A 144,179-nucleotide genomic window follows, 5' to 3' on the forward strand; every position below is an offset into this window, starting at 1 on the left:
CTCCGTAGGCACGCAGTTTGGTTAGAAGACGCTTTTGAGGAACGGTGTCGAAAGCCTTCTGGAAATCTAAAAATATGGAATCAATTTGACATCCCCTGTCGATAGCACTTAGTACTTCATGAGTATAAAGAGCTAGTTGTGTTTCACAAGAACGATATTTTCTGAATTCGTGCTGACTATATGTCAATAAATCGTTTTCTTCGAGGTGCTTCGTAATGTTCGAATACAGTATATGTGCTAAAACCCTACTGCAAAACAACATTAGTGATATAGGCCTGTAATTCAGCGTACTACTCCTACTTCCCTTTCTGAGTATTGGTGTGACAAGAGCAATATTTCAGTCTTTAGGTACGGATCTTTCTGTGAGCGAGTGGCCGTACGCAATTGCTAAATATGGAGCTATTTTATCAGCATACTCTGAGAGGAACCTGACTGGTATACAATCTGGACCGGAGGACTAGCTTTTATTAAGTGATTTAAGCTGCTTTGTTACACCGAGGATATACTTCTATGTTTCTCATCTTGGAAGTTGTTCTTGATTGTAATTCAGGAATATTTATTTTGTCCTCTTTGGTGAAGGAGTTTCGGAAAACCGTGTTTAATAACTCTGCTTTAGTGGCACTGTCATCAGTGACTTCACCGTTGTTATCGCGCAGTGAAGGTATTGACTGCATCTTGCCACTGGTGTGCTTTATGTACGACCAGAATCTCTTTGGCTTTTCTGCCAGATTTCGAGACAGAATTTTGTTGTGGAAATTATTAAAAGCATCTCGTATTGAAGTACGCGCCATATTTCGAACTTCTGTAAAACTTTGCCAATGTCGGGGATTTTGAGTTCTTTTAAATTTGGCATGCTTTTTTCTTTGCTTCTGCAACAACGATCTGACTCCTTTTGTGCACAACTATGTCAGTTTTATGCGAATTGTGTACATCATAATGAACAAATAAAAATGTTTTGGACTCAGACTTGTCTTATAATTCAGTACTCAATAATTGTCTGTTTGTTTTTTCTCAGTGTAATGTTATATTCGTTGCGTACAGTGGCTAAACGCAACCATGCGCTGCTCGAAGGTGAGAAGAGACCGCCATGCAGCTTCAGATCTGATAAGTATTATAAGCAATCAGCTCAAATTGCAGCTAACGTGGAGGTGAGACCTCTGCAAGCTGCCACGCACCTATTCTGTTTGCAGTCCGCAAGTGCTTGTAAGTTAGGCATCCGGCAGCGAAAGTATTGTAACAGGGAGGCAGAGCCGAGTGGAGGGGAAACGATCTCGAGAGCGGCGCAGGGAGTGAGTGGGTGGGGGGGGGGGGGAGGGGGGGAAGACGCCAAGTCTTCACGGCGGGGCCGAGTTTTCCGATCCATTTCCCGGCCGCGCCGTTCCGCAGCCATCAGCAGAGTGGCGGCGCTTCGCGGGTAGTTAGCCGGCGGCCACTCTCGCTCCCCCCGCCCAGTTCGACACGGCCGCAGCTCAGCCGCCTCCTACAGACGCCAACACGGAAGGGCGCCGAAGAAGAGTCCGGCTCCCACTCTAGCAGCTGGCTAGCGCTGGACTCCCGCTACGTACCACTGGAATCAGTTTTCTCTGACTCAGTTGACTGAATAACCGCACAAAACTGATAATCGCTTACGCTCAGACTTTCCGTCGTTTAATTTCGGCAATCAGTTATATATCTAACAAACTGACGAAAAAAATAAAAAAAACAAAGCTTTAATATTGTGGCGCATCATCTACTGCAGTCATTATTATTCATTTTTGATAGTCAAAATATATCGTCAGTATGGTAGGTTACTGTACAGAATCACTGCTGGGAGGGCTAGCGTACTACATGTGAGGGGATTTATTTGTGCTAAAGTTTCGAGTACGAGTGTTTGCCTATATCGCGTGTACGCTGGTGACCTCCAGTTTTATGTAGGTTCTAAACCAATAAACCTGAAGAACGTACCAAGAATTTCAACGCTGTCACGCATACTTTCTCAAAACGTGCACAGAATATAGGGTTCAATCCCAAGCCATGTAAAACCTGACTGGTCATTATAGGATCATTAGACTGAATATCCGCAATTCCTTATCATCATTAATCCTAGATAGGATAAATATCAGCTTCTCTCCCTCAGCACCGTCTAGAAGTAACAACAGATGAAAATCTCAGTTGGATTGGCCACGCAACGGCAAAGTGCAAGAATGCATGAACACCTCTCCTGAAAACGTATAAAAAGCTCGTCCCTCTTTACCTGAAAAACAAACACGTACAAACACTTCTTCCCGCAATTATTCATTACAGTGATGTTATCCTGCATGGTCTACCTGAGGAAAGCTCATGGCACCTTGATCTGGTTATGAATGCCTGTGTTTGTTACATCTGTGGTGTTAGTTCTCTGATCTGTTTTACCATCATGTACACAGCTTAGCTGACTACGTAAATCGGAGTTCTTCCCCAATTTTAATTTTCCTCGATTTTAGTGCCATCTGTCAATGGTTTAAAAAAATTTTTCGCACAAAACTTGAATACTTTTTTATGGAGAATCTGAGTCTGCAATAAAAATGGGGTTTTCCATTCAAGATTTAAAGGTTGTCCCCCGCCCCTCCCAAGGGGGCGAGGGCTATGGGTCACGTGTAGTATCATTTGATGTCCGCTTTGAGTTTACGAACTTTTCTTACCCATTATTTTTAACATGATGTATAATTTTTGAGATGATCTCATCCGAAACTTCAGCTGCACCACCCCATCTATATATATATATATATATATATATATATATATATATATATATATATATATATATATATATATTGTTTGTATGAATGTAAGTGTTCCAAAGCTGTCTCAAATTCGGACACTGTGTAACCTATGCCGTTATATTGTAACATGTTAATATGTGTAAACAGGTGAATACGTTTTTTTCTCCAGAAGTCGAATTTATTCGAAAAACCCGAGATGCTCAACTTATCTATTTGAAGGGCTCTGTAACACATTTCTTCTAATTTAATGTTTCGACAGTATGTACATAGAAAATTAGGAAAACATTTTCTCCTATTAATTAAGAATTAGATATTCGTTTGGACTACCATTTTCCTTGACGCTGGTGACATGACAGCACTGTCTTCTGTGCTGTCTTATCAATGTACAATGAGCCTCGTATCTCTTTTCGGGCTTAGCGCTCCTATCTGAGCAACAGAAACGCCTGTTCTCATCAGAGCAAAATACTTTCCTCCCCTCTCCCTAGTTCAGCCCCTTTCTCGAAGTTCTTCTCAGTAACAGATACCCGACTCTGGTAGAGCCTCCCGCGTTATATTAGAGAACTGAATTACGTATCTAGCTTCAAAAGACAGTTAGTGAATTATCTACTGAAGCTACAATAAGGACTACCTTTTCCCCAGTACAGACTCGTGAACCCTGTACATTCTTCTTTCCAACCAGATCTTTCTCACTTCCAAGCAATCTTAGCTGGTGCAGTCTCCTATTATTCAATTCCCCAGATTTCGCATTGTCAGACAACATCTATTTTGTACACCTACAAATTCTTTTTATATGTGCAACTATCACTACTTTGTACACCTGTAAATTCTTTTTATCTTTGCCACCTTCATTATTATCATTTTAGTTACAAATATTACAGAATTGGAAGCAGCAGCAGCCGCAGCAATAGTTCTGTCAGTATTAAATTTACTATCTGTTAGTTACTAGTATTTATTCAAAACGCCTCTGCAGACGTTCAAATCATTCTATTACTTTTTGTCCTACTCAAATATTATTGCTTAGGCAGATGTGAAGTAAAGAAAAAACACACCCTATGTGTCAAAACCTGGTCCGATGTAAGGGAGGCCCTGAAGGATCTATTTTGATCTGGTTAAACAAACGGAATAAATAAATTCTGTTTCTGAGCGAGCCACGCAGTTTTCGGTGGAGCTCGCACCTGACAGCGTCAGCCGCTACAGCGAGGCTATAATCTACCTGCAGCCAAAGTGCCCCCAGCAGCCTCGGTTGAAGAAAATGAAACGCAATCTCTATAATACATAAAAGATAGTGTTCTGACTGATTAACTAATTCATCATCGCACAGCCGAAATTGCTGAGGACAGAAACTTGAAGTTAGGAAAAGGTACTGATCTTGCACTGTAGGCAACGTGTAATAAAGGATTTTTAGGAACACCACCCCTAAGGGGATGGAATAGTGGATGAAGGGCTTTTCGAAAAAATATCGCTATTAAGATAATTTCGAAGCTACTACTATGAATATTACTATTTGGTTTCTCGGTCAGAAATAAAAAAAAGTTTTTCAGCAATTTTGGGAATTCATCAGCTACGGAGGTGAAACAGTCAGTAATATTTTTTAATAGATTATTACAAATCTGCTAAAATATTTTTAAAGCTATAGATTCAAGAATTTCTATTTCACATCTCGATTAGAAAATAAAAAATTAGTTTTTCATTGTTTTTTGAAAATTAAATCCCTAAACGAGGGAGAGGGGGGGGGGGAATGAGTGTGGAGGAGGGGGAATATAGAATGAATTATTTTATAAAAATATTTCATTGTGAAAGCATTTTGTACCTAAATCAATGTGAAACCTTGTTTTACATCTCTCGTTTACAAAAAAAGAAATATGTGTTAGGAAACCAGAAAAATATCACCATAAAAACTCAAAGGGGCGGATTAACAAAAATTCCACTTACCAGAATTGCTTTTTAGTTAAAATTACATCCGGAGAAGACCACGTTTCTGTATTTTTGATTAGCATGAAAAGTTTGGAAGGTGTTCCAATTTGTGAACTAAATCAAACAAAGCTATTTAAAAGTCACTGCGACAAATCAGCTTTGTGAGAATTATTTTTACTGTAATTACTACGCAAAAGCGTGCGAAGCAGCGTGCGCTACGGTTGTATGTTATATGTTAATGTATAGTCCTTGTATTGATTGTACACTGGACAGACAAAACCACTAGCCTAACACTTCAATTGAATTAACGATGTGTTTGCTTTAATTGAATGTAGCTAACGTTATCCAGCTGTAAGAGGCACCATACCAGCAATTATTAGCAGAAAATATATGTTTCTTGAGTACAATTATTGTTACTTATAATTTATCGAGCGTTCATTCTACGCTCGGTCACTGCTTCAAATTCTGTTGATTGAATATTGATTAAACAGTGTTATTTTCAAGGAAATTAATTCCGTAACTTTGTGGTGCTATAATTTTTCCATGAAATTATTGGAATCTCTGTCGGAATTGAACTTCAATCAACTCTGAGCCGTTACGATCTCTTAACTTGAACCCTTGATAAAAACAATTCTATCATGTCCTTAATAACCGTTAATCATTGCGCGTTAGCAGGGGATTTACTTAAGGTCCCTGTTTTTTGCACGTCCAAGTTGGAGAAAGTGGAAAAAGTGAACTGACCTAATAACAAAGGCCATAATATCTCCTCTTAATAGGCAGACCATCACAAAATACTAAAAGGATTTTTTTATTCTTAGACAGTTCTGTAATGTCACCAGCGTCGGGGAAAATGGAAGTGTAATCGAATATCTAATTCTTAATTAATAGGAGAAAAAGTTTTCCTACTGTTGTATGTACATACTGTCGAAAATTTAAATTAGAGAAATACACATATTACAGAGTTCTTCAAATAGGTAGGTTGAGAACCTCGGGTGTTTCGAATAAATTCCACTTCTGGAAAAAAAACGTATTCACATGTTTACATTTACGTGTTACAGCATAACGGCATAGATTATAGTGTCCGAATATGAGACAGCTTTGGAACACCTACATTCACACAAACCATATGAAATGCAAAATATAGTGTGTTGTATCTGTGTTTCCCATTTCGATTTTCTGTGTTTTTCTTATTTTCAAATTACATCCATTTCTGGTTTAATTATGTCATGTTTGATATTGTTTGTACATTGTTGTTGTAACATTATTGTAAATCCGTACAATGATGAGGAACTGCAGATCTGCCTGTGTCACAAAAGTACTGGGATTCAGGAAAAATGGTTTTTCGACATTAGTGATTGCAACTTTGTAACGTACATTAAAAAGCAGAGAACTTTTTTTTTAAGTTTCTTTTTATATCTGTTACCGTTTTAATGATTTTCATTCGGGAATGTTAAACTCAATTTCTTGCAAAGGGTTTGTTTCACCCCCCTTAGCCGCATGACCACGTATAAAAAAATATGTCTCCTGTTTTGATCCACATTACAACGTATTCAAAGCCGATCAAATCGAATTTTATTCCTAGGGTAGGGTTACTTATGAGTAATAGTGACGTAGGAAGCTAACTTATATCCTCTAGATTCTCATGAGGTATTCTCTACGAGAGGAAAATTTGCCGACATACGCTCTGATGTCCCTTCTCTTAACCTAGTCTATTCCCTCGACTGATCCTGTCGGGCGATGCAGTACCGACCGGCAGCCGTGTCACTCTCCGCCAATGGCGTCGATCGGATTCGGCATGGGTTGAGGGGGGGGGGGGGGGGTTTCGGTGGGCATGGGGTCAACGCACCGCTCTGACAGCTGTTATTAACTTCCCAAACCGTCCAGCCGACAGTCAGGTAACTCCACTCAGCAGTCAGACACAATGAGCGCTCCTTTAACCTGTAACATACATTAAACAATAACTCTGAAATAAAACTTGAGCACTTGAAATTATGTTCAAGAAAGTTAAGGTGGAAAGTATACAACATCCATGAAGAAAATGTTGCTTTAAGGAGACATTGTAAAGCAAGGGTTCCCAAATTTCTTGTTCCCTAAAGGTCACTGCAGAATATCGAATGTGTAGCTGGTATCATTTATTGTTTAAAGATAAATTTGTAAATGGGTAAAGTAAATATAAAACACAAAATACAAAAAGATAATCCCAACATTATTATTTTAAATTGATTTTTTACATTGCTATATAAAATATACCTTAAGACAAAATAAGAATGAAAGGAAAAAGAAAAAAAATGAAAACGACGCACCGAAAAGAAAATTTGCGGAAGCGAGGGAAATGTGTAGATGTGATGCAAACAAACAGGTAATTATAACTTCAGATTTTTAAATTTTCGCAAATCGACCAAGTTAGTAATGCATAGCCCACCTCTTGCTCTTATGCAAGCAGTTATTCGGCTTCGAACAGACTGACAGAGTCTTGAACGTCCTCCTGAAGGGATATCATGCCACGTTCTGTCCAATTGGCGCGTTAGATCGTCCATCGTCATAATACACAGCTGGCTGGAGGGTCCTGCCCATAACGGTCCAAGCGTTTTAACTTGGGACGGATCAGACGAGCTTGCTTGCCCAGTTAGAGTTTGGCAAGCATGAAATTCCTTCACCAGGGAAGACGAATGGAATATTCCGGAATTTGAAACACGAACAGCTGCTAGCGTGAATTTCTTAGAAGTAGATACCTTAGGGGTTGCGAATCAACTCAAATCGCTTGATACGGGCAAGTCTTCAGGTCCAGATTGTATACAGATTAAGTTCCTTTCAGATTCCGCTGATGTAATAGCTACCTACTTAGCAATCATATACAACCGCTCGCTCAGCGATAGATCTGTACCTACAGATTGGAAAACTGCGCACGTCGCACCAGTGTTTGAGAAGGATAGTAGGAGTAATCCATCGAACTACAGACCTATATAATTGACGTCGGTTTGCAGTAGGGTTTTGGAGCATATATTGTATTCAAACATTATGAATCACCTCGAAGGGAACGATCTATTGATACGTAATCAGCATGGTTTCAGAAAACATCGTTCTTGTGCAACGTAGCTAGCTGTTTATTCGCACGAAGTAATGGCCGCTATCGACAGGGGTTCTCAAGTTGATTCCGTATTTCTAGATTTCCGGAAAGCTTTCGACACCGTTCCTCACAAGCGACTTCTAATCAAGCTGCGGGCCTATGGGGTATTGTCTAAGTTGTGCGACTGGATTCGAGATTTCCTGTCAGGATGGTCTCAGTTCGTAGTAATAGACGGCAAATCATCGAGTAAAATTGAAGTGATATCAGGTGTTTCCCAGCGAAGCGTCCTGGGCCTCTGCTGTTCCTGATCTATATAAATGACCTGGGTGACAATTTGGGCAGTTCTCTTAGGTTGTTCGCAGATGATGCTGTAATTTACCGTCTAGTAAGGTCATCCGAAGACCAGTATCAGTTGCAAAGCGATTTAGAAAACATTGCTGTATGGTGTGGCAGGTGGCAGATGACGCTATATAACGAAAAGTGTGAGGTGATCCACATAAGCTCCAAAAGAAATCCGTTGGACTTCGATTACTCGATAAATAGTACAATTCTCAAGGCTGTCAAATCAATTAAGTACCTGATTGTTAAAAGTAAGTAACAACTCCAGTTGGAAAGACCACATAGATAATATTGTGGGGAAGGCGAGCCAAAGGTTGCGTTTCATTGGCAGGACACTTAGACGATGCAACAAGTCCACTAAAGAGACAGCTTACACTACACTCGTTCGTCGTCTGTTAGAATATTGCTGCGCGGTGTGGGATCCTTAACAGGTGGGATTGACGGAGGACATCAAAAGGGTGCAAAAAAGGGCAGCTCGTTTTGTATTATCACGTAATAGGCGAGAGAGTGTGGCAGATTTGATACGCGACTTGGGATGGAAGTCATTAAAGCAAAGACGTTTTTAGTCGCGGCGAGATCAATTTACGAAATTTCTGTCACCAACTTTCTCTTCCGAATGCGAAAATATTTTGTTGAGCCCAACCTACATAGGTAGGAATGATCATCAAAATAAAATAAGAGAAATCAGAGCTCGAAGAAAAAGGTTTAGGTGTTCGTTTTTCCCGCACGCTGTTCGAGAGTGGAATGGTAGAGAGATAGTTTGATTGTGGTTCGATGAACCCTCTGCCAAGCACTTAAATGTGAATTGCAGAATAATCATGTAGATGTAGATGTAGATGTAGAAGCTAAACTGAAGAGACTCTCGCCGTGTGCGGGCGGGCATTATCTTGCTGAAATGTAAGCCCAGAATTGCTTGCCACGAAGAGTAACAATACATGGCGTAAAATATCGTCGACGGACAGCTGTGGATGACAAACAAAGGGGTCTGTCTATGAAAAGAAGTGGCATCTCAAACCATTACTCCTGGTTGTTGGGACGTATGGCCGGCGACAACCAGGTTGCTGTCCCACTCATGTCTGGGGCGTCTCCAGACATGTCTTCGCTGCTCATACGGGCTGAGTTCGGAGCGGGTCACGTCACCGAAGACTCCAGTAAGTGAGATTAGAGGTCGAAGACATGTCTGAACGTCGCCAGTAAATGATATTTGAGGTCGAAGACATGTCTGAACGTCGCCCACCGTATGACCAACAGTTAGGAGTGATAGTCTTGGGTGTCATTTCTTATCTTGATAGAACGCCTTTGGTTATCATCCACAGCGCTCTTATAGCACAGCGATACATCGACGATATTGTACGCCGCATTTTTTTGGCCTACGTAGAAAGCCATTCTGGGCTTGCATTTCAGTGTGATAACGCCCGCCCACAACGTGGCAAGACTTTCCACTATTTGGCTTCACGTTTTCCAAACCACACCTTGACCAACAAGGTCAGCAGATCTCTTCCCAACTGAGAACGTTGCAGCACTATGGGCAGGGCCCTCCACCGAGTTCGGTAGCTATTATGATGCTCTGACTTGCCAGCTGGACAGAACGTGGCACGACACCCCTCACGAGGGGAATCAGGAAATCTGTCAGCCGAATAACTGTTTGCATAAAGATCAGAGTTAGACCAATGCCTTATTGACTTCTTCAGTTAGCGAAGATCTAATTTTTCTGAGATTTTAATAACTTTTTTTTTTGTACATGCACATCACATCTACCGATTTCCGCCCGATTCTGATAATTTCTTTGTGGTGCCTCGCTTTATTTGTCTTATAGGGTCCATAGTTGATTATAATACAAACAAAATGTAGAACTGTGAAAGTTATTATTAGGAAATATTAACCTCAATATTTTCGGCACTACGTATCGTAGTTTGGATTTCAGAGAGCTCTGGAACGCTTGGGCTTATCAGAAACCAGAGCAGTTGATAAAATTACTTTAGTATTCCTGAAGTCATTGGGGCAAGGAGCACAAAACGCGTATCAAAACCAGTTCTTAGAATCTTTGAAACTGATGACATACCATCAGACATTCCGAAGATTATCATCCACATGACATCGCATACATGTAATAAGTGTCACATCGTAAGGTTAGAAACTAACTGTTGCAGACCTACAATATATGAGCACATTAGCGTGAGCCTGAGTGGATCCTTGATGCGTCGTTGATGACAGAAGAGTGCATCAAGTAACAACTTGTTAAATTTTCGGTTGCCTCTCTCTAGAGCATCATGGACTTCCAATTTGCCTCCACCAACCACTCTACTACCCTGGTTCATAGTACTGAGGGCGCTCTAGTTTGGTGTCAGAATTTACAGCACGGAGTCTGGACCACGACCTTTGACATCAATACAGAGCGGTGACGCCAAGAATTCACGACGTATCATGAACTACACTAAAGCGCCAAAGAAACTGATATAGGCATTAGTAATCAAATACAGAGACATGTAAACAGGCAGAATACATCGCTCTTTCGGTAACGCATATACAGGGTGGTCCATTGATCGTGACCGGCCAAATATCTCACGAAATAAGCGTCAAACGAGAAAACTACTAAGAACGAAACTTATCTAGCTTGAAGGCGGAAACCAGATGGCGCTATGGTTGGCCCACTAGATCTACATCTACATCTATACTCCGCGAGCCACCTTACGGTGTGTGGCAGAGGGTACTTATTGTACCACTATCTGATCCCCCCTTCCCTGTTCCATTCACGAATTGTGCGTGGGAAGAACGACTGCTTGTAAGTCTCCGTATTTGCTCTAATTTCTCGGATCTTTTCGTTGTGATCATTACGCGAGATATATGTGGGCGGTAGTAATATGTTGCCCATCTCTTCCCGGAATGTGCTCTCTCGTAATTTCGATAATAAACCTCTCCGTATTGCGTAACGCCTTTCTTGAAGTGTCCGCCACTGGAGCTTGTTCAGCATCTCCGTAACGCTCTCGCGCTGACTAAATGTCCCCATGACGAATCGCGCTGCTTTTCGCTGGATCATGTCTATCTCTTCATAGGTCAAACGGATATCAACTGCGTTTTTTCAAAAAATAAGAACCCCCATTTTTTATTACATATTAGTGTAGTACGTAAAGAAATATGAATGTTTTAGTTGGACCACATTTTTCGCTTTGTGATAGATGGCGCTGTAATAGTCACAAATATATGGCTCACAATTTTAGACGAACAGTCGGTAACAGGTAGGTTTTTTAAATTAAAATACAGAACGTAGGTACGTTTGAACATTTGATTTCGGTTGTTCCATGTGATACATGTACCTATGCGGACTTATCATTTCTGAGAACGCATGCTGTTACAGCGTTAAAACCTGTAAATACCACATTAATGCTATAAATGTCTAAAATGATGTCCGTCAACCTCAATGCATTACATGTAACGACATTCCTCTCAACAACGACTAGTTCTCTTTCTGTAATGTTCGCACATGCATTGGCAATGCGCTGACGCATGCTGTCAGGCGTTGTCATTGGATAACGATAGCAAATGTCCTTCAACTTTCCCCACAGAAGAAATTTGGGGACATCAGATCTGGTGAACGTGCCGGCCATGGTATGGTGCTTCGACGACCAATCCACCTGCCATGAAATATGCTGTTCATTATCGCTTCAACCGCACGCAAGCTATGTGCTGGACATCCATCATGTTGGAAGTACATCGCCATTCTGTCATGCAGTGAAACATCCTGTAGTAACATCGGTGGAACATTACGTAGGAAATCGGCATACATTGCATCATTTAGTTTGCCATCGATAAAATGGGGGCCAATTATCCTTCCTCCCATAATTTCACGCCATTCATTAGCCCGCCAAAATAGCTGATGTTCCGCTTGACGCAGCCATCGTGGATTTTCCGTTGCCCAATAGAGCATATTATGCCGGTTTACGTTACCGCTGTTGGTGAATGATGTTCCGTCGCTAAATAGAATGCGTGCAAAAAATTGTAAGTAGGCTGTTTAGGTTTTCTTATTGGTAACGGCACGTAGTGCTCTGTGTGAGAATCACTGGCTGTGCTGTGTACAGTCTGTGGCTAGTTTGCATTGTTGTCTGCCATTGTAGTGTTGGGCAGCTGGGCTGTTAACAGCGCGTAGCGTTGCGCAGTTGGAGGTGAGCCGCCAGCAGCGGTGGATGTGGGGAGAGAGATGGCGGAGTTTTGAAATTTGTCATGAACTGCTATATATATATATATATATATATATATATATATATATGATGATATTAAGGTAAATACATTGTTTGTTCTCTATTAATATCTTTCATTTGCTAACTATCCCCATCAGTAGTTAGTGCCTTCCATAGTTTGAATCTTTTATTTAGCTGGCAGTAGTGGCGCTTGCTGAATTGCAGTAGCTTGAGTAACGAAGATTTTTGTGAGGTAAGTGATTTGTGAAAGGTACAGGTTAATGTTAGTAAGGGCCATTCTTTTGTAGGGATTTCTGAAAGTCAGATTGCGTTGCGCTAAAAATATTGTGTGTCAGGTTAAGCACAGTCGTGTATAAATTGTTATAAAATGGGGACGTTTCATATGTCGACCCTTAGCTGAGGATACCTCACTGGAATCTTCTGATTATTTTCCTTGTAGTTTGTGTAATTAGTGTAGCTTTTGTTTATTGCCAGCGCGTAATTATAGAGAGAATTTCCATTGTAGTTGTAGTTTTTCATTGTTGTACAGTAAAACAGTTGTGGCATGCACGTAGTTTTGCACCAAGTATTTCGTTGCTGCGCTTGCAATTAACGAGATATTATGTTCAGTGCTATGTTAGTGTGTTCTCTTATTGTTGCTCTTCAAATTGTGTTTTTCTGTGTTATCGTGTGAAATATTGTGGCAATAATGGCGTGTGAAAAACGTAATACTAGGCTCCAAAGTAAACTGAGAAATGACAGTGAAGACGAAAGCAGTGTGTTAGCGCCACTGAGTAATGAATTAACTAATGTTCAAAATAGTAATTTGGTAATTGTGCATAGGGAAATGGAGTGGGCTGCAAATAATGGTGTAGGCAGTGAAACAATTAGTGAACAGGGAAGCATTATCGATCGACCGGTCGGCAACAGCTCGCCTCAGGAATGCGAAATGACAGGACACAAACTCGCAAATACTGTAGATTCAGGTTTTGGGTCCTCACCGTTTTCTCAAATGAGTCAAGACACATTTTCTGCTTGTCAAAATGTGAATGTTGCCGGTGAAAATGCACTGCAAAAAAGCATAGAGAAACAGATTCCAGACACTAATACATTACTATTGCAATTAATGCAACAAATGGAACAAAATCAGAGACAAATGGGACAAAATCTTCAAAAGTTAGACACAATGGAACAAAATCTTCACACCACGCTTGAACAAACACGTGAAGATTTGACTACTGAGTTACATAAAATCGAATCGAAATGTCAAAAAGTCTGTAACGACGTAAAAACACAAATTTGTGAACATTTTCAACCAATTTTTTGCGGCATGAAAATGCATTACAGAATCACGAAGCAGCCATAAAAGAACTGCAAATTATTCTTCATGAAAATCATGAGACCTTGCAAGCTAAAATTGACTCAGTTGCATCTACCGATTCGGTTACGCAACTTGCAAAAACTCAGGAAAACTTAAAGGACACAGTAGAAAGACACATGGAGGAAATTAGTACATTATCAGAGAAAGTAGTTGAACTTTCGGATCGGGTCAATAACTTATCTACAAAGTTAGATGATGATCTGAATGACACAAGACCTGTAGCCTTCACTGACACAGAAGAGTATGAACAAATTAGAAAATTCAAACAAAATCAAAATCAAATCAATACACAGTACAAAAGAGAAATCCGGGAAGTACAAGATCAGTTGATGCAGGTAATACAAGAATTACATATTTCAGAGGACACTCGCGCTTCAGTACGGGAAGAGGGACATAGAAATACGGAACAACCACAAAATAATAACACAGGACACTTTGGAAATTATGAAAGGAATTGGCAAGGCGCATTGGATTTTGAGATGGAACCGCCGACACGACGTAACAATGACCGATATGCTACTCGCCGACATGATGATTTTGACTATAGGCTGTTCATTACTACACGTAAATTCAAAACATTTAAGAATTCTGGCAACGACATTCATCCACAAGCATGGCTCCATCAATTCTCTCATTGTTTTCCTCCCAACTGGTAATTAGAGCACAGATTAGAATTTATGTGTGGCTACTTAGAGAATGAACCAGCTGTAAGAATGCGATCGGTCATTCACGATTGTCACAGTGAAGGAGATTTTTATCATGCCTTCCTCTTGGCATATTGGTCTCAAGCTACACAAGGCCGAGTAAAACATGGCATCATAATGATGAAACATTTCGAACAATCTGAATTTTCCAGTCTTGTGAAATATTTTGAAGACATGTTGCACAAGAATCAGTACCTGTCAAACCCATACAGCCCCTCAGAACTCATCCGCATTTGCTTAATCAAATTACCTGAACATTTACGGCATATTATTTTGGCAGGACGTTACAAAGGCGACACTGAAGCTTTTCAGGGGCTCTTACAAGAACTGGAAATTGACACTGACATTCGCAGAATGCGAAAACAGGAGCACAACAATTACAGGTCACATCCGTCACAATTCTGCGATGACAGAAATATTAACTGGACATGACAAGGCTATTCTCACAACACATATCGTGACCAAAACAGACACCACCCGTATGACAACCGTTGGCAGAGTAGTAATAATTACAGGGAAAGATCACCTCTCCGCGGTAGTGACTATCACAGAGACAATCAGAGAAACAGACAATTTGGGAACCAAAATAATTATTATCAAGTGAGACAGAATAACTGTAGACGCAACGGTCCAGCGCGCAGTTACGATTCAGGGAGAAATTCTCCACCACGTGACCAACAAGAAAGAAACTATGGCATCTACCGACATGACGACAGATGATATGATCGTAACGACAGACCTGAATTGCATCAGAATTGGCGGGATTCAAACAGAGCAGGGCCCTCTCGAGGAGGTGAATTTGTAGAAGTTAGGTCTCCAAATCCCAATAACGATGCGCGCCAACAAAGAGAGAATAGGCAATGACTCATACCGCTGGCAGCCACGAAACGTACGTATGAAACTGACGACGCAGCTGACGTAGCTAGTAATTACGTAAAAATGGAAGACATTAGGGACATCTTACTCCAGGAACACGACATGAAACATAACAACATTGCATATCCTGTGATTCACATTACAGTAAATGATGTAAAATGTACGGCAGTACTTGACTCTGGCAGTCCCATTTCAGTAATTAGTGAAACAGCCTTTAGCAAATGCAACAAATCGAATGATTGCCCCACACTTCCATTACGTAAGATTAAATTACAAGGTGCAATCTTTGGAAAAAGTGTAGATGTACGCCAACAAACCAATTTAGAATTCTTTTGTCAAAGCCACAGCTTCTCTATGAACTTTCTCATTGTTCCATTATTGTCGACGGAAATTATATTGGGAGTAGACTTTTTGAATGAAAACAAAGCAATCTTAAACTTTCATGATGCTGAAATAAGTTTAGAGAAAGAAGGTAAGTCAATAGCTTTGAGATTTGAAGATTGTCTCTCAAACCATGACGAGGAAATTAATCGGCTTTACCTTCTGTTAGACAACAGTTCGGAATTTTCTACGGAACTAGACACTAACAATCACTCTGCAAGTACTGACAGGGATGATATGGACGGCATATTTGAAATTAATGAGATAATTCGGAATAAAATTCAAACAATTGAGAATTGTAATGACACTGATAGGCAGGACCTTTTTGAGATTTTACAAGAGCGTTCCACAGTTTTTACTCACAAAACAGGAACAACCAAGGGATTTCAATACCAATTTCGTGTTCGTGGGCATACTAAATTTTGTGTTAGACCATACGTAATTCCAGCACATTATAGGGACTGTGTTAGAACAGAAATACAATCTATGCTTGACGAGGGCATTATTGAGCCTGCAGTAAGCTCATACTACAATCCATTACATGTTGCTGAGAAGAAAAATGGATCGATCAGGCTTGGCTTAGATTTGAGACAAATCAATATTATCATTATTCCTGAAACAGACAGGCCGCAGACTTCTTCAAAATTTCAATGGTGTAAAAGTGTTGTCTTCCATTGATCTCAGATCCAGCTTTTATCAGATCGAACTTCATCCAGAATGTAGAAAATACACAGCTTTTCTTTGTTTCGGCATTTGTTATCAGTTTCGGAAACTTACTTTTGGTTTGAACATTTCTTCGGCAGCAATCATTCGCGGGCTGAATTCCATATTACCTGAGTTCTTAAAACGTCACATCACCTTATATGTAGACGATATTCTGATAGCAGAAGCCTCCTGGGAACAACACAATCGCATCCTCAACAGTGTGTTACATACTTTTGCAGAATCTGGAATTACAGTTAACTTGGAAAAGTCTGAATTCGGTAGGACAAAGGTGAAGTTTTTGGGACATATTATTTCTTCTGAAGGCATTCAGCCGCACCCTGAAAAGTTAGAAGCAATCAGAGCCATTCCAGTTCCATCCACAAAAAGACAAGTCCGCAGTTTTCTAGGTCTCGTAAATTTTTACCGTCGTTTTCTGAATATGCAAATTCTTGTTACACCAAAACTTTGTTCTCTCACTGGAAAAAATACTATTTGGAACCGGGACGAACAAGCACAGTTGGAATTCAATTCTTTGAAAGAAGCGTTCCTTCACGCGCCAATATTAGCTCATCCAGATCTGTCACAAGATTTCTGCCTTAGCACGGATTCTTCTAAAGTCGGTCTTGGTGCCCATTTATTTCAAGAAGCCATTGAAAATGACATTACTGTTCAGAAAACCATTGCTTTTGCTAGCCGAGTGCTAACAAAATCTGAAAAAAATTTTTCCGTTACTGAATTAGAAGTTTTAGCTATCGTTTGGGCATTTAACATATTCCGTTTCTTTCTTTCTGGTAAGCACGTAAAAGTATACAGTGATCATCGTGCATTACAATTTCTTATGTCTTCAAAATTAAATCATGACAGGTTAAAACGTTGGGCATTGTTTCTGCAAGAATTCCGCTTCACAATAGTCTACATTCCCGGCAAGGAGAACATTGTTGCGGACGCGCTGTCACGCGCACCGGCTGGGCTTGAGAAAAGTAACACAGAAGGCAACATTGAGAAAAATTTCAGTATTCTTTACATTCAGAAAGTCACCTTCGAAAACTTCATCACCACGTCTTTAAAGGACATCGCTCATGAACAAGATAAGGATCCGATTTGGAAAGACATCAAAAGTAAATGGCATGAAAAGACACACACTCAGATTCGGCATTATTACCTGGTTAGAAACAACATACTGTTCAAACGCTGCACTGTTGATGACAAGCTATGGATACTTTGCATTCCAGACGATTTTGTTAATAAGCTCATTTGGTACATTCATTTCAGCTACGCACATTTTGGCCCACGAAAATGTTATCATATTCTTCGAACGACTTGTTATTTTAACAATATGGAAAAGCGAATTCGAAGAGTCTTGTCTATTTGTAAACTTTGTCAAAAGGCGAAACCATCTACTATCTCACATCGTGCTCCGCTGTTTCCTATCATTCCTTCTAAATTAAAAGAATTTGCTGCTGTTGATCTCTTGGGACCGCTTGTCAGAACATCTAATGGATTTTCGTACGTTCTAGTCGCTGTTGAACTTAGTTCAAAATTTGTTTCTGTCACACCGTTACGTAAAGCCACTGGACGGTCTGTATCCAACGCCTTTGTTAAAAATTTCTTACGTGAAGTTGGACACGTTAGTTAAGTCATTTCAGATAACGGACCGCAATTCAGATCTGATGTCTGGTCACACATGCTTCGCAACCATAAAATCAAACCTGTTTTTATTTCATTGTACTCACCACATTGTAACCCCTCCGAACGGAATATGAAAGAAATCAATAAGCTTTGCAGACTTTATTGTCACAGAAAGCATCCGCATTGGGACAGATATTTACACTTATTTCAAAACGTGCTTAATGAAATACCTCATGATTCCACTGCTTTACCACCTACTCTTGTACTGAAGAATGAAGAACCACCGAACAGAATCAGAGAGCTTGTACCTTTCCCGAATACACGTAAAATTCGACACAAAGACATAATTGATTTGACTCTTAAAAATATAAAATCTGCAGCAGAGAAAAGGAGAAAACTACACGGTAAAGCAAACGCAAAGAAATTGTATATTGGTCAGAAAGTTCTCATTAAAGCTCATTCATTGTCACATAAGAAGGAACACTTAAGTCACAAATTCTTTCTAGTTTACAATGGACTATACAGAATCCGACGTATACCACATGATAATTGCGTTGAAGTTGAAACTCTGCGTACTAGGAAGAGTAAAGGTTTACACCACATTTCACATGTAAAACCATTTATTGAGAGATAAACTGCTTTTTAACTTAGTCTTTGGTATAAAACTTTTCACTTCACATTTCTAGTATGCTTTGTCAGACTTAAGAAACTGTTAACATGCAACAATGTCTGAAGTTAAATATCCAGTCTAGAACCTAGGGAACATTTTTAAACAGAAATTACGAATGCATTGTTATAGTGAACAGACGTCACAGTGTTATTTTGTGTGTACATTCTTGCTTGTTAGTTGCACGATTACATAACGACTATAAGGCTCACATACTTAGAACATTTACCAGTACTGCTAATGAGATTTTAATGCAACAGTTTGGTTTACTTGAAATTTGGTGTATCATGAGGTAAGTACATTGGCTTCTGCAGAACTTAGCTTTCGGAGGACGATAACTACGACACTTCCACAGAGATTATCTTACAGCAAGATGCACATTTAGCGCTACAGGACACGTATTTGAGTGATTAATTTCGCACTTAAAATATGCATTTTTTAAGATATTTGAAGTACAATGATACAAGGGTTTTCCATGATATATTTCATTCCATTGCGGTAACCTGTAACACCTGAGGGTATAATTACGTTAATCCTCAGGGGGGTACGCGCATACTTTGTGTACCATGTGTGTGGCAAGCACAAGGAGCCCTAGCTAATATGGTATTTGCTTATACAACTTTACACATCGGTACCATATTTCTCTAACACAGAATTACACAGCTATCTGATCATTTAACAGAGAAAGAAACTTTTTTTACTACATCAGTGACAGATGTTTACGCAATTACGAAGTTGGATAACTTCACTCTTATGGAACTGTATTTTGTCTGTACTTGTAAACTGTTCATATTTTTCGGGACCATTGTGATACTACGAGAGCTTTGAATTATGTATTTGGTATGAGATCATGATTTTTAAGGTATGTTTGAGGTAGATGACACTACTGCAATGAGCAGAGAATTTTTTTTTTTTTGTTTTGACATTATTGCAGAAAGCTACGACGTTTTCGAGATTTGACTGAGGAGTTATGATGGTATTTTTACGACAACGATGTGTATTATGCTGTTGAGGTATGTTTATGATCAATAAGCTGATACTATATAAGGAATGTGATTACGTGTTTATATGTATATGAATAATGAATAGAAGTTAGGGACTCTGGTTTGTGAAAAAGGATGTTGGAAACCAAGAATCGTACTTTAAGAGTTATGAAATGTGGGTAAATGCGTGAATGTATCACAATGCCGACGAAAATTTTTTTGGACACTTATATCAATAAGACTTGTTTCTACAGATTTGTAACGCAAATTCTTGACCTGTGAAATTTTTTATATGAGACTGCCACTGTAGCGGAAACTGCTGTCGTAAATATTTCGTTAAGAAAGGTAAGTGACCTTGATGTAATGCGTTTTTCGCGCCCAGCTGAGAGGTAGTCGTCTGACAAAAGAAAGCAATTAGGTGGAGAAAAAAAGAGGCCATTATCCTCGCCATTGACATTCCTTTAGAGAAAGCATCGCAAATACGACACGCTCATTACTTGGAAAGATACATCTGCACACCTGATTATGACAAGCGTCTTTCTATGAGAATTGAGAGAATTTCTACTAACTTATGAAATGTCACATGACTATTGAATGATATTTTTATGCTTTACTTTGTACATAGTTCCTTATTTCATTTGATATCTGGTTTCCAGCTGTGTTGCAGCATTAGTTTCATAAAATAAAATTAAATGCATTTGCTAATGTGAACACTTTCTGTCAACAGATCTATTAAATAATTATTTTATTACCCACATTCTTCAAAAAAGGAGCTCTTGGAATGGAAAGAACAGTAAGAAGGGACTAATAACAGTAACTGCATATATCATTTTCTTTTCAAGTGCTTGGTAATTTCTTTTGTAGAATAAATTGTGATACATCACTCTAGTGTTAAGATGTGACATAGGTATTAGACATGGCCATTTTTAGTGTAATATCTTTTCTGCTTGAGCTTTGTCATGTTTAGATGCTGCTGCTGTTTGCCAGGCGTAGTGCTACTAAATTTCACATTGAATTACTCTGTTAAGCCAGTTTACTACTGATTTATTTTTCTTGTTTGCTGCTCATTGCCTTATATTAGTTGTAATTTATGCTGCTTGCTTTGCCTTTTGTATTTTTTATCATTGCTGTTTGTGTTAATTGTTTTATGCTGCTGCATTGCGTCATTCCTTAGTTTAGCATCTGAGCTCAGTAGATTTAAGTTAGCTTAAAATGGGGTAGGCTATATAAGAGAACGAGTTGTGATGAATTGGAAGAAATGCATTGAGTAGCTAGAAGAAACAGATTTGGCAAAAATGAGTATTGTGCACTGAGAAATAATTATTTTGAAAGAAATATGAATAGAATACAGGAAGGAGGTATAGATAGGACTTTTTGGGAATAATGATGAATGAAGGGAGATCTCCAAGAAGTAAAGAAAGTTTTGTTTGCAAAATACTGCAGTAAAACTAACCCTGTCCTTTCCTTGTGTTATCCCACTATATGTTTGTGTACCCTTGTGTATTTGTGTTTTTCCTGTCTTCATGTGTTTAGCTGATGAGAGCTATGTCGTAGAATTTTTCTAATACTACGTCATTGACTTTGTAAAGATGTTGGACATTATTTATTCTGTTTTGTTGCTGATATGTGAAGGTGATGTTTCAAAAGATATTTTGATCTTTTATGTATTTACTTATGTCATAATTCCTGTAACAATGATGTACATGTTTATTTCTATTCTTTTGTAAAGCCCCTATTACTACAAATGTTATCTGTATTATTATGTTTTTAATGATGTGTTTTGTACCTTTGTTATTGTGTTCTTATGTTATAAAATTGTACTTCACACCAGTTCATCAAATTAAGCAACTTGTAAGTTCCATTTCACTGCACACATTTCTGTTGGTCATAGTATATGGACAATATGCGAGAAGTAGGGACTGTTAGTGTTTGCACGTGTGTTAATAATTCAGCAAGGGACTGGATAACAGCATTGCTGGTTCTAAGGACAATTTCAAACACTTTGTGAGTGCACAAGTGGTGGTTATGGACTTGCTATATTCTCCGCAAGAATCTTCGATGGTGATTGTGCACCTGCACAGTCGCAACGGATGGCTGCTGGCCGTCTCTACAAGGACTACAGTGGGTCTACACCTTTGCTGACTCACCAGTACCATTATTTCTACAAGGCCTGCAGTGGGTCTGCACCTCTGGTGGCCCACCAATACCGTAATCTCTACCAGGACTACAGTGGTCTGCTCTGTGATGACCCACCTACCAATATTCTTCAAAACTTCGACTGACTCTGCTGTGGGTTTGCTCTGCTGTCTTTCCGTTGGAAGGACAACACTACTTCTTCAAGACTGCATGGAAATCCACTACTTCTGTGTGCAATTTCTTTTACTAATGAGACTTTGTGAAAAAAAACTATAATTACTATTATGATGAATGATCAGGACTGTCTTTATGGACTGTGACAAAATTTTAGCTTTTGACCAACATTGTATCAATAAGTGTGTGCATTTGATTTCTGTGTTATTGTAATTATGAAAAATTTTTTCAAATCATTAGTGGCCACTGCCCAAAACAATTTGTAAAATTTTTTGTGGGGAGCATGGGGGCTATGTAAGTAGGCTGTTTAGGATTTCTTATTGGTAACGCCACGTAGTGCTCTGTGTGAGAATCACTGGCTGTGCTGTGTACAGTCTGTGGCTAGTTTGCATTGTTGTCTGTCATTGTAGTGTTGGGCAGCTGGACAGTTAACAGCGCGTAGCGTTGCACAGTTGGAGGTGAGCCGCCAGCAGTGGTGGATGTGGGGAGAGAGATGGCGGAGTTTTGAAATTTGTCATGAACTGCTATATATATATATATATATATATATATATATATATATATATATATATATATATATATATAGATGATATTAATGTAAATACATTGTTTGTTCTCTATTAATATCTTTCATTTGCTAACTATCCCTATCAGTAGTTAGTGCCTTCCATAGTTTGAATCTTTTATTTAGCTGGCAGTAGTGGCGCTTGCTGTATTGCAGTAGCTTGAGTAACGAAGATTTTTGTGAGGTAAGTGATTTGTGAAAGGTACAGGGTAATGTTAGTAAGGGCCATTCTTTTGTAGGGATTTCTGCAAGTCAGATTGCGTTGCGCTAAAAATATTGTGTGTCAGGTTAAGCACAGTCGTGTATAGTTGTTATAAAAAGGGGACGTTTCAGAATCTGTCATCGTCCCGTAATTTCTCTTTTGCCCTGTGGCAGAACTGTACACGACGTTCAAAGTCGTCGCTATGTAATTCCTGCTGCATAGAAATATGGTACGGGTGCAATCGATGTTGATGTAGCATTCTCAACACCGACATTTTCGAGGTTCCCGATTCTCAGGCAATTTGTCTGCTACTGATGTGCGGATTAGCAGCGACAGCAGCTAAAACACCTACTTGGGCGTCATCATTTGTTGCAGGTCGTGGTTGACGTTTCACATGTGGCTGAACACTTCCTGTTTCCTTAAATAACGTAACTACCCGGCGAACGGTCCTGACACTTGGATGATGTCGTCCAGGATACCGAGCAGCATACACAACACACGCCCGTTGGGCATTTTGATCAAAATAGCCATACATCAACACAATATCGCCCTTATCCGTAGTTGGTAAACGGTCCATTTTAACACGGGTAATGTTTCACGAAGCAAATACCGTCCGCACTGGCGGAATATTTCTTGATACCACGTACTTATACGTTTGTGACTATTACAGCGCCATCTACCACAAAGCGGAAAAAAGTGGTCCATCTGAAACATTCATATTTCTTTACGTACTACACGAATATGTAATAAAAATGGGGGCTCCTATTTAAAAAAAACGAAGTTGATATCCGTTTGACCTATGGCAGCGCCATCTAGCGGGCCATCTATAGCGCCATCTGGCTTCCCCCTTCAAGCTAGACGAGTTTCGTTCCTTGTAGTTTTTTCGTTTGATGCTTATTTCGTGAGATATTTGGCCCGGTCACTATCAATGGACCACCCTGTATAAGACAACAAGCGTCTGGCGCAGTTGATATTGCGGTTGCAGTTGCTACAATGACAGGTTATCAAGATTTAAGTGAGTTTGAATGTGGTGTTACAGTCAGCGCACGAGCAATGGGAAACAGCATGTCCGAGGTAGCGATGAGCTGCGGATTCTCCCCTACGACCATATCACGAGTGTACCGTGAATATCAGGAATCCCGTAAAACATGAATTTTCCGACATCGCTGCGGCCGGTAAAAGATCCTGCAAGGACTGGAACAACGACGACTCAGAATAATCGTGACAGAAGTGCAACCCTTCCGGAAATTGCTACAGATTTCAATGCTGGGCCATCAACAAGAGTCAGCTTGCGAACCATTCAACGAAGCATCATCGACATGGCTTAAGGAGCCAAAGGCCCACTCATGTACATTTGATAGCTGCACGGCACAAAGCTTTACGCCTCGCCTGGGCCCATCAACACCGACAGTGGACTGTTGATGACTGCAAACATGTTGCCTGGTCGGAAGAGTCTGTTTCAAATTGTATCGAGCGGAGGGACGTGTCGGTTACGGAGACATCCTCATGAATCCATGGACCCTTCATATCAGCAAGGAACTGTTCAAGCTGGTGGAGGCTCTGTAATGGTGTGGGGCACGTGCAGTTGGAGTGATGGGACCCCTGATACGTCTAGATACGACTCTGATAGATGAGACGTACTTACGCATCCTGTCTGCTCCCCTGCATCCACTCATGTCCATTGTCCATTCCGACGGATTTGGGCAAATCCAGCAGGACAATGCGACACCCCACACGGCCAGGATTTCTACAGAGTGGCTCTGGGAACACGTTTCTGAGTTCAAACACTTCTGCTGACCTCCAAACTTCCAACAAACATTACTGAGCATATCGGGGACGCCTTGCAACATGCTGTTCAGAAGACATCTCTATTCCCTCGTACTCCTAGGGATTTACTGATAGCACTGCAGAACTGATGGTGCCAGTTCCCTCCGGCATTACTTCAGACATTAGTCGAGTCCATGCCACGTCGTGTTGCGCTAATTCTGCGTGCTCGCGGGAGCCCTACACGATATTAGGCAGGTGTTCCAGTTTCTTTGGCTCTTCAGTGTAGATAGAAAGATTAATTCCTTGTATTTGACAGAAATGAAAGATATACGTTTCAAATATGCAGAAAATCTCCAACTACGGAATCAATTATCAATCCCCATTCCAATCATCCTCTACGTCTGAAGCATGCTTACATTTACTCTATGAGAGATTAACATGGCTTCCATTATGCCAAACAGAGGTAACGTACTAATTACGCGTACTAAGGCAGGTCAGCCTTGCAAATGAATATGAGACTGTGACAACCCTGTAACCTAATTAAAAAAAACTTCGAAGAAGGAAAATAAACTAAATGTAAAGATGGCATCAGATAAGGTCACGCATGCCACCATGAAATACATACGGAAATTACATATGTGATAGGGAAAAGTGGAAACTTGTGGTAAGGACTGTGGTACCAAACTGCTGAGGTCATCAGACCCTAGGATGAAGCATCACTTACCCTAACTTAACTAACTTACGCTAAGGACAACACACACACCCATACCCAAAGGAGGACTCGAACCGTGACAAGACGTCCTAGATCGCACGGCTACTCCGCGCGGCATCTGATAGGACTGAGCAGATATTCCGGAGAGACGGAGTTAAAATTGCGTCCAGGAGCCCAACTGGAATAAAACGACATGTGCATCACAACTAGCCACATACGAATAAGAAATGTGGAAAATCTCGGGATTACAAAATATAATTCTGTGACTGCGATATAAGCAGTCACCTCGCAGTCGGAAGAAGAGTGACAGCGAGAGGCAACTGTAACTGGAACTGCCTTGATCGTCCATTCTGTGTCGTCTCTCCTAAGCTGAAGTTCAGTACCATAATCATCTAGCAGCCTGAAGTGCAGCGCCATAAGGCATCCGAAGTATGTACCATAACGATTGTACTCTGTCTATTTTATTGTAAGGTTATCACTCTATTTGAAATCAGTTTTACTGTTTCAATGACATGTATAATACGTTCATATTTTATGAATAACTGATTGAAACATAATTGCAGTACTTGTTGTACTTTATAATTTTCATGAGTGAAGACTGTCTTATTGAGGACGCGAGCATCTAGTCCAAAAATCAGGGAATAAAAGTACAGTTGTATGTATACGATTCCCTGATTTCCGGCATTATGTTTGAATGACAACGCTTGAACATTTTATCACGGAATTCTGCCCATAGCTATTAACAATATGTATATTACTAGCATTTTATTTACCTCACAAGTAGACCCACTGAAAATATTTTTATTTGTTTCTAGGATCAATACAGTCTTTTTTTATTTTCTCTAATGTATCAGATGAAGACGGCCACTGTAAAACCGGTTATGATTGTGCATAAAAAAGTGATTATGCAAAAAATAAAAAAAAGACCTTACGATAAGTTAATCAATGTCTCATTAAACGGAGTGCAATTTTTTTTCCAAAATCTTTAACATTTTGCTAATGATGCAGTAGTGTACGTGAAATGGCTTGGTTGAGAAACTGTGGAAGGATGCCCGATGGCTTAAAAAGAATTTATATTTGGCTCAAATGGCTCTGAGCACTATGGGACTCAACTTCTGAGGTCATTAGTCCCCTAGAACTTAGAACTAGTTAAACCTAACTAACCTAAGGACATCACACACATCCATACCCGAGGCAGGATTCGAACCTGCGACCGTAGCGGTCTTGCGGTTCCAGACTCCAGCGCCTAGAACCTCACGGCCACTTCGGCCGGCGTAATTTATATTTGATGCGATGAAGGAGTGGTTGCTCAAAATGTAGAAAAAATAAGTTGATGCAGATGATTAGGAAAATCAACCTTTTTTCTTCCAATGTAGTGTTAATAGAGCGTTGCTTGACTCAATCACGTCGATAAAGTTGCAAAGTGAAGTGAAATGGAACGAGCAGGTAAGGAAAGTAGCAGGGAAGGCGAATTACCGAATTAGAATTATTTGAAGAATTCTAGGAGTGTGTAGCTCAATTATAAACCAGATTGAACGTAGAACACTAGCGCGATCCATTCTTGAGTACTGCTCCAGTGTTTGAAATTCTCATCGAGCTAATTCAGAAAAGTGCTGCTAGATTTTTTTCCAGTGAGTTCAGTCAACAGCTATTTCCAAAATGTTCCGTGAAATGAAATGGGAGTCTTTCAAGGGTAGACGACGTCCTTTTCGAGAGACACTATTGAGAAATTTTCACAGAACCGACATCGGCGGCTAAATGCAGAATGGTAATGCTATCGCTAAAGTACATTTCTGGTAAAGACGGTAGAGACAAGATAAGAGAAATTACGGAACTTAGTGAGGCATATAGACAGTTGTTTCCCCTGGCTCAGTTGGTTAGTGGCACAGAAAAGGGAATGACTGGTAGTACTGTATGGTGCCCTCTGCCGTGCAACGTATGGAGGGTTGTGGAATACGTATGTAGGTGTAGATACAGATTCTATGGAACGTCCTATGCTATCATGGAGATACCTCATGTGTCTTCTTTTCTTTGGTAGAATGTTGTCTAATACTGACTGGTTGTTAAATCCATTTTCTTTCCTTTCTTACACTATGTTAAGAAGTGACAAATTCATTGAAAGAAGTGGTTCCTCTATTAAAAAAATACCTTTTCTGCGAAATAGCTACTCTTGTGTGCCTTACCTCTACTAGAAACTTCATTCTGAATTAAATAACTTCTGTGTCACATTTACAGTACAAATAAGCTGTATGATATTTAAGAAAATGTACGAATGGTGTTGTTAGACATTATTCTTCGTTATTAGCATCACAATGCTGACTTTATGAGTTACCGTGTTTGCTTCCAATATAGGAAATTACACATCAATAGCAAAATTCGTTTCGGATATGTACGCCGTGATAAGTTTCTTTTGTGTTCGTTTGATTGTGCTGCCTGCGCACGAGAGAGTAAGGAAGTCATCTCTTGAATTATTAATCTAATTTTCAACAAGCAAAGTTTATTGACTGCATACAACTACCAAAACTCACAAAAAAGTGTTTAGAAAGTGTAGCTATAATTCATAATGGCAAACACACGAGAAACTGTTTGTCATTATCTCTGCAATGCATCGACAGCCCTCTACACGGATGAACTGAACTGTTATTTCATTTCAGGTTCCATTTTATCAGTGGGGTGGACAGGAGTAGCGTATTTGTGACGCATGCTGTATATAGAAACTACCAACTAATTATTTAACCCGAGGTATTAAAGGTCGCCTGGTAACGACGCACATTTAATTGGTTCACGAACATTCATTAAAATGTTAAAATTTGGCCGCAATCAATAATTCCCGATTATATTTAGGCTGATAATTAATTTAACGCCATTACCGGAAGCTTACGTTGCACCGGCGACAGGAAAGAACGGAAAACTAGTGCATTCAAACAGGCCCGGTGTACTCAGCATCTGAGATGGTAAAAGTAGTGATGAAGATATTTTTGGATGCGAGACATCAATGTCTTTTGAACCTATTTTAAGCGTAATGAGACGATTAAGGCTAACAAGTAAACATTCTCCTAAAACATATACACACTTGCGCGCACACACACACACACACACACACACACACACACACACACACACACAGACATGCACACCTATCCGTTAAAGACAGCACGAATGGTCTCAAGTTCTAATTCATTAACGGTGATAAATAAAATTAAGAAATAATACGGTTGGGACACGTGATTTTCTGGTCACTGCACAAAAACAGGATACGACAACCATCTTGAATAACACTGAAATTGTCATTCTGAATGTAATTTGCAACACTATCTTTCAGTTTTTTGCACAACAGTTTATCAGACTCGTCCCATTAAAACAGGAAACTGATCTCTATTATGTCTGTTCTGTTCCCATGTGTCAAAATATAAAGTACAACTGTTAAAATGTGGCGTACAGTGATTAGTGAGTTACAGAAACCTGTTGTTGCTGCCTCATTTCGGGGAGTATAAATCCACATGTTAATGAAGACATGTCAACGCAAATTCCTCCCGCTACTGTGGTGTAATGAAGTATCCCTTGGACGAACATTTGGCCTCATACAACGCGAGTTGTTGTCATTCACCAGCAGCTTCCCATTCTCACAGACTTCCATGGTTCTGTGACTCAAAAGAGCGATGATAGCCTGAGCATGAATGGCACAGTGTGTCGCCTGCGAGTATATTGTGATGCTGCCACCTTATATCTCTAACATTTCCTCAAGCCAAGGAAAATAAGGTACACTCCCTTCGTCATGCCTTCTATACGTTTTGGAATTTTTTCTGTGCTGTTTGATTTACTTACCGTTGTGGAGAACTTCGAGAACTGAAGCAGGTAAGAAATTTCTTTTGAAACTTTGTTTCATCAAATCCTATGTCTTCAAGATCGCATGAGGCTCAGCATCAGAGAACATCTTTTAGGAAACCGAAATCTGCTGACGCTTTTGTGGTAAGATTATAGACACTATGATAAGATCGCGTCACTCAACTTACATCTACATTGTTGTTGTTGTTGTGGTCTTCAGTCTAGAGACTGGTTTGATGCAGCTCTCCATGCTAATCTACCCTGTGCAAGCTGCTTCATCTCCCAGTATGTACTGCAGCCTACATCCTTCTGATTCTGCTTAGTGTATTCATCTCTTGGTCTCCCTCTACGATTTTTACTCTACATGCTGCCCTCCAATACTAAATTGGTGATCCCTTGATGCCTCAGAACATGTCCTAACAACTGATCCCTTCTTATAATCAAGTTGTGCCACAAACTCCTTTTCTCCCCAATTTTGTTCAATACCTCCTCATTAGTTATGTGATCTACCCATCTAATCTTCAGCTTTCTTCTGTAGCACCACATTTCGAAAGCTTCTATTCTCTTCTTGTCTAAACTATTCATCGTCCATGCTTCACTTACATACATGGCTATACTCCATACAAATACTTTCAGAAACGACTTCCTGACACTTAAATCTATACCCGATGTTAACAAATTTCTCTTCTTCAGAAACGCTTTCCTTGCCATTGCCAGTCTACATTTTATATCCTCTCTACTTCGACCATCACCAGTTATTTTGCTCCCCAAATAGCAAAACTCCTTTACTACTTCAAGTGTCTCATTTCTTAATCTAATTACCTCAGCATCACCCGAGTTAACTCGACTACATTCTATTATCCTCGTTTTGCTTTTGTTGAATTTCATCTTATGTCCTCCTTTCAAGACACCGTCCATCCCGTTCAACTGCTCTTCCAAATCCTTTGCTGTCTCTGACATATTTACAATGTCATCGGCGAACCTTAAAGTTTTTATTTCTTCTCCATGAATTTCAATACATACTCCGAATTTTTCTTTTGTTTCCTTTACTGCTTGCTCAATATACAGATTGAATAACATGAAGGAGAGGCTACAACCCTGTCTCACTCCCTTCCCAACCACTGCTTCTCTCTCATGTCCCTAGACTCTTATAATTGCCATCTGGTTTCTGTACAAATCGTAAATAGCCTTTCCCTCCATGTATTTTACCTCTTCCACCTTCAGAATTTGAAAGAGAGTATTCCAGTCAACATTGTCAAAAGCTTTCTCTAAGTCTACACCTACATTATATTTATAATAATAATTACATGTACTTACGTTCCACATCTCGTCCTAAATCACTGAACAGTTTTCAACCAAATGTGGTTCCGTAACGTGTTCCACAAAATAAAATGAAAATAAAACGATGCGACTGTTCAAAACTGAATGTCTGAGTCTTGGGACACATCACACTGACAACGAGAAAAAAGGGCATTTTGCTGCTAGCCTCAGTATAAGTGGTTAGATTGTCTTTATTGTCACATACAGTTACTGAATTACATGAAAAAAACGTAAATTGGTTACAAAATACGTCGCGCAAATGCTTTATTCTACATGTAACCTGTTGTGTCGGTAGCGGGGCCGACACCGTGAAGTTGAGATGGCTGAAAATGAACTCTAGACTAACGCTGTAGCCGATAGGGCACGCACGGCTAAAGCAGACGGGCGTGAAGTCTGGAACATGAGAACTTATAAATGAATAAGAAGAAAAGTATGTAGATGCTTATTACTTATCTTTTATTTAGTCCTTGGAATACATCTCTCTTGAATACTCGTAAGCTATAGGCACTGATACAAATGGCGCCTTGCTAGTTCGTAGCCATTAACTTAGCTGATGGCTATTCTGTCTCTCGGCTAATGAGAGCGAAAGGCTTCGTACAACTGGGCGGTAGCTAGGTTCTCATACAACTGGGCTGTAGCTAGGTTCTCGTCCAACTGGGGCGAGTGCTCTGTCGTATCACGAGACCTGCCTTGGTGGTGGCGCTAGGTCTGCGATTAGACAGTGGCGACACGCGGGTCCAACATGTACTAAATGGACCGCGGCCGATTTAAGCTACCACCTAGCAAGTGTGGTGTCTGGCGGTGACACCACATAACCATCACTACAGATATTCAGATTTAAGTTATGACATGTTCAAGTGTGTGTGAATTCCTAAGGGACCAAACTGCTGAGGTCATCGATCCCTAGACTTACACATCACTTAAACTACCTTATGCTAGTAACAACACACACACACACCCATGCTCGAAGGAGGACTCGAACCACTGGCGGAAGAGGCCGTGCAGTCCGAGACGTGGCGCCCTAAACCGCGCGGGAACTCCGCGCGGCTATGACATGTTCGATAGGCCTGCCATCATTGGCGGTGATGCGGTGCAGACGAATCGAAATTCTGTGTGACCCGCTGAAGTGACGGGTCATCATTGCTGTCGATGACCACCTAAACTGCCGTTTTCAGCTCAGCTTGTCTTTAATATAACCCCACAAAAAGGAGTCCCACTTTCAACTGGACTTTTTTTTAACGATTCCTCGTCTCTTCAACTTCCAGATTTTTGCTCCATGGTTCGGAGGTATTGTCACATGAAGCGAAAAAAAAGGAATTGTTAACAGTATAAAGACAAATTTACGTAAAATGAAAATAAAAATTTCGTTGTTTCACAATATCGCAAGTGTAACGTATACCACAACATAAAATGAAAAGAAAATGTCGCTATTCAAATGCGAATGTCGGAGTGATGAGGCGAAACAGAGGGTGAAAAATAAAAAAAAGGCGTTTTGCTTCTAACCTCAATGATATGGCGTAAGATGGTCTTTAACACTATACAGGGTGGTCCATTGATCGTGACCGGGCCAAATACCTCACGAAATAAGCATCAAACGAAAAAAACTACATAGAACGAAACTTGTGCAGCCTGAAGGGGGAAACCAGATGGCTCTATGGTTGGCCCACTAGATAGCACCGCCATAAGTCAAACGCATATCAACTGCGTTTTTTAAAATAGGAAACCTCATTTTTATTAAATATTAGCTTGAACTCACTACTGACGAAACCCAAAGCCTCATATACACGATGAAGCACTACACGCACACACAATGACTATAACTGTACAAATTAACAACTCGAACAACCTGTGATTGACATCATTTGATTCTTAATTTCACAAAGTCTGAACCTGGAATAAGGAAATGTAGATTTGATATAATTAGCAGCAGTTTCTTTGTCCGGAGACAAGACACGCTTACAGTTGTGGCTTCTCCACGACTCACGTACGTCACAATTTTACAATGTATTTATTTATTTTTTCCTTTTATTGCGAAATTTACACAGACTGTAGCTGAACAGGTCCTTAATGTTCTTAAGTGGCGTGTTTTTCTCGGGAAGTTCAGGTATCTTCCTGGACTGAGACGGAGGAACGGGATACGGTCGCTCTCACAGTACGCACCGGGCTTTTGCGCTGTCTTTACGCAGACAAGGCGGCCGCGGGCGAACTGCTGCGAGGACGCACTAACCGCGGAATCCACTGCCGGCGCCTTCCTTTCTGCCAAGTTTCCTAATTACCACCAATAGGACGCGGCGCCCGCTCCGGCCAGCCGCTCTCCCTTGTTTTCCTCCTCGGTCCTCGCCTCCGCCGCTTCTCCTTCCGTCTTCTTTCTCAATTCTTTGTGACCCGGCCGCGCTGTCGACGCCGCCTTGACCGTGGAGTGCGAAATTCTCTCTTCCGGCGCCGTCGCACGCTCCTAATGCGGTGTGATAATGTTAATCGTGGGAGCAGGGCTCACTGTTGCTGCTGGAGGCTCTCCTGACCGTCCAGACGCCGTAATAAGCGCGGCTCCAGCTGCCGCCGCCCTCCGGCCATCTGCCTGCCGTCTCGCGGAATTACGTCGCCGCCTTTATGCGCTGTTTACTGGGCGACAGTTCGGTCATTTACTTACTTTCTCGTCGCCCCCCCCTCCCCTCCAGCCCTCTCCTCCCTCTATACCCCGTCGCCGGAGAACGGAACAGACCGGTCTGATGAAACGAGCTGGAAAAGACCCCGCCACGTGCAACTGAGAGCTTAAAGTATTAACTGCTGTTTGCTCATGTAATAAGCAGACCGGGAGCGCTCAGCGTGAAACTCGTAATGAAAATCTGGTGGTAAATTAAAACCCAGTTCTGGGTCTTTGTGCTCAAACAGGGACAAAAGCCCCGAAAGCTTGTACATTCTTTCTGTCTTTCTTCCTTCAAAAAATTTAAGTTGAGTGAAAATCGACCTGCTCTAGTAATAGCTTGGATAAAGAACTGAACCTTGAAGGCCTTTTACATTTCATACAGGCACAGATCAATTCCTCTCTACTCTTTATGGCACTTCCCTTTTAAATCGAGAAGCAGGCTAACGTTTGTAAAGTAGCTGCTCTTTGAATGGTGACTACACTGAGTCACAGCGCCAGAGATTGCGCCAAAGATTATTATTCCGCCGCCTCCACAGGTGCAGTACTAGTTGAGAGGATGTCGAGGGTAGTTGTTGTGTTGGGCGAGAGAGTAGATGGTGTTCGGTTGGTGTAAAGTATAGATGGAAGATGTTGCAATTGTCACAGTGTATTTCAGAAAGGAGATGGGCTTTTGATTTATGATGCTGGTGTAATGGAAAATTTTCATCAGTATATAATGAGGTAAAAAGGTATTACAGTTTTCTTTAATGACAATGCCTCTTGCTCACAGGTACTGTCAACAAAGCATCTGGCTCGTGTTCATTTATTAGACTTGTAATTCTGGTTTCTATGTGCAATTATAGTATTTCTGGTTTTTCAACTAGTTCATTGTAAATGGTGTTTCATGGACCTCAGCAGTCTCGACTCTGAAGAGAAGGTCCTTCGTCACAGAGAAGACAACCGGGAACGAGTAGACTACAGGAAACATCATGAAAGCCACGGTTTCCCGTACAGTACGGAGGCTTTCGTGGCCTTTGTAACTGAAGTTAAAATCTTCTGGGTTGTTAGGTCGCGTCATATTTCCTCTAATATAATCGACGTTTCGATCCCTCTGCTGGGATCTTCTTCAGGATCTTCCGGTGTTCACTATTGCTAGAACTCTGCAGTAGTGGACAGCGGCAGATCCTGAAGAAGATCCCAGCAGAGGAGTGAAAAGGATTATCTTAGAGGAAATATGATGCGTTCTAACAATCCAGAAGATTTTAGCTTTAATTGAAAAGCCATTCATAGAAAACAGAAAGAATGTTCCGCTTTTATCCCTACATGTAGTTAAGCGGAGTACCACTAACCTATTCCCTCCTTGAAATTAAATTATTTTCAAATGTACGCCCCGAGGTTTCCGTTGACAAACTTGGTTTTATGAATACATAGCGCGTCGTGCTGCGCCAAATTCCAGGGCAGATGAAAGCAAAGACGTGCTGCGGGCACCATCGAAGTCAGGAACGCCGCTACGCCTCCATTCTTCCCATTCTTCCCATGTAGACCAACTGCCCCCGCTAGCCACTTGGAGCAGTCATTCTACTATCCGGGCAGGCAGTGTTCCCGTTCGGAGACCCATACCAGACTGACGTGATGGCTGCTATGCCCTTCATCCTTGGCTTCGCCTCACAGGGGACGCCACAGCTAGCAGACTATGATCGCAAACGGCACGTGACGACGAAAACGTGTCGTGCAATACACAATCCTTAAGCTGCCAGTTGTAGAAGAAGCTGCCAGGTGTAGAAGAATGAAACCGGAATTTCCCTATAGATGTTGCTAGCCGTCATTGTAGGGCCCGTGAGACCGCGTCTGCAACGCCATCTGCTTCCTGTAACGGCCGACGACGAATGTCAACACACTGCTGCCCAAGTTCCACACAATGCTATCTGTTTGAATCCTGTAAACATGTCAAGTTTTGTTCCTACTAACTACGATTTGAGGACAGCATTGGTTTTCTGTTATCATTTGAAGAAAACTGCTGCAGAATCGCCTCAAATGCTTGTCGAAGCTTTCGGCGAACATGCTTTTGGGATTCCCGGCGGGATTTTCTCTGCCTCGTGATGACTGAGTGTTGTGTGACGTCCTTAGGTTAGTTAGGTTTAAGTAGTTCTAAGTTTTAGGGTGCTGATGAATTAATATGTTAAGTCCCATGTGCTCAGAGCCATTTGAACCATTTGAACCATGCTTTTGGACTCACGGTGTTCCGAGGGTTAAAAAAAATTCAAAACTGGTGATTTTGACGTGAGAAACGACGAGCGCGGGAACCACTGAAAAAAGTTCGAAGACAGCGAATTGCAGGCGTTATTGGATGAAGATGATACCCAAACTCAACAGGAACTTGCGGAACAATTGAGTGTGACGCAGAAAGCCGTTTCTCTTCGATTCCCAGCTATGGGAAAGGTGCAGAATGTGGGAAAATGGGTTCCGCATGAACCGAATGAAAGACCGAAAGCAACTCTAAAGACCATTTGTGAAATGCTGCTCGCCAGATAATAAAGAAAGTCGTTTCTCCATCGAATAGTGACAGGCGACGAAAAATGGATTGTAAGCTTGTAAATCATCATTGAATCAAGGCAAACCATCGACATCCACTGCAAGACCAAATCACTTTGGAAAGAAGACAGTGCTCTGCGTTTGGAGGGAACAGAAGGATGTCATCTATTATGAACTGCTGAAACCTGGTTAATACTGGACGCTACAAACAACAAATGATCGATTTAAATCGAGCATTAGGTGAAAAACGACCGTAATATGGAAGCGTCATATTGCTTCATGATAACACTCATCACACACAGCAAAACTGGTCAGGGAAACGATCGAGACGTTCAGTTGGGACATACTAGGGCTTATTCTCCAGACTTAGATTCGTCCGATTATCATCTGTTTGTGTGACTGGTACACGCTCTCGCTGAACAACGCTTCAATTCGTATGAAAATGTACGAAAATGGTTCGCTGATTGGTACGCTTCAAAAGAAGATCTGTTTTCTTGGCATGGCATTCATAGCCTGCCAGACAGTAGAGAAATGTGTAAATAGCAACGGAGATTATTTTGAATAAAATACTGCTAATAGTTTGAAAAACAGACGTTTAATTATTGCAACCAAATTCCGGTTCCATACCTCTACATCTGGTATAACCCGAAATGAGTAGGTTTTTAAAGACTTCCTTACAACCAGCTAGAAGCACTGTGCCATCTGCGGAACTTAGCTGTCGCACAGGTTTCCTTTGCACTGTTATCGCTGTTCAGAATTTTCATTCACTATTTCTTTAATGTTGAAACCGGTCTTGTGATGTGCTCTAACCCCTACTCACACTCTTCATAACAAAAGCAAGTTCCTCTGGCCGATTTTTACTACTCTGTTGTGTGTTTAGTAGGCGATACTGATAATTTTTCTGTTCTGTTCTTTAGTCCGAATTCTACTACCTAAACGCGCTCAAAACTGGACGCTGCTGCTGCCTCAGTTACCATCCATTCTTCTATGCCCTCAAGAAACCTTCGTTGGACGTTCTACGGTGGTGATACGAGAAACAGACACATTTTTGTGTTAGAATACTGATCTAGGAACTTTTTTTTTTTTGTGCCGCTACTGCTTCTCCCCTGTGCAACCTTTACATCTCAGAGTGACACATACCCCAAAAATCCTTAGTGTTCGTTGGATATATTTCTATCTCTGACTTGCACAGCAGTTTTTTCCCTTTACGGCCCTCTCAGGTAACATGGAATTTATTACCTGAGCTGTTCCAACACATGTTCTATCATTCTGTCCATTGTTTTGGAGGTCACTTTGTCTTCACACATGATTTGTGCGTGTCATGGCACTATATTTGTTAACATTAAGTAATCACACGATGCAAAAGTGCATTTTCCGTTTACAGTGTTCAATGTGAAACCTGAGTGTGGTTTTTTCTCATATCTTGAAATGCCTCGTTTACGAATTGACATATTTTTGAAACGCAATGTTAGTCACACTTGTCACACATACACAGATATATTTCTTGGCTGAACTTTGTAATGGCTCAAAAGAAAATATCCAGATAGTGGAAATATTGAGTCAAATGGTGACAGTGTTATGATTTAAAAACCTACTTACAGAGTTTCACGCTTATTCCGCTCTCCGAAGATTCTATCAGGAAGATCCTTACATCTTACCAGTCTTTCTGATTTTCAGAATCCATCTATAACGCCAGTTCTGAAACGCTTTGATTCTCTTCTTTCCACGTTTACCACAGGCCATGATTCACTTCCATATAACGATTGTTCTCCAGAAGTGCCTTCTCGGATTTATCTTCCGCAAAATAACGCCTATGTTTGATGCGAACAGACTAGTTCTATGCCCTGCTTGCTTCTGTTGCTATGCATTTTATATCCGCTTTGATTGGTCTGTCATGCTTCATGTTGCTGTCAGGTTAGAAGAATTCTTTCACTTTTTCTACTTCGTCGTCCCCAACTTTGTATTGAATTCATCTCATTTCTGCCATCCCTCATTACTTTCGTTGTTATTTGGTTTACTCTCAGTCCTTAGTCTGTTGTCAGAAGGGGTTGTGCAACTATTTCTCACTTTCACTGAGGATACTGATGCTATCAACCAATCTTAACATTGATATTTTTAACCCTGATTTAGAATCCAACATATAACCTTAGCTTTTTTCCACTGTTTGTTCGAAATACGGATTGAACAGCTGGAGAGATAGATTTCATCCCGGCCATTGAAGAGTACCGCCAGAATGGTCCTGTTAGTGGCTTTACCTTTCCTACAGCCACACTGAACCTCATATTACAGATCCTGAATCTTCTTTTCCGTTATTGTACTCGTTACCTGTCACTCCCGGTCTGGAGGCAGCGTTTTTGATTACCAATCAAAACGTAATGGGTCCCGCGTTCGAATCCAGCCCTGCTTGATGACTGTGAAACGTCCTCTTAGAAAAATTATAAATGACTGAGCTTAAACTGACACACAATTTTTTTAGCACAACGCAATCTGACTTTCAATAATCCCTACAAAAGAATGGCCCTGCCCAACATTAACCTATACCTTTCACAAATCACTTACCTCACAAAAATCTTCCATACTCGAACTACTGCAATACAGCGAGCGCCACTACTGCCAGCTAAATAAAAGATTCAAACTACTGAAGGCACTAACTACTGATAGGCATAGTTAGCAAATGAAAGATTTTGATAGAGAACAAACAATGTATTTACCTTAATAGTGTTCAAAAGTCATAATATATATATATATATATATATATCAGTTCATGACATCCAGTCTTACAAATTTACTGTCTCTGATGGGCACACGTCCAGATCATCCACTCTCAAAACTCCGCCATTTCTCTCCCCACATCCACCACTGCTGGCGGCTCACCTCCAACTGCGCAACGCTACGCACTGTTAACAGCCAACTGCCCAACACAACAATGGCAAACATTACAACAATACCAACCAGCCACAGACTGCACACAGCACAGCCAGTGATTTTCATACAGAGCGCTACGTGGCGTTATCAATATAAAAACCTAAACAGCCTACTTACAACTGAATAAAAGTCGTCAGCAATGGTGGCCGAAGACTTCGCTGTGCCAACGACCTCGCCAAAGAGTGCAGAGCAGTTGACAGAAGTTCTGGACACTCTCTTGTCCTTGGGGTGCGAAATCGTCAAAAAAAAAGTGTAAGAATCAGCAGTGATTAATAGCATGAGAATGAAGAAGCCAATGGAAAGCAGTGGCACATAACGTGTAGCCACAAGACATGTGGATTTCAATTCAAGAAGTGTCATGGTGATTGCACCACTGGCAATAGATTCTGAATTAGTGTCGTATATCCAGGAAGGGACTGCCAATGGGGAGGTGATCCTCAGAAAAAGATGGAGTAACCATGAAATCGATAACATTCTACGAGTACGATCATGGAATATCAGAAGTTTGAACTTGGCAGGGAATTTAGAATACCTGAAAGGTAAACGCTAAGGTTCCATCTAGATAAGTGAATTGATATGGATATATAATACGGATGTCTGGTCAGACGAATATAGGGTAATATCAACAGCAGCAGAAAATAATGCAACATGAGTAGGATTAGTTATGAAAAGGTAGATTTAGTAGAGAGCTAGCTGTTGTGTGTGGATCAAAGACAGGATAGTTCTCAACGGATTCGACAGCAAACCAACACCGACAACAGTTCAGGAGGATGAAGAGGATACTGAATGGGAGGAAATGGAATAGGTAATTCAGTATACAAAGGGAGATAAAATGTATAATGAGGGATTGGAATGCGGTTGTAGAGGAAGAATAGAAAGGAAGGACTGCGGGAGAATATGGACTTGGAACTAGGAATGAGAGAGGAGAAAGAGTAATTGAGTTATGCAGTGAATTTCAGGTGAAAACACCAAAAGCTTTGATCAAGAAAAGAAGGAGGTATATGTGGAAAAGACCCAAAGACAATGGAAGATTAAAGCTCGATTAAATCATGGTCAGACAAAGATTTTGCAGTCAGATACAGCATTGTAAGGTGTACTCAGGAGAATATACAGACTCTGATCACAACTTATTAATTACGAAGAGAAAACTCAAGTTCCGAAGTGTGGTACAGAAGAGTCAGAGGGGCAAGAAGAGCGATACTGAAATACTGAGGAATGATGAAACGTGTTTCAAGTTCGCTAAGGATGTGAATACTGCGATAAGGTTTACTGGAATAGGCAGCTCACTGGAAGAGGAGAGGACATGTCTAAAAGAAGCAGTCGCACATCTTGGAAAGATAAACGTGGGTAGTGGGGTGGTAGCTGCGAAGAAGCCTAGAGTAATAGAAGAAATACCTCAGTAGATTAACGAAAGAATAAAGTACAAAAACATTCAGGAAAAGACAGGAATACAGTAGTATGACTCAAGAACGAAATAAATAGGAAAGACACGGAAGTCAAGGCGAAAAAGAAATGATCATCAGAGGGACTGACTCAGCACAATTGGTGGAATAAAAAGCAAGGGTGGCAATATTAAAAGTGCAATGGCAATTCCACAGGTAAAGTCAGAGGAGAGAGCGAGTAGGTGCTAAGAGTACATTGAAGACCTCCAAGAGGCAGAAGCGTCGTCTGATCATTTGATAGAACGAGAAACGAGGTAAGGAAGAATTGGGGGATGAAGTATTAGAGTCAAAGCCTGAAAGATCACAGGAAAACGTGACAAAAAATAAAGCAAATACAAGTAAATGACTATTCATGTTGATGCGCACAATCTACGAGACTGGCGACGCACCATGAGACTTTCGGAAAAGTTCGTCCACACAACTCCGAGGATAGGGATGGTAGGTAGGTGTGGCAACTATCGCACTGGCAACTTAACATCTCATTCACCAATATTGCTGACAAAAATTATATATAAAAGAATGTAAACTAAATTTGAAGATCTGTTAGATGACGATCAGTCTAGTTTTAGGAAAGGAAAACGCACCAGAGAGGTAGTTACGACTCTGGGCTTGATAGTGGAAAGAAGACTGATGAAAAATGATAACACGTTCATAGGATTTGTCGACGTAAAAGAGCGTTCGACAGTGGAAGCACTGCACGATGTTGAAAATTCTGACAAAAATAGGACTAAGCTACAGGGAGAGATGGGTGATATACGCGTAAAACATACCAAAGGGGAACAATAAGGTTGGGTAATAAGATCGGACTAAAAAGGATGTAAGGCAGCGATGCAGTGTTTAATCCATACCGTTCAACCTATAGATGCGAGAAGCATTGGCGGAAATAAAAGAATGGTTCTACAATGGGATTAAAATTAAGAATGAGAGGATATCATTGGTAAGATTCGCTAACAAATTTGCTATCTTCCGTGAAAATGTAGAGGGACTGCGATATCTGTTGACTGGAAAGAATAGTCTAAGGCCTGACAGTAAACCAGAGAAAGACAAAAGTAATGAGAAGTAGCAAAAATGAGAATAACGAGCAAGTTGAGATCCAAATCGGTGTTCACGATGAGACTAATTCTGCTACCTTCGAAACTAGATAATACGTGATGAAGGAAGCAAGGAGGACATAAAAAGCTGACTAGCACAAGCAAAGAAGGCATTCATGACGAAGAGAAGTCGACTGGTATAAGACACGAGAGGATTAAATTTGTGAAAATATTAGTTTGAAGGATAGTATTTTATTGACTATGGGAAAACCGAAATGAAAGATAATCGAAGTATTTGAGATGTAACGCTCTGGAAGAATGTTAAAAATACGAAGGCCGATAAGATAAGGAAATGAGGAGTTTCTCCACAGAATTGATAAAGAAAGTAACTTGTGGAAAACACTAACGAAAAGAAGGAAAAAATTGTAGGACATGTGTTAAGATGACGGGGACTAACCGAAGGGACTGTAGAGGGGACAATCTTTACGGGAAGACAGAGACTGTGTAATTAGGCTGTTTAGGTTTTTATATTGGTAACGCCACGTAGCGCTCTGTATGAAAATCACTGGCTGTGCTGTGTGAAGTCTGTGGCTAGTTTGCATTGTTGTCTGCTATTGTAGTGTTGGGCAGCTGGACGTGAACAGCACGTAGCGTTGCGCAGTTAGAGGTGAGCCGCCAGCAGTGGTGGATGTGAAGAGAGAAATGGGGGGGTTTTGATATTTGTAAAAATGGATGTTATGAACTCCTATATATATTATGACTTCTGATGATATTAAGGTAAATACATTGTTTGTTCTCTATTAAAATCTTTCATTTGCTAACTATGCCTATCAGTAGTTAGTGCCTTTAGTAGTCTGAATCTTTTATTTAGCTGGCAGTAGTGGAGCTCGCTGTATTGCAGTAGTTCGAGTAACGAAGATTTTTGGTGAGGTAAGTGATTTGTGAAAGGTATATGTTAATGTTAGTCAGGGCCATTCTTTTGTAGGGATTTTTGAAAGTCAGATTGCGTTGCGCTAAAAATATTGTGTGTCAGTTTAAGCACAGTCATGTACAATTTTTCAAAGGGGATGTTTCATATGGCGACCCTGCCAGGATACCTCACTGGAATCTTCTGTTTTTTTCTTGTAGTTTGTGTAATTAGTGTAGCTTTTGTTTATTGCTAGTGCATAATTATAGAGAGAATTTCCTTTGTAGTTGCAGTCTTTCATTGTTATACAGTAAAACAGGTGTGGCACGCATGTAGATTTGCACCAAGTATTTGGCAGCTGCGCTTGCAATTAACTAGATATTATTTTCAATGCTATGTTAATATGTTTTGTTAGTTTGCTCTTCAAATTGTGCTTTTCTGTGTTATCGTGTGAAATATTGTGACAATTATGGCATGCGAAAAACGTAATACTAGGCTCCAAAGTAAACTGAGAAATGACAGTGAAGACAAAAGCAGTGTGTTAGCGCCACCATGTAATGAATTAACTAATTTTCAACATAGTAATTTGGTAATTGTGCATAGGGAAATGGAGCGGGTGGCAAACAATGGTGTAGGCAGTGAAACAATTAGTGAACGGGGAAGCATTATTGATCGATCGGTCGGCAACAGCTCACCTCAGGAATCCGAAATGACAGGACACAATCTCGCAAATACTGCAGAAGCAGGTTTTATGTCCTCACCGTATTCTCAAATAAGTCAAGACACATTTTCTGCTTGTCAAAATGTGAATGTCGCCGGTGCAAATGCACTGCCGAAAAGCGTAGAGGAACAGATTCCAGACACTAATGCATTGTTATTACAGTTAATGCAACAAATGGAACAAAATCAGAGACAAACACACCAAAAGCTTCAAAAGTTAGACACACTGGAACAAAATCAGAGAGAAACACAGCAAAAGCTTCAAAAGTTAGACTCATTGGAACAAACTCTTGACCATACACGTGAAGATTTAACTACTGAGTTACATAACATTGAATCGAAATGCCAAAAAGTCTGTAATGACATAAAAAGTCAAATTTGTGAGCATTTTCAACCAATTTTTTGCGGCATGAAAATGCATTACAGAATCACGAAGCAGCCATTAAAGACTGCAAACTATTGTTCATGAAAATCATGAGACCTTGCAAGCTAAATTTGACTCAGTTGCATCTACCGATTCGGTTACAGAACTTGCAAAAACTCAGGAAAACTTAAAGGACACAGTAGATACTCTGAAACTTGGTTCAGAAAAACACACTGAGGAAATAAGTACGCTATCGGAGAAAGTAGCCGAACTTTCGGATCAGTTCACTAATTTATCTACGAAGGTAGATGATAATCTGAAAGACACAAAACCGGTAGTCTTTAATGACACAGAAGAGTGTGAACAAATTAGGAAATTCAATCAAAATCAAATCAATATACAGTACAAAAGAGAAATCCTGGAAGTACAAGATCAGTTGGCACAAGTAATACAAAAATTACAAATTTCAGAGGACACTCGCGCTCCAACACGGGAAGAGGGACTTAGAAATACGGAAAAGCCGCAAAATAATAACACAGGGCATTTCGGTTGTTATGAAAGAAATTGGCAATCTGCACCGAATTTTGAGATGGAACGGCCGACACGACCTAACAATGACCGATATGCGACTCGCCGACATGATGATTTTGACTATAAGCTGTTCATTACTACACGTAAATTCAAAACATTTAAGAATTCTGGCAACGACATTCAACCACAAGCGTGGCTCCATCAATTCTCTCATTGTTTTCCTCCCAACTGGTAATTAGAGCACAGATTAGAATTTATGTGTGGCTATTTAGAGAATGAACCAGCTGTAAGAATGCGATCAGTCATTCACGATTGTCACAGTGAAGGAGAATTTTATCATTCCTTCCTCTCAGCATATTGGTCTCAAGCTACACAAGACCGAGTAAAACATAGCATCATGATGATGCAACACTTTGATCAATCTGAATTTTCCAGTCTTGTCAAATATTTTGAAGAGATGTTGCATAAGAATCAGTATCTTTCAAACCCATACAGCCCCTCAGAACTCATCCGCATTTGCTTAATCAAATTGCCTGAACATTTACGACATATTATTTTAGCAGGACTTTGCAAAGACGACATTGAAGCTTTTCAGGGACTGTTACAAGAATTAGAAATTGACACAGACAGTCGCGGGATGCGAAAACAGGAAAACAATCACTACAGGTTACATCCGTCACAATTCCGTGACGACAGAAACCATTACTGGACACGACAAGTCTATTCTTACAACGCAAATCGTGACCAAAATAGACACCACCCATATGACAACCACTGGCATAGTAATAATAGTTACAGAGAAAGATCGCATTTCCATAGTAATGACTATCACAGAGACAATCAGAGAAACAGACAATATGGGAACCAAAACAATTATTATCAAGGGAGGCAGAATAACGTCAGACGCTACAGTTCGGCGCACAGTTACGATTCAGGGAGAAATTCTCCACCACGTGACGGACAAGGAAGAAACTACCAAATCTACCGACATGACGACAGACGATATATTCGTAACGACAGAGCTGAATTGCATCAGAACTGGCGGGATTCAAACAGGGCAGGGCCTTCTCGTCAGAGTGAATTTGTAGAAGTTAGGTCTCCTAATCCCAATAACGGCGCGCGCCAACAAAGAGACAGACAATGACTCGCACAGCAGGCAGCCGCGTGCGCCGGCTGGCTCCGAGAAAAATAACATAAGACGCTAGCCTTGAGAAAAATTTTAGCATTCTTTGCCGATGTATACAATATGATAATTGCTTTTTAGTTGAAAGTCTGTGTACTAGGAAGAGTAAAGGTTTACACCACATTTCACATGTAAAACCGTTTATTGAATGATAATCTGCTGTTTAAATTAGTCTTTGCCATAAAACTTTTCACTTCACATTTCTAGTATGCTTTGTCAGACTTAAGAAACTGTTAACATGCAACAATGTTTGAAGTTAAATATCCAGTCAAGAACCAAGAGAACTTATTTAAACAGAAATTACGAATGCATTGTTATTGTGAACAGACGACACAGTGTTATTGTGTGTGTACATTCTTGCTAGTTTGTTGCACGATTACGTAACGACTATAAGGCTCACATACTTAGAACATTTACCAGTACTGCTAATGAGATTTTAATGCAACATTTTGGTTTTTTTGAAAATACATTCTGAATTTAAAGTGCTTTCTGAGAGATACCGGATGACACAGAGGTTAGTTTATGTGACAGCTACACGATTTTATCACGACGCTACTAATGAGTGACAATTTACAATGTTGCTTTTGCGGTGTGTCTGTTTTATATCTGCACAGTTTTTCTGAATTATTCTGGAAAGTAAAACATGTTTTAGTAGTAACTTTTGTGGTATAGCAACAATGAGACAGCCTTTTCTGTAGCGCAACACTACGTTACTGTACAGTAGTTTCTTCATCACGCCAATAAGCATAATAACTACGATATCTAAACGCAAAGCATTTCACTTTTCTTTATCATGAGGTAAGTACATTGACTTCTGCAGAACTTTGCTTACAGAGGACGATAACTACGACACTTCCACAGAGATTATCTTACAGCAAAACGCACATTTAGCGCTACAGGACACGTATTTGAGTGATTAATTTCGCACTTAAAACATGCATTTTTTAAGATATTTGAAGTACAATGATACAAGGGTTTTCCGTGATAAATTTCATTCCATTGCTGTAATCTGTAACACCTGAGGGTATAATTACATCAATCCTCAGGGGGGTACACGCCTACTTTGTGTACCATGTGTTTGGCAAGCACAAGGAGCCCTAGCTAATATGGCATTTGCTTACACAACTTTACACATCGGTACCATATTTCTCTAACACGATTACACAGCTATCTGATTATTTACCTGAGAGAGACAAACATTTATTTTACTACATCAGTGACAGACGTTTACGTAATTACACCGTTGCATAACTTCACACTAACGAAATTGTATGTTGTTTGTACTTTGTGAACTGTTCATATTTTTTCAGAACCATTGTGATACTATGTGAGCTTTGAATGATGTATTTGGTATAGGATCATAATTTTTAAAGTATGTTTGAGGTAGATGACACTATTGAAATGAGCAGAGAATTTTCTTTATGTTTTGAAATTATTGCAGAAAGTTACGACGTTTTTGAGATTTGACTGAGGTGTTATGATGTTATTTTTACGACGACGATGTGTATTATGCTGTTGAGGTATGTTTATGATCAATAAACTGATGTTATATGAAGAATTTAATTATGCTACGTATCTATTATGATGAAATATTGAAGAAGTGTCGATGAATACGTATATGAATAATGAGTAGTGTTTAGGGACTCTGGTTTGTGGAAAAGGTTGTTGGAAACCAAAAATCGTACTTTAAGAGTTATGAAATGTGTGTAAACGCATGAATGTATCACAATGCCGACGAAAACGTTTTGAACACTGTTATATTCATAGGATTTTGTTTCTACATATTTGCAATGCAAATTCTCGACCGGTAAAATTTTTTATATGAGACTGTCACTGTAATCCAAACTGGTGTTGTAAATATTTCAGTAAGAAAGTTAAGTGACCACCAGCACGCAATGAGTCATGGGCACCCAGCTGTGCGACAGTCGCCTGAAAAAAAAAAGCCATTAGCGTGTGCCTTTCAGAGGTACAGGTGGAGAAAAAAAAAGGGGAGGCCATTAACCTTGCTATTGACATTCCTTTGTAGAAAGCATCGCAAATACGACACGCTCATAACTTGGAAACATTCTTACATCTGCACACCTGATTAGAACAAGTGTCTATCTACGAGAATTGAGAGAATTTCTACTAACTTATGAGATGCATCATGACTACTGAATGATTATTTTATGCTTTACTTTGTACATAGTTGCTTATTTCATTTGATATCTGGTTTCCAGCTGTCTTGCAGCATTGGTTTCATAAAATAAAATTAAATGCACTTGCTAATGTGAACACTTTCTGTCAACAGATCTATTAAATAATTATTTTATGACCCACATTCTTCGAAAAAGGAGCTCTTGGAATGGAAACAACAATAAGAAGGGACTAAGAACAGTAACTGCATATATCATTTTCTTTTCAAGTACTTGGTAACTTTTTTGGTAGAATAACTTCTTGTGGTGCACCACTTTAATGACATAGATATTAAGAGGTGAACAGACATTTCCCTTATCTGTGTTGTTGTCTTTAGTGTACTATTTTTTCTGCTTGAGCTTTGTCATGTTTAGGTTTATAGCATTTGCTGCTGCTGCTTGCCAGGCATAGTGTTACTGAATTTGACTTTGTATTACTGGGTTAAGCCAGTTTTACTACTGATTTATTTTTATTGTTTGCTGCACATTGCCTTATATTAGTTGTAATATTGCAATTGCTCTGCTAATTCATGCTGCTTGCTTTGGCATTTGTATTTCTTTATCATTTCTGTTTGTGTTAATTGTTTTGTGCTGCTGCATTGCCTCGTCCCTTAGTTTAGCATCTGAGCTCAGTAGATATAAGTTAGCTTAAGAGGGGGTACACTATATAAGAAACTAACTATGATGAATTGGAAGAAATGCATTTAGAAGCTATAAGAAAATGGTTTGGCCAAAAAGAGTATTTTGAAGGAGGATATGAACCAAAAAAGTAGGGTTTAGGGACAACAGGTTTAGGTAGGATTTTCTTGGAAATAAATGATGAGGTAAGATAATGGAAATTAAATAATGAGGTAAGAAATGTGTGAACATATAAATACAGAAAGCATGGTTGGATAGAATTTTGTTGGTGGAAACAAATATTGAAATAAGAGGAAAGATATATGGAATGAAGTTCTGGGTTGGACTGCAGTACCAAATGTTACACTGAAAACAAACCCTGTCTTTTCCTTTTGTGTTATCCCACTATGTGTTTGTGTACCCTTGTGTATTTGTTTTCTTCCTGTCTCTGTGTACTGGTTCATAGAAACTTTTTTCTTCTAATACTAAGCTACATTCACTATGATGAGGAATACTGTTATCCTCAAATATAATTTGCATTAATAATATGTTATTTACTTCGTAAAGATGTTTAGACATTATTTATTCCATTTTGTTTTAATGTTCTTGTGTGAAGTTGATGTTTCAAAAATTATTCTGATCTTTTATGTATGTACTCATGTCATAATTCCTGTAACACTGAGGTATATATTATTTAGATTATTTTGTAAAGCCTATACTACAAATGTTGTCTGTATTATTATGTTTTTAATGATGTTTTCTGTGTCTTTGTTATTGTATTCTTATGTTATAAAATTGTAATTGACACCAGTTCATCATATTATTAACTTGTAAGTTACATTTCACTGCACACATTTCCGTTGGTCATAGTATATGGACAATATGTGAGAAGTAGGGACTGTTAGTGTTTGCATGTGTGTTAATAATTCAGCAAGGGACTGAGTAACAGCATTGCTGGTTCTAAGGACAATTCCAAAAACTTTGTGAGTGCACAAGTGGTGGTTATGGACTTGCTATATTATCCGCAAGACTCATCAATGGTGATTGTGCACCTGCACAGTCACAACAGATGGCTGCTGGCCATCTCTACAAGGACTACAGTGGGTCTGCGTCTTTGATGACCCACCAATACCATTATTTCTACAAGGACTACAGTGGGTCTACACCCTTGCTGACTCACCAATACCATTATTTCTACAAGCACTGCAGTGGGTCTGCACCTCTGGTGGCCCACCAATACCGTAATCTCTACCAGGACTACAATGGGTATGCTCTGTGACGACTTACCTACCAATATTCTTCAAAACTTCGACTGACTCTGTGGTGGGTTTGCTATGTTGTGGCCCATTACCTGTCTGCATGTCAAGAGTCAGCTCTGTCTTTACGTTGGAAGGGCAACACTACTTCTTCAAGACTGCATGGAAATCCACTACTTCTGTGTGCATTTTCTTTTACTGCTCAGACTTTGAGAATAAAAAAACACAGCAATTTTACTGAGATGAATGATCAGGACTGTCTTTATGGACTGTGAGAAAATTTTAGCTTTTGACCAACATTGGATCAATAAGTGTGTGCATTTGATTTCTTTGTTATTGTAATTATGAAAATTTTTTTTCAAATCTGTATTGGCCACTGCCCAAAACAATTTGTAAAATTTTTTTGTGGGGAGTATGGGGGCCATGTAAGTAGGCTGTTTAGGTTTTTGTATTGGTAACGCCACGTAGCGCTCTGTATGAAAATCACTGGCTGTGCTGTGTGAAGTCTGTGGCTAGTTTGCATTGTTGTCTGCCATTGTAGTGTTGGGCAGCTGGACGTGAACAGCGCGTAGCGTTGCGCAGTTGGAGGTGAGCTGCCAGCAGTGGTGGATGTGGAGAGAGGAATGGCGGAGTTTTGATATTTGTAAAAATAGATGTTATGAACTCCTTTATATATTATGACTTTTGATGATATTAAGGTAAATACATTGTTTGTTCTCTATTAAAATCTTTCATTTGCTAACTATGCCTATCAGTAGTTAGTGCCTTTAGTAGTTTGAATCTTTTATTTAGCTGGCAGTAGTGGCGCTCGCTATATTGCAGTAGTTCGAGTAACGAAGATTTTTGGTGAGGTAAGTGATTTGTGAAAGGTATATGTTAATGTTAGTCAGGGCCATTCTTTTGTAGGGATATTTGAAAGTCAGATTGCGTTGCGCCAAAAATATTGTGTGTCAGTTTAAGCACAGTCATGTACAATTTTTCAAAGGGGACGTTTCAACTGGAAGACATCTGGCTGGTAACTAAGGACGTAGGTTGCAAGTGCTACTTAGAAAAGAGCGTAGAGGAAATCATGGTGGGCCGTATTATGGTACTAGCCTTTTACTCACGTCTTCACCCACGTATGTGTATGGTACAGAAACTGCGTATGTCTCTTTCTTCCCACCTCTTTGTCCATGCCCTCCTCCTTTCTTTCCATTTATTTCTTCCCCAATCTGCCCACCTCTTCCATTCCCCATCCCTCTCCTTCTGTATATCTCCCCACTGCCTCTGTCCATCCCCTCTCAGTCCAAATCCTCCTTCTATATTCTCTGTCCACCTCCTGCTCCCAACTCTCTCTGTCCATGTCATTCCTCCCCCTCTTCTTATCCATCTCTTTGTACCCTCTCTCTCTCTCTCTATCTATCTCTCTCTCTCTCTCACTCTCTCTCTCTCTCTCTCTCTCTCTCTCTCTCTCTTTCCGCCTCCTCTCTTGCTCCTCCGCATCTCTGCATACTAGCTTAAATAATAGTTTGACTGCAAGTCTTCCAAAGCTTTTTCAAAAATCTGACTTTAATACTGAATCCCCTGTGCTTTCCTAATCGACACCCACACCTGTTTCACGTCAGCAGACAGTTCTGTCCTCCTCGTCAATACATGTCTGCCCTCTCCTCTGTGGTTTCGGTACTGCAAGCCAATTATACTCAGAGGGCGACTGGAATCAACTTGCTTCACAGTTCCTGCCCCCTCATTCGCCGGTCTTTGCAGACGGCGTCGGCTCGCAGCATACAAATTAAGCCGGTGGAGTACTTATCACCCGGCAGGCAGGCACCCAGCAGAACACTGCCAGAGGCGCGCGATATTAAGTCACTGCTGTGCGGGCGATCCTCCGTGTGAACGCGGTCGACCTGCTGAGGAGGAATGCGCCATTGTAATGGCATTAGTCCCGACGGCGCCAGCAACCAGGCAGCAACCAGCGACAGCCAGCAACCAGTAATAAGGCCCGCAACTTCCTGCTTGCCTCTGCTCACTGCTTCTGCTTTGCTCGCGACCGCGCTGCCACGCTCTGCGCCTACTAGCGTCTCCGCTCGCTAAGTCGATATCTGCGCATCAGAAAGCTTTCCTCGGAATTAAATTTGCCCGCCTTATTACTCGGAGAAGCCGAGGAGAGAAAGAGAACGACACACACAGACACACACGCACACACACACACACACACCAACACCCAACACACACCTACCACTAACACACTCAGACGCAGAGAGAGAGAGAGAGAGACTGAGACAGAGAGAGAGAGAATCTTCGTGTTTGCTCGCTCGGTCCACAGAAGCAGGTTTGCATGGAGAGCGCTTTTCCCTAATAACGGAGGTTCTGTCTGACGTCTCTCATGTTGAGAGACGGTGGCGGCTGTCCTCTGGGGGATTTGACAGGTGGGGTTATAAAGGCTCCTTGGCTTGACACAACAGTCCCACCTGAGTGCCCTTTCAACACTCATGGAAGATCAGTATAATATTTATTATTCGGAATTATGTTTATATAGGTAATAACTTTAATATTTTCACTCTTACAAGGGAACCTCCCTATCGCACCCCCCTCAGATTTAGTTATAAATTGACACAGTGGGTATGCCTTGAAAAGCTGAACACAGATCAATCGAGAAAACAGGAAGAAATTCTGTGGAACTATGAAAAAAATAAGCAAAATATACAAACTGAGTAGTCCATGTGCAAGATAGGCTACATCACGGAGGTTGTGAGCTCCGGAGCGCCGTGGTCCCGTGGTTAGCGTGAGCAGCGGTGCATCGGGAGGTCCTTGGTTCAAGTTTTCCCTCGAGTGAAAAGTTTACTTTCGCAAAGTTATGATCTCTCCGTTCGTTCATTGACGTCTCTGTTCACTGTAAGAAGTTTAGTGCCTGTGTTTTGCGACCGCACCGCAAAACCGTGCGATTAGTAGACGAAAGGACGTGCCTCTCCAATGGGAACCGAAAACATTTGATCGCAAAATCATAGGTCAATCGATACCTCCACAGAAAAACACGTCTGATATATTATATACGACACTGGTGACGGCATGTGCGTCACATGACAGGAGTATGTTGTCGACCCACCTAACTTGTACACTTGGCGAATGGGTAAAAAGATTCTTCAACCTTGCCCGATTTAGGCTTTCTTGTGGATGTGATAATCACTCCCAAAATGTGATGAAAACATAAGAGTTTGTCACATAAACTGCAAAAAATGAATACAATGGTTTCACAGTCGCACAAATTTCCCTGTGCTCTGTCAAAACATAAGTTTTTTACGTTTTCAAATTTTTCCGTATGTAGACCGTCAAATCCTGCATATGTCTAAGCAAATCTGAACATGCCCTGGAATTTTGGAGAGCGAAGTTGATTATGTGTGAGTGCCTGAACTTTGATAATTGTCTGAAAATAAAAAAAAAATTAAACTTTTCACTCGAGGGAAATCTTGAACCAAGGACCTCTCGATCTGCAGCTGCTCACGCTAACCACGGGACCACGGGACCACGGAGCTCCTGAGCGCAGAACATCCTTCATGTTGCCTATCGTGCGCATGGACTACTCAGTTTGTATATGTTGCTTATTTTTTCATAGTGCCACGCAACTTCCTATTTTCTCGATTGATCTGTGTTCAGTTTTTCAAGGCCTATCCACTGTACCAACTTATAACTAAATCTGACGGGGTTGCGATGGGGAGGTTCCCTTGTTAGTATCGTCTGCAAGTGTGAATGCGGATTGTCTGCTGATGTATGAATGGCCGGTCTGCTGAAGGTTCTATGAATGTGTAGAGGCAGTTTAGCCAAACTTTGTATTAAGTAGAGTGCGACTGCATTGGACCAGACAGTCGTAAGCTCCCTACGCATTAGCAAGTCATATTAGGTTGACAAATACACGCTGTGCGGACTCTCTGATTCCTTCCGGTCACCATGTATGGACCCCCTACGAGGAGAGACGATTAGGCATTCCCTGCTTCGACTCTGGTGAGTACAGACGCTCTGTTTAGCCAACGTTGAGGCATTTATGTTCACTTTGTACTTTCCGAAAGCTTCCCTGCCAATAAAACAGACTATGCTGTTTCCTAAAGCCATCTCAGTTAGGAAATATTGACAGGCTGTACAAAATTGCTATTTTTATTCTGTACTAATTGAGGTGGGCCAGCATTCCATATCTGCACATTATTAAGTAAACTGAGTGCTTAGCGAGTATTTTCATGTTTTCTAGGAAATAATTGTTGTTGTTATATAAAATTCTTAACTTGGTTTCTCACAGCAACACCGCAATTCCCTTATAATTTCAATTACACCATTCAAGATTTAATCTGTATTTCCGTAAAGTGCTCAGTGTAATTAATTATGTTTATATGACCAACATATAAGGGTATTTTCATTTTTATTGATACTCTGTAAGGTGGTATTACAGCGCAATTAAATAATTTACTCTCGTTTCAAGTTGAAGCGAACCACTAAGCTGAATTTTTGTGTACAGATGTTTGCTCATGCAAACGGTCGTAGGTGTCTTTGACAAAAGACACCGGTGACGTTTTCAAATTGAGGATGCCTGCCAAATCTTTTCAGAAAGCAAATACCATGCAGGCTTCTGCCTCAGAGGTGTAGCAGGAGGCACTCAAGAATTTGCAGATAGCTTCCACTGTCACCTAGCACGATATGGTGGTCGAATACCACAAACAGAAAGACAACAGTTATAGGTGAAAGCGGGTAAGACCTACAGTCAACTGAAACCGAGCACTGTGATTACGATCTCACTATTTATTCCGCTGGTAGATACAGCAGAATTGCGATATTGCAGAAGAACGATGAAATGTTTCTTCCGACTTGGATGCCTACATATTCTTTTGTTTTTAAACTGCCATTAATTCACGCTATTTAGTAAGGAATATTGCATGATTAATAAGTATTTATGCACTAGTAAGCAATGGAGACTTTGGTGAACAATAACGTGCTTCCGTTTCCCTTTTATTACCTCTCCAGTCGGAGAGTCGGGGCAAGACCAGGCCGTAAGCAGGCAGGCCTTCGACAATGATTCAGTGGACGAAGAGAATAAATACAAGGCCAACGCCAATTGCTTGTATTGTCATGAGGTATTTTCGAATGCAGAGGGAGAAGGTTGGATTCAATAAGAAAAAGTCTATTCTAGGCTCCCATAGATTGCAGTGGGGTGGATGATGCAGGCTGTCACTTTACATCTGAATTTTGCGAATGATATTATGTAAATAAGATTTCAATAAAGAATTCTTATGCGTTTCTAAGGATTTTTTTTATGTATTCCATTAAAGTTGTTATATGTATCCGCTCTTATCCCACTAGTGTGGTAAGTACATGTATCAAATCAACCCCTCAAATTAATTTCTGTATGAGAGCTGTTCAAAATCTGGTTTTCAGTGATATAATATGTAAAACCAACGTTCTACTGAGGATGATAACAAACATTAGAAGCTGTTGTGAAAAAGAAGAAAACTGAGAAGGCTATATTTGTGTAAAACAGATACTAATGAAGTCAGTAGATAAAAAATCATCTTTATGAACTATATGAGAATAACAACATCATAAGCGAATGGTATTAAAATCTACGAACAGCATGTTGTAAACCATGCAAGGCTAGGCTCTGTGACGTGTTAGGAGAAACGTAATGGCAAAAACATATTTATTAGAAGTGAAATGTACTCCAAAATATTTTACGCATTCGACAGCTTGTTACATCCAAGGAAAGAAAGATCAGCATATGTCAATGACTTTGTGTGGTTCAACGGTCTCGTACCATTCTTTAATTTAGGCGACTTCAGTGTCCCTCAGTTGTCCAAGTTACCCAGTCAGGAAATAGGGTCCTACTCTTTAACGTGGATTGAGAGCCACGTGTCGTTCCTGTCTGATCTTCGTATTAATGTGACTTGCAAGTGAAGTTAAAGACAGGCTGACCGGAAGTTGCTGAATCGACAGGTAGAAAAGCTTGATGAAATGATGAAGTCAAAGGAAAATAGTGCAGCAGAATAAAAAATACAAACCTATTATATAAAATATGGCGTTTCAGTCTTCGATCGCTATTCTTTATTTTCAATTGCTGGTTTCGGTTTAGCTGCCCATCTTCAGATCACATATTGCAGTTACAGAGTAAATCGTCCGTACAGAACACGCGGGTTCGCTGTCATAAGTGTGTGACTTAATTTTATTTAATGAACGATCCCGGAATTCCCATTGAGACAATCATGTCTAGCTCTGATAAACCTATTTTAGTTTGTTTATTTTACCAACAATCGGTTCCTTATTATCATCATTGTTAAAATGCATATTAATTCCGTAACGCGACATTTTTATCTCTATATCCTTATAATGCTTCAGTTTTTTTAATACGGGCTCCTAAAATAGGCGCTCTGATTAGTGCCATATTGTTCCGTTCTCCTGAGCTGAACAGAGGGAAGTGAGACAAGCACGTACTCACGACATTATAGTAAGTTATGGTCCTAAGGAAATATTTCACTATTACGGGCTTTTATTATTTACAGTCAGTTTGTTTCTGCCAATATTAATCTTGAGGAAAGAAACCATTGTTTCGTGCTTCCTTTGACGACAGAACGATTAATCATCTTGCCGCTCCAGCGTTCATTATCTCATTATTGAAGCCGAAACTGCATCTTTTGGTTATGTTCACCTTTGAGCTTAACTGTAATTAGTCATATTACTTAGACATTTCCTTCTATCACCAACAAAATCAGACACATCACGCAAACAATTTCAGAAATAAAATCCAGGTGTATTACATTTATATTGGCAAGATGAACGTGAGTAAAAGAACATCATTTTTCCTGGAAAAAGATACACAAACACAGCAGACGTTGAGGTCTCCTGCAGTTATTACTAAAATTAAAGCCTGCCAGTAATTACAAAGAGAATTACGTGAATTGATATATCCATAGATCGTCGTGCTTCACGTTACTTCATTTCATTAGATCAATTAAATTTACCTCATTTTCATCAATTTCAGTCAATTACATTTTTAGGGAGACAGCTCTCTACCTCCTACAGGCTCAACTTTAATGAAAAAAGTCAATCAAATTGCTACGTAATGAAGGAGAGCGGCGATCATATAGAAAGAAGACTTCCAAAAGACTAGTATGAAAACAGCAGTGACAGTAGTGAAAAGATAATGGAGTGAGCTATAGTGTCATCATTTTAGATGTGTATTAGAATTCTGTGAAGGCTGACATTACGCTTAAAGCGGCTACGCCTGTGCATAGCGGAAGGCACAGTACACTCCGATAGCGTGCGAAAAAGGGCTGAATTGAGACTGGGCACTGAACAGCAGCCTGTGTTTCCGCCCCCTTTCCCTCTGACGACCCACCCCGCCTGCCTCTACCCCGCCAATCTCTTCCGCCGCCCTTACAGCCTACGGAAGCACTCCCAATCACACCGTGTCGCCGTCCGCTCTACATGTTTATGTCTCGCTTTGCGACGGTTGAACGGGCAGATTCTGCATGTTATGGAGGGTGTGATCGGGCTGACGACCCCGACTGGGTGGGCGCCGGGATTATCACTGCGGAAAAAACGTTTACGCCTCCGCAGGACAAAAGGGCAGTCCGCAATCGGTTGCCGCGTTAACGGCTGCTGCTGCTGTCAACGCCAGCCGCCGGACTGTAAAAGTAAAAAGGGAAACGGAACGGCCGTCACGTTCGGTAACGTTTTGTTCTTGTAGCCACGCTAAGATTTTATACGCTTTTAATCTGCAGCAGGGACCAGCAAAACGTTGCGCTATGTTGCAACATTTTATCCGCTGCCGTACAATTTGTCGAGTGCCCGACAGCATGCTTTTCGTTTTTGTATGTTCAGCTGGGACTGTCTCTATACACGCTGTCTCCCATGCAAAGTGGACGCCCGGAGCGTTTCGTAAGCTGATCATGTTGAGAGCAGGAATTCTCTCATTTTCCTACATTTTCCAATGAAAACGCAAGCGTCTCTTGTTACACATCACTTAGTTATGTTGTGAACCGGTTTCCGGCCCGCAGTTCATCGTCTGAACTGATAATTGTTGTTAAAGCCATTACCAGGCTGGAAAGATATATGTATGAAATGTGTTTTGCAAACCTCAACTAGAAGCGTACTATATAAAGAGGAGCGGAGATCACCTTCGTCAGGCTTCGATGGCTCTCGTGAAGATGACTGGCAGGAGTCCAGTTGAATTATCGTGAAGTTTACGACGATTGCTGCAACCCACAAAGCTCTTTGAACATTTAATTCGCTAGGAAAATTTTAAATTTAGTATCAATCACCTTCATAGGGAGGAGATGGCCTCACAAGTAAGACGTTTCGATAAGTTACGTGGTAAGAGAGCAACACTTTTAAGTACTCTACATTTTTTAACGAGATCATGGGACCATGGCATAATATAAAAATTTGCCAGAGTAACAGATTTTACTAAGACTGTCACTGTACGGAACATAATGGAAAAGGCCAGTCATGCTGTCGTTAAGGAGATAATCTGATATACGAGACGAACGCTGGATGCCATTTCAGAAGAATTGTTGCATCTGCATCTGAAGTTTAGACGTTTCCTTTCTCTTGTATCATGCGATTGGGTTGATGGAGTGGCTTCAGCCAAGTTTGAATGAGTATATAACGATGCAGGTTGTTGCTAGGTGTCAAAATTTTATCGTATGGTACATTAAAACCATTGCCACAGGGAATAACTGCACGACCTTCCATTGTTAACTTAGCAGAGAAGAATTTGGACGATGCAAAACTGTGTGTTTTGGGCAAAGTACACAATTTAGCACCTACACCAAGTGCACCACCTCCGATAAGTTTTTTGAGTGAAGAAGCTGTACGACGCCTGTCCTCAGTAATCTAATCTCTGAGGACAGGGCTACACTACAAAATCTCCGAGAGGATCTGGATATAGTGGTGCTGAAGGCTCCTAAAGATAACTCAACAGTTTTTTATCTCATAGTTTGTATTGAGAGAAGATATATGGTCTAGTTATTAATACTATGAACAGAAAGATTGATCACAACCTTACAGTAGTACTATATGTATGAAAGTTCCAGGCCAAAGAGTTAACTTTCTAAAATTTCTCCATATGAAATCAAGATTGTAGTTTTGTTGTCTCACCCACTTCAAAAATTTATTTATGTCCATGGACGAGATTTTCATTTGCTTAAAAAATAAAAATTTAATTAATTTTTTCCTTTATAATAAGTTCTCCAAGAACATATTTATCTATACCAGCAAAGGGAACTCTCATTTTGTTTAGAAAATAAAAACTCCAATAAATTTTTCCCTTTATAAATAAGTTCTGCCACACCTCTTCTACCTACACCAATGATAGAAGTTTTCAATTAATTTAAAAAGAACCAATATAATAAATTTTTTCTTTGTAAGTAAGTTGACTCATACATCATCTATCTATACCAACAACTGAAATTATTATTTAAAACTCAAAGGTACATTTCATTCTTAAATATCTTCATTTTTGTAAACCTAAATTTTTTCTCTATAAATACAAGCAAACCAAAATGGAATCCAAAGCTGAGCTGTTACATAACTTTTGTAAAACCATAATAAAGAAAATCATTGTTTGAGTCATATGGGTTTGGAAAACTATTGGATAGGAAAAGGTTATTAAAGTGTAAATAGACTAGATATTTTGGAATTTGTAGAATATTTTAATATGAAAGAAATGAAGAAAAGAGAGCTAAGTTATAAAAATATAGAGAACTTCGATCAATCTGTAAAACAAAAAACCTATAGAATTATTCCAAACTTAATAGAGAAAAATTAGTGGGTCTTATTATAAATTACGTTGACCACATTAATAATAATGACAATGAACTTAATACAAGGTCATTAAAAGTACTTGACTAAATTTGTAAGACACCAAATTTAAAAAGCTATTCTAAGCTTATTAAACAAAAGTTAATGACTCTTTTCGAAAGATCTCAGGACAATATTAATAATGACGACAGAAAATTGAATAAAAGCTATTTAGAAAATCTGTGTAAAATGTGTAAAATGGAAAAATTACATTATTATTATCAACTAAATAAATGACAATCAACTGATCCTATCAAGAGAGATGATGGTAATATTAATAATATCGAATAGAGAATTATTTTCAAAAGTTTCTAATAGACAGATATCAAAAAATTAAACAAAAAACTGTCTGAAAAATTTTTCAGTTTACAATTTTCCGGATGTTTACGAATTTTTAAACCACCTAAACAAATTAACAGAAGAGTGTCTGCTTTGAAATCTAGAATAATAACTCAAAATATTAATATTGTTATAACATTGTCAAACTTCAAGAAATTGGAATACAAATTAAAAAAGAAGTAATCACTAAATTTAAAAATATTTTAATACAAAGAAGAGTGATTCAAGCTTACATGAAAATTTATTGTAATTTTAAAAGACAAGACAAAATACAATAAAGACTATATGCCTGCAGAATGATAAATATGTGTAGGACAAGTGTGATTTTTGCATAGATGTTGCATCTAAGTATCCTGAAGGCTTCTCTGCATATATCTAATTTTTGCCAAAAATGGACATGTGTTGCTTTTACAATTACTGATACATTTTATTTACATTTTACATTTATAAGCAACAAAGTTATTAGAATTTAAATAATTAATTATCTAATACATCTTATAAATCACAAATGGAGTCATCATTAGATCTTAGAAATTACAATCTTAAGTATAATTACAAAAAAGTTTAAATAATTACTGATATCTAGGAACATCCAAACTTCAGAAAACCTTTAGATCATAATGCTAAAAGTAAATATAAGAAAATATAAAGAATTAGAGGGTAAACTGCAGTTACACCCTCATTCATATACACATTTTTGAAATGAACCTGATCTACATTCTTTAATTAAGTCATTCAAAAATTAATTTGCAAAAATTTTAAAGATTTTTCTGTGAACAAGTTTTTCCCTTATTTTGATTGCATGGAGAATACAAAATACAGATTAATGTCGACAGCCCTATGAAGAACAAATAATTTATTTAAAAGATCTTAGTCAAATTATGTATGAGTATATGAAGCCAACAGATGGAATATATTATATAGCTACAGAAATTCTGAATGAAAGAATTGAACAAATAAATGGTTTATTATCACATATTATTCATCAATTAACAGAATGATAATTTAAGATACACATTCTTACTTAAAAATTCATGATGATAATTATAATTATGATTATTGTATTATTCTGACACAAATTTAAAAAGTCTGAAGGCAAATGAACATATTTCACAAAGAATCCTGTTGAAAGAACATCCGCAATTGAGTATTATAGCAGATAATGAAAATACTGCTTCTGTCGTAAATTATTTTCACACAATATGTTTCAGACCATTATAAGCCTATCGTCTATGACACCTGAGGATGGGCTTATAACAGTCTGAAACCGGGTGTGTGAAAGTAAATTCATTTACAAATGGCATGGTATTTTCAACCTCTGCTAAACATATTTCAGCAGTACATTTCGAAATTACGAAGAACTTTAAAGAATTAATTATATCCTAAATCCCTAAATGTATTCCAAGGTATGAGAGAAACAGTAAATACTGTTTGCTTATCAGATTGTTTCAATATGTTTGATAATTATACACAAGAGCAATTATTTGATAATATAATTAATCTAGTAATAGTTTCTTAAAATAGAAAAATAGGTTACCAACTTCTGTTTTCATGATTAAATTTTATATGAAATAACGATTTTTTTTACACATCTAACATGCTTAAACTATAAAAACTGTATGATTCCATTAATTCAAATCTAAAAATTTCAAATCACCCTGACAATAAATAATTTTTGGTCACCTATATTTGAATATCACTGATACTGTATATCCTAGATATAATAATATGCGTAATGGAAATTAAATTCAATACCAAGCACATATAATTTTTTCAACTAAATCCATTTATAGATAAAAATTTTATTTCATTCTGAAAAATAAATTTATTTACTAAACTATTGTGTGAATTATCCATGTAACATGTTCTTGTTGTTGTTGTCTTTTGTCCTGAGTTTGGTTTGATGCAGCCCTCCATGCTACTCTATCCTGTGCAAGCTTCTACATCTACCAGTACGTACTGCAATCTACATCCTTCTGAATCAGCTTAGTGTATTCATCTCTTGGTCTCCCTCTACGATTTTTACCCTCCACACTGCCCTCTAAAGCTACATTTGTGATCCCTTGATGCCTCAGAACATATCCTACCAACCGATCCCTTCTTCTAGTCAAGTTGTGCCAAAAACTCCTCTTCTCCCCAATCCTACTCAATACCTCCTCATTAGTTATGTGATCTACCCATCTAATCTTCAGCATTCTTCCATAGCACCACATTTCGAAAGCTTCTATTCCCTTCTTTTCCTAACTATTTATCGTCCATGTTTCACTTCCATACATATTTACACTCCAAACAAATATTTTCAGAAACGACTTCCTTCCACTTAAATCTATACTCGATGTTAACAAATGTCTCTTCTTCAGAAACGCTTTCCTTGCCATTACCAGTCTACATTTTATATCCTCTCTACTTCGACCATCATCAGTTATTTTGCTCCCCAAATAACAAAACTCCTTTACTACTTTAAATGTCTTATTTCCTAATCCAATTCCCTCAGCATCACCCGACTTAATTCGATTACATTCCATTATCCTCGTTTTGCTTTTGTTGATGTTCATCTTATATCCTCCTTTCAAGACACTGTCCATTCCGTTCAACTGCTCTTCCAAGACCATTGCTGTCTCTGACAGAATTACAATTTCATCGGCGACCCTCAACGTTTATATATCTTCTCCATCGAATTTAATACCTACTCCGAATTTTTGTTTTGTTTCCTTTACTACTTGCTCAATATACAGATTGAATAACATTGGGGATAGGCTACAACCCTGTCTCACTCCCTTCCCAACCACTGCTTTCCTTTCATGCCCCTCGACTCTTATAACTGCTATCTGGTTTCCGTACTAATTGTAAATATCCCTTCGCTCCTTGTATTTTACGCCTGCCACCTTTAGAATTTGAAAGAGAGTATTCCCGTCAACATTGTAAAAAGCTTTCTCTAAGTCTACAAGTGCTAGAAATGTAGGTTTGCCTTTCCTTAATGCATTTTCTAACATAAGTCATAGGCTCAGTATTGCCTCACATGTTCCAGCATTTCTGCGGAATCCAAACTGATCTTCACCGAGGTCGGCTTCTACCAGTTTCTCCATTCGTCTGTAAGGAATTCGCGTTAGTATTTTGCAGCTGTGACGTATTAAACGGATAGTTCGCTAAATTTCACATCTGTCAACATCTGCTTTCTTCGGAATTGGAATTATTATATTCTTCTTGAAGTATGAGGGAATTTCGTCTGTCTCATACATCTTGCTCACCAGATGGTAGAGTTTTGTCAGGACTGGCTCTCCCAAGGCCATCAGTAGTTCCAATGGAATGTTGTCTACTCCCGGGGCCTTGTTTCGACTCAGGTCTTTCAGTGCTCTGTCACACTCTTCACGCAGTATTGTATCCCTCATTTCATCTTCATCTACATCCTCTTCCATTTCTATAATATTGTCCTCAAGTACATCATCCCTATATAGACACTCTATATACTCCTTCCACCTTTCTGCTTTCCCTTCTTTGCTTAGAACTAGCTTTCCATCTGAGCTCTTGATATTCATACAAGTGGTTCTCTTATCTCCAAAGGTCTCTTTAATTTTCCTGTAGGCGGTATCTATCTTACCCCTAGTGAGATAGGCCTCTACATCCTTACATTTGTCCTCTAGCCATCCCCACTTAATCATTTTGCACTTCCTGTCGATCTCATTTTTGAGACGTTTGTATTCCCTTTTGTCTGCTTCATTTACTGCATTTTTATATTTTCTCCTTTCATCAATTAAATTCAATATATCTTCTGTTACCCAAGAATTTCTACTAGCCCTCGTCTTTTTACCCACTTCATCCTCTGCTGCCTTCACTACCTCATCCCTCAGAGCTATACATTCTTCTTCTACTGTATTTATTTCCCCCATTCCTGTCAATTGTTCCCTTATGGCCTCCCTGAATCTCTGTACAACCTCTGGTTTAGTCAGTTTATCCAGGTCCCATCTCCTTAAATTCCTACCTTTTTGCAGTTTCATCAGTTTTAATCTACAGTTCATAACCAATTGATTGTGGTGAGAGTCCAGATCTGCCCCTGGAAATGTCTTACAATTTAAAACCTGGTCCCTAAATCTCTGTCTTAACATTTTATAATCTGATACCTTCTAGTATCTCCAGGATTCTTCCATGCATACAACCTTCTTTTATGATTCTTGAACCAAGTGTTAGCTATGATTAAGTTATGCTCTTTGCAAAATTCTAGCAGTCGGCTTCCGCTTTCATTTCTTTCCCGCAATCCATTTTCACCCACTATGTTTCCTTCTCTCCCTTTTCCTACTCTCGAATTCCAGTCACCCATGACTATTAAATTTTCGTCTCGCTTCACTAACTTAATAATTTCTTTTACCTCATCGTACAGTTCATCAATTTCTTCATCTGCAGGACTAGTTGGCATATAAACTTGTACTACTGTAGTAGGCATGGGCTTTGTGGCTATCTTGGCCACAATAATGCCCTTCACTATGCTGTTGATGGTAGAATATACCATTTTAACTTCGTGTTTCAAAACTTTTTCAACAAGATAAACATCTAGAACATTCGATTTGAGTAGCTCTTCATAAAAACTTTCCTTTCATTACTTAACTATTTAAAACTTTCAATTAATATGTAATTGGATTAGAATGAATAACATCTTCTCTTTCTAAAAGTTCTGTCGACCCATTTACTTATATTATTTTTCTAAAACACCTATTCATTTATTAATTCGTAGTTTATCACTCATTTTAACATTAACATTAGTATCTCACAAAATTGTCATATAAACAGATTTTAGTAGATATTTAAATTATTTTTGCTATACATCATTTGGTTTCATTTTTATTGCTAAATTTTTGTATTATTATATTCTTCAGTCAAATTTTCAATTAAATCGACCCATTTCTAGTTTTCTTTTAGATCAAAACTTATCCACATTATTTTTTTAAACTTCTATCAAATCATCCAGCAGCTGATGCCTTTAATTCACAAACAATTAAATAATACTTAATATTAATATTTTTAATAACTCTAAAGTTCTTTACTAAAAGATTCTCAACCATTATCAATTTGTTATTTTATGTTTTTCGCAACACAAATACTTTTCCAGAAGAATCAAATATATTTTTACTCATTTTATCTTTAACTGGAAGAGATCAATTAAATGCTGTGAATGTATATATATATATAGAATGAGATTTTCACTCTGCCGCAGAGTGTGCACTGATATGAAACTTCCTGGCAGATTAAAACTGTGTGCCCGACCGAGACTCGAAATCGGGACCTTTACCTTTCGCGGGGAAGTGCTCTACCAACTGAGCTACCAAAGCACGACTCACGCCCGGTACTCACAGCTTTACTTCTGCCAGTACCTCGTCTCCTACCTTCCAAACTTTACAGAAGCTCTCCTGCAAACCGTGCAGAACTAGCACTCCTGAATGAAAGGATATTGCGGGGACATGGCTTAGCCACAGCCTGGGGGATGTTTTCAGAATGAGATTTTCACTCTGCAGCGGAGTGTGCGCTGATATGAAACTTCCAGGCAGATTAAAACTGTGTGCCCGACCGAGACTCTAACTCCGGACCTTTGCCTTTCGCGGGCAAGTGCTCTACAAACTGAACTACCGAAGCACGACCCACGCCCAGTACTCACAGCTTTACTTCTGCCAGTACCTCGCCTCCTACCTTCCAAACGTGAGTCGTGCTTCGGTAGCTCAGTTGGTAGAGCACTTGCCTGCGAAAGGCAAAGGTCCCGAGTTTGAGTAATGCTGATTAATTTTTGAAATCCCTTTTACTTTACTAGAAACATATTTGCTAAATTAGCTTGCCATGAATAATCTATTCCTGAAGGTTAAGGTTTTTCCTACTTAAACTTTTCCTTACTGGTTTATTTAATTCATTAATAATTTGTTGACAAATATTTTCTCTGTTTCCTGAAAATTTTTGTTTAGAATTAAATCATTTTAGTTCAACAAAGTGATGAAACCACTTTATTTCGTTGTTTCCCATTTTTAGTTGATTAATCTATGACGATTGTGTGTTTTAGTAAATTTAGATGTGATTAAGACACTCCACTTATATAGAATAAACTGTAACTAAATTTTAATTAATTACCAAATATAGTTAACTTTGTAACAACAGCAACATTTTGAACAGAATCTTTTGATAATACAGTTACAAAACTTGATTTATATATTATTACTGGCAGGTTAGTAGGGGCTATTTCACAAAGACATAAAACACATATCGATCTGTCGAACTTATTAAATAATGATACTTTATTAATGTTTCGACCATTAACATATTCCTTCCAACAAATCTACACATGTAAAAATTGATTCCTCTTATAAAGCTAAATTCGATTATTTGTTCGTCATATACTTTATTTTTAAGATTACTTAACTTGTTTAATTATGGTTTTAAATGTGTTATTCTGAAATAATCGAAAAGACTTCCTCTGTTCGAATTTTTGGATAGTAATTTGATTAATTAATTTCATTAAGTTGGTTAACCTTCCCTTTAATACCCATTTTGTTAACATAAAAATTCTGCTGTATTAAAATACTTTAATATCCCAGTTTTTGTAACATCTTAATATACGGTTTTTATATATCTTTTATTTGCAATAAAAATGTTATGTAATTCCTTTTGAAATAGTTTAGTTTTATTTTCTATTCCTGGAATAATTGTTGCTTTAACATTAACTTCTTCAACTGCCTCTATTTCATTTTTTAACTGCTCAGTTAATTGCTAAATTACTAGCTGTATTATAAAAAGTCATTTATTAAATTTAACATATTATTAAACTAATGATTAATGTGTGATAGTTTTTAAACAAATGGACTAAAACTACCACAGATAAATTCATTGAAATTCTCTCAATGTTATAAATGATTTTTTCGAAATATGTTACTAGTTGTTATGAATTACTTCCTCCGAATGTATCACAAACCAATTTTATATCTTCATTCTTATAATAACGAATCAGAGAGTACCAACGTGACCAGACGTGTTTAAATTTACCATCGACACCCAAAACTTTTTGTTTATATGGTAATTCATCAACTGTTAAATCACCAAGAAATTAATTTTTTAATTTGTTTAATTAATTGTTATTTGTTACCGTTAGAAACAGTCATTACATTTTGTGATTCTTGCTTTGCAATACTTGTACCATCTTTATTCCATTTTATTAATTTTCCGGTGCTGAATTGCGTTTTTATTTTAGTTCGTGTAATTCTGTGTTAGCTTTTTCCTTGTTTATAACTGCATTTGCGATTGCTGCAGATGCCATAGGGCCACGAAATAAAACTTATAATACAACTGATAATAAGGGTAAAGATCCATGTGTACTTATTGTTACAGGTAACATTTTTGTCCTCTTCTTCTGTGCTTTAGGTAAATCTTGACCAATACTATTTAATTCTTAATTATTAAAGTTAAGTTTAATTGAGCTTGCTTTTATTTCAACTTTTGATAGAATGGTATGATCAATAATAAAGCTAATCATCTATATACATTAAATATAACTAAAGAATTTTCTTATGGAGCCCCATCGACATTTTAAGGAATTTTCGTTTTCCATTCATCATTCCTCTAAGGGCTGTTGTAGATATTTTTTCACCAACTAAGAATCGTTTGAAAACATTCTTTGTTTTGCCATTAACTAATGTTCCTTATCTGCTTCATATCTTTTTTCTAAATCTTTGTTATCTCTATAAAGAACGTTATGATTTTATAAGCTTTAACTAATGGATTATTTCTGTTACCTCCTGTAGCAAATCTTGCTTGTAAGTTTGTTTCAGGCTGACAATAATTATGAGCTGGAATATGTATTTCAAATACCAACTCATTAATTATTGAATTAACTAAACCTTTTCCATACTTTTCGCATTTCCAAATCGTATTTCGTACATTATTCAAAAATATATTTAAATAAAGAAATCTTTTTGGATTTTTTATAATCATGTCACTAAATCTATTTCTTAGCATTTCAGTTATTCCAACTATTTCGTTACTATATTTGTTATTTCTAGTTAATGGTTCACTGTGAATTACTTTAATCTGCTGATTAAATCAGGAACATCATACATCCTCATTAATATTTCTTTCTGAAAAACTAGGGAAATATTCTTCAACAGTAGCATTTATCAGTTTATTGTATTTCTTTACTTTACTTGGTTATATTTTATTTGGATTATTATTACAATATACAGCATTTCAGTCAACTAAAATTCTGGCATAGATTTTTAAATAAACAAAATGAAATTGTATACCTTCATCATACATTTCAATTTGCTTTTTTATTTAAAATAATCATTACTCCACCTGGACCCTCAAATTCTTTATTAAAATAGGTATTATACTATAGCATATTTAACTGCTGCGTGCCAACATATTTAAACAGACCAGCTGGACATGATCCCAAAGCTGCATCTTGATTGTGGTTGATAAATTATAATTTGGTTTCACTTACATATTTTTGACATAATTTTCATTCAATTTATTTCTGATTTTTAAGATGTTTTTCATAATTCTCTAACAAACATTTTAAATTTGATTCACTTAATATATAATGCCTTTAACGACTATCATGTTGTCTAAATATTGCTGTTTATAAGGAACATCCTTTTATTTCTTGTTACCTTGTTCAGTTGCGCCGGTAACTGGTTTATCCTTTTCAAATTTTGAGAATCTGTTCCTGGTGGTTTTCCCTACCTTTTAAACTCTTCTTTTAAGTCTTCTTTTACTCTCCTATTTCGTCTAGCTTTTTAAACAACCTCAAGGTCAGAGTTTGAAAACATTTATTTAGGGAAGAAAAGAATATAAATTTTTATTTTATTTACATTATTTATGGTCATTGTTTATATTCAACTTTATGTTCAGTGTATCAGTTCAACCATCGTATTTTAAATCAACCCCAACAAAGTCACCAGAAATATTATTTAAATTTTTGTTATCTTGCATGAAAATATTTTAAAATATTAGTATTTTTTGTGCAGCGAGGACACACCCCAAAGAGGGATCATTGCCAAATTAAATAATTTTTCCATTTGTAATGTATGGCCGTAGCTGGCTTGGGCATACTGTGGTAGAAGGTGCTGGCCGGAAGACCGTGGTCGTCACGTTCCTGCCACCTGATCCCCAGTCAGACTCTAGTCCAATGGGTTGATTGCGCTGACGAGGGTACACTACTAGCAAGGCGCATTGGTGGAATCAACCCTCTAATCGAAGACTTGCCATGTGATCACGTGGGGTAGCGCCTGGGAGCGGCGAGTGCGGCTTGGAAACAGCAATGCCCTCTCTTAGCTTCAGACCTCGGCCCTGAGTAGTTGCTGTTCTCTCCTCAAACCTCCTGATGAACAGAATGCAACCCCTCTTGGGGCTGCTCAGCCCAACGTAGGCACCCATGTACCATCGTTACGTGAATAAACAGGGTCCATTCCAGCTTGATTACTTTTAATTATCACAACGCCCATTGCTTCAGACCTCTATCCTGAAGAACATTTTGAATAAAATTGAGCTCAGTAAAAACAATCCATTCAATTATGCTTCACTCTCGAAAAATTTTCTCTGCCTTATCTTTACTTTCGAGAAACTAATCGTCAGAAATTACAGGTTAATTATGTAACGTCCCCTTTGAACAATTATACAAGACTGTGCTTAACCTGACACACTATATTTTGTTAGCGCAACGCAATCTGACTTTTAAAATTCCCTACAAAAGAATGGCCCTGACTAACATTAAACTATACCTTTCACAAATCACTTACCTCACAAAAATCTTCGCTGCTCAAGCTACTGCAATACAGCGAGCGCCACTACTGCCAGCTAAATAAAAGATTCAAACTATGGAAGGCACTAACTACTGATAGGGATAGTTAGCAAATGAAAGATATTAATAGAGAACGAACAATGTATTTACCTTGATATCATCATATATAAATATAGCAGTTCATGACAAATTACAAACCTCCGCCATCTCTCTGCCCACATCCACCACTGCTGGCGGCTCACCTCCAACTGCGCAACGCTACGCGCTGTTCACAGCCAGCTGCCTAACACTACAATGGCGAGTATTACAACAATGCAAAGCAGCCACAGATTGCACACAGCACAGCCAGTGATTTTCATACAGAGGTGGCGTTACCAATAAAAGAACCTAAACAGCCTACTTACATAGCCGCCATGCTCCCCACAAAAATTTTTACAAATTGGATTGGGCAGTGGTCAATACAGATTTGAAAAAAATTTTTCATAATTACAATAACAAAGAAATCAAATGCACACACTTATTGATACAATGTTGGTCAAAAAGCTAAAAATTACTCACAGTCCATAAAGACAGTCCACATTGTTCATCACAGTAAAAATGCAGAGTTTTTCTCAAAGTCTGAGCAGTTAAAGAAAATGTACATAGAAGTAGTGGATTTCCATGCAGTCTTGAAGAAGTAGTGTTGTCCTTCCAACGGAAAGACAGTGCTGACTCTTGACATGCAGACAGGTAATGGGCCACAACATAGCAAACCCACAGCAGAGTCATTCGACGTTTTGAAGAATATTGGTAGGTAGGACATCACAAAACAGACCCACTGTAGTCCTGGTAGAGATTACGGTATTGGTGGGCCACCAGAGGTGCAGACCCACTGCAGGCCTTGTAGAAATAATGGTAATGGTGAGTCAGCAAAGGTGTAGACCCACTGTAGTCCTTGTAGAAATGGCCAGCAGCCATCTGTTGCGACTGTGCAGGTGCACAATCACCATCGAAGAGTCTTGCAGAGAATATAGCAAGTCCATAAACCACCACTTGTGCACTCACAAAGTGTTTGGAATTGTCCTTAGAACCAGCAATGCTGTTATCCAGTCCCTTGCTGAATTATTAACACACGTGCAAACACTATCAGTCCCTACTTCTCACATATTGTCCATGTACTATGACCAACAGAAACGTGTGCAGTGAAATGTTACTTAATTTGAAGAACTGGTAACAATTACAATTTGGTAACATAAAAATACAATAACAAAGGTACAAAATACATCATTAAAGAACATAATAATACAGATAACATTTGTAGTACAGGCTTTACAAAAGAATCGAAATAACATATACGTCAGTGTTCCAGGAATTATGACATGAGTACATACATAAAAGATCAGAATAATTTTCGAAACACCAACTTCACACATGAGCATTAACACAAAACAGAATAAATAATGTCTAAACATCTTTACAAAGTAAATAACATATTATTAATGCCAATTATATTCGAGGATAACAGTATTCCTCATCATAGTGAATGTAGCTTAATATTAAAGGAAAAAAAATTCTATGAAACTACACAGACACAGGAAGAAAACAAATACACAAGGGTACACAAACACATAGTGGGATAACACCAATAGGAAAGGACAGGGTTCGTTATCAGTGTAACATTTGGTACTGCAGTCCAACCCAAAACTTCATATATCTTTCCTCTTATTTCATCCTTTGTTTCCACCAAAAAAATTCTATCTAAGCATGCTTTCTGTATTTATATGTTCACACATTTCTTACCTCAACATTTATTTCCAAGAAAATCCTACCTAAACCTGTTTTCTCAATGCATTTCTTCCAATTCATCGCAACTCATTCTCTTAGAGGCTACCCCCTCTTAAGCTAACTTAAATCTACTGAGCTCAGATGCTAAACTAAGGGACGAGGCAATGCAGCAGCACAAAATAAGTAACACAAACAGCAATGACCAAAAAATTGGAAAATTGCAAAGCAAGCTACAGTAAATCTAAATTACCAAGCAATGCAACATTACAACTAATATGAGCCAAGGTGCAGCAACAAAAAAATAAATCTGGCTTAGCAGAGTAACACAAATTAAAGTTCAGTAGCACTATGCCTGGCAAACAGCAGCTTATATCTAAACATCACATAGCTCAAGCAGAAAAAATAGTACACTAAAGATAACAATGCAGATAAGGGAAATGTATATTCACATCTTAATGTCTATGTAATTAAAGTGGTGCACCACAACAACTGATTGTAAAAAGAAATATTACCATGTACTTGAAAAGAAAATTATGTGTTACTGTTACTAGTTCCTTCTTATTGTTCTTTCCTTTCCAAGTGCTCCTTTTTTAAAGAATGTGGATCATAAAATAATTATTTAATTGATCTGTTGTCAGAAAGTGTTCACATTAGCAAATGCATTTCATTTTATAAAAGCAATGCTGCAACACAGCTGGAAACCAGATATCAAATGAAATAAGCAATTACGCAAACCAAAGCATAAAAACATCATTCAATAGCTATGTGGCATTTCATAAGTCAGTAGCTCTCAATTCTCGTAGAAAGACACTTGTCATTATCAGGTTTGCAGATATAAGAATATTTCCGAGGATAATGGCCTCCCCTTTTTTTTTGTTCTACCTGTGCCGCTGAAAAGGGCTCGCAATAATGGCTTTTTCTCCAGGCGTCTGACACAGCTGGGTGCCCGCGACGCATTACGTGCAGGTGGTCACTTAACTTTCGTACGGAAATATTTACGACAGCAGTTTCTGCTACCGTGGCAGTCTCATATAAAAATATTTCACAGGTCAAGAATTAGCGTTGCAAATCTGTAGAAACAAAATCCTATAAATATAAGTGTCCAAATAAAATATTCGTCAGCATTGTGATACAGTCACGAATTTCATAACTCTTAAAGTACATTTCTTGGTTTCCAACATCCTTTTCATAGATCAAAGTCCCTAAACACTACTCATTATTCCTTACCTCATTATACATATACATATTCGTCGACAGTTCTTCAATATTTCATCGTGAGAAATACGTAGCATAATAAACATTCCTCAACAACATAATACACATCGTCGTCGTAATAATAACATCATAACACGTCAGTCAAATCTCAAAATCGTCGTAACTTCATCCAATAATTTCTAAGCCTAAAATAATTCTCTGCTCATGTTAAAAGTGTCAGCTGCCTCAAACGTACTTTAAAAATCATGATCTCATACCAAATACATCATTCAAAGCTCTCATAGTATCACAATGGTTCCGAAAAAATATGAAGAGTTCACACAGTACCGACAAAATACAACTTCGTAAGTGTGAAGTTATCCAACGGTGTAATAACGTAAACATGTGTCACTGACGTAGTAAAAAACATGTTTATCTCTCAGTTAAATGATCAGATAGCTGTGTAATTTGTGTGTTACAGAAATATGGTACCGATGTGTAAAGTTGTATAAGCAAATACCATATTAGCTAGGGTTCCTTGTGGTTGCCAAACACATGGTACACAAAGTAGGCGTATACCCCCTGAGGATTAATGTAATTATACCCTCAGGTGTTACAGATTACAGCAATGGAGTGAAATGCATTACGGAAAACCTTTGTATTATTATACTTCAAATATCTTTAAAAATAAATGTTTTAAGTACAAAATTAATCACTCAAATGCGTGTCCTGTAGCGCTAAATGTGCGTCTTGCTGTAAGATAATTCTGTGGAAGTGTCGTACTTATCGTCCTCCGAAAGCCAAGTTCCGCAGAAGTCAATGTACTTACCTCATGATAAGCAAAAGTGAAATGCTTTGCGTATAGATATCGTAGTTATTATGCTTATTGGAGTGATGAAGAAAGTACTGTACAGTAACGTATGGTTATGCCACGAAAAAGGCTGTCTCATTGTTGCTATACCACAAAAGTTACTACTAAAACATGTTTTTCTTCCCAGAAGAATTCAGAAAACTGTGCAGATATAAAACAGATACACTGCAAAAGCAACATTGTAAATTGTCACTCATTAGTAGCGTCGTGATAACATCGTGTAGCTGTTACATAAACTAAGCACTGTGTCCTCTGGTATCTCACAGAAAGTACTTTAAACCCAGAATGTATTTTCAAGTAAACCAAAATGTTGCATTAAAATCTCATTAGCAGTACCAGTATGTGTCCTAAGTATGTAAGCCTTATAGTCGTTCCATAATCGTGCAACTAACAAGCAAGAATGTACAAATACAACACTGTGTCGTCTGTTCACTATAATAATGCATTCATAATTTCTGTTTAAAAATGTTCCCTAGGTTCTAGACTGGATATTTAACTTCAAACATTGTTGCATGTTAACAGATTATTAAGTCTAACACAGCATACTAGTAATGTAAAGTGAAAAGTTATATGGCAAAGACAAAGTTAAAAAGCAGATTATCTCTCAGTAAGCGGTTTTACATGTGAAGTGTGGTGCAATCCTTTACTCTTCCTAGTACGCAGACTTTCAACTTCAAAGCAATTATCATGTTGTTTACATCGGTAAAGAATGCTAAATCTTTTCTCAAGGCTAGCGTCTTTGTTATTTTTCCCTGAGCCAGCGGCCGCACGCAGCTGCCTGCTGTGCGAGTCATTGTCTGTCTCTTTGTTGGCGCTCGCTGTTATTGGGATTAGGAGACCTAACTTCTACAAATTCGCCTTGCCGAGAGGGCCCAGCTCTGTTTAAAGCTCGCCAGTTCTGATGGAATTCAGGTCTGTCGTTTTGTCGGTAGTTTACACAGTTTCTTTCGTGTCGGTCATGTGGTGGAGAATTTCTCCCTGAATCGTAACTGCGCGCAGAACTGTTGCGTCTGAAATTATTCTGTCTCCCTTGATAAGAATTGTTTTTGTTCCCATATTGTCTGTTTCTATGGTAATCTCTGTCATATTCATTACTACGGAAATGCGATCTTTCTCTGTAACTATTATTACTCTGCCAGTGGTTGTCATATGGGTGGTGTCTGTTTTGGCGACGATTTGCGTTGTAAGAATAGGCTTGTCGTGTCCAGTTATTGCTTCTGTTGTCACGAAATTGTGACGGATGTGACCTGTAGTGATTGTTTTCCTGTTTTCGCATCCCGCGACGGTCTGTGTCAATTTCCAGTTCTTGTAACAGTCCCTGAAATGCTTCAATGTCGTCTTTGCAACGTCCTGCCAAAATAATATGTCGTAAATGTTCAGGCAGTTTGATTAAGCAAATGCGGATGAGTTCTGAGGGGCTGTATGGGTTTGAAAGATACTGATTCTTATGCAACATGTCTTCAAAATATTTCATAAGACTGGAAAATTCAGATTGTTCGAAACGTTTCATCATTATGATGCTATGTTTTACCCGGTCTTGTGTGGCTTGAGACCAATATGCTGAGAGGAAGGCATGGTAAAACTCTCCTTCACTGTGGCAATCGTGAATTACCGATCGCATTCTTACAGCTGGTTCATTCTCCAAGTAGCCACACATAAATTCTAATCTGTGTTCTAACGACCAGTTGGGAGGAAAACAATGCGAGAATTGATGAAGCCATGCTTGTGGATGAATGTCGTTGCCAGAATTCTTAAATGTCTTGAATTTACGTGTAGTGATGAACAGCTTATAGTCAAAGACATCATGTCGGCGAGTCGCATATCTGTCATTGTTACGTCGTTTCGGCGGTTCCATTTCAAAATTCGGTGCACCTTACCAATTTCTTTCATAACTTCCGAAATGCCCTGTGTTATTATTTTGTGGCTGTTCCGTATTTCTGTGTCCCTCTTCCCGTATTGGGGCGCGAGTATCCTCTGAAATACGTAATTCTTGAATTACCTGTGTCAGCTGATCTTGTACTTCTCGGATTTCTCTTTTGTACTGTGTATTGATTTGATTTTGATTCTGTTTGAATTTTCTAATTTGTTCATACTCTTCTGTGTCAGTGAAGGCTACAGGTCTTGTGTCATTCAGATCATCATCTACCTTTGTAGATAAGTTAGTGACCTGATCCGAAAGTTCGGCTACTTTCTCCGATAGTGAACACATTTCCTCAGTGTGTTTTTCTGAACCAAGTTTCAGAGTGTCCATTTGTGTTGAAATCGAATCTACTGTGTCCTTTAAGTTTTCCTGAGTTTTTGCAAGTTGCGTAACCGAATCGGTAGATGCAACTGAGTCAATTTTAGCCCACAAGGTCTCATGATTTTCATGAACAGTGGTTTGCAGTTCTTTTATGGCTGCTTCGTGATTCTGTAATGCATTTTCATGCCGCGAAAAAATAGGTTGAAGATGCTCACAAATTTGTGTTTTTACGTCATTACAGACTTTTTGACATTTCGATTCAATGTTATGTAACTCAGTAGTTAAGTCTTCACGTGTTTGTTCAAGAGTTTGTTCCAATGAGTCTAACTTTTTAAGATTTTGTTCCACTGTGTCTAACTTTTTGAGATTTTGTTCCACTGTGTCTAACTTTTTGAGATTTTGTTCCACTGTGTCTAACTGTTGCTGTGTTTGTCTCTAGTGTTGTTCCATTGTGTCTAACTTTTCAAGCTTTTGTCCCATTTGTTGCATTAATTGTAATAACAATGCACTGGTGTCTGAAACACGTTCCTCAGTGCTTTTCGGCAGTGAATTTGCACCGGCAACATTCACATTTTGACAAGCGGAAAATGTGTCTTGACTCATTTGAAAAAACGGTGAGGACGCAAACCCTGAATGCACAGTATTTGCAAAATTGAGTCCTGTCATTTCGGATTCCTGAGGCGAGCTGTTGCCGAGCGATCGATCGATAATGCTTCCCTGTTCACTACCTGTTTCACTGTCTATACCATTATTTGACGCCCGCTCCATTTCCCTATGCACAGTTACCAAATTACTACTTTGAACGTCTGTTAATTCATTACACAGCGTTGCTGGCAAGCTACGCTCGTCGTCACTATTATTTCTCATTTTACTTTGGAGCCTAGTGTTACGTTTTTCACACGCCATTATTGTCACAATATTTCACGCGATAACACAGAAAAACACAATTTGAAGATCAAAAATAAGAGAACACATTAACATAGCACTGAAAATAATATCTAGTTAGTTGCAGCTGCGAAATACTTGGTGCAAATCTACATGCATGCCACAACTGTTTTACTGTACAACAAAGAAAGACTGCAACTACAAAGGAGATTTTCTCTACAATTACGCGCTAGCAATGAACAATAGCTACACTAATTACACAAACTACAAGAAAAAAAATCAGAAGATTCCAGTGAGGTATCCTAGGCTAAGGGTCGACATATGTAACGTCCCCTTTGAACAATTATACACGACTGTGCTTAAACTGACACACAATATTTTGTTAGCGCAACGCAATCTGACTTTTAAAATTCCCTACAAAAGAATGGCCCTGACTAACATTAACATATACCTTTCACAAATCACTTACCTCACAAAAATCTTCGCAGCTCAAGCTACTGCAATACAGCGAGCGCCACTACTGCCAGCTAAATAAAAGATTCAAACTATGGAAGGCACTAACTACTGATAGGGATAGTTAGCAAATGAAAGATATTAATAGAGAACGAACAATGTATTTACCTTGATATCATCATATATAAATATAGCAGTTCATGACAAATTACAAACCTCCGCCATCTCTCTGCCCACATCCACCACTGCTGGCGGCTCACCTCCAACTGCGCAACGCTACGCGCTGTTCACAGCCAGCTGCCTAACACTACAATGGCGAGTATTACAACAATGCAAAGCAGCCACAGACTGCACACAGCACAGCCAGTGATTTTCATACAGAGGTGGCGTTACCAATAAAAAAACCTAAACAGCCTACTTACAATTATTTTCACATTACTGTAATGAAATAATTTCATCGTTACTTTCAATAAAATTAGTATATTTTTATTAATATTATCGGTTTTTTCACATGTTTCTAAATTATTGATGCTTAGGTTGATCTGAATTTTTGGAATACAAATGAAGAATTTTGTTCCATTTGCTCTACTGAGGTGCTAGAATATATTTATCAAACATTAGGTTGTTTTTCCACAACCAGTAGATCCTATTACTCAACACTTAGTAGTTTATCTTCTTCATTTTTTAATTTTTATGTTCTTGGATTTCTTGTTTTTGGTATCATACTGTCGTTTATTTACATTCATTTTATTAATGTAAATGAGTAGGATATTTCATTTGAGTGATAATTCAACTGTTCTTAAAAAAGGTTTATTGTTCCAGTTAGAGAAACTAGTAAAATGTTTCAATTGTTGCTTTTTATATAACTTTTTTAACTCCAAATTTTACATCAAATTATAACAATTTATACAGAAATGAAGATACGATAGAAATTCCAATTGTTGAAGATAGTTTGAAAAATTTATAAATTTTATTAAATAGGAAAATCCTAATACAAACATTAAATAAAGCTGCTGCTGAAAGTGACATTAAATTATTTATAGGTGAAGAAAACTGTATTTGACAAATTTTAAGATTTAATAATAAAATGTATTGAAGCTAATAAAAATCTATTTCTAACAGTTGTCTTAAAATTATTCTATTTCAATAGTTAAATATACTTTTTAATGTAGCTGATGGTATGTCTGCTAAACATAATAACCATTTTCATAAAGAAACAAATATTATTTCCTCATGTGAACTAAATGCTGAAATTTCTGGAGCAAAAATTTATGTACCATATTATCCTACAAATATTACAATTTTTCATTCTATTCAAAATTAAATTACAGCTGTCACTGATGAAAATGATTATTTGGTTGACTTCAATGGTGCTTGTTTCACCATAATTTCAAATATGAATTAATAAATATATTTCTTAATAAACCATACACAAAATGGAGGGCTATCAATTTTAATCATGTCCTGTTAATGAGAAAAATATAATTTAAAACTTCCTAAGAAAGAAATGGAAATTAATATTGGCTATAGCTGGATTCATCCTAATTCTTAACAACCTTATGTGACATTTGACGTTATTAACAACAGTGTAACAGAATTTTCAGCATATGATGATAAATCCAAGAATAAACAAACTGAGAATAATATGCTTAAACTATCTTATGTTGCCACAATTTAAAAGGAAATAATTTTTTATCTAGAAAGTGGCATCCATTTTTGCTTCATTAAGTCTTTTTCTATTAACTTCAACTATATCAAATCAATTAGCAATGGAAAACCATATTCTTGATAATGCAAAAACTGAAAACAAACAAATGGAGTTCATTTTCTATTAGAATTATGTGGTGCATTTTTTAAGGATTTTAAGGAAATTATTTGGGAAGGAGACTTACCAGTAATGTTCAATTGGATGTCAAGAAAAGATCTAGAGGATTCTGTTCTTCGATAGACTACTAATGATGATAATGGTACACTTCCAAAAGACAATTTTTGTAAAAAGTATGGAAATTCATGCTGTTTTAGTTAAATACGAACTTGAATTTACACTTGAACTAGAACAAGAAACAGTGAAAAATTCAAGAAATACTGACTTCTTTTTTAACTGCAAACAGTTCAAATTTCTTGATTAAATATGAAAAGAAATTTAGAAATAGATATCACTAAATATTATTATTCAGTTGAGTTTCATATGCCTTAACTATTTTGTTGTTTTTCAAACTAATCGAAAAAATATTCAGTTAAATTGTTCTTCTTTATTCGATCATTTTAAATTAGAAAATATCGATCTAAAATGGAAGAAATGAAATATTTTCTCAAGAATTATGGAAGCTTGATCCACTGAATAAATTTTTAAACGTTTATGATAATTTTAAAGACTTCGAATGAATATCACTGTTAAAGAATGACGTAAATTTATATCCATTCAATTCTATTCAAAATAATCCTATCTGTGTGATAATCAGAATGAATGGTTTTTCTAATCAAAAAACAACAACAATGAAGTTATGTGAAGTTCTTAGTGAAATAATACCAAATGATACATTTGCATATATAATTATGTATGTATGTATGTATGTATGTATCTATAATTATGTGTATTCACAACATAGAATACTTACTGAGAATTGTTGATTACATTATTGAGTAAAAAATTGGAAAACATTGTAGAAGGGTTAACTTCACGTTTACCTTTCCTTTTGAAGTATTTACAGAAAGACAGAGGAAATAAAAACTAAAAAATTAAAATTTTCATATATCAACATATTCATAAACGATTTAATTTTGTAAAATATAAATTTAATTTTTCAATTTAAGATAACTGTATTCTTGAATTTTTAGATTTTTAGTTTCAAAATATTTTAAAATGAACATGACTGGTAGCATTTAAAATCGAGTAAATGAACTTAACGGTGACTGTAATGGCTATGCAGAAGATTTAGTTAATTAACTGAACTGAGATAAATAAAGCTTACAATAGTTCAATAACTGAAATTTTGGAAATTAAATATGGTCAAAAAGTTTTAATATTTTTTGATGGTAAACATAATATTATTCTTCCAGATTTACACTAAATTAGTAGATGATATTACATTTAAAGAATATGGTTTAATTACGTGTATTGAGGTAAAAAACAAAATAAAGGTCATTTGATTCATGATATTGATTTTGAATAAGATTTAGAGTTTCTGTATTTTTTAACTTAGTTTCTTTGAATATTATATTTTAATTAAATAATTTTTTTCAATTATATGGAAACTTCGTTTGTGGATATGAATAAATTCTGTAATGGGGAGGTAACAAAACAAAATTCTTGATTTCTTATTAATAAATGTTGAAAAAAGTGCACTTTTGTCCAGTACTCTCATACATATATTAGTTACAGAACGTGTGCAATGGAAGAAGTGTACACTGCTGAATTCATCCTTGTTATATCCATTGACCATCATGTGGATAAGACTACATGGCAACATACCACCAAGACTGTATGGTAATCTTAAAGAGTACAAAGAAGGTCTTCCTTTACAGACTACAGTGAGTAACACTGTTACCTTCACATATGATACAGCAAAACATATTGCTTTCTTGCTGAGACCATTGCTTAGCAAGTGTCCATATCATAAGTGGACCTTAGCCAATTGTATCATCAAACTGAGGATTTTCCACCTAGGTAGTTGTGCTCTTTTAGTGAGTTTTGATGTAGTATCTCTCTTTACAAAGGTACCTTTCTCTGATTCCTTTGCACTAACTGGTAAACAGTTTCAGTCAAGCATGCTCTTTCCTCAAACTGTTTGATGTTTAACGAAGAATATTTTGAACAGACTGACAGACTGGGCAGCTCCGTGTCTTCCCTAGTGGCTATTTCTTTTGTGGACGATTTAAAGAAAAGTGCACTTCAATCGGCATTTCTTAAACAATCTTCTTTTTTGGAGATATGTGATTTATACTTTCCTAGAGTGGCCACATGGAGAAGATAAGTTAATAGGGTTTTTACATCATCTTAACTCCATTCATGAGAACATTCGATTTACCACGGAATTACAGAAGATTGGTTGGCTCCCATTCTTGTATGTTTTGGTTAGACGAAAGAGTTAGAACACCCTGCAGCACTCGGTTTATTGTAAGCCCACACACACTGATTTGTACTTGCACTCTGCAAGTTGCCATCACCCATCCTGAACAATGCTTGTGCTTAAAACCTGTACAGTATCCGATGCAAATAGTTCACCTAAAGAGCTTGCAAATTTAAGGACAGTGTTCATAGGCATGGATACTCAACCCTGCAAATTAACAGAGTGTTCTCAGCTAAAACTGAGAACCAGGAAGTGGGTAAAGAGGAAAAGATGCTAGCAAAGTCCATAGCTTATCTTCCCTTATTTGGGAATAGTTCCTTCGAAACAGCAAGAGTCATTAATTATTTTCAGGTGAAAGGGAATTTCCACTCACCATCTATGATTTCGACTTGCTGGCATCAATAAAGTATAGCTTGATATTGTGGAATGTGGGAATTTGCAAAATACCTTGACTGTGTGGTATGGTCTATATAGGATGAACAACACCCACAGTGGCAGAACGCTGCACAGAACATACACGTTCCATTCACCTTCCCAAAACTAGCAAGTCTGCAACTGTGCAACATTGTATCTCCAATGCTCTTTTAACGTAATATAACAAAACATTAATTGTGGCCATAGCAACATCTTTTTGAGACTCAATTATAAAAGAATCCGTTGAAATACACATCATGGAAAATGTAATGAACCGTGACAGCAGCCACCAGCTGGATAATGGGTGGAATCCCTTCAACTGCAAGATTTGCTCCAGACGAAGATGCCAGAATAGTCCGACGACTGCATCGAGTGGCAACGCTGAAGACAGCCAATCCTTTCAGCTCCACCAGACAGGACTGTGTTGCCGTGTTCTTCTGTTACAGTGACTCTGATGCAGCAATACTATCAGTGTGCTCTGTGAGATGGACTGGAGAACATATTTATCTGTATTCGATGGCTCACCTGAAGATAACTGGCACGTATACAGTTGAAATACCGTGGTGTGAAGTTTACAACGACCAGCTGCAATCCAGAAATCTCTTTGAACATTGATTTATAACAGGTATCGTTGGTTCTTACTCAGTACGTTATGCACCCTACATTTAAAATGCACCTTTCAACGTTTCTCACCAGCTTGCTGATGCCTTTCATGTCATTCTAGAAATATCTAGTTGAAAAAAGTAACGACAAATGTTAAGCTAGTGTTTTCACTGTATTACTGATTTCGATTGACTTTATAATCAATCCACAGAAAGTTAGTTTAGCTCATGAGTTTCAATACTCCCCACTCTATCGCAAGTTTTGAAAAATTTGATTTTAAAGTTAAAGCGATTACAGCCCTTGGTACGTACAAACTGGTTGAAAACATAAGTACAAAATTGTGAAAAAAATTTTTATATAAAAGTGGAAGTACTGACTAACAGTACAAGAAAGAATAGTACTGACATGTCGTGTATGAAGTAAATATCAAGTGATAAAGCTTCAGTCACACTTTTCTTAAAAAAAGAATACATGAAAGGCGAGGCACTATGGGCTGCTCATACATGTGAAGCCAGAGGTAGCAACAGACTGAGGGACCTGCTAGAACAACTGCAGGCAGGCAACCATTACACCAAGAGTGCCATCTAGTGGCAGCAATTATAAGTAGGCTAATTAACATTTAAAATAGAGACAGATGAATGTTATGATGAACATTGTTTAGTACATGAAGTAACAGGCAATTTTATTTGACAGCAGCAAACATGAAAACTTCTTGTCTATGTTAAAGCTTAGAAGTACAGTCTTAAGACTAAAAACTGATAAACAATACAAAAATGAAACAGTACTTACATGTCACATGTAAAATAAACGTCAAGCAATAAGGCTTTGCTCAAGGAATTTTTAACGTAGAATGCATGGAAAGCAAGCCACTACGGGCTGCTCGCATAGGTCGAGCTACGGTAGCATCAGACTGAGGTGCCCGCATTAACAACTGGGGGCAGGTGAACATTGCATCATGAGTGCCATCTAGTAGCTGCATGTACAAACTGGCGACTTAACATTCAAATAAAGACTGACGAATATTACGATGAACGTTATTCAGTACACGACATAAAAGGCAATATTTTCTTTGTCAACAGCAGACATGGTAACATTTTGTCTACATCAGAGCTTAGAAGTACAGTTTAGAGGATGAAAACACTATTATAGAAAATACAAAGAGTGCTGAATGATACAGCCTGTAGGAAAACAATGTAACATGAAATGCAGCCAATATAAAACATAAAAAATTATGAGTCGACTCATATAGAAAAAACACAAGGAAATCCGAAATCAAATATCAAGTAACTGTTGAAGAATTTTTTATCACGTAATCGTAGCTGCTCATTGAGAATGACACTATCATTTCGAGGAAGATTTTTAAAAAGTTCTAATTATTTGAGAATATCTAATCTACGCCCTTTCGTCCCAGTGTGCCAAATGTTGATATAGTGAAAAGCTTTAGGCGCGTGACCTGTAACCAAAATATGGTCGGCAAAAGACGAATTTTGGGTGCTAGTGCCATTTTTTCTTACAAGCTCTTCTTTGCATCTGTTTGTCCTATGTAGTAAGAAGAGTAGGTGTCGCAGAAAATCTTATATATGCCAAAGTTTTCCAAAGGGGAACCAGTCGATTTTAAATTATGAATAATTTTCTTTCTAATTATTATTGGTAGAAAAGGCAACGTTACAGTTGTATTTATTACGAAGAAGGTGTTGAATATGATAGGAGAAGGGCCCCAAGAAAGGAATAGAAAAATACTTTTTTGGGTTAGATTCAATGGTATGGGTGCTGAGCATAGTAACTCTTTTACAAGTTTTCTTTTTAAGGCTGTCAGGTTCATATCCGTTATTAACTGCTATCGTTTTGAGTAAATTAATTTCTTAATAGAATTCTTCTTTCGAGAGTAGGATAGAAATAGCTCTATGATTAGGAGAGTGAAAGAAAGCGTTTTTATGAGATTGTGGGTGCATGGAAGACGCAGGTACTATCTGATCAGTACATGTCTCTTTCCGAAAAACATTGAATGAGATTCGATTTTCTTCCACTGTAAGTGTTAAGTCCAGAAAGTTTAATTGGTAGGCGTCGTTTTCGAGTTCGATGGTGAAGGATATTTTCTATGAAGTTCATTAAAGAGACTGATAATAAGGTTAATGCCATCAGCAGGTTCTTTGTAGATGACTAAATATCATCAACATATCTGGTGTAAGAGTCGAAAATCTTTTCTTCTAGAGAGTTAATAAAAATATCAGCAGAATACCAGCTAACGGATTTTCTATAGTGAGACCATCGGATTTCTGATACAACTGTTCATTAAATTCACAATAATTGTATCTGACTACGACTGCGATTAGATTCATGGAGTGAGTGATTTGTTCGTTTGAAAGGTCTTTTTTGAAATGACCTAAATTTTTTTCTATGATCCTAAGCGTCTCTTGTACGGGAATGTTCGTAAAATATTTTTTATGTATCTAAATTGCATTCGTAATCTTTTATCTTATGGAGTAAGGCGTGAGTATTAAGATTGGAGTAATAGTTCTCGGAGAAGAATGATTTTTTTTCATAGTTTCATGCAGAAATTTGGCTAAATCGTGGTACACGCTATACGTGCTATTAGAAATCGGCCGTATCGGATGGTTAGGTTTGATAATTTTGAATTGAGACCGAAGTTATTGAGGCTTAGGGTTCATATTGATAAGAATTTTCTTCTGAAGAGGTCTGATTAAATATTTTGACTCATTGATAGCTGATATGACTTCCTTTTGTAATTCTGGAGCCAGTTCCTCACGCAATGCCGAAATATTATTTTCGTTAAAAAAAATCTGAAGTTTTGGAAGTATATTCAGAATTGTAGGCAATAACTGAAGGGAAACCTTTGTCAGACTTAGTTATTAAAGCATCAGCTCCTTTAAGTTTATTAATAATGGATACAACCAACTTTCTATCGTTATGCATAACATTATGAACAGAGACCGTGTTTTTACTGTGAATGTTAGCTATGTCCAAAGCAATTCTAATTTGACAACTATCTGTTTTGTTCTACAATCAAGACCAACTTATAGGTCGATAAGCGTTTTTTTCTATTGCATTTTTGTCTGTGAAGTTGGGCATGACATTGTACTTTAGACCTTTTTCATGCAAGTCAGTGTCATTCAGTGTAGAAGTAATGTCAGTCTTATTCAAAAATCTTTTATAAAATACATGACCGCTTTTCTTGAAAGATCTTTGAGGAAATTTTTCAGCAGAAGACAGATAAAATGTTTCCTAAGTTTCTTTCCGTGCTTACGCAATATGCTTTCTTTACGAATTTCTAAATGTTCGTTAATCTGTATCAAGAAATCGTCAACGTTAAAATTATAATTAAAACGAAAGATATTTGTGAGCTCTAAATACAGATAATATTCCTATTCATTAAGAACATATTTTTTAGTATATAGCTTTTTATCATTGTCAGAAATGAGATTTTTAGCTAATTATTATAGGCTTTCACATAGTTAGAGTCTAGCTCCCTTTTTCGCATTACTTATTAAACTGAATGGCCATACCTGTACTTAACAGATTCTTCTTTAGATCCTTATATTTAGAGGCCGCCTTGGATGAATGGGCAGGCAAATATCTTAAGGTTTTAAACATGGCTGCGTGATTTTACACGTTTATAACTTGAGAAAGTTTCCTCATTAGCAGAATCATAAGAGATTATACTTACCTTAATGATGATATCACAGACAGAATCTTCTTGTACTACAAACAAATCTTAGTACTATAAACTCAACATTCTTGCTGTGTCGTCCGATTAAGACACAGTGAGGGCAAAAGCACCACAGGCGCAAAGATGCGAGCTGGTGCCAGTGCCATAGAGATTCGCCACTTGCGCCTGTCCCACCAGCGCCAGGGCCGGCGCTGAGGATGAAGATATCGACTTCGACTCGGTCAGCTGCCAGCCAAGTAGAACCTACCAGTGACTGGACGACAACGGACAGAAGCCTACTCGGAAGACAGAAGCGCAACTTTGACCTACTTGGTTGTAGATCATCGTCCAGAGCTGACTTAGACAGACAGTTGTTACAAAGTACGTTTGCTATGAACTGTGAAATTTACCGACGATTATTTGCACGTAGCCATTGAGGCCCTTATTCGTGTAATATTACAAGCAATGTTGCAGACTTCGTTATTCACCAAAGATAATTAAACCTTTTGATCAGTTATGTGATCTTGTTTCTAATTTGTTGGAGCGCTGTAAAATCTGGTTCTCCTATCATGTCACCTGACCCTGGGGCATAGCTGTGTATTAGTGGCGAGGAGAAATTGTCTGAGCGGTGTACAGCAGCAGAAGCCCTTTCACATACTCACAAACTCGGCCTACCGTAACACCGACCCACCATTTTACCTGTTGACTATTAGTGACGCTGACACAGAATTGCGCTGGCAGGTACTGCTCGACCACGACACTATTGGCCGTTGTAGGAACCATGCAGGGATATTACAGTGAACAAGTACAGTGATAGTTAAGGACAACGCATCACACTACAAATACTTTCAGTACACTTGTGGATATCCAGTCAACTGTTTCAGCGTGTCCTCGTGAAATATCGCTATAAACACTCACGTTTAGCTGGTTGGAGATCCATTACTCACAGGCATAATAGTATCAAGGTCGCCTAATACGTTGTAAGTAGGCTTTTAGGTATTTATGTTGGTAACGCCATGTAGCGCTCTATATGAAAATCACTGACCGTGCTTTGTGCACCCTGTTGCTGGTTTGCATTGTTGGAATTTGCTATTGTAGTGTTGGGCAGTTGGCTGTTAACAGCGCGTAGCGTTGGGTAGTTGGAGGTGAGCCGCCATAAGTGGTGGATGTGGGGAGAGAGATGGCAGAATTTTAAGAGCCGACGATCTGGACGTGTGTGCGCCAGAAAGAGTAAATTTCTAATACTGGATATCATAAACTGATATATATATATATATATATATATATATATATAATGACTTTTGAACACTATTAAGGTAAATACATTGTTTGTTCTTTATCAAAATCTTTCATTTGCTAACTATGTCTATCAGTAGTTAGAATCTTTTGTGTAGCTGGCAGTATTGGCGCACGCTGTATTGCAGTAGTTTGGGTAACCTAGATTTTCGTGAGGTAAGTCATTCATGAAAGGTATAGGTTATTGTTAGTCAGGGCCAGTCTTTTGTAGGGATTTTTGAAAGTCAGATTGCGTTGCGCTAAAAATATTGTGTGTCAGTTTAAGTACAGTCATTTTAAGTTTTTCTAAGGGGTCGTTTCAACGTCACAAGGGTACCTGCTGTTTTAGGCAGCACTTACATAAACTAAACCCTCAGCTGACATCGTTCTGAGTTTGACGACTTACGTGGTAGCGACCTTTTACTACTTCTGGCAGATGCAACTCTTACGGGCTCAAAATAACTTTATTCGTATATGGTGGACGCTTTCAGTAAAGTTTCGTAAACTGCTATCTTAAAGTCTAAGAAGTAATGCTATTGATCAATATTTCCTTGAGGAAGCCAAATGTACTGTACTCGTAGTCCAATCAAGCCATGGGAAAGTATTTAGCGACCCCAGAAAGTAAGATACACGTACCGTCCCAAGCTAAGACCATTCTGCGCAACAAGAATTACGCATAGGCAGAAGAGAGTACATATTTCTCGTTGTCTGCATGCACAGTTCTTCGGTGGTATGGATGAGCGGTGTATCCCCAAAGCTGAAGTACGTGGGACAGTGCGATTCTTCCTGGTAAAACTGCTATAAATTCACCGATAGCATCTCACACGGTACACATTGTGTATATTTGCTGCTACTGTAATACTTACGATTTCCATCATTTACGCTTTCTCTTTAACTTGTATTTTTGGTGTACTCTAAACAAGTAATAAAAAACGATAACGATGGTATAAAAGTGAGAGTTTTACAGGGTTAAATTATCGTAGTAGACTTACCATCATACATCATTTTGTTACCATTATCACAAAGCTAAGAGAAAAGGGAAACCTTACTTCAGACAATGAAAACTTGTTTTTCTGTCTTATCCTGAACAGTTCGTGTGGAACACTGGCCAGCAACTGTTATGCAGAGGGGTGTATCTTCATGATTGCTGGAACATGTGATTTTCAGAGCTACATGTGATGATGGGGAACGGGGGAGGGGGGGGGGTGAGAGGGAGCGTGGTGTTACTTTTACTCACCGTTCCCGCTCTGGCCTACTTTAATGCAGCCCAAGAGCACGGCCTGGATAGTGTTTCGCATGAGCATGAAATCAGATGTAACAGACGCAGTTGTAAAGTAGCTGTCGTATCAAACTGTCTTTGAAATTACTTCTAATGCTTATTAAAATCTTCACATCCCTACATAAGTGTTCAAAGAACTGCATGGCTAAATAACTCATTTACCTCTGTGTCACACGAAATCTTACATCATCATACTCATCCAAAACAACAAAATTGGAATCTTAACTCCAGAACCACTCAGCTATCGACGTGGCTTAGGTAATCTGTCCTTAAGAACGGAGAAGGGGCGTATTGTAGCATTTGAGGACAGACATCAAGAACTTTCCAAAAATTGAAAATAGTTCAAACTGACAACTAAGCTGGCATAAACAACGGTTTGTAAAAAAATTGACAAATGAAAGAAATTAATACTATTGGCTGTAATAGTGAGAATGTACTTATTTAAATTCAGTATTTTTAAGAAAATAAACAGTTCTCCTGAGCTTTCAGGTGAAAATGAGATAAATTTTAGAGCTTGAACTTCGTCCGCAGCTCGTGGTCGTGCGGTAGCGTTCTCGGTTCCCGCGTTCGATTCCCGGCGGGGTCAGAGATTTTCTCTGCCTCGCGATGACTGGGTGTTGTGTGATGTCCTTAGGTTAGTTAGGTTTAAGTAGTTCTAAGTTCTGAGGGACTGATGACCATAGATGTTAAGTCCCATAGTGCACAGAGCCATTTAGTACTGAACTTCGAAAGATAGGAAATAATTATTTAGCTTGTTTCGTAATTTTTAATGCTTCCCATTGTTCCATAGTTGCCTCGGTATATCTGGGATGTGGTTGTAAGTAAGTGAATGGCTGTTTGTATCGTGCAACGTACGTTTCACCACTTTTAATTTGTGAAGCATACTTAGTGGCGATTTGTGATCTTATTTGTGCGTCTGTGTCGTCCTGCCGTTGTCCTTAATCAATCTGCGTACTCAGGATGTCCGATTAGCGTTGCTTTAGGAACTCATTTTGAATTAACACCTCGCTTCCACTGATCCCTGTTTTTTAGTTTGTTGTGTTTAATGCATCACAACTTCGTACACGTTGGTGCTCCTCCGTCATTACTCTCCCTGCTGAACAATATAGTCCATAGGTGTAAGAAACAGGAACAGATGAACAAAGAAAAATTTATACCCAGGTAGTACGAGACGGGAGAGTGGGAACGGCTGTAAAGATATGTAACCAACGTGGCACCAGTTTTAGAAAATGATATCTTGGATGCTATTCGCGATATCCATTTAGAAAAGGTATCATATGGCACATCTAACAGAGGTTTACCCGAGAAAAGAAATGGCAAATTTAAATTATAGGGTTTAATATTCTGTCAGTAGTGAGGTTATTACAGACAGTACTAGGTACGATCGAGAAAAGGCAGACAAGAAATCGACATTGTTCTTTTAAACTGGAGTATTCATGCATGTTCCTTAATCAATTTAGTCATATACAAATCTCGATTGGAGGCCGAGAATTTGAATATAGATGCTACGGAAAGTGAGTCCAGTGTTTCAATTAACCTGCTCCATGGGATCCCCAATCAGTAAAGGAATAATATATTGGTAGAGATATGTAAATGGTATATTTGCTCAATAGATGAACCACAGCCTCGCATTAAAGAACTTTATGACAACATAAACTTCATCCACCCATAAATACAGTTCACCATTGAAAAACACATGGAAAACTTAATTTCTTAGATCTCACCATACACAAGAGAAACAACAAACATGAATTCACAATCTACAGGAAATCCATAATCACCAGCACCATTATCCATAACCGATCCAATCACCCCACAACTTACAAAGAAGCCAGCTTCAGATATTTACTACAGAGACTGAACAAAACACCCATGAACCAATATGATTACGCACAAGAACTGAACACAATAAAGCAAATTGCACAAGAGAATGGATATGTTGCATAGACTGTAGATAAAATAAACCACAAAGTACAAAAACAAGCAATACAAAACTGTGAAACACACAAACACAAACACAACACAACACACAACAACTAAGGGACATAAGCAACAAATGGCACATATTGACTCACAACAACAAAGTCACACACAGGATGGGTAATATACCAAAGAAACAAAGACTAAACGTATGATACAGAACCTACAATACAATACAAAGCGGACTTGAAGAAATACCACCACCACTGACAAATACAGCTTGTCCAGTGTATACCAACTTACTTGACATTGCCGTCAGTTTGTATATGTGGGCCAAACATGCAGTTTCAGAACCAGGTATACAGAACACCTCAGAGCACTGAAAAGCAGTAGCATTCACATATCACCTTGTAGCACACAATCACCACCCAACAAACAATGAAGCTGTCTAATAGATCCTTAAAACTAGTAACAGCTTATACCAATTCTCTCTCTCTCTCTCCCTGCGCCAGTCTGGAGCACACGCACACACACACACACACACACACACACACACACACACACACACACAGACGCCAAATACACTGGCCTCACCCAGCAAACACGTCACGAAACAAATGAATACTACACAGCTACAACAACACGTAAAGGCGGCGAAAACTCTGCCCATGTTTGAAAATTGGTAGAAAGTGCGTTGTCAAACTACTACAAGTCACAGAAATAGGCGTATTCCCCTCTCCAAAATGTATGAGAAAACGCTACAACATCAACGCCGGAGGGTACACACAAAAAATGTTATATGTACTCATTTCCGTTCGTAAATGTAACATTAACAGAAAAATAAAAATTACGTTTTGCTGTTTGCAGATGACAGATTGCAGATTGCGTAGCAGACTAGCTACCAACATAGATACCCACTAGTTTCATGTAAGGTATGTTAACTAATGTATACATCCACTCTTTTGAGAATGAAGCTATGACTAGAACTTTAGACATAATGTAATAAACAACAGACAGTGCATCAGGTCTTTAGTAAATATCTCTACTGTGAACTGTCAACAGATGTCGTATTATATTTTACAACAATTATTCATTCACAATTGTAAATATCTTTTCCCAAAAGTTTCTCTAAATGTTAATATGTAACAACAGTTTTACAGTAAGAAATTAAAATAACCCACTGAAGATAGCACCAAAAAATGCTGAAATATGTCTGGGTAAAACGAATCTGAAAACGCATCTTGCATTAGGCGGAATTCCTTGTCCTATTTTCATAGCAAGCACGGACATAAGAAGAACTGAACACCACAAGATGATTATGCTCCATCTTGCTCGGTGAGGTTTTTTGGGATAAATGTAACTTCTGAAGGAATGAACGTGGGAGAGACACATATGGCATTATTAGCAATGAAGAAAACGTCGCATTCGCATTTGTCTTTATTTCGCTCCTCACGGCGTATTCAAGGGAACTGGTACGACGTACGTAACGCGATGTTGCCATAGAGTAATAAGCGCTTTCGTAATTGAAAACAGTAACTCGAAGCTATGCGGAAATTCGAACGTTGTGAAAGAGAATGCTAATGTTTTGTTAGCACAAACACTGGCTATGTCGAACAAACTAATAACACCTCTTATTACATATGCAATTAATTTCTGAATAACATTACCTTTGTTCCTGTTCCAATGAACTACGTGCGTCTGTATGAATTGTTCCGAACGGCAGAACTGTGTGGATGCCGGAGCGTAATGTATTGCCGAGTTTTTACGAATTCCCAAACCTATTTCAGCTTTCACTAACACTTCTGCGTACTAAAAGCACCGCAATGCATAAATATCATGTCCCGCTACCGGATGAACTGGAGTGTGGAATCTTCTAATTACCTAGAGTGATATTGTTGGATGAAGCGATCGACATTCCAGTATAACGATTTATCTGTACTGTAATAACCAGACGCCGCTCCTTAAAATGTTTCATTACGAATGAGCAAACAGATGCAGTGAATCACTAACCACGGTTATGCAGATGAAGTACGTAATTCTTCTCTGATGGCACAATGTGCTGAGATTAATTTTCCGCGAATATGGCGCTTCCACATAGATATTTTTGCGTACGATGGAAACATGAAAGGTATATTTACTACATTTTCAAAGATGGATAGCACAAAATGCGAGGGCAGATATATCCTGATAACAATCACAAATTCCATTTACTTCTATTCTATATTTATGTGGCGACTAGAGCGATACTAAATTTATTACGGTGAAAACTTTGATTGCTGTGTGTGAATTAGTGGCGATATTCTCTTATTTTCGTAGTTCCAGGACTATAAACCGGTTCACGTATCACTGGAGACGACACAGTTTCTTAGAACTAACTCATATCTTCACTGTTTTCACATAGCCGAAACACGCTCTTGAGATGGTTATAAGAACCTCTGTGCGATTCATACAGGGTCATAATTACTGAACTATATGAAAAATACGTAAATAAGCTACAAACTATAGCGTGCACACACTTTATTCAACATGAAAGCGTCAATACAGAATTCGGAATTAGTTTATGACGTGTTCGATATGCCTGCCATTATTGGTGCTGATGGACTGCAGACGAATAACGAAATTCTTCATAACCCGCTGAAGTGTCGGAACATCGGTGCTGTCGATGATCTCTGAATGGCTGTTTTTTTCAGCTCAGCAACGGTTTTGGAGTAATTGCAGCACACCTTGTCTTTAATATAGTCCCACAAAATTGAGTCGCACGTTTTCAGATCAGGAGAATATGGTGGCCAACCGAGGCCCATGTCAATGGCCTCTCGATACCCCATAGCCAGAATGCTGTCCCCAAAGTGCTGCTCCAGGACATCAAATACTTTGCTGATTCAATGGGGCCGAGCTCCGTCTTGCATGAACCACCTCTTGTCGAAATCAGGGTTACTTTGGATAATGGGGATGATATCTTGTTCCAAAACCTTCGCATACCGTCCGGTAGTCACCTTGCCATCAAGGAAAATCGTACCGATTATTCCGTGACTGGACAGTGCGCACCACACAGTCGCCCGTTACGGGTGACAAGACTTCTCGATCGTGAAATTCGGATGCTCAGTCCCCCAAATGCGCCAATTTTTCTTATTGACGAACACCATCCAGATGAAAGTGAGCCACATCGCTAAACGAAACCATACATACGCATACTAATTCCCATCATGCTCCGCGGCCAACCATGCAGTTTGAAAATCCTGATCCAAACAGTTCAGAAGTTATGACGATTTTATACATGAAAGGTATATTTACTACATTTTCAAAGATGGATAGCACAAAATGCGAGGGCAGATATATCCAGATAACAATCACAAATTTCATTTACTTCGATTCTATATTTATGTGGCGACTAGAAAGATACTAAATTTATTACGGTGAAAACTTTGATTGCTGTGTGTGAATTAGTGGCGATATTCTCTTATTTTCGTAGTTCCAGGACTATAAACCGGTTCACGTATCACTGGAGACGACACAGTTTCTTAGAACTAACTCATATCTTCACTGTTTTCACATAGCCGAAACACGCTCTTGAGATCGTTATAAGAACCTCTGTGCGATTCATACAGGGTCATAATTATTGAACTATATGAAAAATACGTAAATAAGCTACAAACTATAGCGTGCACACACTCTATTCAACATGAAAGCGTCAATACAGAATTCGGAATTAGTTTATGACGTGTTCGATATGCCTGCCATTATTGGTGCTGATGGACTGCAGACGAATAACGTAATTCTTCGTAACCCGCTAAAATGCCAGTACAAATAATTGTCACCCAGTAACTAGAGTTGTTCGTTAGGTTTCAGACTGTAGGCTCGATCACGTATCATCAAACTAATAACATCAACACTTTTCATCAAGATACACTACCTGGTCAAAAGTATCCAGACACCCCTACAAATGGTTCAAATGGATCTGAGCACTATGGGACTTAACATCTGAGGTCATCAGTCCCCTATAACTTAGAACTACGTAAACCTAACTAACCTTAGGACACGACACACATCCATACCCGGGGCAATATTCGAACCTGCGACCGTAGCGGTCACGCGGTTCCTGACTGAAGCGCCTAGAAACGCTCGGCCACATCGGCCGACGGACACCCCTATATTAAGTGGAAATAACCGGTAGATGTCACCAGAGGCGGACCTGGCAGTATAAAAGAGGGTGGGGAGAATTATACTGCCAGTACAAAATCAGTTACAGCTGAGTGCGACGGTCAGCCGAGCGCAGAGACTTCGAATGTCGACTGGTCAGTAGATATCATCAGTGTAGCAAAACCATCAGAGAAATTTGTGTCTTCTGGATCTGTCCAGGACGATTGTTGGTTATGAGATCGCACAGTGGAAGCGTGAAGGAACAACCACAGGTGAAGCAAGAGCAGGAAGAAATTATTTATTAACGGACAGGCACCGAGTATAGTGGAGGGTGACTGCAAAAAATCGAATGAAATCAGTGGAGGTAACCACTCATGAGTTTCAAAGTGCTTCAGGTAGTGCATGTAACACGATGACTGTGCGTCGGAAATTAAAAAGAGCGGGTTGCAATGGTCGATCTGCTCATAAGCAAGTTATTGCTGTGCTCAACCGTAGGTGATGCTTGAAGTGGTGTGAAGACGGACGCCACTGGAACCTGCATGACTGGAAACGAGTGTTTTTCAGTTATGATACAGCCTATATCCTATGGTAGTTAATTGGGATGGTTTGGGTTTGGCCAACAGCAGGAGAACGTTACCCACCACCATGTGTAATACCAACAGTGAAATACGGAAGAGATGTTGTTAGCCTGTGCTTTTCGTGGTTAGCGCTAAATTCGGAAGGTTGTGAACATAGTTTACAGCATAGCGTACTGTGTACAGTAGAGGAACACTTCGGACAAGGTGACTGTCCGTGACAAGTAAGACTGAACAGTCTTTCATAAAGCAGCATGTATGAGGGAACGGTTTGCTGCCAATAACACTCATATAATGGACAGGTCCGCACAAAGTGCAGGCCTAAAGCCAACAGAACAGCTTTGCGAAGCTTTCTAACCTCGACTTCGCTACAGATGCCGCCGTCCAGCATTACTACATTGGATTAGTAGCTGAGTAGTTGGTTTGGGGTTTAATGTGGTTTTGTAGTAGTAGATGTAGTTGTAGTTTTCTTAAATCTGTCTCTTTCTTATTTTAAACTAAAACCAGATATAAATAATTAACACATAAATTATAACCATCCAAGAATATGTGATTTGTGTGGCCTATTTTAGCTTTCTAGATAATAGGCTGTAATTATGAACAATAAATGAATAAATAAATTACTACATTCATAAATTAGTTTTTTTGGAGTAGATCCACCTTTCGGAAAGCATTTTTTTTCTTGTCTTCTCTTACCAAGACATGTTTCGCTGAAGTTTCGTTATAATCAGTGGGCTTTTACTTAATTTCTATTAAACATCACAAAAACTGCTATTTACTTGCACTCATATAGATCCGACATTTTAAGAAAATATTTACAAATATGAAAAACCGGTAAAGGTATGTAAATATATCTTCTCGGCACATGCCGTGCTTTTTCCTATTTTTTTTAAGCATTAGTTGTCTTTTGCTCAAGACGGACCGCTTCCAGAAAAGAATTTTTTCTGCAAGAAATCACACTCAAAAGAGCTTTAACCTGAAAATGATTACCACTAGCGGTTTTCTTTTCGGCTGCCATTCCTATTCATACATGCAGAAACCTTGAAAGTGTTCCCAGTAGATTTCAGTCTGTCATAAATACGGAGGGTAGACATACTCAATATTAATGTTCTCTAAAGTGTGTCCGGATACTTTTGACGAGACATTGAATACTGGGCGCAACAAAACGATACCAACTAACTTCAAACGATTGTACGAATGTCTTTAGGAACGTCGTTTAAGTTACAGGGGCAGCGCCTACAGCTTGGGCATGCGTTAGTCAGCGAATTTCAGTTTGTGCGCTTAGGGGCTGCAGGGTGATTTTCTCGGAACTGACCTGAATTCAATCAGGCCCTTAGAAGGCGTCCAGCGTAACGATTCCTGTCACAACAAAACGTTCGAACTCACCTCTGTTTTTGAAGGGGCAAAGAGTTAGCCAAGTCTCAGGTGGTGTCCTCTTTAACATCAGCGCTCTCTAGTGTCAAATAGTATTTCCAGATAAGAGTTTTTATCATCGATTTGTTTCTCAAGACACCTTGTAGAACCTCTCGTAGTTTATTGGTACCTTTTCGTTGCGTTCCATACATCGTGAACCGAAAATGCGTAATTCTGTTCTCTCAACCAGCTATTCTCTTTTCATTATGCAGCGGGTAAGAAAACTGTTGATATGGGCAACTTTTTACAAACGCAGGAGATGTTTATAATTAACGGAACAGGGGGTTTGCAAACAAAGAGAACTACCTGCCAAACTGTCGGTCTCATCGACTCTCTTCTTCTGCGTGAGTTAATGTGCCGCACGTGTAACAACATACCAGTGCAGCACCATGCAAATTAGACACTTCAGCTAATCAGTCAAATGGTAGCCTATCGCACTGCGGAAGAAGTGTAGACGTATTAAGTCATCAAGAGGACACGGATTTTAATTCCAGTTCAGTGTCTTGTAGTGTAACTATTTACCTGTAAATTACGTGATTTTCAGTTTCAGTTTCAAGGTGTGACAAAAACTATTATCTATCCCACTTTTAAAGTTATTTTCCATCATTCTAAATATACAATACATAGTTTATCTTATATATGTGATAATGATTTTTGACTGGAATAGAGTATTTTAATCCTTCCTTATGTACATTTCCAGCTTAACAACTTGAGAATGCAATAACTGAAATAATATCTGCGAGTTCCGTACAGAAACTGTCTCACTAGACATGCTTACAGTTCTGGCATGTTGCATCAACCCGTCCGTGATTCTGCAGAGGGTATCCTGGCGTATTTCAGTGACTCAGTAGAAAACGAACCAGGGAATAATATAACGCTTTCAGAACTCTACAACATTACGTTTTGCACCTCTAGTTACAGGTTCACTAGTCACTGAAACACTTAACAAGTTATGCAAAAATGAAAGTCTAGTAATCAGTACCTTGATAACACCTATAACGCATTGCTGTAAATTTACGTAACGTTGTGTTGGTTGTTTTTAACGTGCTGCAGTCACCACAGACGCCTACCTCAGTGGCAACTCAGCAGACAGACCAGTGATGCGGGTTGCTGACTCCTCTACAAAGTCTGCCGACGTAAGAGTGTTTACCAACACGTATCACAGTTGACAACAAACACGTAGGTACGGCCAACGTCCATCAGAGGGTGTCAGCCAGCAGCAGCGGAAGGGGGCGCGACGATGAACGAACTATTTCCTGGAGATCACGAGTGTGCAAATAGTCCCGGAAATATCCTTCCACCCGGGGCTAGATAAGCCGGCGTTCAGCGGGCAGTTCTCGACTCGCCGAGTGCGGAGAAGATCGGCTGTCCAGCGGTGTGCCACCTCCACCATCCTCTCTCACGCAACGTTTGTGAGACGTCGCTTCCGTCGCGGTAGACTATCTACCAGCTGCTATCAGCTGACTTCGGCGTGGAACTGTCGTAAGGGTATAGAGTCGAAGGGAAATCTGCTTATAGGAATTAGTTGTTGTTTGCTTGATCCGTAGAAGGGATGCTTGTTGCTTTTTTGTTTTGTTTTGAGAAGAATGTTACTGTTCGTGGCTTATTGTAGTTTCCTTAATAAAAAGTCCGCAAAACGAGTTGGTTCTTGCTCTGTAGATTTAGCATAATGATTTCATCAATACGCAGTGTTAGCGCTGAAATGAGTCGCTTCTCTCATACCCACCAATCATAAAGGAATTAACTAAGCTATTTCTACCAGTACGGTATATCGAAAGCCGCTGTCTTCTGAAGTTCGGCTATAGAAGATTAACTGCTGTGTTTAGCAACAATGGCAGGTGGTTTGTATATGTCGACTGATGCCTGCAAAAAACTACGAGCGAGGTCGTGCGGTGGCGCAGTGGTTAGCACATTGTACTCGCATTCGGGAGGACGACGGTTCAAACCCACGTCCGGTCATCTTGATTTAGGTTTTCCTTGATTTTCCTAAATCGTTTCAGGGAAATGCCGGGATTGTCCGTTTCAGAGGGCACGACCGACTTCTTTCCCTAATCCGATGGGACCGATGACGTCGCTGTTCGGCATCTTCCCCACAGTCAATCAACCAACCAAACAACTAAGGAAAAAAGGAATTTCAATTTACTGAACTTGTTTTACAACAGTTTTCCTGATTGGTATAGTATATGTAACTAAAACGTTACATTTTTCTTTGGCACGAGGTGTGTAGCGTAAATCTTTGCAGACTGTCTTTGGCAATTACATCTTAAAATCCCAGTTTCTTCAGTTATTACACTTGGAGGTTGAATTAAAAGTATTTACACAATGCGATATCGAAGTGTCTAATAGAAACGTTATCATGTAGTACTGCCGGCTTCAATAACTCTACTTTTGAGTTGTATCAAGGAGAGCTAGACTGGATAAAATGACAAGTTATTTAAATATAAATGTAGAATTTGTATGCCCTGTTTTAGATTAAAATCTCCACTTAATATTACCACATTTTGTTCAGAAGTTGAAAACATGTATAATGCCTCTAATTGTTTCGCAATTAATTCCCAGTCATCATCTGGAGCCTATTATATCGTGTCTAGTACTATGAACTTCCTACGAGTTGCACCTTCCACAGCATGAGCTTCAAAGAGCTGCTCACTGCAGAATATATGAATATCAATGCTTTTAAATTTGGATTCCTTCTGAATGTATGTGGCAACACGGTCTTCAATTCCACTTTTCAGAGTGGTTCTTGATTCCAGATACGCGTAACCTACGTTTCACCTGTCCACATTTCAGCTCTCCTGGATTGAAAAGTAAAGACATACTCGCTACTTTGAAAGGAGTAAAGAAAGGATGGCGATAAATTACAAATTTCCAATAAAGACGAATATTCTAAAATCTATTGTGTCAGGTGCGTAGTGTCTTTTATAAACACGTTATTTTGTACTACTCCAACCAGCACTTTGCGCAGTTCCGAGCCTAAAGCACCTGTACATTCCAGTTCACGCTAGGCATTGTACCGAGACTAATGATTCTAGAAATTCAAGACTCTCTTTGTTGCTCTCCCAAAAGTGATAAAATTCTACTCCACTTGCCGCGTGGAGTGACAATACTAGGAGCAGTGCACAAACGATATTACATATTAGGCTTAAAAGAAAGAGACGTTTTTAATATTGCAGAACACGTGAAAATTCACCTTTTCCAGTCATATAAGCGAATGTTCTTAAAGTTTTTCTGTATCACACAAGGGTGTTAGTACATAGCCATCTGAAGACTCGTGTTTTCATTTTGAAAATATAAAATAAAGTAAAATAATCCTCGGTAGATATGATGTATATGTACAAACTAACAAAAGATTACAATTTCAGAGAAACTGAATGATTTATTCAAGAGCAAGAGTTTCACAAACGGAAAAAGGCAATTCAGTCTCTGTACCTTACGCGAGCACTTATTTGGCTTGGCACTGATTGAGAGAGTTGTTAGAAATCTTCCTGTGGAATATCGTGCCAAAATCTGTCCTACGGGCGCGTTACATCGACAAAATTTCGAGCTGGTTGGAGGGCCCTACACATAATGCTCCAAACGTTATCAGTCGGGGAGAGATCCTGAGACCTTGCTGGTCAAGGTAGTGTTTGGCAAACACGAAGACAAGCAGCAGGACCCCCTCTCCACGTGCGGGCGGCATTATCTTGCTCAAACGTAAGCCCAGGATGGCTTGCAATGAGGGGCAAGAAGACGGGGCGTATTATATTGTCGAGGGACAGTAGTGCTGAAAGGATGCCGTGGATGACAACCAAACGTGCCCTACTATGAAAAGAAACTGCACTCCAGATCATCCTGGTTATCGGGCCCTACGGCAGACGACGGTCAGGTTGGTATCACACCACTGTTTTGGGGCGTCTCCAGACATGTCTTCGGGCTTGTATCTTATTGACTGGAGTAGAATTGTCTTCACTGCGAATCCCGCTTCGAAATGAGCCCCGATGACCACCGAAGAGATCTCTGGGGACGCCCCAGACAGCGGTCAGTTATGAACTTAACTGTCGTCCACCTTGTGAAGCTCTTTCTGTTAAAGAGGTCATGCAGTTTTTTCCGTCCCATTCGGATAATTCCCTAGAGGGTAGCTCTGCGAACGACTCTCAGCCTTGCTGCCATGTGCCACCCGTGGACTGTCGGCCGCAAGTGATTTGTCAGATCAGAGTTACAAGCCATCACCTAAAACATCTAGGATTTGTCATCACACGTACTGACAAATCGAATGACCTGGTGACGGACTGGTGCATTCTGATGCTCACGTGTGATTCCCTTCAAGTATTAGGCCGACACTTGTAGCCGTTACTGAAGTACTGAAAACTGCAGCGAATCGGAATGTCGCCAAAATCGATTTGGAGAAGCACTCCTTTCTACGCTGACAGAAAACTTTCCCTCGTGTACATTTTTCCACGCAACAATAGCAGAAATAGACTTCTAGCCCATAGCACCGGTCACACAAAGCTGTAAAACGAACGGCTTGGCGTTAATTATTGTCATTACACGCCGGCCGTGGCTCGCAATCCAGCAGATGACTGACCGCAGCGTTGGAAGCGCCAAGCGGACCTCACCTCTCCTCTCACTTTTTTTCCTTTTTTTTAATTCTATAATGAGGAAGCGCCCAAATAAAGCTTCATTAATGAGTGTTGGTCAACATGTACAGGCTGTGCTAAGTAAATTAAATATTGTAATTACTCTGTGTATAGGACACACAACACCGGGTTGTCGACAAGAATTTAATGGTGTTATGTTGACAGCAAAAAAATATCGCCGGCCCCTGACACCCGACCCATGCTGATCTCTCAGTTTTCATCAACACACTGTTTACCGGCATGTCACACTGCTGTGTCAGACGGTCACGTTGGAACTTATGTATTTAGCACGATGGAAAAGGAAAATGGATTCAGGGGAAACAACAGTCCAGCCCATGACAAACAATCTGAGTTTAAAAATAGTTTGAAGAACGCTCTCATAGCTTTTTTATAGAGAACCAAGAAGTATCTTTATACCTTTAATGGCAACAGAATAACAAAACACATTAATTATTCATACTGGGATGGTCTGCTATTTCGTTAAGGTTTACTGTGTTTTATCGCCCTTTTTCATTTTTGACGTAGAAACTATTCGGCTGCTTTTTCTATGTTTCAGTGCAATACATGATGAAATAAACCAGTATAAGGAAAACATACAGAAGCATTACGAGTGGAGAACTGTACCTTCATTCGACACTTTGCAGAAGAAAGCCGTGAAATGGCGGAATAAGGAATAGAAAAAGTGAAGTGGTGGGGATGGGGTGGGCTGCAAATAAGTCTATGTATATGTTAATAATAAATTAAATGAAAATTCAGCTGCAGTTTTCTTACATTTCCAGTATATTTATGCATTATAGTACCGGATGGCTATTATTAAACTTTCCGTATTTAACACGTTGTAACATGTAAACTAATTACCATACGAGTAACAAACTTGTTAGCATTAATATCCAGAGTACGGGGTGTATGACTTCCATGAGTCGCAGCACCACAGTCCATTCCAATTGTGGCTACCAGGTGCCGTGATCAGTCATCGTGATTCATAATTTCACACACCTGACCAGTCGCAATGGACTTGTTCACGTGTCAACATGAGCTTGGACCAGAGGAGTTGGCCATTACTGGTGAAGCTCTATTATCAAACACCAGTAATGCTGGAGCTGCCCTTCGAGAATATCGCCGCCTGAAAGGATTACAGAACGGTCCTCTTTCTCCTCCTGCTGTGCGGAGCTTGATGAAGTTCGGATCAACTGGAGAACCGGGCGTCGCTCCGGGAAGACGCCGACGACCAGTTGCGCCACAGGTGGTTGATGAAATCGCTGTTGCTGTTGCAGACAGCGCTGCGCGCAATTCCCGGTCGTCGGACAGGGTGCATGCTGTGTTGCGACAGTTGAACATACCGTGGTCCACTGTGCTGAATCGGCTTCGGATCATTTCTGATGGTATCTGTACAAGATCCACATCGTACAGCAGCATGCACCACAGGACGTACAACGACACGTTGACTTCGCTCTCCACTTTCTCGCAAGGATTGAAAGTGACGAGGGCTGGCCCTGGCCATTCTATGCACAGACGAAACTCATTTTTCTCTGATGGGTGAGGTGAAACAGAATTGTCGAGTGTGGGGACCTCCGTCTCCAGTCACTGTGCATGAAGTTCCTCTGTGTGGTGAATGTGTCGCCGTATGGTGTCGCTTCGCAGCTACGTTCATCATTGGCCCACTCTTTTTTGAACGGACTGGCGCTCGAGGACCTAAGACGTGCAGTGTGACTGGCCAGCGTTACTGCGATATGCTTCGCCAGGATGTGATACTTGCAGTGCAGGAAAGATACGAGTTGAACTCAACAGTTTTCGTCCAAGAGAGGCCGCACATCCCTCGTGAAGTTCACCTGCTTCTCCGAAAACAATTTGGAAACGATCGCATTATCAGCTGCTCGTTTCCAAATGCTTGGCCGTCACGATCACCTGATCTCACTCCCTGTCATTTCTCGTAGTGGAGCTACAGGGTTTACCAGGGCAACATTCACACATGTGCTGATTTGAAGCGCAGAATATCTAAAGAGATGCCCAGCATACCTACGAACATGCTTCGTTCTGCTGTTCAGTATGCAGTCCTGCGCTTTCAGACTCTCCTGAACACTGGTGGACGCCATACTTCTAGCAGTAATTGTACCGGTATGTAGCGGAATGATAAACCGTAGTAGCACTTTAAAAGTGTTTCAGTTGAAATGATTCTGCATTTTTCTCTTTCCCATGTCCTTGACATTAATGCTACGAAGTTTGGTGCACGTACTGTAATTATTTTCCGTGTGGTAATGTGTCAAACCTCCCCCCCCCCATGAACCATGGACCTTGCCGTTGGTGGGGAGGCTTGCGTGCCTCAGCGATACAGATGGCCGTACCGAAGGTGCAACCACAACGGAGGGGTATCTGTTGAGAGGCCAGACAAACGTGTGGTTCCTGAAGAGGGGCAGCAGCCTTTTCAGTAGTTGCAGGGACAACAGTCTGGATGATTGACTGATCTGGCCTTGTAACAATAGCCAAAACGGTCTTGCTGTGCTGGTACTGCGAACGGCTGAAAGCTAGGGGAAACTACGGCCGTAATTTTTCCCGAGGGCATGCAGCTTTACTGTATGATTAAATGATGATGGCGTCCTCTTGGGTAAAATATTCCGGAGGTAAAATAGTCCCCCATTCGGATCTCCGGGCGGGGACTACTCAAGAGTATGTCGTTATCAGGAGAAAGAAAACTGGCGTCCTACGGATCGGAGCGTGGAATGTCAGATCACTTAATCAGGCAGGTAGGTTAGAAAATGTAAAAAGGGAAATGGATAGGTTAAAGTTAGATATAGTGGAAATTAGTGAAGTTCGGTGGCAGGAGGAACAAGACTTCCGGTCAGGTGACTACAGGATTATAAACACAAAATCAAATAGGGGTAATGCAGGAGTAGGTTTAATAATAAATAGGAAAATACGAATGCGGGTAAGCTACTACAAACAGCAAAGTGAACGCATTATTGTGGCCAAGATAGATACGAAGCTCACACCTACTACAGTAGTACAAGTTTATATGCCAACTAGCTCTGCAGATGACGAAGAAATTGAAGAAATGTATGATGAGATAATGGAAACTATTCAGATAGTGAAGGGTGACGAAAATTTAATAGTCATGGGTGACTGGAATTCGAGAGTGGGAAAAGGGAGAGAAGGAAACGTAGTGGGTGAATATGGATTGGGGGAGAGAAATGATAGAGGAAGCCGTCTGGTAGAATTTTGCACAGAGCAGAACTTAATCATAGCTAACACTTGGTTTAAGAATCATGAAAGAAGGTTGTATACATGGATGAATCCTGGAGATACTAAAAGGTATCAGATAGATTATATAATGGTAAGACAGAGATTTAGGAACGAGGTTTCAAATTGTAAGACATTTCCAGGGGCAGATCTGGACTCTGACCACAATCTATTGGTTATGACCTGTAGATTAAAACCGAAGAAACTGCAAAAAGGTGGGAACTTAAGGAGAGGGGACCTGGATAAACTGAAAGAACCAGAGGTTGTACAGTGTTTCAGGGAGAGCATAAGGGAGCAAGTGACTGGAATGGGGGAAAGAAATACAGTAGAAGAAGTATGGGTAGCTTTGAGGGATGGAGTAGTGAAGGCAGCAGAGGATCAAGTAGGTAAAAAGACGAGGGCTAGTAGAAATCCTTGGGTAACAGAAGAAATATTGAATTTAATTGATGAAAGGAGAAAATATAAAAATGCAGTAAATGAAGCCGGCAAAAAGGAATACAAACGTCTCAAAAAAGAGATCGACAGGAAGTGCAAAGTGGCTAAGCAGGGATGGCTAGAGAACAAATGTAAGGATGTAGAAGCTTATCTCACTAGGCGTAAGATAGATACTGCCTAAAGGAAAATTAAAGTGACTTTGGAGATAAGAGAACCACTTGTATGAACATCAAGAGCTCAGATGGAAACCCAGTTCTAAGCAAAGAATGGAAAGCAGAAAGGTGGAAGGAGTATATAGAAGGTCTATACAAGGGCGATGTACTTGAGGACAATAGTATGGAAATGGAAGAGGATGTAGATGAAGATGAAATGGGAGATACGATACTGCGTGAAGAGTTTGACAGAGCACTGAAAGACCTGAGTCGAAACAAGGCCCCCGGAGTAGACAACATTTCATTGGAAATACTGACGGCCTTGGGAGAGCCAGTCCTGACAAAACTCTACCATCTCGCGAGCAGGATGTATGAAACAGGCGAAATACCCTCAGACTTCAAGAAGAATATAATAATTCCAATCCCAAAGAAAGCAGGTGTTGACAGATGTGAAAATTACCGAAAAGTCAGTTTAATAAGCCACAGCCGGCCGAAGTGGCTGTGCGGTTAAAGGCGCTGCAGTCTGGAACCGCAAGACCGCTACGGTCGCAGGTTCGAATCCCGCCTCGGGCATGGATGATTGTGATGTCCTTAGGTTAGTTAGGTTTAACTAATGTTCTAGGGGACTAATGACCTCAGCAGTTGAGTCCCATAGTGCTCAGAGCCATTTGAACCAATAAGCCACAGCTGCAAAATACTAACACGAATTCTTTATAGACGAATGGAAAAACTAGTAGAAGCCGACCTCGGGGAAGATCAGTTTGGATTCCGTAGAAATACTGGAACACTTGAGGCAATACTGACCTTACGACTTATCTTAGAAGAAAGATTAAGGAAAGGCTAACCTACGTTTCTAGCATTTGTAGACTTAGAGAAAGCTTTTGACAATGTTGACTGGAATACTCTCTTTCAGATTCTGAAGGTGGCAGGGGTAAAATACAGGGAGCGGAAGGCTATTTACAATTTGTACAGAAACCAGATGGCAGTTATAAGAGTCGAGGGACATGAAAGGGAAGCAGTTGTTGGGAAGGGAGTAAGACAGGATTGTAGCCTCTCCCCGATGTTATTCAATCTGTATATTGAGGAAGCAGTAAAGGAAACAAAAGAAAAGTTCGTAGTAGGTATTAAAATCCATGGAGAAGAAATAAAAACTTTGAGGTTCGCCGATGACATTGTAATTCTGTCAGAGACAGCAAAGGACTTGGATGAGCAGTTGAATGGAATGGATAGCGTCTTGAAAGGAGGATATAAGATGAACATCAACAAAAGCAAAACGAGGATAATGGAATGTAGTCGAATTAAGTCGGGTGATGCTGAGGGAATTAGATTAGGAAATGAGACACTTAAAGTAGTAAAGGAGTTTTGCTATTTGGGGAGCAAAATAACTGATGATGGTCGAAGTAGAGAGGATATAAAATGTAGACTGGCAATGGCAAGGAAAGCGTTTCTGAAGAAGAGAAATTTGTTAACATCAAGTATAGATTTAAGTGTCAGGAAGTCATTTCTGAAAGTTTTTGTATTGAAGTGAAACATGGACGATAAATAGTTTGGACAAGAAGAGAATAGAAGCTTTCGAAATGTGGTGCTACAGAGGAATGCTGAAGATTAGATAGAAGTTTGTGGCACAACTTGACAAGCAGAAGGGATCGGTTGGTAGGACATGTTCTGAGGCATCAAGGGATCACCAATTTAGTATTGGAGGGCAGCGTGGAGGGTAAAAATCGTAGAGGGAGACCAAGAGATGAATACACTAAACAGATTCAGAGGGATGTAGGTTGCAGTAGGTACTCGGAGATGAAGAAGCTTGCACAGGATAGAGTAGAACGGAGAGCTGCATCAAACCAGTCTCAGGACTGAAGACCACAACAACAACAATGTGTTAAAAAGGGAAAGTTTAATTGTAACTACGCGGTACTTCGTATCTTGACATCCCATATCAGCTGTAGTCACTATTTCTTTAGTTGACTGTAATAATTGGACAAATGTCTATACGCCTTAGCCGATTAAAGACTAAAATGGTCCTTTCTGGTTACCATTTCTTGTGCACAAAAAACATGCGTAGTATTTCCTAATTACATTCACATTGGCACTCATAACAGTTTCGATCTGGACGTTAAGTGCATATTTCTATGAATTATGCACTTATCGATCACTTAGAAATTGCTATTTTGCTCGAAATCAGCTGAACAATCATTGCAATTTTTAGGTTCCCACAGTGTATCATGATTTTGATGTATTCTCGATGCTATCCGGTTAATACCCAAAAACATTTCGATAGACGTTGTGACGTGACCTTCACATATGCTGAGTGATATTTCATTATAGACGGTGCCGCACGAAAAGTAGACCACGAATACAAGACGCTCATTGTCGCAGGTAACTGTCATCACTTCAGTAAATTTATCCTCTCAACGGTGGTGTCCTTTTGCAAAACATATGAAAACGCTTTTGTTTGATTATTAATTGTGATGGTATTTTGATCTGTGATTATGATTTACGAGCATTGCATTGAGCTAGTCTCAGAGATACCAGTAAAGTTAGGCAAAACAGTTATTGTTCCTTAAAATTTCGGACTTGCAGCGGCATAAATTCAACTTCTTCTTCTGATATTACAGCTGAATACCGTCCAGCCATCTTCAGAGTGAGCCGAGGTGACTGACGCTCCAGCACTTTCTCCGTGGTTTTAAACCCGAGGACCGAACCACTGCGCATGTGGCCACAGATACACAAGGCACCAGAGACGTTGATCGGCAGCAAAGAGGTATGACATATACATGGAATTAAATCTACGGCTGCGCAGTCGATCCACACGGTGATATCGACGTATCACTGCGAGCTGCATCGTCGCGACGTCTTTGTGATTTAGTCACAGAAATTATCGGATTCCATGATTTGTCCAAGCTGAAGCCGCTATCTCCAGTAATTAAATTCGTCGCCAACCGAATTTCAATTGCTTCTTTCACTACTGAGTCCCAGAAAGATAAAGTCGAGGCTAAAATTTTGACGTATCGTACACCATAGGGTGCCCAGTGTTAATACAGTGCTCGGCCACCGCAGATTTGTCAGGTTGTAAGGGCCGGGTGTACCTGCGGTGCTCTGTGCATCTTTCCTGGACTGTACGTGTCGTCTGTCGGATGTATGAATAGCTACACTCACAGGGGATCTTGTAAACCCCAAGCTTCCGAAGCACCAAACCATCATTAACGGAACCTAGGAGTGCTGCTGTCTTTGGTGGAGGGCGAAAAATCGCTAAGCATTCGTCCTATTTTTGTCGAGAGACTTTCCACGTATGGCAAGAAAGCCATGGATTTAAAACTTTCCATGTCTCCTTCCGCTTTTCTTGTACCCATTGTTGATTTCATTTGTAGTGCCTTACGTATCTGTTGTATAGACTATCCATTGGCATCAAAAACTCTTCTGACGTGTAGAAGTTCGTCCTCCAGACTGCTCTCGTCAGCAATGAGGTGTGCTCTGTGTAACAGAGTTTTGAGCACAGTCATCACCTGCGAAGGATAGTGGCAGCTATTTGCACGTAAATATAAATCCGTATGGTTCGGTTTTCGATAGACTGCATGTCCTAAAGCACCATCATCTTTGCGCTGCACCAACACATCCAAAAATGCGAGGCATCCATCTGTCTCGATTTCCATCGTGAACTGAATTTGTCTGTGGATAGAATTCAGATGATTTAAAAATTCTTTTAGCTTTTTTTCACCATGGGGCCACACTACAAACGTGTCTTCAGCATACCTCCAAAACACTGTGGGCTTCAATCTAGCAGATTCCAGCGCCTTCTCCTCGAAATCCTCGGGTTTAAAAGGACGCAGTAAGTACTGGAACGTAAGTCACCGCGGCTCACTCTGAAGATGGCTAGACGGTATTCGGCTGAAATATTAGAAGAAGAAGTTGAATTTATGCGGCTACACGCACAAAATTTTATGGAACAGTCTTTGCGCAGAGAAAATGTAAGGATGCAAAGCAGTTATTTTTCAACGTGTAAACTTTTATCTAATCATTTTGCTTAACAAAGGAAAAGTGCCTTCAGCTGCTAATGTTGATGGTCAAGGCATGGCAACAACATTTATAAATGATAAAAACGGAAATTTTATAACAGATGAGTGATGCATCATGTAACTTTAGCCAAACATATTCAACAACTTGTGAACAGTGGAAATGCAGAAAACATCTCTGAAAAAACAACAGAACTGAGGAAGACAATGAGATGTAACGGAAGCTAATGTCAAGAAAACAATTTATGAGAGTAAGAACTGCAAAGCAGTAGAGGAGGACGAAATACCACCAGAAATGATTGCACAAGTAGGAGAAATATTACGTAAGAAAATATGTAGATTAAACAGCACAATAGGAGAGAGGAAATTCCAGTAGAGTAGAAACAGAACAAATGATCCATATACATGACAAAAGCAACGAAGTGATCTGTGAAAAATACAAATTGCACTATCAAGCGTTACATATGGATATTGCCTATAACATTGTCGCACAACGTAAAGCAGTTTGGCTGAAAAAGAAAGACCACAAGGGTAATCCGTCTGGGAGAAGTACAGTCAGTCACATTTTGACTAGATCAGATGATGGGACTACGATGAAAAACCATTGTGACCATTTATAAACTTCTCAAAAGTGTATGACAGAATTCAGCGATCTTGTACAATGCACATAAATAAATGGAGATTACATGCACCTGTGTATTTCTGACAAGAGAAAATAGAAATAATGGAGAAATCTCGAAAACTGGGAAGGACTACTGCAGCACGCGGCAAGTGTACTTTGGTGAAACGTAAGTTCAGGGAAATACTGTCATATAAAACCGTCGAAAGGAGACGTGAGACAATATCGCCTACGTAATGTAGTTTCGAGAAGATCCTGATGATGTAGAAAACAGAAATGCAAGGCAATGTGTTTGTATGAATACAAACAGTAAATAGGTGGCTTATGCAAACGACATTGAGTTAATATCTGAAAATAAAGAAGAAATGTGAGAAATTATATGAATGAAATTGGAATGTTGGTCTTAGCTTTGGGGAAGCAGAGGATGAAATGATGAATAAGTCAAAGACATAAGATGATACGCAAAAAATTTAAACTGATTAGATGAAACTGCTCAGAACAGACAATTTAAATAGGGTGGGGACGTGTTTTAATGAGGAAAACAATGCTGAAGAGGACACCTAGAGGAACACCTTAGATCATTTACGACTCTATTGTACCCCCACAGAAATCTTTAATTTGCAAACTGTCTTGACAAGAGTAAAATCATGATGCTGTATATGTCTATTCGCTTTGTATACATCATGAACGTAGAACACTTTTAAGAAACACAGATACAAACTGAGAATGTTAGAAGATAATGTGAAAGATAAGAAACCCGTTAAGGAGGGACAAAGCCACTTAAAAAGTGACTACCAAGAGTTTTAGAAGCTGAAGCAACATGTGGATACTGTCGAATAACGAAGGAGAGGGTTGCTCACTGAAGAAATGAAAGAACTACGAGAGCAGAATCGACAACGTTGTGAGGCAGGCAGAAAGTGGAGGCTGCTGCTGTGAATCGTGATCACCGGGCAGTAAGCGAGTGCTTGAAATGGTCCGTGATCAAATAAAAATAGTATACATTTTAAAAATTACTCGCCGTTCTGCAGTATTTGCTGCCAGGAATGTGAAATGACTGGTAGATCTGCTGTGTTTAAGTGCCAATGTTTTACAATTGAAATTACGTCACAGTTCCTTAGTGTTGCATTAATTTAAAGTTAATATATTATAAGAGATGTAGAACATCTTTACAGAAGTACCATTTTTTTCGTTGCAGACACGAAGTAGTACTTAAAATGGCTAGTGTGGTCGACACAGTAACTCGTTAATTCAAAGCAATATTACTCAACCAGCGAACTGTAATGCAGAGAGACATGCGCGTTCGCATGTACTTGAATTTGTGGTAACAGCAAAGTCAGCAGGGGGTCGGTAAATTTCTTGCGTGAAAAGTAATATTAATTTCCAGTTGGAATGTAATAATAATAGTAAAATAATCACGAGACCGAAACATAACTTTAAACAGATACACGAAAAATATTGTTGGAACACTACGAATCTTAAATAGCAATTCTCTGGCACAATAAATAAAGAAAAGCATTACGAAAATCAGAAAAATAGTGAGAAAAAAATGACGTGACCTTACTGTATCTGCTAGTGAACAAACTGTCACTCTTTCTCTTAATACATAGTCTATTATGACCTCCTTGAAAATCTGTTACAACGAGATACATCATTTCTAAAAGTGCAGTGAGATCGCTCTTAGCGTGATACCTGATGTGGAAAGTTATTTCCAGGTGGATTGCTATTTTGCTGGGTGTTGTTCGCTCAAGCAGTCATATGTATACGGAGAGTTTTGAGATAAATACGAGTGGACATCCAGCACAAATAATACGCCATTGAACCTACACACTCGTCTGCTCCGTGTTGTTCGTTTTGCCTTGTGGTTCCATTTCTGAAACGAAAGAACAGCCATGCGCAACACATGCAATGCAGAACTGTAGTTTATGGTGAAAAATGAAAATGAGCTTTTCACATAAATATTCCACTGTTAGTAACAAGAAATAAGTGAAAAAAACTCTTTGTGTCACATAAGAATGTGAGTTTTAGAAGGATTATGACATATAGTAGAGTCAATTTTGTATTTATGTAATTGCCTTACACATTCATCTGGAAGTGTCGTAACAGTCATAATTATTTATCTACCGCTGCTCCAAATACCTGATGTTTTCTTATCGTCTCTCTCAGTTTAAGCAATACTCCAAAAGGAAACAAGTTATGCTTGAGTGAACCTAAGAATATTACGTAAATTTCTAGTTGTGTTTAAGTAAGGAATAATTTACATTTGGTACATCCATTAACTTTATAGTGCATTAAAAATTGTATCCGTTTTCAAGTGCCAGTTGTATAGAAAGTTAAACGTGTGGTTATAAAGCGAAAAAGTAGCGTTCTTAAAAAATTCTCACAGTGTAGCACAGAAAATTTTGACTTTCAGGTTCAGACAAAATGCGTCAGTCAACGTCTAAAACAACATCTTTGAATACATCGAATGTATATTCGTTATCAGCGCCAAAATATCTCTTAAATGAGGTTCTCTTTCACATAGACTGACATATCTGCAGAATGGAGAAAAAATGAAGCTTCACAAGTTCAGTAAAACAAAATTCGCTTTGACTCTGCGACAGACGTATGTACAGCTTCAAAAATGGGACGTCGGAAGCGACAGAAGCTTGGATCCATCAATAGCCGCCGCTGACATCAATAGGACGCAGAATAAAGCAGTCGGCCCGACAAGGGGCTACCTTCGCGGTACAAAGCGAAGTCATTTATATCCTCGCTAAGGAAACGCTGCTTCGATAATCTATTTTGGACTCTACGGTAGCTTTCAACAACGCACGCATTCACAACAGCTATAGACTTCCTTAAATTAGTTGGCATTCGGCAGTGATCGGTCTGACCAGCTCCCTCTACCCACACATCAACGGCATCTGTACTGGCATTGTAGAACGCCACTGGGTTTCGACTTCCGCTGCGCAAAGCAACGCGCATGCCACTTTCCAAGTATGAAACTTACGGGGAAGCGGAAGTTTCATGTTTCAAATAAGAACTTAACTCTGGCCCCAATTAGAATAGAACAGTTTCTGACATGTTTAGAGACATTATTAACACCTGTCAATTTCTCAAATTGAATGTAACTTTCGTAGAGGATAGAGCCTTTCAGCTTCATACTTGTTACGTCTTCGGTAATGACAACGTTACAAGAGGCTCACGAGCTAACGAAACAGAAAATGGACGCTAGTGGCTACGCACCAAACAGAGGGTGACAATTATTGAACCATATGAAATAAAACTGTCATAAATTCTGAACGGTTTGCGTTAGGACATTCAAACTGCATGGATGGATGCGGGGATTGATGGGAATTAGTGTGCGCGGTATGGTTTGGTTTAGCGACGTGGCCCAGTTTCATTTGGACTGGGTTCGTCAAGAAGCAAAACTGGCGAATTTGGGGGACTCAAAATCCGCATTTCACTATCGATAAGTCTCTTCACTCTTAACGGCTGACTGTGTGGTGTGCACTGTACCGTCACAGAACAATCAGTACGATTTTCCTTGATAGCACAGTGACTACCGCACTGTATGTGAAGGGCTTGGAACATGATTTCATCCCCATTATCCAAATTGACCCTGATTTCGACACTTTGTGGTTCATGCAAGACGGAGCTCGACCCATCTAAGCAGGAGAGTGTTCGATGTCCTGAAGGAGCACTTTGGGAACCGCATTCTGGTTGGAGTATCCAGAGGCCACTTGCATGGGACTCGATTGGCCGCCATGTTCTCCGGATCTGAACACGTGCGACTCCTTGTAGAGGGCCTTTATTAAAGACAAGGTGTACAGCAATAGCCCAAAACTATTACTGATCTGAAAACAGCCATTCAGGATGTCATCGACAGCGTTGTTGTTCCGACACTTCAGCGGATCATGAAGAATTTCGCTATTCGCCTGCGCCAAGTCATTGCCAATGATGGCAGGCATATCGAACACGTCATTACCTAAATCTGAATATCTTTAGCGACGTTTACATGCTGAACAAAATGTGTGCACGTCATACTTCATAACGAATTTTCGTTTTGTTCACATCAATAATTGTCACCCTGTATCTTATTGATTTCCAGGCAAAGGGTGAAGCGTAACTGTCTAATAGATCGCAAGTCTTCTGCGTCAACTGGATGAACACATGCGTGAGAAGACACCTAGCTGAAGAGCGCAATCTGTCACTGTCTGGCGATGAACGTTCCGTCTTTCCCACGTACGGCATGACTTATTCCGGCCTACCGCCCCGTAACTTCACACTTTGAATAGGGTCTGATTGGAGCAGATACAACGGATTTTACTCATTCATCCACCCCAAGCATGCCCCGTGCACATAGCAAAGTCACATAGGAGCTGAACTCCAGTCAGCGTAATAAACCGCCGGTGTAGTCTGTACTACAGGTTTGTGGGAGAATACATGAAACGCAAATCGGGATTGTTTCAAGCAGGAACGATAACTTTTAACGTTCTGTCGAAGCTAATTAGTCGCCAAAATTTCCGGTCTGCTTTTAGAAAAAAATTGTGTTTTTCTCAATGACAACTCTGTGTGGCGTGTTCACGTGTATCCCACCCACGAAATCTCTACGTTCCTGCAATAGAAATTATGACTGAAAGCATTGATTACACAACTTTGTTAAATAATTTATAAGACATTAGGAAATGCAGTATTTAATATTTTTAACTAAGATTCCACATACGCAAAAAAGTAAAAACACACTCATTATCTACCTGTACACAAGAACTATAAACATTTATTCCCACACACATAGTATCTACACCACTATGTCCCCAGATATTTGAAAATTACTAGGACATATCCTCACCAGAACTACTAATATGCTAGCGAAGTTACGGATAACAGCTAGTTTCCAATAAAATACTTTGTACACAAAATTGTGTACCTCACTTGGTTTCTTCAAGCAACGGAAAACTTCACCTCATGAACTGGCGCTGCCTACATTTAGAGAACCACCATTTAACGACCACTGTTAAACATGTTTTCTCCACCGTACCCCTACACATGATTTGGTGAAAATATGTAAATCAGTATACACTGAAGAGCCAAAGAAACTGGTGCACTTGCCTAATATCGTGTAGGCCCCCGCGAGGACGCAGAAGTGCCGCAGCATGTCTGGAGGGAACTAAGACCATGAATCTTGCAAGGCTGCCCAGTCCAATGTCGGTGTCGTCGGGACCAGTCGAGGCGTAAAGCTTTGTGTCGTGCAGTCATCAAGGTTACAAGAGTGGGCCATCGGTTGCGAAAGCCCATATCGATGATGTTTCGTTGAATGGTTCGCATGCTGACACTTGTTGATGGCCCTACATTGAAATCTTCAGCAATTTGCGAAAGAGTTGCACTTTTCTCACGTTGAACGTTTCTCTTCAGTCGTCGTAGGTCCCGTGTTTGCAGGATCTTCTTCCGGCCGCAGCGATGTCGGAGATTCGATGTTTTACCGGATTCCTAATATTCATGGTATACTCGTGAAATGGTCGGACGGGAAAATCTGCAGGTCATCGCTACCTCGGAGATGCTGTGTCCCACCGCTCATGCGCCGACTATAATACCGCTTTCAAACTCACTTAATTCTTGATAATCTGCCATTGTAGCATCAGTAACCGATCTAACAACTGTACCAGACACTTTTGTCCTATATATGTGTTGCCGACCGCAGCGCCGTATTCTGGCTGTTTACATATCTCTGCATTTAAATGTGCATGCCTATTCCAGATTCTTCGGCACTTAAGTGTATATTCTTCTGATAAGCCGCAAATTCTTCTGCTGTGTGAAACTTTTAATCTCAGAGAAGCACCTGTACCCATCGACTTCAATTGTGTGGTGGATATATTCCAACTTATATCCCCCCCCCCCCCCCTCTACAGTTACTTCAATCTATAGATCCACAAGTAATACATGTCCTGCCATCCTGTTCCTTCTACTCGTGTCCCTCTACTCGCAGGCTCTACAAAGAAACTAAATATTATTGACCTGTATAATTCTGGACATCCTTCTGTAGCTCCGCATCTCAAACCCATCCATTCTCTTCCATTACGGCTTTCCTACAGTCCAGGTTTCACTAGAATGCAATGGTGTTCTCCAAACGTAGATTGTCAGAAATTTTTTCCCCAAATTAGGGCGATGTTTGATGTTAATGGACTTCTTTTGGCCAGGAGTACCCTCATTGACAGTGATAGTCTCCTTTTAATGTCCTTGCTTTGCCAGTGACTAGTTATTTTGCTTCTACGGTAGCACTGTTCCCTATCTCCATCTACTTCTGACCACTAATTTTGATGTTTAACTTCTCGCTATTCTCATTTCTGCTGTTTCTCATTGTTTTCGTCTCTTTCCAACTTATGTGTGTGTGAATTCCTAAGGGACCAAACTGCTGATGTCATCGGTCCCTAGATTTACATTACTAACTTTACATTGTCAAACCTTAAACTAACTTATGCTATGAACAAAACACACACCCATGCCCAATGGAGGACTTGAGCCTCCGGCGGGGGGGGCCACGCAGTCCTTGACATGGCGCCTAAAACCGCGCCGTTACTCCGCGCGGCTCCAACTAATATTTAGTTCATATTTTATACTCATGGACTATTGTAAGTAGGCTGTTAAGGTTTTCATGTTGGTAACGTCACGTAGCGCTCTGTATGAAAATCACTGGCTGTGTTGTGGACAGTCTGTGGCTGGTTGGCATTGTTGGGATATTTGCTATTGTTGTCTTGGGCAGTTGGATGTGAACAGAGCGTAGCGTTGTTCAGTTAGAGGTGAGCCGCCAGCAGTGGTGGATGTGGGGAGAGAGATGGTGGGGTTTTGAGAGCGGATGATCTGGACGTGTGTCCATCAGAGACAGTAAATTTGTAAGACTGGATGTCATGAACTGATATATATATATATATATATATATATATATATATATATATATATATATATATATATATAATGACATTTGAACACTACTAAGGTAAATACATTGTTTGTTCTCTATCAAAATCTTTCATTTGCTAACTATGCCTATCAGTAGTTAGTGCCTTCAGTAGTTAAAATCTTTTATTTAACTGGCAGTAGTGGCGCTCGCTGTATTGCAGTAGTTCGAGTAACGAAGACTTTTGTGAGGTGAGTGATTCGTGAAAGGTATAGGTTATTGTTAGTCATGGCCATTCTTTTGTAAGGATTATTGAAAGATTGCGTTGCGCTAAAAATATTGTGTGTCACTTTAGTTTTGATCAGAATAAGTAAAGAGCGAAATGTCTGAGTACGCTCAGTTTTGCTCAGCTGTTTGAAAATCAAATAACGTAAGGGGTTTATCAGCAGAGTAATTCATATTAATTTTTCAAAGGGGAGTTTCACTATTCATTCCATTCAACTGATCTTGTAATTCTTCTTCACTCTCACTGACTATAGCAATGTCATCAGCGAATCTTACGGATGATACCCTTCCAACCTGAAATTTCATCCCACTTTTGAATCTTTTTTTAAGATTTCCCTGATAGCATTTCTACGTGTAGACTGAACAGCAGGGGCGAAGTACTGCATTCCTATCCTACAGCCTTTTTATCGGAGTCCTTCATTCATGCTCTTGGAATATCATTGCCCCTTCGCTACAGCTTATTTCTGTTCTTCTCGGAATTTCGAACGTAATGTACCGTTTTACATTATCGAACCCGTTTTCCATATCCATAACTATTATGAAGGCGACTTGATTTTTCGTCAGTCTTGCTTCCATTATTAAGAGCAATGTCAACACTGCGCCTCTGGTGCCTCCACCTTTCTTAAAACCAAACTGATCGTCATCCATCAGATCCTCAGTTTTCTTTTCTGTTCTTCTGCATAACATTCCTGTCATTAATTAGGATACATGAACTGTTAAGCTGTTTGTGCGACACTTCTCGCTCTCGTCTACCTTCGCTGCCTTCGACATTTTGTGGATGACATTTCTCCAAAAGCCTGATCTTCTCCAGACTCATAGATTATACAAAACAAGTGAACCAGTCGTTTGGTTGCCACTTCCCCCAATGATGATGGAAACTTTGAAAGAATGTTATTATTGTGTAATAACAGACCACATAACTGTATTCTCGCGGCGACTAGTTTTGAAGTGTGCCGCTTAACGGGGAAGAATGTGCATACCTCAGGCTATAAGAGTAGTGATAGCTGACGGTTGTGAAATCTATTACTGTGTCACAACATTGTTATGGCTCTCGAGTTTTATGGCTGAACACTCGAGTTTTAGAAGCGGCATGATCACTGTGGCCTTTCTTGCAGGATCCCGTTTGACGAAAACGGCAATCTTATTCGTGCTGGTAGAATCGTGCTTTCATTACATGTCACGTCGAACAGGAAAAAATCCCAGTTCTGCTGAAAGTGGAAGTTGACAGACAAAAGGTCTTTAAGAAAATTGTGACAGGAATTCACATTTAAGAACCGAGACGCTCTCCCGTCTGTGGGAAGTTGTATCAACCAAACCAAGCGCCGTGAACTGGATGTGGCTAATTTTTCACCGTAGAATGACTTTCTAGACATTCTATTGCGCTAAGCAATACTCTAAAACCATTACACTTTGGTCACTAGTATGCAAACTGCACAATGGGAGAAGGTTCTCTTACAAAATGAATCGTCGTTCTCGTTACAGAAAAGGCTGGAAGAGTTAACGTCAGGCTGAAGGTCCAGGTGCAAGCACGCAAAAATTCAGAGAAAACCAGCGACTGTTTTTATGCAACCACACAGCCTTTTTATATTCTTTCTAATAATTAATGAAAGTGTTCATGTCTGCAGAACGGTTATCATGTTGAATTTCTGTGTCCCACTGCGAAACATGGCCAGGTTTCAGAGAGGTTGTGGGGAGGGATGTCTCATTGTGATCCGGGTTCACTTGCTGTTCTGTATAGGAGGGTTACAGGTGGGATGTGATGAACGTGGGGTTCATCTTCAACCAATGTTGCAATTTGTGTTACACGGAGAACGACATGTGACCCGAAACGACAACGCTCCTATTAAAATTTCAGTAGTTATCAGAGTGGATTAATAGACACCGTGATGAAATACATCATTTCGTGCCGTAACGTCGGTCCCCTTGTATTGTAATACAGCTGAACCTATGTGGGATATTTTGGGAGACAATTGCACATTAATTTCCTCCTTCCGAATTAGCGACACTTTCTGCTTTAGGAGCGGGTATATATGCTAAATGTTGTACAAAATTTGTATTTGTCCATTCCACATGTGATAGAAGTTGCAGTTCATACAAAATATACCGCAACAGATTATTAGTTAAGGTTCTGTCTCTTTTGACATATTTTCATGCAGTTTAGTCCAGTACCTGTACAGTCGCAAAATAATAATAGATTAGGCAGCATTTGGATGCGAACAGATGACACTTCTACCTCGTTCCACATGTCAATAGAACGACTAATTTTGTTACACAAGTGTAAGTTACAACAAAAATTTTCTGTTCATTTTTGTACAATCGAGTTTCCGTCATGCTTCAGACAGTCTCCAATCCGCATTCATACTGTCGACTCAGATATTTGTGGAAGTGGAATCGCGTTAAATGTGAACCTAATTAACCAAATTGGACACATCCTTGGCAGTAATGCGATCTTGCAGAGTAATAATGGGTACCATGGAAGACCACGAAATGAAGACCCAGCCGGCCGGGGTGGCCGAGCGGTTCTAGGCGCAATAGTCTGAAACCGCGCCACCGCTACGGTCGCAGGTTCGAATCCTGCCTCGGGCATGGATGTGTGTGATGTCCTTAGGTTAGTTAGGCTTAAGTAGTTCTAAGTTCTAGGGGACTGATGACCTCAGAAGTTAAGTCCCATAGTGTTCAGAGCCATTTGAACCATTTTTTTTAAGACCCAAATCATCGCCGAACCGTGCCAAGTTTCACTCTTTGCGAGGTAAACTCGGCTAGAGATTGGAAACAACGTTAAGCGAGACTCATCTCACAAAACGACTTTCTTCCGTAGTTTCACAGTCCAGGTCTTATGGATTCAATACCATGTTACCCTATTTTTTGGAATTCTAGCTCGGCCTGCAATTCCCTGCTTATGGAGCTCGCCTCATATCAGCAGCAGGCACGTGGTCTGCCAGTGTTGATGACCGTGTGGAATAACCTTCACAACAGCTGCGTGTATTTCATTATCACTTACTGCATTTGTACACCTTATTGCCTTCGTACTTGCCACTACGAAGACAGTTTCGTTGTTGGCAGATCGCACACACCTCCATGATGCTGCGATTTCTGTCACCCGTTCTACCCACAGATGAAGCAACCTTTAAGGGGGATGGTATCATCAGGCTTCACGACACGTGCCTCTTTGCTACGGAGAATCCGCACGGTATGGTGCATATTTACACTTCCTGTCGTTGCCCCTGGCTTCATAACTGGAAGATGTGCATTTGGTGGCACCAGGGTAACGTGGCTACTGAATGTTGGTACTCCAGCACAATGAAGACAAGACGCCAGTACAGACAGAACATACCCACATGTGAGATGTTTCTCTCGTGTGTGCTTTCAATAATTTAAGCCGATGCTCTCAAATATCTCATATCTCCAGCTCCAAGTGGACGTACATTTATTGAAAAGCACTTCTGGCCGTATGTCCATATGACCAAAGGAAATGCGCCTGTCTATTAGGAGAGACAAATAGTCCGTTAATACACTCATTTTACCGCAGTTTCTCCTGCGTACCTGTATGCCACGTTTATTGCACCAATCTCTCCTCCTGCCTCCATCTCTTCCTGCCTCCATCTCTCCCAGCCTCCTCTCTGGCCAACTCCACCTCTCCCTTGCTACGTTCACTTTCTCCTCTCCCTCTATCTCTTCGTCCCTTCTCTACATGTCCGTCTTGACTTCCCTCTCTCTCTGTCCATCTCATTCCTGGCCCTCTCTCTTATCGTCTGCTTCTCCCCTTCCTTATATTCATCTCTTCCTCCCCACAACCTGTGCCAGTCTCTTCCTCACAAATCTATACATCTTCTCCCCTCGCTCTCTCTCTGTCCACCTATGTCACTCTACTCTAACGGGACCTAGCTGGTTATTACCCTCGCATAAATCTTTATACACAGCACGTTACATGTACTACGTAAAAGATACTAAGTATTCAGTTCACAGGGAAAGGGTATATTTTGGGGATCATCTTGAAACCAGTAAATACTGATCATTACATTAATCAAAGACTTCCTTTGTAGCAAGTAGGCGCACTTGTATTACATTGTGAAATACTGCAAGTAGCGAGGATCTGGGAGTGATAAGGTGCCAGGCCAGAAAGAACTTAACACATCATCCAGAAAAAACCATTTATTAACTATTTTCTGCAAAATACCTATTATTTTCTTTTTGAAACAAGAAATGGAGCAAAATCAAGTCAATATAAGAAAATCAGCAATGAATGGAAATATTTAAAATTTACATAATTGTCTGTTAATTTTAAATTTACCCAGTTGTCAGTTAAGGCTAGAAAGTGTGGCGCTGTGAAACTAATTTGAATAACTCATAGTCCAAAATTTCAGTTATTACTAGAACACACAGAAAATTTTCAGTTACCACATGCTAAAAGGAAATATACAATGTTGCTAACGCAAATGAGGTATTCGTGCCCAGAAAATGGATCAACCAATGCACAACTGTATCAAACGGGTAATTTGGAAAGGTAGCACTTGAACTCTTCGTATAAAATACAACTGACAGGCTGACTACATGAAAGAACACACCGTATAATTAAAATTTAACAACAACCTCCACAAGACCTCCACTAAAACAACAGCAACTGTCTTAGTCCTGAGTACCAAATTAAATGACACAATGGCGGCACAAATATTTATTTATTTGTTTATTTAATATTTTCTTTGAGTCGGCTATGTACGTAAAAGAACAAACTGAAAGTTTCGCATGAGTTGGCATGAACATAGCACGTAATACTTTCACATAATTCCAAATGTGTTAGTAATAACTAAATATTATGCTGTTTAAGGGAAAAGACTACGTAGAATGTTTACATAAAAAATAATAGCTAAAAAATAAAAACTTCCATTTACCTATCTGGTACACAGATAAATGTTCTTCCAGAATCCAGAAGTCATACACTATTGGTCTGTTACACTATGCAACATTGGCGATAAATTTTCTAGTTTATAATTCTCTGCTACGCTACTGTACAACACTACACGACCAACACTACACTGCACAATGCTACACTATGCTTTTGTACTTAGTATCAGAACCGAGCCTGATCTCTCATTTATCGGTATGCCTAGCCCCCCGCTTGCAGAGGTGCAACTCAGGAATCGTAGGGTTTGTGCTGCTCTGACGCCCAAGGTTTGGAGATTGGGAGGTGGCTGCCAGGATCTTAGGAAGCCCTTCCTGGTCCTTACCCAAGCTCTTCACTGCTTCCGGAAGGTGGCTGTAGGTGGGAGTTCTGTAGTGACGCATCTCTTTATCCTGATATAAGGCCTCTTCTTGGTTGCCTCTCGACCATGCAGAGTTGCAGTTCATAAGCGATATTTGAACTGTAAGCGATTTCGGTTTATGCCACAGTTCCGCATTCCTTATTACATTATGGACTGTTGCATTTCCAAATGCGTTTCTTTCCTGGACTGTAGCGTCTTGTCTAATGCCACGTTCTCAGACGATTGGATCCAAAGTGCCGACTGCTCCACATTAATAAGTGTCCCTGTTGGGTTGTAATGTTTAGTAAGTAGCTGGGTACAGACCATGCCCTAGTAGGTAGTGCGTAGCACCCTTGGTCGGAAGGAAGTATGTACTTCTTGTTCTTTGCTTTTTGTTAGGAAGAAAGTGATGGTTCCTCCTCCCTGTTTAGGTCCTGTCCCAGATATCTTGGCATTCTCTATCAATGCATGCCTTCATTTCCTTGTTCAGTACGGCTCTTGTACCAGGAGTCTTCTTTATCTTATGATATTCACGCTTTTTTGAACCCAGATCTAGAGACAGCAACCTGAATATCACCAGGAGCGCCTCCGTCTGTTCTATAAGCGGCTGTCAGGTCCAGGACTACACTTTTCTGTGTTCGTCGACTGCTCCACGTTTACAGTCCTTACCTTTCTGGCTCTATGAACCCAAAATGTCAACCTGTAGCACACAATATTGAGTGAGGCTGCTTTATGGTACGTTGTTATTGCACTTAGTGACAGCTGGAATCTTCCTTGGCAAATTGTGGCTATTTTATTTAAGATGATGTACTGAAAACAGGGCTCAGACACGCTAAACAAGAATGACTGTCATGAATAGAAGAGAGCTTTGGCGGTGTTAGCCGCCGGTAAAGGATCATATCAGCCCAACACAAAACACGTAATATAAATAACCATACAATACGGCGGATAGCTCCGAATGTTCGTACCGTCTACGTATTATTGTCCTCACCAAGTCACTTCAAAGGACACCAATGACTGATTCTTACAAACGAACCTTGCCAGTGCACTCTGTAGTCATAAACAGGAGGTTAAGTTCCATGGCCAAGACCACCAAATACGAGGGACGTGCTTCCAGGGTGCATAAGCTGATACAATAGGGCCACCCGCTTGCTCGAAATAATATCCAGTTCCGGCAACTGCTCATTGCGTCCATGTCCCACGTGACTGCCAGTGCTTGTCCACGTCCCACGTGACAGCCAGTGCTTGTCACTGGACGGTAATGCTCCAGCCATCGGTAGTAAATGAATGAGAGCGAGATGATGCGGACCGTCGTTAAGTCAGGACGGCAGAGCACACTGCTGCACTCTGGTGCATAAAAAGATAAACTCTGCTGAGATGCGAAGCAGGCCGTTACCTAGCAACAGGCAATGACCTTATACTGCGCTATCGATTACATATCGAAATAGTGCACGACTGAGTCTTCCCGCCTTAAAAGTCAAACTTAGACGGTGGGAGGAGGGGTGGGAGGGAAAGGGGAGAGAGGAAAGTAAATCGGTTTGAGTGACTTTCACTGGCATTTGCTGAGGTCCACTGGCCTTACACTCATTATAAGAGACACCAAATTTGACAAAGATGTACCCTGTCGAGTTTACCAATGGCTAAATTTTTAACTAACAGTCTAAATGGGATAGGCATCTTTAGAATCTGACAATGTCCAACAAAACGCGATCAAAACGTGGCAGAAATATGATAAGTCCCCTTCTCCTATGCCCAAAAATCCTTTACAGAAACAATATGTCCGGTCATCAACGAGATGGGCCACCTACGATGGTTACATGCGACCGTCAGAGAATAGTCGCATCTGTGAGGGTACTCGACATAGCTCCTAGCAAAACGTCATGTATGACGTAAAGATCACCCACTGTTGGCTTAGTACATTCACTGTGTATCATTTGAGATTGGCGGTGAAATTTATATAACCCAAAATATCCTTGGAGAGCCCTCAGATTGATCTGAGACTGACGCTAGAGTTTGAAGCTGATATTTTGAGCTTACAGTGTAATGAGTATTTGAGAGTCTTGCCGTGCCATTCGATTTCAAGTCTCCATCGTGTACATTCCCTTCGGTGGTATCAAATTGTATGAAAGACTTCATGTTACAATGGTATGGGCAGTCGATTATGGTACTGACAGTACTTACAGCCACAAATTTTATGTAACTCGGAACGCTATATGCATATATCGACTAAGATCTTTTCACGCTTCCCCACGGAACAGGATTTCGTAGACCGTATACACATTCACGTTGAATGAGGAAATGCCTGATGTGCCATGTACCTCATCTTTTCTGAAAAAGTGTTGTTTACTAACTGATTATAATAATTATAATATTTGCTGAAAAGTATGAAAACGCTGAATGTTTTGACTAGCGTGAATTAAAGCAGATTACTTTGCTTTTTTCTGTTCGAGTAGCGGAAGAGGAAAATAATGGAACGACGAAGAGAGTGGCAGCTAGAGCGAATTAAAACAACGGGAAACAAAAGGCGATGCCATCTTTTGTGGGAGAACAATACTCTCCATTGAGAATATTAACAGTTGCCCTTAAAATTGCAGCTGAAGAACGATACAGCGCTCAAGAATGACAGACTGTAGTAGCAGTGGTAACGTTGCTCATAAGAGTGACACTAAACCAGAGTTACTAGAGACGAAATCCATTCAGCAAAGAGAACGACGTAAATATTCCACAACTCGAATCAGTAACTACAGACATGAGTAACGTAGAAGTAGATATCCTCAGCGTAACGTAGCAACTGAAATCTATACTACTGTATAAAGACAAGTTTAGTTTAACGATGTTACCAAAAATCTCCAAACGTTTATTTGTTTATTTACACCTCGAGTATCGTAGGACCAAATTGAGAAGCAAATCTTCAAGGTCGTGGAACGTGTCAGTACACGAAATTACAACGTAAAAGTAATAACAGGTAAAAATAAAATGTTTATGAACAGAAAGAAAGTCAAGCCGTAAGTTTAAGTAAACGCAGACAACAGTATAACATTTAATTTCTAAGATTTATTTTTCAAGGAACTCTTCAACAGAAAGCGCATAGATTCCTTTTGAGATTTTTGAGTTCTTGTGGTAGCTTATTGAAAATGGATGCAGCAGTATACTGCACGCCTTTCTGCACAGGAGTCAAAGAAGCGCGGTCCAAATGCAGGTTGGATTTCTACCGAGTATTAACTGAGTCAAAGTTGCTTATTCTTGGAAATAAGATCATATTATTAACAAGAAACTACAGTAAAGAATACGTATATTGGGGGGCGAATGTCAAAATATCCAGGCTAGTTAAACGGAATCGACAAGAGGTTCGCGAACTTACACCACATCGCGTACCTTTTTGGAAAGTGAATGAAACAAATCGTCTGTTAAATTTGGAATGAAATGTTCAGTTAAAAGTTCTCTTTTATGTTTGCTAAAAGCCACGGCTAATTTTTCTCAAAGCGTTATTGCCAGAAATATACGTATTCCAACGTGAAGACATCCGTCATACGAAGCATTAAAAAAATCTTTAATGTTACGCGATAAGCCAATTAAACATAATGCTAAATACTTCCTTTTTTGTGAGGCTTTATGCTCCATTATAGCTGCCTATGTGAAATGGTAGCGTATACATTTGTAGAAAATATTTTTTAATAAAACTGTACGTCTGGCCTAAAAAATTGATTTGGAAAATATTACAAGACGCCGTTTTGTATTTATTGAGATTAATCACTTCAATACTTTCAGAATTAAATGACTATTAAAAAGGTTTTTACAATTTCATCATTGATAGTGTCGTTCAACAATTCATTTACACAAAGTGGCCAGAACAACGTTTAATTATTACGTAACTAAATCATGGATAGGGAAGGTACTTTCTTCCTACTAACAAAAACAATCTACAGTAATTATTTATATATATATATTTAACAAAAATTGTAATAACGCTACAGATAATTGTATTAATTACAGACCGTGATTTACATGCGTTCGTCAGCTAGGACATCAGAACCAAGACGACATAGAAGACAATTAAACAAAAAAGGTGCATTTCTTTTAAACCACGGGACGAAGATTAGAATTATACGATTCTAAGAGCGCTTATAGCGCTTCTTTATTGTTGAATATCGATAAGTTACTTTTTGTACTCCTTTTTCCAAAGGCTGTGCTGTAACCACTTATTGCCCGAACCGCCCGTTTCTAAGCCAAAGATATCCTTATGGAATGGGAAGAGTTACTCCAAAAGACAATACCATACGTCATAAGAGAATGAAAATAAGCTGAGTAGACTAATTTTCTTGTCGAACGATCAATTACTTCAGCTACCGTTCGAATAGCAAAAATGGCAGCATCAAGTCTTTGAACAAGATCCTGAATGTGGCTTTCCACCACAGTTTACTGCCAATCTGAACACCTAGAAATCTGAACTTTTCCATTTCACTAATTGTATACCCACTCTGTGAAATCAAAACGTCGTGTTTTGTTGAACTGTGTGTTAGAAACTGCAAAATCTGAGTCTTACTGTGATTTAGCGTTAGTTTATTTTCTACAAGCGATGAAGTTATGCCATGAACTGCACTATTTGAAACCGAGTCAATGTTGCACGCAACGTCCTTTACTAACAAGCTAGTGTAATCAGCGAAGAGAAATATTTTAGAGTTACCCGTAATACTAGAAGACATATCATTTGTATAAGTAAGGAACAGGAGTATCTCCAACACTATTTGTATAAGTAAGGAACAGGAGTATCTCCAACACTGATCCCTGGGACAGCCCCAATTTGACTGTACCCCACTCAGACCCCACGTCACAGCCATTCTCAACACTGAATGATGACCTTTTGCTGCCTGCTGCTAAAGTAAGAGGTGAACCAATTGTGAGCTACTCCCTGTATTCCGTACGTGTCCAACTTCTGGAGCAATATTTTATGATCAACACAATCAAACGCCTTAGTTAAATTAAGTAATATGCCTAGCGTTCGAAAACTTTTGTTTAACTCATAATTTACTTCACAGAGAAAAGAGAACATAGCATTTTCCGTTGTTAAACGACTTCCAAAGCCGAACTGTACATTTGATATCAAATTATGTGATGTAAAACAATCAATTATCCTTACTTATACAGCCTTTTCCAAAACTTTAGCAAACACTGGTGGCATACAAATAAGTCTAAAATTATCTATATTATCCCTTTAACCATTTTTATAAAGCATATTTATTCCTGAGTACTTTAATCGTTCATAAAACTGACCTTGCCGGCTGGGGTGGCCGAGCGGTTCTAGGCGCTACAGTCTGGAACCGCGCGACCGCTACGGTCGCAGGTTCGAATCCTGCCTCGGGCATGGATGTGTGTGATATCCGTAGGTTAGTTGGGTTTAAGTAGTTCTAAGTTATAGGGGAATGATGACCTTAAAATTCAAGTCCCATAGTCGTCAGAGCCTTTTGAACCTTTTTTTTTTATCTGACCATTCCTAAACGAAAAATTACGAATATGGCTATGTATAAGGCTAACATGTACCGCATAGTGCTTTAATATTCTGCTAGGCACTCCATCATAACCATGAGAGTCCTTAGTCTTCACTGATTTGAGTGACTGATTTGCTTCAAAATTTAGCGTAATGCTCTAGTAAACGTTAGGACGGACATAAGCGAGAGGAAACGTTGTCAGCAAAACATCTCGCAAAGTCCTTGACCGATTTAATTCAGATTTCTACACGATATTCTAACAAAGTCGGACAGAAATAGGCTACATATTTTTAAATATATATGGGTTATAAATACATGTGAAGAATGTATACTTCTATACGGAGAAAAGTCGTAATTTTGTGATTGCAACGTAGCATTAAGTGGAAGGGCTGGGGGTGAGGAGATAGGCGTAATATAACAGTTCAAATCATAATTTTTAAACCCACCCCTTTAAAACCAACACGAAATAATGGATTTCAAACAATGTAAAATCAGCTTACAATGAATCGTATAATTTAATTTAATGTGTTATCTTAGGCAAGAAAACTTGACAACCAGTCGCTAATGTAACATGTGCTCATCCTATCAAAATTACTGCAGTTCCTCATTCGCTATCTTTGCTCAATGTAAACAGTTACAAGTGAAACAACTACCAGAATTTGTCTCTTGAGGGACATGAAAATAACCATCTGAATATGGTACATATGGGTAGCATGACAAGTTTTTGAACTCCCTCTTCCGCAGAGTTATCTTAGGTAAATATACGCCACAGCTGAGCCACATAGAACACGCCGGGTATTCATACACCTGAGTGACGACCGTTCCAATTACCAGAGCTCACTATAACTCAAAAAAGTTAATGATGGGTACTATCCACGGTGCTACCGATACCGACCGAAGGCATCTTTTGTCCGGAATACGCAGTGTAATATGATGACGCAGTCCGGGGCTCCTCTCTTCTGTCTCGCTCCCTGGTTGCAACCTCCCCGTCGCTGGATCCGGCAACTCCTGATGGCAGTCAAATGGTTCAAATGGCTCTGAGCACTATGGGACTTAACTTCTAAGGTCATCAGTCCCCTAGAACTTAGAACTAATTAAAACTAACTAACCTAAGAACATCACTCACATACATGCCCGAGGCAGGATTCGAAGCTGCGACAGTAGCGGTCGCGCGGTTCCAGACGGTAGCGCCTAGAACCGCTCGGTCACCCCGGCCGGCTCATGGCAGTCGACAGAGGGAACAAACTGAAAGGCGATGGTCGCGCCACACTGTAGTGCCAGAGCGGGAGAGTTGCGCACGGCAATCAAAGGCGTCGGACATGTGCCGATGATACCATCAAAGCATCCTCTCCCGATAATACCAAGGCCACCGGAGTTTGGCACCTCTGAAACTCTGAAACTTGGACCATGCATTAGCCCCATTGGCCTGGTTGGCAACATATTCGTAGAGTAGTTTGAGTGGGCGAAGTGCATGATCACCAAATGACTCCACATGAAATTATTTACATGGGAGACAAGGTTCATACAGAATCTCTGCGGATATCTTTGATTGGGGTCAATGATATCAGTGTTTAAATTCACTTTACGCAGAAAATCGTAGATGACTCAACCACTACAACACATAATATTGCGTTGTTGTTGTTGTGGTCTTCAGTCCTGAGACTGATTTGATGCAGCTCTCCATGCTACTCTATCCTGTGCAAGCCTCTTCATCTCCCAGTACCTACTGCAACCTACATCCTTCTGAATCTGCTTAGTGTATTCATCTCTTGGTCTCCCTCTACGATTTTTACCCTCCACGCTGCCCTCCAATACTAAATTGGTGATCCCTTGATGCCTCAGAACATGTCCTACCAACCGATCCCTTTTTCTGGTCAAGTTGTGCCACAAACTTCTCTTCTCCCCAATCCTTTTCAATACTTCCTCATAGTTATGTGATCTACCCATCTAATATTCAGCATTCTTCTGTAGCACCACATTTCGAAAGCTTCTATTCTCTCCTTGTCCAAACTGTTTATCGTCATACAGTAAAGCTGCATGCCCTCGGGAAAAATTACGTCGTAGTTTCCCCTTGCTTTCAGCCGTTCGCAGGACCAGCACAGCAAGGCCGTTTTGGTTATTGTTACAAGGCTAGATCAGTCAATCATCCAGACTGTTGCCCTGGCAACTACTGAAAAGGCTGCTGCCCCTCTTTAGGAACCACACGTTTGTCTGGCCTCTCAACAGATACCCCTCCGTTGTGGTTGCACCAACGGTACGGCCATCTGTATCGCTGAGGCACGCAAGCCTCCCCACCAACGGCAAGCTCCATGGTTCATGGGGGGAGTATCCCCAATTAATGTTTTGAGAGACTAAACACCCTAAGGTATCAACACATTCCAGATACACAATTTATAGCACAGAAACGTAATGCAATTATTTGGTTGCACCCGCCTTAGCGTACGGTTTCACCTGCGATATGTGGACACGAAAAATTCTTTTATTTTGCTGGTTTCTCATTAGGAAGGTGACCGGGGTGACGAAGCATAAGATTAGTACAAGACCAACTAATCGGGGCAATAGCTTCGCCTTAATTTTATCCGCCGCCCGACTTACTGCATCAAAATTCTTTACCCTAACCTTGTCGCCCGCTTTCAAATGGTTCAAATGGCTCCGAGCACTAAGGGACTTAACATCTGAGGTCATCTGTCCCCTAGAACTTAAAACTACTTAAACCTAACCAACCTAAGGGCATCACACACATCCATGCCCGAGGCAGGATTCGAACATGCGACCGTAGCAGTCGCGCACTGAAGCGCCTAGAACCGCTCGGCCACTGCGGCCGACCGCCCACTTTCAGTGTGATCGGCCGTCTACCAGCATTATAACGCCTCTCCATTTACTCATGACTCTTCCTCTTTCAGTTGGCACGGATTTGTGCACCGTCCACCATTTCTTGTAACAAATCACTAAGTGACCACAAATTCGCCATTATCGAATTACGTTTAAAAGCAGGCATTAACCTCGCGGAGGTGGCCTTATGAGCCCCATGGGTAGCAGTATTGAAGGCATACCATAACCATGACAAGGAACTATCCCAGCGAGCCTGATCATTACGGTGGAACACGATCAGCGCTGCCCTCAAATTCTGGTTGACCCGTTCTGCCATAGACGGGTTCGGATAATATGGTGTGGTGGTAGTATGTGCTACTCCAGCTTCGAAACAAAAGTTACCGAAAGCAGTGGACTTAAAGGACGTTGCATTATCAGAAACGAACACACGACAGGGTCCAAACAGCCCAGACACACTAAGCACCGTACGGAGGCTTGCGAGGTTACATTGCAGATAGGCATCAGCCAAAAAAATCGCGGGAACGCATCCACGCAATCAAATGTATAACGGTTTCCATCTTTAGAACGTGGAAGTGGTCCTACATAATCAATGTACAACCTCTCCATTGGTTCCCTCGTCTCTTCCGAAGCTAAGAACCCCTGCCTGGCGTTCCCACTGGCTTGCTAAACCCACACGTTTTTATACTCTGATACCGTTTGCTTAATCTGCTGCTCCATGCCATTCCAAGTAAAATACTCCTTAATTTTCGTGCGAGTCTCAAAAATCCCCAAGTGTCCACCTACTGATGGTTCATGGTAGTAGTTGAAGACCATAGGGGCCAAAGTTTGAGGCAGCACTACCTTGATTGAGTTCACCCTCCCACGCGTCACAACACAAAACGTTCCCCTTTAGGCAATAGGGCCTAACAACCTCCCCGCGCTAGATTCTCTGTTTGAGCTTGTGCAGTACGGGGTCTTCTTCCTGCAGCAGAGCGACATCTTCGAACAGCAATGGCAACCCGCTCAAAATGGCACAACTGTGCTCATTGAACTCTAGCGACAGAACCCCATCACCCAGAACCACACAGCTGCAGTTACCCCGACCGCTGGCCTCTCCGAAACCTCCCTCTTCGTCCTGCTGCTCCTCAAACTCCGGCTGGAACATTCGGCTTAAGCTGTCCGGCACAGCATTCTCCGAGCCCCTAATATGCTGAACCCTGAACTCGAACGCAGAAATTAGTGTCGCCCACCTCGCTATTCCGCCCGTTCACCTCGGTCTTGCAAGCAGCCAACTAACCGCTTCGTTGTCCTTTTCCAAAAAACGGTTAGTGTTCCAGATATAATTTAAATTTTTCGAGCTCGAACAGAACTGCTAAGGCCTCCAGTTCGTGTACGGAATACTTTGCTTCTAACGGAGAAAGACAACGTGAAGAGTAAGCGATTGGGCGTCTTACCGACTTCTTCTTCCAACAGAACTGCAGCAACTCCCGACATGGGGTGGTGGCTAACGCTTAAAAGAAAGCCTCAAATGATGGCTCCTGCAAAGATCCCCACTCAAATTTTCTACTCTTCTTCCGAAGCTCGTTTAAGGGGGCACCTAACTGGGCAAGTTAGGAATGAATTTTGGTAAGAAATTAATCATTCCTACAAAACGAGACACGGCCTTCACATTTTTAGGGGTTGCGAACGAATAAATGGCCTCAGCACGACTTTGGTCAATTCGCACACTCAAAATCCGATAAGGCACTGTCGAGGATACCGGACAACACAGCTGCACCTGTCGATAACACCAAACGTAAATCTCTTCTACTCTTAAAGTGAGCAGTCGGTCGCAAAAACTGTCACCGCTTTAGATTCTTCCGCTGGAGGCTTTTGATGATATGCCTCGTTCAGATCAAAGATACTGAAAACCTTCGCCTCGTCGAACCAGGAAAAACACGAATGCAAATTAGGGAGGTATAGACTGTAGCACATTTTCTTTATTAAGCGCCCCATAATCCACCACCGAACGCGCACTCCCCCCCCCCCCCCCCCCCTGTGGTTTGGACACTACAAATATATGTGAAGAGTACGGAGATTTAGGTGGTCTAATCACTCCGTCCTGCAATATTTCCCGAATAATTTCCCTTAATGCTTTCATACGAGGCGGGGATAACATATATGGTGGGCACCTTACGGAAACGTTGTCCATTAATTCGATCTTATGCTCAGCTTTTCTAATCTCACATAGCGGATCGGTTAGCACATCACTGAACTCGGTACACAACTCGACAACGTGCTGTCTCTGCTCCGGCAACAAATTCTCCAGACCATACGAGGAAACGGTTTCCACAGAGTCCATTACGTGTTTCGTACCGTTAATACGGTGATGTACACGATGTTTGCAGAACTTTTAAGGCTTTTCCCTGGCAAACTCCGCATAAAACTTCCTCTAACCCCACTGGGGCACCAGGCCTACGTTTCCGATAAAGTCGGCACCCAGAACAGCTGGTACCGACAGATTAATCGCCACTTGGACACGAAATTTCCACGTAAGCTCATCGATTCGGGTCTTAACCTTAATTGTCCGCACAGTTTGCATTTTCTCTGAGTTGGCTAGTAGGCAATATCCAATTCTGATAAGCCCGGCAACTTGCGACGTTCGTGGTGTGCGGACGCCCATCTTTCATCCACTAAAGATGCGGAACTATCGGTGTCCAGCTGAGCACACGCAGGTTCCTCATTTAGTGCTGCGCAAACAAAAGGATCTCTATCGCTGGGAACTGCTTCAGTTCTCCTACCGAAAGCCCTACCAACGATCCCCTCTTACAATACCGTCATAAATCTTGTGGTTCCCCTTCTCAGGGCAATTCTCGGCAATGGCCCCTGTTCTTGCACTTGAAACACCTTACTGTAGGACAGTTCCTAACAACATGCCAACTGCTCTTACACTCAAACCACTTTACTCCCATGGAACCCAGCTGTCGTACAAGGCTATAATTATCGAGCTCTTGCTGTTGAGGACCTTTACCCTTACCCTTTTGTTGATCGGCGTAGACCTGAGTTTGTACCCTATTCATCAACTCATCTAATTGCCAAAATCTCTGTGGTCGTTCACAAAACAGAGCCCTGCAACGGTCGCTAGGACGCATCCCCTGGAGAATATTCCCGACTACCTCCGCTTCACTATAATTAAGACATATGCTTCCGGCACTATCCTTTACCCTTTTAACGTACTTCTCTAACATGCTCGTTATCATGCTGGACTTCAGAATATCCCCTACCAATAGCTTCATGTCGCACTCGGGAGCAGGCGGGGTGGCAAATAATTATGGCAGATGATTAATGCCCGAAATGTACTAAACGACAGCCTACGAAGCCTAGCGTACATTAACAGTTGTTCCAGACGCCCACTCACTATTGGACTCAGTAACAAGCTGTTAAGTGAAAAAATTCTCCCCTGTCCTGTAACCTTGATAAAAAATGCAAGGTGCTATGTACCTGATCACTTGAATCTAATGATAACGAAATTGCCTCCTGTAGTGATTTCTCTAAAGGGTCGGGCAACTTAGCGAAAATATCAGTACCTTTAATAGAAGGAATAGAAGGTACTTCGCTCGCAACTATCTTAAGGTAGGCTGAGATAATTCCCCTCCCATGTCGTCTCCTCCACGTACTAACATCCCCTGGGAACGGCCTAATAATGCGTTTAACTGTTCAGACAGTTCTTTACATTGGATGTTGGACGGGTTGACGGTACACAGATCCCGCGCCCTAACAATATAGCATATAATCCGAGCTCTCGTCCCATTAATCCGTGACGGCTCACTGAATTTGAAGAAGGAAGCTATTGACTGTAACTCGCCAAATGCACACTTAATGCTGGATACGGCGTCACTCAGCTCGCTTTCCTCCAGGTGCGGCGGTACAACCGGACGTTCACCAACTTCCTGCAGCCACCGCGCTAACTCGGCCACACTGCCCGATGTATCTGAACGCCGTACACTTACTTCGTACAATAGTTCCTCCTTCCGCAGCCTCGACACCCCAATCACCTCTCTGACTTAACGTGCTGAAACAATACACCACCAAAGTATTACCGGTCTTACAAAGTATAACGCAGTTGAATCTTAGTGGACTGTCAATAAAAAAGAAATAATACACTTCATACCCCCCCTACGACCTTACACCACAACCACTCTCTGCTACCATAGTGTAACGTAGCATTAACTGGAAGGGCTGGGGGTGAGGAAGTATGCGTAATAGAACAGTGCTAAGCATAATTCTTTAAACCCGAACTTCTAAAACCAACACGACATAATGGATTTCAAACAATGCAAAAAACAGCTTATAATGAAACTTCATGTTTTTACCCGATATTCTAATAAACGTTTGGATGGACATAGGCTACATATTTTTAATATATAAGGTGTATGTAATACACTACATAAATGTAGTTGGAAAGAAAACTCTTGAGAAGTACTTGGTCAGTTTATTTCAAAAAAATGGTTCAAATGGCACTGAGCACTATCGGACTTAACATCTGAGGTCATCAGTCCCCTAGACCGTAGAACTACTTAAACCTAACTAACCTAAGGACATCACACACATCCATGCCCGAGGCAGGATTCGAACCTGCGACCGCAGCAGCACCGCGGTTCCAGACTGTAGCGCCTAGAACCGCTCGGCCACAGTGGCCGGCGGACATTGATGACCGGGTTCACTGTCTCATATGAATACACATGTTACAGTATAATGGCCTTAACCCTGTGGTGCACACGTTCACTGCAGCTTCTTTGGCATTTTCAGTCAGTCTTGAAGCAGCAAATGCACACACGGCACATCAGCAGTAGGGCGTATCCACTGGAGTACTGCGTGCATTTTCAATCTCAGGACTCACTGAAAACGCAGAAGAAGCGACATTAACAGCTATCCACTACAGTGGACATGTGCATCACAGTGTTAATGCCATCATATTTTCACTGCTTTTCATACATTTATTTGTCAGTAACAACAACTTTGAGCAACACCTGCTGCAACAAATGCAAATCGAATGGAGCAACAGTCACCATTCATGCGTAAATACTACAAAGCCTTTTAGCTTTTGAGCCAGTGTACGTTGGTGATAAAAATTATGTTGTGCGCATGAGAATGCTAACGCCATAATGATTTCTACACTCTGGTTGGAACCGGCGGCCGCGCGTGTTGATGTCGCAGTCACTCGCTAAGTTCGCTTAGAAGGAAAAATGTAACGACGGAACGATACTAGAAGAGCCCGGAGAAAGACTGTGGTATTTCCTAAGTTAAAACTTGTTTAGTTTATACGAATCAGATTCATGTAATATTCGTAATGTGATCGTTATACAGTGATAAGAGAAAAACATTATTACCTCTGTCCACCGCGACATTGGATGACGCCCGGTGGCGTTGTGGGCACGTGACGCGGTAACAAAAATGTTTAGGCGGAGCAGACGCGGATTGGGGATCCCCCTAGCAAAGATATGTGCTGAAAATGGGGAAATCCGTAGAGTAAAGTGACCTTGGCAAAGGGTAGATTATTATTACGCAGAGCCTGTGAAATAGTACCTCAAAAACGGCGAAGCTTGTCCAATATTCACGTGCTACTGTCTTGAGTATCTACGGAAAGAGGGAGAAAGACAGTAAAACCACCACTAGGCGCTAGGCTGTTGGATGCCCACACCTCGACACAGGACGCGGAGTTCAGAGGCTTGTCTGCTCTGTAATGTGGGACAGATGGTGATCTGTGGCATCTCTGCCGAAAGAGCACAACGCTGCTGCGTGCACAGGTGTTTCGGAGCACACCGGTCGCTGCACATTGTTGATCATGGAGCTCCGCAGCAGACCACCCTACGTGTTCACATGTTGACCCAACGACATCGGTATCTACGATTGCAATGGGCAACAGGCCATCGGATTTCGATCGCCGATCTATGGAAACGTGTTGGCTCTTCGGGTGAATCACATTTGTATTACACTAGGTCTTCACAAACGCCGTCATCGAGGTGAAAGGCGGCTCAAAACGTGCAGCACACCACGGACACAGGAACATGGGAGCAGTGTTGTGCTATGGAACACATTTTTCTGCGCGTGCATGGGACGTTTGGTAGGAATTGAAGACATGCTAGCAACTATGAACCACCTGCATCCCTTCGTGCTTTACGACTCGTCTTTCAGCAGTGTCACTGTCCGCGTCTCGGAGCCAGAACCGTACTACTGTGGTTTCTGGAGCATTATAGTGAACTCGCGTTGATGTCTCGGCGACCAAATTCGCCTGATGCAACTCCCATGGAACGCTCCTGGCTTCCTATGGGGCGCCTTCATACGTACGCAATTCATTGGTCCGTTATTTGTGCGAATTATACGACCCGTACGTAGACATCTAATGTCACATACTTCCAGAAACCTAGCAACAATCTGTCGGATCCCGGAGTCAGTGATGTATTTCTCTCCAAAGACGGACAAACAAGTTATTAAACAGGTCCTCATAATGATTTGGCTCATGAGTGTATATAAGAATCGGTAATTTTTACGTCCATCCCGATTGTCGCTGCCGGCCGCAGTGGCCGAGCGGTTCTAGGCGCTCCAGTCTGGAACCGCGCGACCGCTACGGTCTCAGGTTCGAATCCTGCCTCGGACATGGATGTGTGTGATGTCCTTAGGTTAGTTAGGTTTAAGTAGTTCTAAGTCCCATAGTGCTTAGAGCCATTTGAACCATTTGAACCGATTGTCGCTTCAGAGGAACCGCTACTGGAAAGTAGCGACAGCACCGTAAATATGGATTTGCGTGGAATGTGGTATACAGTTTTTCGATTCCGTTGAGCGTTATCTGTACGTCGTTTTATTAACACATATAAAAACCACACTGTGCAAATAATAACATATGGAACGCGGTGTGTCTCTTCGCAGACGACGCAACTATGAACAGGGAAACAACATTGTTAGTAACTTATTTCGAAATTCAGATATTTTCAGATGATCCAAGGCAAGTGCAGGGACAGGCAGCTGCCGAAACAAGTTACATACATATTATAAAGTGGACTTGTGTGTGTGTGTGTGTGTGTGTGTGTGTGTGTGTGTGTGTGCGTATGTATGTTTCACATCGCCTCCTGAATCACTGTACCGAAATCAACCAGACTTGGTGTACTTATCCCCTACTGACAGGCAGCAATCTCTATGGATGTGCAAACTATCTATCTATTATAGTTCAGGAGACATGACCTCATTAACAACGATATGCGTGAAAAATTGCCACATCAGGTATAACGTTTAAATATATTAGTTCTGTTCTACTACTTCTATTCGCAATACGTTTCGCAAACAGTATCCGCATCTGACGCCAAATGCACCTACAAAATTATATCGTAGAACCACCGTTAATTCCGCAGATATGAGATCATGAACACTGAGACACGTGAAAAGTTGGAACAGATTTTGCGGGCACTACTCATATATACCCCTGGATGAACGTAGGAAATTATATCGTTGCATGGCACACAGATCAGGAGATATGACGTCATAAAAACTGAGATGCATGAAAAATGCTGCACCAAGTGTACATTCTTAATACATTTATTCTTTACTACTGAGACACTTCTATATTCGAGTCAACTTAAGCATATCCTTGACACCTAGCAGCGCTTCTTGCAGCTTCGAACCGCGAAGTGGGGAAAACAAAAACCATCTATAGAACTATGAAGAGGTGTTGCCATAGAGACGTTTACAAAATCACTTTGTAGAGACGCGAAGCAACTGCACCCAGCATACAGGAACTGTCGGGGATCATGTCACTCTGAATCTACTGCGGGAGTACGCATAAGGTTTGGTTTCCAATCGAAAACTGGCAAAATGGAAACCTGGGCATTGCCGGATTTGTCGGCTGCTATTAGATACATATTTTTTAAAGTATCGTCGTCGACTACGACTTGAAACTACTTATTCATACAATCCTTAATTGGAATTTTGGCGGTAAGACTATTTTCGGGTAGATTACAGCAATATTTTGTGCTTCAGGGCAGTCTAAGTAGAAGAAAAACTGCCATTATCACACATATATGCTAAGAAATAAATGAGTTAATATTTTTCCCCTTTAGCAAACCATCCGCCACGTCGTCATCCAGAAACGACTGCCACACAATGGTTACTTCTCACGAGGAAAGAGGAAGAAGTCACCAGTCACAAATCATGAGAGTATGGTCGGCGATGAAAAACTGTACAACCCAGAGAAGCAACATCTGAGGCCGTGTTGTGTGTAGAATGACCTTCTGTGTTGCGTCGAGGGAAACAGAACCACATACAGATCCCCGGGGCGCTTCGTCTTGACAGCGCCCACAACTATGACAGGACATTTCGGATGTAAACTATTTTGTAAAACCTGAGGATGAGATGGATAAAGTAACATAAAATATTAAAAACTCGGCGGAAAAGAAAGAAAGTGCCGGGGCATCTCCACAGAGATCATAGAGTTGTTCACAAAGTGCTGAATGTCACGTGGCGTGACGTCAGAGTGGCTATAGCTACGAACAGTACCAGTAGCCTCGCAATACGAGGCACGTGAAGGAATGGGGAAGGAATGGGAAGAAACTCAATGCGTCAGTCAAGCGAGGAGTTACGGTGCACTGTGGCAGTGTTGTTCATTACAGCATCGCCCAGAGGCAACATCTGGGTGACTTCACACGGGAACCGGGAAGGACGAGCCGGCCGCGGTGGTCTCGCGGTTCTAGGCGCGCAGTCCGGAACCGCGCTACTGCTACGGTCGCAGGTTCGAATCCTGCCTCGGGCATGGATGTGGGTGACGTCCTTAGGTTAGTTAGGTTTAGGTAGTTCTAAGTTCTAGGGGACTGATGACCACAGCTGTTAAGTCCCATAGTGCTCAGAGCCATTTGAACCATTTTTGAACCGGGAAGGACGACAAAGTGTGACGAATGTAGCCCAGGAGTTTGTTATTGCTCACAGAACTGTTTCGCGTGAATGGGTAGCATTCCGAACCACAGGGGGTGCTGCCCGAAGGAGGAGAGCAGTGGTCGACCATGGTCAACTACGCCTGCCCGGCTAGCCGCGCGGTCTAACGCGCTGCTTCCCGAGCGGGAAGGAGTGCTGGTCCCCAGCTCGAATGCACCCGGCGGATTAGTGTCGAGGTGCAGTGTGCCGGCCAGGCTGTGGATGCTATTTAAGGTGGTTTTTCATTTGCCTTGGCGAATGCAGTTTGGTTCCCTTTATTCCTCCTCAGTTACACTGTATCGGCGATTGCTGCGCAAACACCGTTTCCAAGTACACACACACCACCCTTGCCCTACCACGCAGACATTTGGGGCTACACTCGCCTGGTATCTGGTATGAGACGTTCCCCCTGGGGGGGGGGGGGGGGGGGTTCCACTGGGGGCCGAACCACACAATAACACTGGGTTCGGTGTGGGGCGGCGGTGAGGTGGGTGGACTACTATGGCCTGTTGTGGGGTTCTGATCCACTGAGGGCTACAGCGGGACGAAGCCTCTCCGTCGTTTCTAGGTCCCCAGTTTAATACAGTACAATACAATGGTCAACTACAGCAGCAGATGACCGCTACATTGTGCAACACGCAAGGAGTTCAAATGCTTCAAATGGCTCTGAGCACTATGGGACTTAACTGCTGTGGTCATCAGTCCCCTAGAACTTAGAACTACCTAAACCTAACTAACCTAAGGACATCACACATATCCATGCCCGAGGCAGGATTCGAACCTGCGACCGTAGCAGCGCAAGGAGTGTCCCACGTCAAACAGCGGGTGGAAAGACGGCCGTATTTAACAGGACTACAAGGATGACTTACCGTGCCACGGTAACCGTATGGGGGTGGTCTCTTTGCCCAACGACCAGGACGCTGTGTTCCCTTGACACGCTCACATTAGACGTACAGTTTGCAATGGTGTCATGGGTATAGGTACTAGACCAACAGAAGAGAGGTAGGTATTCTACTCAGAGTCTGAGTTGTGCTTCTGTGCATACCTGATAACGCGAGAGGTGTGAACACGTGATGCACCCATGAACATTGCCGAACATGACCGTTTCGATGGTCCACTTGTTGCGGTGTTGGAAGGAATAATCTCGCGTGGCCATACTGACATCCAAATCTTTGAACACGGTACACTCACCTGTCAACATAACCGTTTCGCATGTGCGTCTTTTCAGGGACGCATTCACCCTCACTTCATTTTTATGGACGACAATACGTGACTGCATCGATCAATGCAAGGTGAGGTGGTCTTGGAACGGGAGGATAATCGGCGATTGACTGGCGAGCCCGTTCACCTAACTTAAACCCCTTCGAGCACGTGAGGGATGCGAGGAGGAGATTTAGTGAACAATGTCCACATGCACCAACGACCTCACAGCAGTCGCCTGCCGCACTGGTGGACGAATGATACGGCCTACCACAAGAACTCCCTAGCAAGCTTGTGGTGAGCACGCTGCAGGGCAGATGCTGCCGACTGTGGCGATTAAACGTCCTATTAACAATGTTATTCCACCGTTTGTAATGTCCACGGGACCATCATAAATCTCTCTGTTTTCAGTTTTATTATTGTCATTGAATAAAAGTGTCATTACTCTTCGTCTCATTGTGTATTTCTTTTAGTTCCCTTCTGAATTATACTTTAGCAGCTGTTTCCGTGTATTGTCCAAGTTAACATGGCGCAGTGTTACTTGACACTGACACATGATGCGAAAGTTATTTTCATCCTTTCGCACCAGTGCATGTTTCTTTGTCTACATGCGCTTTACGTAGGTAAACTGCTACGGATACGCTATTGTATTCCTCAGAAACACTGAGCACCACCTTGCTCTGTAACACGTGGGTCTCCGACCCTGATGGCGGTGGTGAATCGTCACGTCTCCAATGCTTGCTTTGTTCCCTTGTCTCGGCCTCAGAAACAGCACTCGTCCAAGGTGGTGAGGTGGCTGAAGAAGTCATCCAGATGGGTCTCACACAATTGAAACGCTTTCTCAGATGCCTAACGCTGGAGTGCTTCTGTAATTGTAAGCATTCGCAGAATCCAGCAGGTGGCGAAATTTCTTATGTTGAAAGTGTCGTGACTTTGCAACAAATATTTGTAGTTCATTTGTGAATCCCTTTCTCGTCTTACTTTTGTAGGCTGGTCGTGGAGTACTAGGGCCTCCACTTTCCTGGTGATTAATGGTTCTTCACATAGAGATGGTGTGCCACATCATTGTTCGTAACTCAGACTCGTTTGACCACAATGGAAGCGTATGGACACCCTAAACCTTGTCATACGATGAACTGAGGGGCGTTCAAGATGAAAATGTACTAGGAGCATTGTAATTGGACTCGTTACTGAAAAGTAATCACCAGAGGCCTGAGCACAACTCTGCCATTTTTTCACGAGTCTTGTTCCGAGAGTCGCTGTGACTCGGACAGAAGCCACTTCTCCACTGTGTCCAGAAATTCATAGTCCGAGCTGAAGCACTTCCCTTTGAGTTGTTATTGTTGAGGTCAGGATGACCTGATTGGGCTATAGGGTAAATGCTCAAGCTGCTCCCGCTTGAACCTAGCCATTACACAGAGTGTGACCTTGGAGACGTGTGGTGCAGAATCTTTCCCTCCGTGAGCAGTCTAGACCGTTTTCCCTTTAAAGACTTGCGTAGGCTACAGAGGGTTTCGTAGTTCACGACATTGTTAATGGTTTTTCTGTGCTCGATAAATTCGATGAGCATTAAATCTCGGTCGTTGGAAAAGACGGCGAGCATCACCTTTCCTCCTGGGGTCACAGCTTTGAATTTATTGAGACGGGGGCCAACATTACAATCGCATCCCTAGATGTATCGCTACGCTACCGCAGAGCAAATTTCGAGCGGTGTGGTTGTTATTACATTTCATATATTTCCATATGAACACTCCTTGTACTCGTACATCGTTACTGACATCGCCATCACCTTCGCATGGAGTATTGTAGCGTTATTCCTCTTCAAATGCAGAAACTTCACTATATTCCACTTTAACTCTACAGGGTATCTCAGGAGGAATGGTCAGTATTCAGGAAAGAGGCAGAAATAATCATCCGAAGCAAAACTGTCTAGTAGAAATACCTCTTAAGGTAAGCTTCTTAGAACCATAGACAGTGCTATTTTATTTTGCCTCCTCTACTGGGTGCTAAGGTACTGTGGTGTCGTGACTTGAATGTGTACCACAACTAACGATGCATAACTGAAAAAAAAATTGTGACGTAACGTAATTTCTTCAAGGTGATAACTAACTGCTCTTTTACGTGACAGCTGGACGTGAAAAATGAGACATGCGCTGAAGTGTTAAATTTTGTTGTAGTCCCCTGAAAATGACCACTTCTGCGAAATTGAAATAGTGGATATAGTTTCATCAGTCATAGGAGACGATGAAGCCTTTCAAAGAATTTAATATGTCTGCTAACCACAGCCATTAAAACTTAACAAAGAAACGTAATATGATATACGTAAATAGATTATCGGAAATGATATTGTTGCATTGCGTAATCCAAGATCAGTCACATTATTCAATTGTCTACGAGTGCTAGGGGGTATGAAAATTTCTAGGCTATCTCAATTTATATGAAAATACAGCAATTACTCCAACTTATGTTTAGTTCATATTTTATACTCATTGGACTATTGTAAGAAGGCTGTTTAGGTTTTTATGTTGGTAACGTCACGTAGCGCTCTGTATGAAAATCACTGGCTGTGCTGTGTGCAGTCTGTGGCTGGTTAGCATTCTTGTAATATTCGCTATTGTAGTGTTGGGCAGTTGGATGTGAACAGCGCGTAGCGTTGCGCAGTTGGAGGTGAGCCGCCAGCAGTAGTGGATGTGGGGAGAGAGATGGCGGAGTTTTGAGAGCGGATGATTTGGACGTGTATCCATCAGAGACAGTAAATAAGTAAGACTGGATGTCATGAATATAATGACTTTTGAACACTATTAAGGTAAATACATTGTTTGTTCTTTATCAAAATCTTTCATTTGCTAACTATGCCTATCAGTAGTTAGTGACTTCAGTAGTTAGAATCTTTTATTTAGCTAGCAGTAGTGGTGCTCGCTGTATTGCAGTAGTTTGAGTAACGAAGATTTTTGTGAGGTAAGTGATTCATGAAAGATATAGGTTATTGTTAGTCAGGGCTATTCTTTTGTAGGGATTATTAAAAGTCAGATTGCGTTGCGCTAAAAATATTGTGTGTCAGTTTATTGTTGATCAGAATAAGTAAAGAGAGTAATGTCTGAGTACGTTCAGTTTTGGTCAGCTGTCTGAAAAGCAAATAATGTAATAGGTTTATCAGCACAGTAATTCATAAATTTTTCGAAGGGGACGTTTCAACGTTTACACGAAGTTCAGAATAATCACCTCGTGCATCAATACAGTGCTCCTAGCGTTTCAGAAACTGCGGAAACGTGCCCTCCAAATCTTCTTTTCGAAGTGTGTTAAGCGCCTTCTGCGAATCGCGCTGGATCTCTGCACTGATGGCGAAACAGTTATCTTTGCCTCCTACGTTAAGATTTGGGAAGATGGGGAAGACCGCGGGAGCCAAATCTGGCGAGTAGGGTGCAGTAGCACGGTCTATTGCCGTCTTGCAGCATCCCGTTCTTAGCACGCCACACAACCGGTCGGTTTCGTTCTGTTCTCCCTCTGACGCCTTGTTACGATGGCAGTAGAGCTGAATAGTGATGGTCTGGAACCTGGGAATGAATTTGTGATGCACTATGCTGCCAACGTCCAGAAAGACAATGAGCGTGTCTTATAGTGGTCTATACATAAGCCTTAATCTGAGGAAGAAATTCTGAGAAAGTATGTTTGGACCACAGTATGGTATCGTAGTGAAACATGGGAAAACCGAAACGAAAGGGAACTGAAGCATTTGAGAAGCGGTGCTACAGATGAATGTTGAAAATGAGGTAGATTGATAGGGTAGAGAATGAGGAATTTTTCCGGAGAATCGGCGAAGAAAGGAATATATGGAGAACACCGTTAAGAAGAATAGACAGGATGAGAGGATGTGTGTTTCGACATCAGGGAATAAGTAATAGCTGGAGAGGGTAGAAACTGTAGAGGAAGGCAGAAATTGGAATACATCCAACAGACAATTGAGGACATAGATTACAAATGCTACCCCGAGATGAAAAGGCGGGCACAGGAGAGAAGTTTGTGGCAGCTCGCACCGAATCAATCGCAAAGCCAATTTCGAAGAATACAGAATATCATCTGCAAACCAACAATGTGTGAACAACGTCTTAACTGAATAATTGCTTAGAGCGTAACATTTAAACTGTGTGATCCGGTAAAATAGTTACATATGGCCGTTTGTTATCACTTACTATACTGTACTTAATCTGTCATGAGCTGTAATTGGTTCTCATTTAGTTGCTGAGTGTGTTGCTCTTGTTGTTTTTCGTTCTTTTTTTAATTTAGTTTGAAATGACTAACGAAGATAGGTGAAATTTTGCAAGGCTTTGGTGTGGGAAAAAATTCGGAGTAGTTTGCTATTTACAGATAATGTGTACAGCTGCTACTCCCATTCTGTTTAGGTCACAACTAATACTGTATTTTCTGTCTTTAGCTAGGTTGCTCCCTGCAGTACATTATATGATCACTTCATCAAATGGTTCAAATGGCTCTGAGCACTACGTGACTTAACTTCTGAGGTCATCAGTCGCCTAGAACTTAGAACTAATTAAACCTAACTAACCTAAGGACGTCACACACATCCATGCCCGAGGCAGGATTCGAACCTGCGACCGTAGTGGTCGCTCGGCTCCAGACTGTAGAGCCTAGAACCGCACGGCCACTCCGGCCGGCATCACTTCATCCTCTTCGTCAAAATTCTTACACAGCACACCTATATTCTCTGCTCAGTGGGTTCCTAATACTTCTGAGGATGAACCGTGTTGCTAATTAGTTCTGTTTCATGTGGCCGTTACCCCAACAATGACTAGTCCCTAGCAGCAAGCCTCTCTTTCCTTGTTGATCTCTTTTGTTACTGATCTACAGTTAGTTTCCGCTTCAGAAAACTGTTTTCTACAAATCGGTGAGGGTTATAACTTCTAAATTCGCGTAACAAGTCAGACTAATTGGACCATGGAAAGTGAAATGCGAACTTGAACTGCTGCTCCCCTACTTCGTAGCCTTATCCGGGTTTCCAGGATCTTTTCCCCC

Source organism: Schistocerca piceifrons, chromosome 6, assembly GCF_021461385.2.
Source record: "Schistocerca piceifrons isolate TAMUIC-IGC-003096 chromosome 6, iqSchPice1.1, whole genome shotgun sequence".
NCBI classification, from domain to species: domain Eukaryota; kingdom Metazoa; phylum Arthropoda; class Insecta; order Orthoptera; family Acrididae; genus Schistocerca; species Schistocerca piceifrons.